The 144179-nt window shown below is 49.1% G+C and overlaps 2 pseudogenes; both read right to left on the minus strand.

Annotated features, from left to right (window-relative positions):
- Positions 1–18902: 18902 nt before the first annotated feature.
- LOC120674729 lies at positions 18903–19593 on the minus strand (annotated as a pseudogene).
- A 1361-nt stretch (positions 19594–20954) lies between these two features.
- LOC120674730 lies at positions 20955–74544 on the minus strand (annotated as a pseudogene).
- Positions 74545–144179: the final 69635 nt, after the last annotated feature.

Consider the following 144179-nt stretch of genomic DNA (forward strand, 5'->3'; position numbering starts at 1 on the left):
AGCCATTCTACTTCCTTCCAACCGCCCCTGATGTTCTTTTTTGCAAGGAGTCACCGCCAATGAAGAAAGTAATAATGACTGCTCAGCCAGACTCACCCCAGTCGGCTTCTAAGCGGAGACAAACCTCTGGAAGTGCTGCCCCCCAAGTCCCGACTAAGAAAAGGAAGATCATCGCAAGATGAGTCATCAAGAAAATAGTACAACCTTCCTCGAATCTATCAGAATCCAACACCAACCAGGTAATTCATCTCTCCGAAACTTCTTTCTCATGCATATATATTCTGGTTGACTGTAATCCTATTTTCAGGACGCAGCTGGAGACACCCTCGGTACTGGAAGCCCAGCATGACAGGGAACCACCGTTCATGAAGCCGACACTGGAACAACTAAAGTCCAAGAACAGCAAGGATCAACCATCGTCTCAGCAGAAATTCGCAGTGAAGGAACTGCAACAGCTGATGTACTAATGGAAGCTCAACCCGGAACTCCCGAAGCTCCGATGGAGGTGCGTGATGAATAGGCTGACATAGCCGATGCCCCTATTGTTGCCACAAACCCAATTGAGCCGATCACACCCGGACCGACCATCGCTTCTTCCTCAGAACAGGTAACACTACATGAGCCGATTCTAAATCAGCCGATAATTCCATTGATGCACCTTGTTCCCAAAACTAACTCCACTATCTCCACAGGGCTTCAATATTTCAGCTTTGCTCTCGTTTGACCCAGCATCAATAGGACTGATCACCCCTGGACCGAAAGTACCATCATCACGGCAGCCGATTGACCTCGCGGATCAGCTACAACATATCAAAGGTCTGCTATCTGCTCCAATCAGTACCATGGTTGACGATTCCAGCGGAATAAAGAAAATCCTTGAGCAGATAGAATCCCAACTCCCAGAGTCACTTCAGGTCAAGCTCTGGCTAGCCAGCCATCTTCCCTTCTTTTCGGGCAGAGGTGAAAGCAGCACAACAGAGAATAGAACTATGTCATTCTCAAATTCCTCTGAAAGCCGATGCTCAAAGGTGCAAGATGCTCAACCAGAAGAAAGCAACTCTGAACGCCAAAGCCGATATCTTTGTGAGTACAAGGCGACTCAATCTCCTGGAGAAAGAACTGGTGGAGCTCGAAGAAAAGGTCTGCACCATCCAGAGACTGATCCAAGAGGAGAAAGCCTCGATTGCAAACTCCAAGCAAGAAGCCCAAGAAATGACCGAGCAGATACAGGCAGAGTTTGCAGAGATAAGCACCTTGAGTCAACAGATAGTAACAGGCGATGACAAAGACGACGAAGCAATCATAGCAAGAACCGACGCCATACGCGCAGAAGCCATCCATGCCATAGAAGGGTTCCTGAAACCCAGAGAACATTTAATGTCGCATGTTAAATCTGAAACTCGTACCTATTAATAACATCTTAAGTCGATGGTTACACATCGGCTGCCTTGCTTCTCATCTATATATTTTTTACTGGCCAACACAATGTGTTGGCCTCTCTCACTTTTTATTTTTTTACTGGCCAACTCAACGTGTTGGCCTTTTATAATACAGCCAGATGGATTTCATCGGCTCTTGTTATTCGCCTTCCCACATGCTCGGGAAATATTTCTTGAGGTGTTGGCCATTGATGGCTACAGGAAACTTGACACCGTCCAATTCTTCAAGCATGTACGCATTTCCAGGCAGGACTTGATCAACCTTGTACGGCCCATGCCAAGTTGGAGACCATTTACCATACTTCCTATCTTTAGTTCTCAATGGTAGCACCGCCTCCCAAACCAAGTCTCCAACCTGGAAATCTTTTGGCTTGACCTTTTTGTTGTATGCACGAGCGACTTTGGCCTTGTTTTCCTTGATCTTCTTAAGTGACCAAAGTCTTAGCTCTGTGAGATCCTCCACATTGTCGCTCATCAAGGCTGCATACTCCTCAGCCGACAGATCATTCTGGAACTCAACACGCCTCGATCCGGACGTGATTTCCCATGGCAACACAGCGTCTTGACCGTAGACCAGATGGTATGGTGACGTCTTGATGGATCCGTGACACGAAATACGATATGCCCACAAAGCCTCTGACAACACCTCATGCCAGCGCCTAGGATATTCATCGATCTTCCTTCTGATCAGCTTGATAAGGCTCTGGTTGGATGCTTCAGCATGTCCATTAGCTTGGGCATAATATAGGGATGATCTGATCAGCTTGAACCCCGTGTCATCGGCGAACTTCCTAAATTCCTCTGATATAAAGACCGATCCTCCATCGGTCATAATGGTCTGGGGAATCCCGAACCTATGAATGATGTGCTATTTAACGAAACTGATCACATCTTTTGATGCCACTGACCTCATTGGTACCGCCTCCACCCATTTCGTGAAATAATCCGTGACAGCCAACACCCATTGGTGACCCTTGCTGGATGGCGGGTTGATCTGGCCAATCATATCCATGGCCCAACCCCTGAATGGCCATGGCTTAATGATAGGATTCATTACTGATGCCGGCACCATCTGAATCTTGCCGAATCTCTGACATGCCTGACATCCCTTGTAATATTTAAAGTAGTCCTCAAGCATGGTAGGCCAGTAACATCTCGATCGCCTAATCAACCACTTCATCTTATGGGCCGATTGATGAGTACCGCAGGCTCCCTCATGAACCTCATGCAAAAGCCGATTCAACTCCGAAGGCCCCAGACATTTAAGTAGCAGTCCTTCCAAAGTCTTGTAGAACATATCGTCCCCCATCAGAACATACTTCATAGCTTTGAGTCTTATCCTTCTGGGTGCCCCCGAGCCGAATCCTTCAAATAATTGAAGATATCGGCTCTCCAATCTCCAGGTTCTAGAAACTGAACCTCTACATCGACCTCATCTGCTGTTTCCTTGTATCCGGAAGCCATCTGTGCCAAGTCATTGGCTTCATTGTTCAAAGTCCTGTGTATCCAATGGAAATTAATATACCTGAATTGTGACTTCAACTCACGGCACTGCATCCATATCGGAAAAAGAGCTTCGCTCTCACATCTATATTCTTCTGTGAGCTGAGAAATCACCAGTTTTGAATCCCCAAATATTTCCACCGCTTCTGCGCCAGCTTCTAGGAGTAATTCCATCCCCTTGTGAACGGCCTCATACTCTACTAAATTATTGGTGCATGGAGTAGTCACCCTGATGGAAAAGGAATAAGTCGCCCCTCGAGGCGATACCAAAAGAATTCCCACGCCGCACCCATCATCACACGCCGATCCGTCGAAAAACATGGCCCAAGCACATATGAAAATGTGCGGCCACGTCAGTGTTGACCCTGTCTGCGATGAGATCCGCCAGTGCCTGTCTCTTGACTGCCTTTGCAGGTTGATATCGGATATCGAACTCCGACAACACAAACATCCATTTTCCTAGTCGGCCTTTTAGAAAAGGAGCCGACAGCATGTGCCTTATTACATCCGACTTGCAGATAACGATTGTTTCCGCCGAGAGCAAAATATGATGAAGCTTTGTGCATGTAAAGAACAAACAAAGGCAAAGCTTCTCAATTTCAGGATACCTGGTCTCAGCATCCAACATACATCTGCTGAGGTATAAAACAACCCTCTCCTGATCGTCATGCTTCTGAACCAGCACCGAGGCGATGGAAGTGTCTCCCATAGGCAGGTACACGAAGAAAGGCCTGTCTTGCTGAGGAGTAGCCAATACTGGGGGCTTCGACAAGTATCCCTTGATTTCGTCGAAAGCCTGCTGCTGTTCTGCCCCCTAGTGAAATTCATCCTCAGACTTGATCGTCACCAGACCCATGAACGGCTCGATACGCCCAGACAGATTGGAGATAAATCGTCTGACAAAGGTGATTTTGCCGATGAGCTTCTGCAACTCCTTCTTCGTAGTAGGCAGCCTCATCGTTCTTACAGCTTCTTGACTTTATAAGCCGATATCGATCCCTCGCTCATGTACCAGGAATCCTAAGAACTGACCGGCCGATACACCAAAGGCACATTTCTTCGGGTTCATTCTGAGCCCAAACCTCCGAGTCCGCTCCAAGAACTGACGCAAATCTTCCAGATGTCCCGCAGCCGATGTGGACTTGACCACGACATCATCAATGTAGATTTCTACCAGTTTGCCGATGAGATCATGAAAAATGTAATTCATGGCGCGTTGATATGTTGCACCGGCATTTTTCAATCCAAAGGTCATAACCAAGTACTCGAACAAGCCGACCGCGCCTGGTACTCTGAACGCGGTCTTACTTATATCCTCTGGGGCCATGAAGATCTGGTTGTAGCCGGCATTACCATCCATAAAGCTCATCATTTTGTGACCGGCAGCTATGTTGATCAATGTTTCCGCGACGGGCATTGGATACTCGTCTTTTGGCGTTGCTCTGTTGAGGTCTCTGAAATCCATGCAGATGCGCCATCGGCCATCCTTCTTTTGTACAGGGACCACGCTGGAGATCCATTCTGCATATCGACATGGCCTGATGAACCCTGCATCCAACATCTTTTGCACCTCTTTCTTGACCTCCTCTAGGATTTCGGCCTTCATCTATCGTGCTCGTTGTTGAAACGGCCGAAATCCTTTCTTAAGCGGGAGTCGATGTTCGATGATGCTTCTATCCAGACCGGGCATTTCAGTATAATCCCATGCGAAACAGTCCCGATATTCTCTCAATAGTGCTATCATCGGCTCACGCAGGCTCGGGTCTAACTTTTTCCTGATAAATGTTGGTCGCGGCTTATCCCCGGGACCGATATCAACTTTCTCCAACTCGTCAGCTGATGTAAACCCATACCCCAACTTGCCGTCGCCTGTAAAATCAACTGTGGATGCAGGCAACTCGTCATCACCTGCCACGTCGACAGCAAATACGGAGAGATAGCAAAAGAAAATTTTCGGCCGACCGCACGGGCCGCCCGTTTTTGTATTACCATTCGAAACTGAATACTCATTGACTAACCAACTACCAGAGCAGGCTATTGTTTCTTCATAATGTAACCGTTTCAACTCCAAATAAGAATTATCTACTTTTTGGGGCCGGTCGCCGGGACCGGCCTCTCTAAACCTGCTGAACTCCGTACCGTGCCAGGATGTATTTATTCTATGAGGCCAGTGGATAAGACCAGCCTCAATCCGTTTTTTGTCGCTTCCATCCGATCACAGTCTTCTAGCGCAATCCCTGAGATCGGATCTTGTCCTCCCGCGTCCTAGGCGTTCATGTCTGCGAGCGAAACCTCGCTGGAGTCATCTGCACGGACCACCTCCACTTCGTCGCCATCCCATTGAACCAAACACTGGTGCATAGTGGAAGGAACATAACAATTAGCGTGAATACAATCCCTCCCAAGCAGCACTGTGTACGTACTCTTACTGTTGACGATGAAGAACGAGGTTGGGACGGTCTTGCAGCCGACTGTCAACTCCACATTGAGGACGCCCTTTGCCTCCGATGGCTGCCCGTTGAAATCATTGAACATTATGTTGGTCTTGATAAGGTCAGTAGCAGAACGACCCAATCGGCGCAGCACTGAATACGGCATCAAAATAACTGCGGCGCCGGTGTCGACCAACATCCTGTTCACAGCTTTTCTCCTTGGGCTTCTCAAAGATGATCAGCTGTGGGCCAAGATCCAGCTGTGCGACGGCCAGCTCCTCCGGATGAGGTGCTCAAAATTCCGACGGGAGCACAAATACCATATTCACATCAACCGATGGTTTCTCATCGGCTTTTAAATGTTTGGGATGCCACTCCCTCCTTGGAGGGTGCCTTGCCACTCTTTGCAGACGCCTGACTTGCCCCGCGAGATCCGGGCGCGCCTTCCTCAACACGTCGAGGTACCTTGCTTCCGCTTCTTCGAGATTGCGCAAGCGCTGCACTCTGCGCTTCTGCGAGCGACTGAGTCCGTCAGGACACCATCATGGACGATGATACTTATCCTCCCCTTTGAGCTCAAGATCATCCATGGGTGGCCGCTCAACATGGTCATCATGACGTGCTTTGGGCCCCAAGCGTCGGACCACCAATGTCTCGCCTGACTGGCGTCCCCGAGGCCTGCACTCCAGGCAATCATCGATAGTAGGCAATCGGCTCATGCCGGAATTCCAACAGTACCTGAAGAATGGGCAATGCCAGTGGTTGCGTATAGCATGGCGCCTCACCAGTGTTCTCCCCGCGCGGTGCTCATACTCCTCCTCTTCCGATTCATACCGGCGACGCAGCTTGTACTGATACTCGTATTTTTCAAGAAGCCGATTGGAAGTTGGGAGTTGATTGCGGATGTGATGCACTTGTTCTTCAGTAATATGTTGCTGCTCTGACTCGTCTTCATCATGGGTCCGTTTGCCAGAATCGGCCTCTTTCCTCTGCTCGTCACGGCGGCGTACGGATCCCACCATGTTAATCCGGAACGCAAAATTCTGGCCCTCAGATCTAAGATCTGACAGCCCCACCATGTTAGCCAGAGGAACGGTTGACTGTCAACCTTCATCGTGTGTTGGGCCGGAATTAATCGGCCTTGCTCAATAGCCGATTGGATCTGCCGACATAGCTCCTTGCAGTCATTTGTTGCATGGGTGAACGAGTGGTACCACTTGCAGTACGGCCTCCCCTGCAGCTCTTGCGCCATTGGCAGCTTGTGATTCTCTGGGTGCTTCAACTGCTTTTCCTTGAGCAGTAGATCGAATATCTGCTCTGCCTTGGCCACGTCAAAGTCAAAGTCCTTCACAAGCCCCTTCTGTTTGACCCACTTGCATGGGACGGAGTTTGCCCCCCAGGTCCACTCTGCCACAGCCACTTCTTGCTCCCCGCTAGAATCATAAGAATCATCTGCTTGGGCCATATTCACATGGCACTTAAATTTTTCCTGGTACAGCTTAGGGTGATAGTGTTCATACGTCGTGAGCTTCTGCACCATGTGCGCCAGAGAGGTGAAATCCAACTGAAAAACCAGATTCTTGATCGGCTTAGCGAGCCCCAAAACTGCCAAATCGACTTCCTCCTTTTCTGTGATGCGCGATGAGTAGCATCGATTCTTAACTTCTCTGAAGCACTGCACGTACTCCGACACACTTTCCCCTCGTTTCTGCTTGACTTGGGCAAGGTTGGCAATCCCAGCTTCAGCAGCCTCTGAGTGATACTGGGTGTGGAACTGATCTTCCAGCTGCCTCCAAGTGTGGATCGAATCTGGGGCCAATGATGTGTACCATCCTAAGGCTGAGCCCGTGAGAGACTGGCAGAAGAACCGGACCCTCAAAGGATCCAATACTGAAATCATCCCGAGCTGCATTAGGTATCGACACACATGCTCGATGGAGCTGGCCCCTTCTGACCCACTGAACTTAGTGAACTCCGGAAGCCGATACTTGGGTGGCAACGGGATCAAGTCGTAGTCACTTGGGCAGAATGCCGAACTGGTCCCTTAGTATTGCGCTGATCTGTTCCACACTAAGAACTCCTAGGGCTGAGGGTTCAGCACTCAGACCGGTAGCGTACTTTGCTAGCCATGCTTGTTTCTCCGCATCTGTCCCTGAAGCTCCTGTACTCGCCAACTGTCCCGCGCGTGTTGGGTTGATGTTGTCAGGTATGTACACGCACGTGTAGCCGTGTGGGATCTCCTTAAGCGGCTCGCTCGGGAACTGGCCCTCCCTGGGATCTCCGCCGATCTTGTAGACGATGTAGATCGGCGAACTCTGTGGCCCTGGAGTTTTGAGCGAGTATGGCAATGGCGGCCTAGACTGAAGTGGGGCTTCTCCCCTATGACTCCCCAGGATTGGTCCCGATGGGGAGTACTGGTTCTTGATCACCTCCTGGATGACGCGATGTGCCACGCGCTCGAGCTCGTTCACCAGGCTTTCTGAGTGCCGATGAAGCGAGTGAGCCACCATGTAGTTCATCTCCAGGCACAGGGCCTTGGTGCGCTCCTTTGATGGTACAGACAGGTCAACGTTGTCGCGAGCGCCTTCGGGTGAGAACCCCTTCCACCTGATGCCGTGGCTGCGGGACCTCTCGAAAGAGCCGATGAGATCGGCTTCGAACTGAGCTTTGACCTCATCATACTTCTGCTGGTGTTCGGGGGTCAGCTCTTCATACGTAACAGGGTTGGTGACCGGCGGAACCGGCGCTTGGTTCTGAGGTCCAGTCATCCCAGCGGTGGACGTTGTTGCTGATGAAGGTCCCACTGGGCGTGCCAGAATGTGTTATCGGTCAAAACCCACCGGCGAGTAACGACAGACAACACGAAGAGTCGGGAGGCTGCCGGGGCGCTGGCTGGCACTGGTCCCTCGGTCAACGGCCCAGATCCTCTCACACGCCGATACTTCCGGAGATGCAGGGCGTGCCACCTGACCTATACCCGATTAGGAAGGTGCAAACGTGCTTTCAATGGTTTGCCTGCATGCACAAACACATGTAAACATTAGTCCGAGCCATGGTCGGCTCCCCGGGACGACTCTTGCATCGGCTTTAAAGAGCCGATCGAGTCCCGGTGTCAGATCAGATCTGCATATCTGGATGTTAATAGATAAAGCAAATAACTACAAAAACTGCTTCAATTAGATATAGTTAATCCAATCCACAACGGTAAAAGCTTCACTGCTAGATCGGAACATCCTACACGTAATTAGGCCTAACGAGCGTAATAGATAACCAAACTTTAACCAGAAAAGAGGCCTAAGAAAAAGCGAAAGTCGATTCCTGGATCAATCCCTATTAAGATCAGAGCAAAGCATCTAATACGTCGTCGGATCATCCAACCCGTTTGCATGGCCTAACCTAGCAAATATTAAGCCGATTCTTAAGTATAAGAACAAACCATAACAGATTAGATCTACTAGATAAAAAAGGCATGGTGTTATCTCTACGCGACTAATTCCTATGCAATGAGAAATAACGTAAGATTAATACATGATCACGCAGAGATAACATGATATTCGTAAATGATAAACAACAAGAGCATGATAGATCTACTAAAGGTCATGATACAAACATCGGGATAACTAGCATTACTCGCCATCAAAAACGCTTCAGTACGAGTAATACCAAGGTAAAAGTAAGAACAATGCTGCCCTGATCACAAGAAGTGATCAGGGCAGCATGGCGCTTACTTGGATGAAACCCTAGGATTAGGGGTGGCGGTGCGCCGAGAATTGTTGTTGCGAGATGTGATGACATTCTCTCTCCTTTGCAAATATCATAGGGTACATATTTATAGTCCGGAGACTTGAAAAACAATCTAAACTAACGCGTCCAAATCGGACTCTATCCCTAACCCAAACTGAACTAAATCTAAAGATACATGGCCCACACGGGCCAAACACTCACGCAAAAGCCGATTCACAAGCCTTCTTTAGTTCCTGCTTTAAGCTCAACTTGCTCGCGGCCCATTAATTAACCCTGTTAATTTATGGCGATAACACATAGCTCTTGTGTGTGCCTCATGCTTCGGTTGTGGAAGAGGCTTCATCAACGGATCAGCGTCATTCGAATCTGTGTGTACCTTGCAAATCTTCACATCACCACTATCTATGATCTCACGGATGAGGTGATAGCGTCGCATTATGTGTTTGGACTTTTGATCTGACCTAGGCTCCTTTGCTTGCGCAATGGCACCACTATTGTCACATTAGAGGTCTACTGGACTGGACGCGCTAGGAATCACTCCCAACTCAGAAATAAATTTTCTGATCCAAACAGCCTCTTTTGCAGCTTCAGAAGCTGCAATATACTTGGCTTCTGTCGTCGAATCTACTATGGTTTCTTGCTTGGAACTTTTCCAGCTCACTGCCCCACCATTGAGGCAAAAAACAAAACCCAATTGCGATCTGGAGTCATCTTTATCTGATTGGAAGCTGGCATCAGTGTAACCATTTACAATGAGCTCATCTTCTCCTCCAAACACTAGAAACACATCCTTACTTCTTCTCAAGTACTTTAGGATGCTCTTCACAACTGTTCAGTGAGCTTCACCGAAGTTCGATTGATACCTGCTCGTAACACTTAAGCGTAGGAGACATCTGGGCATGTACACAGCATGGCATACATGATGGATCCAATAGCCGAAGCATAAGGAATCTCTCTCATCCTTTCTTGCTCATCAGGTGTCACTGGACACTGAGTCTTGCAAAGAGTAATGCCATGTGACATTGGTAAGAATCCTTTCTTGGACTCTTGCATATTGAACCGTTTCAATATCTTGTCAATATATGTATCTTGGCTCAATCCAATTAGCCTCTTTGATCTATCTCGATAGATCCTTATGCCCAAACTATAAGCCGCTTCTCCCAAATCCTTCATAGAGAAACTCTTTCTTAATGAAGTTTTAATGGCTTCAAGCATTGGAATATCATTTCCGATCAGCAATATGTCATCAACATATATGACTAGAAACATGAGTGCGCTCCCACTAGCCTTCTTATAAACACAAGGCTCTTCTTCATTCTTGATGAAGCCAAACCCTTTGACTACTTAATCAAAACGAAGATTCCAAGTCCGAGATGCTTGCTTCAGTCCATAAATGGACTTTTGAAGTTTGCATATTTTCCCGGCATTTTTAGGATTGACAAAACCTTCGGGTTGTATCATATACACATCCTCACTATGGTTTCCATTCAGGAACACCGTTTTGATATCCATTTGTCATATTTCATAGTCATAAAATGCGGCAATAGCTAGAAGAATCCGAATATATTTTAGCATTGCGACGGGCGAAAATGTTTCATCATAGTCAACACCTTGAATTTGTTTAAACCCTTTCATCACCAATTGCGCTTTATGGATATGAACATTTCCATCCATGTCTAACTTTTTCTTAAAAATCCACTTGCACTCCACAGGTCTTGCACCGTCAATGGGATCAACCAAGTTCCAAACTTGATTGTCGTGCATGGATTCTATTTCAGATTTCATGGCTCCAAGCCATTTCTCAGAGTCTGGTCCCATTATTGTTTCAGTATAGGTCTTAGGCTCATCATTAACCAATAACAATACGTCGCGCTGCCCTGTGGTTAGGGAGCGTGAACTTTTCAGGTGCATGACGTGCCCTCACAAACCTCCGTGGGGCTGGTTCTTCGACAACGGGTTCTACAATTTCTTGTTCATCCCGTGAAAGTTCAGTGCAGTTGAAATCGTTTCAGGCACATCCTGAATTTCTTCAAGTCGCACCTTACTCCCACTAACTCATTTGGAGAGAAACTCTTTCTCTAAGAAGACACCATTGCGGGCAACAAGCACTTTGCCTTCCGCTTGATTATAAAAATAATATCCTTTGGTTTCCCTAAGATACCCCACAAAGAAACACTTGTCTGACTTTGGAGTGAGTTTGTCTGACATCAAACGTTTGACATAAGCCTCACATCCCTAAACTTTGAGGAAAGACAATTCAGGACGTTTTCTAGTCCACATCTCATATGGTGTCTTTTCCACAGACTTAGTTGGAACCCAGTTTAGTGTGAATGCAACAGTTTCTAGAGCATAACCCCAAAAAGATAATGGAAGATCAGCTTGACTCATCATCGACCTAACCATGTCCAATAGGGTTCGGTTCCTCCGTTCAGACACCCCATTCCATTGAGGTGTTCCAGGCGGAGTCAGTTGTGGAACAATTCCACACTGCTTTAAATGATTACCAAATTCATGGCTCAAATATTCACCTCCACGATCAGATCGCAAAAGTTTAATTGTCTTGCCTAATTGAGTCTATACTTCATTATGAAATTCTTTGAACCTTTCAAATGATTCAGACATGTTCCTCATCAAGTAGACATATCCATATCTACTAAAGTCATCAGTAAAAGTAATGAAGTACTGAAAACCACCTCTAGCAGTTGAGCTCATTGGTCCACATACATCAGTATGCACAAGTCCCAACAAGTCACTCGCCCTCTCACTTTGACCAGCAAAAGGTGCTTTAGTCATCTTCCCAAGCAAACAAGACTCGCAAGTGTCAAATGATTCAAAATCAAATGAGCTTAACAAGCCATCTTTATGGAGTTGTTCTATGCGCTTCTCATTTATATGACCTAAGCAACAATGCCAAATAAATGATCATTTGGTCGAAGCCTCTTAGTATTAATGTTATAGACATATTTAACCTCAAGATCAAGAACGTGCTATCCATTCACCAATGGGCAATGAGCATAGAAAATATTATTGTAATAAATTGAACAATGTTTTGTGTCACTTCAGGTGTCTAGCCATTAAATCAAAGTAATGTGTGAACTTTGTGTTTATTATTGTTTGATAGCTAGAAATTTGCAGTGCAAAGTAGGGGTATTTTGGTAATTATGAAAAATTGCAAGTTTTTCTTTGAAAAAGTTTTGACTTAGGAAGTATTTTCAACTTTGTGTAGGGCTTTCTTGCAAATGTGCTAAAAATAATTATTTTGGTAGCATTGTTGCATTTTAGCCCAAAAATGTTGAAATTTTGCTATTAAAAGTATTTTTCCTTAATGGATTAGTGTTCTTTTAAGAATTTAAAAATATCTTCAGATCCTTTGATCTAGTAAAAATTTACATAACATGAAAGTTGTAGATCTTGAAAAATTGAACAACTTTCATGTTGGGCACTTTTTCATTTGAGCCCTAGATTAGTGGGAAATTTTAGTTTACAGTTAAGCCCTTGAACTTTTTGTAATTTGCAAACCAGTCCATCCAGTCATCTTCAACCTCCAGACTTGCCGGAGCAGCAAACCGCCGCTGCCGCCAGTTTCTCGCCCACCGGCCGCCCGTGCCGTCGATTAGCGCACCACCAAGCCTTCTCGGCTCCCCCTGGCCCTACTCCCCTACTCGTGGGTGCCTATTCCTTTCTCCCCAAGGCGCCGCGCCGCCGCCGCCTCTGTTTTGATTCCGGTGAGCCCGGCCGCAGCCGGAATTGACCTCCTGCACCGCTTCGCCGCCCCTCGCATCGAGCACAAGAATCGCCGCCTCTTGATCCGCCTCTGCCTGGCCTCCATGCCTCACGCCACGCTGCCCCGAGAACTCCCCTCGCGCCACCTCGCCGGCCGCCCATGGAGAAGCTTGCGCCGTCTCCAAATTCACTTCTCTCTTGTCAAGTTCATCTCTGGGACTTCTCCTCTCGCTTATCCTCCTCATCCTGGGCTATAAATAGCACTGGCCGGTCCCTATCACCGGCAATCCACCGCGCACTTCCTTCCCCATCTCCGGCGACCTCTGTCCACCCCGACCCACCACCACAGACCTCCTCCGACCATCCTAACCCCCTAGTTAGCTTCACCGTGATCCTTTGAAGCTATTCCCTCACGTCCCGCTGTCGATTCCTTGCCGGAGCACCCTCGTCACCGTTCTTCCTCGCCGCCAAGCTCTGCGCCGCCGCCGCCGAGCTCCCTCCGGCCATCCCGCACCCCCTCCAACCCATCCATCAGGAGCGCCTTGAACCCCTGAAGCTCCCTGGCCACTCACCCCTCGCCGCCGACAACTCCTCTCGTCGGAACACGGCCGGCCCTCCCCTGTTCTCTCTTTTCTCCGGCCAAGGACCCATTTGTAAGGTTTTAAAACTTTCCAGGGTCCTTTCTGCAAGAATTCAAGTCTTTTTCTTGTGAACTTTGAAAATTCATAAGAAATTGTAGAAAAATCAGAAAAATGCAAAACTAGTTTTGTTATTTTCCTTGTGATTATCTCTACATGATGATGCTATAAGTTTGATTTGAAACTTTGTGTAGTTGGTTTTAAAAATAGGGTTAGGAAATAGCTCTTTTTATTTATATATTGTGATTTTGAATTGCTCATCTTGTGAGCTTTGAGACATGAGATTTATGAAGTGTATCTAGCTTCCTTCAAATTTTTTTTCTAATACCCATTAGTGTACTTTAATGTGTGTTTTTTAAAATTTCCTTCTTTATGTGTTATTTGTATCTTTAAATAAATCTTTCTATGTAATATTTCAAAAACCTTTCTCCATATTATTCAGATAAGTTAAAAATACTTGACATGGATCATCTTGATTGTTTAATTGAGTGAGTTCACAACTTTTTAGTGAAGGAAAGCTATACTCAAGTATAGTACCTTACTAGTTTTCAACTATTGCATTTCATATAGAGATCACCCCGTTAGCAGACGGAACGTACAAGTTTATCCAGGAGCCAGACGGGGATATTTCTGAAGCTCAGGTCAACGTTGCTGAACTAACTGAAGTTCTGAACTTCGATTTGGAAGAACCAAAGTCTACTGACTCTATAGACGCCAATACAGGCAAGACCCGATGCATAATCCTATCCTTTTAAATTATGCAATTCAGTTCTATTTATTTGTGCATTTTAGTTATTGGAGTTGAATGAAAACCTTAGATGCATAATTCTATGTACCTATTGATTGAACACTAGAACTGAGTTCGCTTAGATGCTATGCTAATAGGACCGGTAAAAGTCGAGTGATTACCTCGCGAGCTTTATAGGAGTTGATTGTTTACATTCTTGCAATCACTATAAGGACTATGGACGGATTTGGTTACAAGCTTCATAGTTGAAATCCGTCTGTATTGATAAATTACTAAGGCCGCAGTGTGTGGTAGCAGTGGTTAAGCATTTGAAAGTACTAGCCACATGCCATAAATATGGTACACGGTAAGCCTAGTAGCTGATCGGCCCGGCAAGTGGACATACCATCCACTCTCTCTTAGAGATAGGACGATATATATGTATTATGTTGCAACACTGCGACTACATAAATGTGGTGGTTCTCTGTAGTCGGGGAGAGTGGCACTGTTCCATGAACCGGAATGAGAAGTAAATGGTTGCTTGGGAGTGACTCGACAATGCTCCAAGCATGTGTGCTTGGTTTATCCTTGCAAGGTTGGAATTCGATTCAGAATCGTCCCCTTCTCACGAAGATTGAGACTGCTTGATCCCTTTGCTACATAGAGTAAGACGAGGAACAAGATTGATTCTAAATATGGTTGGATGAAGTTAATTCTTCTACCATGTTTGCTTAGATAGGTGCATACCTAGAATGGTTAACACAACTAGAATTTGAAAGCTAAAAATTGAAATTAAGGATATACTCTTTGTGGCTTTTCAGCAAAAGAAAGCATAGAACATTCCAAGCCAAGCATGTCTAGATAAGGGTTACTACAATTACCCTTAATCGGATCAGTCTTGCTGAGTATTAGTATACTTAGTCTTGTTGGTGACTCTGTTTTCAGGAATGACTTTGGAAGACCCAAACACTAGCTTAACTTGGCCTAGTGTTTTACCTTTTGGCTGGTTTATGGAATGGGAACCCACTTCAACCAGCTTTGACTCGGAAGAATGATTTCATGCTCGGGCTTACCATGGCATCTATAACATTAGCGTATAATTATGTTTTTACTTCCACTGTAGACCTTATAAAGTAAGCATAGCTTACTTTTATCTCTTTTCTCCAAATAAACTGGTAAAAGCTAGAACTTTAATGTACTAGCTTCAAAACTCTGTTGTAAATTACACCTCTTATTTGTGTAATGTAAAATATTGTGAAATGTTGTATCTCCGACTCGTCTTCGTGCGGGACATATACTTGTATTACGATCAGATACTCAGTGGTTATATCGGGATGTTACCTGACAAACCAAGGATTATACCGATTAAGGTGCGCTTAGGTGTTTAGTGCACTTAATCTGGTGTATTTCAGAATGGTTCTGCCAGGTGACAGACCAAGGATTATACCGATTAAAATGCTCTTAGGTGTTTAGTGCACTTAATCTGGTGTATTTCAGAATGGTTCTGCCACCATGCTTGAGGCCTCCTTGAACGGTTACTAGGCTAATACATTTAATAGCTAGTAAAGAAAATTACATGAGGAGAACAAGCATCAGATGTCAACATGCAAGCCGTTCTACAATAAAGGGACAACCTCAATCCGGTTGTGTTGACAGGTGACACGTAGGTCACAAAATTCATTACACACAGATCATCACATGATATTGAGGCCATACCATTCACATCATACCCTGCAAAAACAAGTTAGGCGTAGAACATATTCTACCGTAAGGGTATGAAAAGACCGCTATCAACATAGATCGATCTATAGAATCGCTATGCAAATTTCATCAAATTGATCCAATCAAGCCGATCTGGGGCATTCACAATGTCCCTTATTTTCACTAGTCAATCACATTGACTAACGCGATAGGTACATCGGAGAAGACCGCACCACACGAGTTAGATATGTCGGTTCAATCTCTTCTCGTTTGCACAGTTAGCCCAGATGGTGATTCCAGCAGATATGGGCAAGTCGTGCGCACAATAGAGAAAGAACACGAACCAATCTACACTCATCGTGATGCAATCAACTCATAGCAATAATCCCACACCATGCATCAATCTATACTTCTCATATGAACAACTTGCAAAACCCTAAACAAAGCATATATCTATATGCACATCCAGACCAAAACCTAAACAAGACGGCTCTGGTACCACTTTAGGGAGGAAACGAGAATGCTACGCTAGCAAGAATTCCTAATTCTACCACATACACTAAGGATCTCATGTAAGTGGATGATCATGGATCATTACCCCTCGACGCGCATCGCAGCGGAAGATGCGTTTGAGTAGACTCGTCCAACGTAGTCGCACGTCGAGGTAGAGGAAGTAGTCAATCACGTCACGAACGGATCGTCTCCTCCTTGCCGATCAGCAGCGTAACTCAGGATGGCAATTTTCCCTGTGGGGATGGATCCCCGCAGAGACCCGACCCGAACGGAGCGGGGATGGGGCCTGAATTCCCCCCGCGGGGAAAGCGGGGCGGGGCCCCAAAATTTCACGGGGCGGGGGCGACTTCCTCCCCGCGGGGATGTCACGGCCCCCGAAAATACTCATAGCCCACTAAAACTTGCAGCCCAATGGCCCAATAGTCCAACATATCTATGTCTCAACCATTCGGTCTCCCCTAACCCTATGTTTTCCCCTTTGCTCCCGCAGCCGCTGCACCGAGCGGCGCCGCCGACAGCACGACACTCATCTCTCCCTCCTGCTCTTCGACCTATCCTCACTCTCGCCTTCATCGAGCGTCAAGCGTGTTGCAGCCTCCACCTGCTCTGCTCGTTTCCGTGATGCGAGGCAAGGCAAGGCAAGGCCGGATGCCAGATGTGTCGCAGCTCCGGTGAAGGAGGGCAAGCCGCCGACGGCAGTGGCTACTCGGTCCGCACCAACAAAGACCACGAGCCATCATCGCTGCTCCCTAAATCCTCGTGCAAATTTGCATATACCTTCGGCAACCAATCAGTACTAGCGAGATCTATTAGCTTGCCCTCGGATGTGTGTGCTTTATCTGTGGAAAAAGTCTAAATTACTCCCCTCAACTATAGCCAAAGTCCGGATAACCCCCTAAACTATAACTTGGTCCAATTTACCCCCTGAACTATGCCATTTAGTTTATTTTACCCCATAATACAATTTGTTCTTTTTATTTCCCCATACACAAGTTGAATTTTAACCTCAAATTTTGTAGGGTGGTAGTGGACATCAGGATGCATATTTTAGAAATTTTTTATAATTTTTCAACTTTATTTTTCATATAATTTTGAACTCCAATGTTTAATTTTTGTTAAATATTCTAATATATCACAATAATGATAAAAAATTTATGATATATTTTTCTAACATGTGCTATGATGTGTACTATCATCTTGTAAAATTTCAACTTAAAACTCCACCTATACATTGAGAAATGAAAAAGATAAGTTATGTTAGGGGGTAATTTGAACCAAAGAGCATAATTTTTGGGGTAAAATAAACCAAACTATAGTTTAGGGGGTTATCCAGACTTTGGCTATAGTTGAGGGTAGTAATTTAGACTTTTTTCTTTATCTGTTAGCTTTTGCTTCTTCTTTCACCATGTACTTGACTCGTCCTCGGATGTGTGCAACTTTATTTGTTACTGGCATTGAACTTATGTGCTGCAATTTCATCTTTATGTACTTCTAATTTATGAGATTTGTTGATTTCTGCACTGGGTGGTTGATCCCCACGGGGCCCTGATAGGGATCGGGGAATCGGCGGGGACGGGGACGGGGCAAACTTTTCCCCCGATTATGATTTCGAGGCCGGGGCGGGGACAGCAGATCGGGGACGGGAGGCGTTCCCCCGGTCCTCCCCGCCCGGTTGCCATCCTAAACCGCAACAGCAGCAGCGCCTCCACGGAGTCCACACGTGCAAGAGAAGGAAATGCCGTGCGCCGATGTGCTAGCACCGCGCGCAAGGCTGGAAGAGAGCGGTGGCCAGGAGGAAGGAGGGCGGCTAGGGTTTGGGGTGCGGCAAGGGTAGGTGTGCCCCTAGCCCCCTCCCCCCCCCACACACACATATATATATATATATATATATATATATATATATATATATATATATATATATAGCATGCTAATGGGCCATCGACTATGTAGGCCCATTAATAACCCTAATTGCTCATGGATCAATATCCATGTGGGCCCTTAATTCATATTGTTATGATTGATTCTTGGGCATGTCGCCAACAGTTGGGGTGTCAGGCCGGCCATGGATAGTAGTTTGCGTCAAGCAAACGCTAAAGAAAATTTGGACGAACCTTTATTCAAACAACTTTGACTGCCGACCCTATATTGGATCCGGTGGTGAAAATGATTACCACCACCGGTCCATGGTTGGGACCTGCAGTAAAAATGGTGTCCATTTTCCCCGCCGGTTTGTGGCATGAGCCGGTGGTGGAAATATTTTTCACGGCCAATTTCTTTTGAAGCTGGTAGTGAAAATGTTTGACTGCCTATCCTTGAAGAACTGGTGGTGAAAATAGTTTCCGTAGTAGTGTGAGGTTAACGGAGGTGGGCGCGCGAGTGGATGATTTGGCCGACGGTGATCAAAACGCACACAACCCATAATTAGTCAAGGTATTACTAGCCATCGCCTGGCGCCGTTCGTCTACTAGCGAAGCAGCGACGATCAGTAGACCTCCTCGGGGATGCTCTACAGGCTGCCACTCCCCGCTCGCCTACATCCGGTGCGCCGCCTCGGTCGCCCACCACATGCTGGACCGTCGGAGCGACTGCATCCTCTGCTCGGCGCCCGGCCCGGCACCCGCGCAGGAGCCCCCCCGTCGCGCGTTGCCGGTGCTGCTCACCGTTGGCTACTGCCGCAGTCGCGATCACTGCGCCGGCCTCGTCGCTGAGTGTCGTGACCATCTGCTTGAGCTCGCACTTGCTGACGAAGATCTTGACGCGCACCATGCCACCGACGTTCCCCCAGGACAGGAGGCGGCCGCCGCGGTGCAGCTGCTCAAGTGCTGCCGCCGCCTTGGACTGCTGCCGACATCCGCGGCCACGTCCCTGGGGAAGAAGCACCTGGATGCCAGACCATCTGCATCGATGGGAAGCAGACCAGGGCCGTATGGAGATGTTTTCAGGGGCAGAATAGACATTTTTGTAGGTGGGTTTGAGGTTAAATTCTAACGGGAAGAGGATGGAATGGCACACACATCAAAAGAAGATTGCGCGATGGCACACCTGAGCTCGCGCTTGCTGACGACGATCTTGACGCACACCGCGCCGTCGACGTCCCCTGGGACAGGAGGTGGCCGCCGTGGTGCAGCTGCTCGAGCGTCGCCGCCGCCTTGGACTGCTGCCGAGCGGGTCATAAACGTAACCACGTACTTTCACAATAGCATATAGATAAAAGGCTCAAATGTTATGCTTTTTCATCCAAGCAGGGCGTTCTTTCCTACCATGAGGAGGGGAGCAAAGCGTGGAGCGGCCGTGCTTCCAATCTATAGGGACGGAGATGTTCATGAGCCCCGCAAAAATACTTCAATGTAATTTCGTTTCTTTTTTCAGGGGTCCCTAGTATGTGGCTGGATGTAAACTTATGTCTATCATATATAAATTCCATTTCTTGGAAAAAAAACTATTCCTGTGTGCTGTTTGCGAGAAGTCCTTGAATTCGTTACCTATTCCTTACCTACCTCATTCTCATGAGGTAGCTGCTCTCAACTGTGAAGTGGATAGATTAAAGTTATATTTTGGGAAAATCGTTTATAACCCTATATGCTAAGAAATTAGCCCTCATTAGCCTAGGTCTAGTTTAGATGCAAAATTCAAAATTCCAAAACTACCACATCGAATGTTTGCGGTACATGCATGGAGTATTAAATCTAAATGAAACAAAAAACTAATTACATAGTTTGCTTGTAAATTACAAGACGAATCTAATGAGCCTAATTAGACTATAATTAGACACTAAATTACTACAATAATTGTTGCAGTAAACATATGCTAATGATGGATTAATTAGCTTTAATAAATTCATCTCGTAGTTTACAGAGAATTCTACAATTAGTTTTATGATTAGTTTATATTTAACTAGTGGAGATGCACGTACCACAAGTACATGTTTAAAAATAACATGAGATTCAAAATTGATATAACAAAGCAAAATCTACTAAAACAATTAAATTTCGCTAAAACAACTAAATTATTCTTTTTATTAAAAATGTAGCCATCAACTCCATTCTAAATCTAATCTAATCTAGGTTCTCGTAAAAAGTTTCTTTAGTTTTGATTTCCTAAAGATTCTCACAGCATCTTATGTACTCGTACACATATTTCAATGCAGATTTATAGCCGTCAGCACCCAAACATGGTATTTCATGGACCTTCTTTATCTCTTCAACTCGAGTGAGAACCGCACATTTGATGCCATCACGTAAAATAGGGTCTGTACATATGTCAACTCTGACATCTGTAATAGAAAATCAAAACTATTGCTGGCGTAACATATATTTATCTAGGATATTAGACCCTAAATGATTGCATTGCTTCTGACTGTCGTATGTATTTGTGATGTCACCGATAGGAGAATGACCGTCCAATGTACGGGACACTGCAATGCATTTAAATCATATCAGAATAGTCTGGCAATTATTTCCCTATCGAGTAAGATAAACCCTTTTGAACTTTTAAAAGAATATGAGTGCAAATTGCTAAGCTACAGTGTACTAGATCAAAGCTTGTAGTGCATTATACAAATCAGAAATCAACAGATTCATTTAGTGCTCTAAGCAATTATAATATGTGCTTGATAATAATAAGGATACAAAATGAAATATTGAAATACCTGTTTCATATAATCATCCTTGTATGTTGTCATCATACCTGAAGGAAATATTAAAATATTGTTGGGCATGAAGGAAACAATACCATTCTCAATCTTCACAACACTTCGCAGCATAACCTCCATTTTCTTTTCATCTCGCTGTTGTCATCCAGTAGAGGCACCACAAGGGTCAGCTCCCTATAAATGTCATGCACAAATGCACAGATCCTTTTTGCATATTCAACTTCGCCATCAGATATCCGGCCTATCGTTAGCCTCATTAGCTCTCCTGACAAATCAGCAACCTAACACATGGTAAATGCAAAAAACAGTTAGTAGGCTTCAAATCCAAAAAAAAAAGTTAGTAGGCTTCAAATGGGAAAGGGGCAGCCAATATAATAAATGTTGAAATTAAGGTTGGTACTGACACCAAAGGTGTAGGCTCTTCTGAGCTTCCAGAAGTTAGTTCCTTGTAATTCTTTTACCAACTTTCCAATGTATTAGTTAACCACTACAGCAAGATCATTTTCTGCCTTGGACAGAACCTTTTCCTTGTTAACTTTACTGATCCTGAAACAAAACTTGCATATGCGATTCCAAGACAAGCAGTAGAGCAGACAACTGAGAGCAGATCACATGAAAAACTCAACCGAATTCAATCTAAACAATCCATCCATTTGCATCAAAATCACTGAAAAAGCTGCCTGATAATTAAAATTCAACTGAAATATTGACTTATCAGTCTACACTCTACATAAGTAAGTCCTGCCGTCCTATGCTAATTAATTCAACAATTTGTTGATCTTAATTAATTCACCACTACTCCTATAAGCTAGACATCTGAAGACTTCAAATGAATCGTTAGTACATCGCCACCATCAATTAAATTGCATACACGACAATAGCTGTAGTTTGTTTAGGAAATTCTGACAGATTCAAACTTCGGTATGTAAGCACTCCATAAAAAGGTACATAAATTATCTAAATCCATCTAGTACTCCTCTTGATAGGATTCAGTGTAAAAGGTCCTCACGAACTACTACAATGCCAGATCCTTTCCGGCAAGTTTAGCCCTAATTACCATCCTAATCAAGTGGTTGCACGCAGGAGGAACAAAATTTGATCCAATTAGTACCTATTGGGGGACACGATCTCATCCCTTACAGCAATATAATTATATTCGAATGACGCCAATGAAATTTAATACCTGCTAGCTTCTTCCTGGACAGTTACCTGCTAGCGGCGGCGGCTGCGGCGTGGCTTCGGGGACGGCGGCCGCTCACGAGGCAGGGAGTGGTGGAAGTGGCAGCGGTGGCCGTAGGGGCTGGCAGTCGGAGGCAGCAGCGAACAACTGGCACGCGAGGGTCTGCAGCGGGGGTGGCGGATCACGAGGCAGAGCTCCTCCATGCCGTGCGCAAACCTGCACCGCCCATCGTAGGGGCACACGCCGTGCTCCCACTTGTCGCATAGCTCCATCTTCAGGGTACCCTGCCCGTACACCTCCATCTCCACCTCCCCATCATCTTTCTCCTTGCAACAGTTCATACGTACATTATTTTGTCAGAATGCATCATCAGAGAATATTGTCAGAGAATATTTTGGCACCCACCGTCTCTTGCCCTCCTCTTATTATTATTGGAACGCACACCTTGTCTGGGTAAGTTCGTTATATCTCCAAGCGGCAGACGTTGAGCCATGTATGGAGGATGGATGCAGGAACGCTGTGCTCGAGCTTGGTCGCACGTCATGGTCATAGTGGAAGCCTTGGGCGCCGTGGAAGTAGTTGTCCTCGTCGGCAAGCGAGCACATGTATTTCAGCAGTGCCGCATTGGCTAAAAAAATCAGGAGATAAAGGGATTGTTCAGAACCGAACGAATGACAAGACTAAATGCATATCAGTTGCTTAGCACTTGCCTAAACTTGATCCACATTTTTGTCGAGCAGCTTGTAGGCGTCGACGTCAGCTGAGCACGACGTTGATCGCAGACTCCGACGGCGTGGCAGGGTGCCGGTGCCGCGACACCAGCGTCGCGGGGAGGTGGCGTCGCGGGGACACCAGTGCCGCGTGGTGCGGCGGGGCTGGCGCGATGGCGGGGGAGGCGCGACGGGCGGGGAGGCGGCATCGCTAGGCATGGTGTAGACCACTGCACGCGCTGGGTGCCTAGACAGGCGAGAGGGCGAGGGTGAGGGGACGGAGCGGCGTAGATAGCGTCAGCGACCTCGTGCTATAGCTGCAGGATCGGCCAACCTCCAACCTCGGAACTAGCAGAAAACTGCACCGGGGACGGAGCAGCACGCCCCGGCCGGGGGCAGGGGGGAGGGTGGCAGACGACGTGGCAGCGGCCTGCGGACGGCGCGACGGCCAAGGGATGGCGCCCCGCCCGGGGACGACGCAGCGGCGCGCGGGTGGCGCGACGCCCGGGGACGGAGCAGTGGTGGCGCGGACAGTAGCCGGGGATGGGAGAGGCGGCGCTCCGGGACGGAACGGGGAGCGGCGGCGACGTACAGGAGGAGTGCGATATTTTTGGAAGGAAACCACGGTAAGGGGAGGCACGACTGTTTTGGAAGGAAACCACGACTGTTTTGGAAGGAAACCACGAGAGGAGTGCGATGTTTTTGGAAGGAAACCACGGGAAGGGGAGTTCGCTGACATTAAGCGTTTTTTAAAAAGATAATCACGGGAGGCGTGCGATGTTTTTGGAAGCAAACCATAGAAAGGAGAGCTTGCTGAAATCAAGCGCTATTTTTTTGGAAAGAAACCACGGGAGGAGTGCGAAGGAAACCACGGGAAGAGGAGCTCGCTGAAATCAAATGCTGTTTTTGGAAGAAAACCACAAGAGGGGTGCAATGTTTTTGGAAGAAAACCACGGGAAGGGGAGCTTACTAAAATCAAGTGCTGCGCGGGGGTGGACAGATACCTGCGAGCGGGTAAACATGGGCGTGGTGACAAAAAAAGTTTCATTTTGGTCAAAATCATTTTCCCTGATGCCATTTTTTCAGTCCACTCTGATCCTGTCAAGCACTAGTCCTTCCATGTAGACCTTAAAGATGTGTTTTGTGAGAGGGGTGGATGGGTTAATGTAGGTGAGAAATATTCTTAATTCTTTCATTCTTTATAGTATAGATATTTCAAATATTTGAAAAAAAATTCCCTTTCAAAAACTTTACAGCGTGCATCTAAACAAAGCCTTAGTTTAGAGAACTAATGAACTTAACTTTATATTTAACCTCCCTATTTGGATCATCTGGAGCTAATTTAGCCCCTGCATACATGCTGTTGGATGCCTTGATTCAGGCTGTTCTGAGCTGCCCAGCTGCAGTTGGTAGGACCTCGATGCATCATCGGCTTCGGCTCAAACTGAGTACCGTAGGTAGGTACATCAGGGTATAGCAATATAGCTTGTTTGTTAGCTCGCGTATTCGCATATCGAACCAAGCCAATAACGATTGTGAACTGTTAACACATCGCACGTACTAGCGAATGGCGAGTTAGCCGTATCGTTGTGTGATAACCAGATCGGGCAGGCAGATGCTAACCAACAGCAACTGGAAGAATCTGGGCAGGCACATAGAATTTGATAACACTGAAAAGATTTGACAATAATTCTTCGATTGTTCTACTTCCTGATAAACGAGTTTGATTACAATAAAAAATGAACACAGCAGCAATAAATCTAGGAGCCGCTTAGCGGTCTCTTGTTGGAGACGGTTAACAGAAAGCCAGGCGCAAAATCTGTTGGAGACTGTTCACAAAAAGCCAGGCGGAATATCTCTGAATAGGTCAGTCAATCTGTAGGCCTGACCATTGCAACAGAACAGTGCAATAATTAAAAAGTCTGTCAACTTGTCAAGTTATCTAGATTCAAATAGATACAATATTCCAGGATCGGAAAAAGTCTATTTTACTAACTGTAACCGTAAGACAGAGGATAGGAGAATAATGACTTGTATTCCTCCAAACCCTTACAGGCTGGCGGGCTGCGCGGGCGAGCAGCGGCTTGCTGGGTCGTGCGGGTTGGACTGGGCCGGCGCGGTTTAGCTCGCTGGGCTAGGACGGTGGGTTTTGGGTGCTGGGCTAAGGCTAAGCTGCAGAGCGGGCCCAAGGGTAAGGGAGGAGAGAGTGGGCCGCAGAATTGGTGATGGGCTGAGTTGGTTTTGGTTTGGGTTGGGTTTCTCATCTATTCCTTCTCCTTTTTCTATTCTAAATCAAATAAAGTTTGAATTCAAATACAAATTTGAATTCAAACCACACTCAAATAATTAAAACTATGCACCAGCATGAATGCAACAACAAAATTTTTAAACTTAGTCAAATTTTAGTTACTTTGTGAAACAAAAATAAATTAAATGCAAGGCTAAACACAATAAACCTTAGAAAATTAAATTAAGCCAATTAAATTTATTATTAAAAACTGGAATTTAAATTAGGGTGTTACATACCCTACCCCCTTAAAGAAATCTCGTCCTCGAGATTTAGCTGGGCTGGCTAGCAAAGAGATCTGGATATGTCTTTCTCAGCTCATCTTCTCGCTCCCATGTAGCCTCAGCTTCACTGTGGTGACTCCACTGAACTCTGCACATCTTGATGCGCTTGTTCCGAGTAACCCTCTCTGATGCCTCCAGAATCTTTACCGGATGCTCAGTATAAGTCAGATCTTCCTGCACATCTACTCCATCCAGTGGTGCCTGCTCCTCGGGTACTCGCAAACACCTCTTCAGCTGAGATATATGGAAGACATCGTGAACTCCTGAGAGGCTGAGAGGTAACTCCAGGCGATAAGCAACTGCGCCTTTCCTCTCTAGCACCTTGAATGGCCCCACATACCGAGGTGCTAACTTCCCCTTGACATTGAATCTGCGGATTCCTCTCATCGGAGACACCTTTAGGTACATAAAATCACCAACACTGAAAGTCAGGTCTCTCTGTTTGCCATCTGCATAGCTCTTCTGTCTGCTCTGTGCAATCCTCAGATTTTCTCGCACAGCCTGAACCATCTGCTCTGCATCATCTATGATCTCAGGACCAAAGAGCTGCTTCTCACCAATCTGATCCCAATAGAGAGGAGTCCTGCACTTTCTGCCATATAATGCCTCAAAGGGGGACTTCTTCAGACTGGCCTGATAGCTGTTGTTATATGAGAACTCAGCATAAGACAGGCACTTATCCCAACTAGTACCATACTGAATAGCACAAGCTCTCAGCATATCCTCCAACACTTGGTTGGTTCTCTCTGTCTGCCCATCTGTCTGAGGGTGATAAGCCGTACTGAAACGCAGCTTCGTATCCAGCGAATCATGGAGCTGCTCCCAGAACCGAGAAGTGAACTGAGATCCTCTGTCAGATATGATCTTCTTGGGCACACCATGCAAGCAGACAATCCGAGAGATGTACAACTCTGCAAGTCTAGCACCGGAGTAAGTAGTGTTCACTGGAATGAAATGAGCAACCTTCGTCAGACGATCCACTACTACCCATATGGAGTTGTACCCTTTCTGAGTACGAGGCAACCCAACAATGAAGTCCATAGTAATTTCTTCCCATTTCCACTCAGGAATCTTCAAAGGCTGTAACAGACCTGCTGGCCTCTGATGCTCAGCCTTGACACGCTGACAGGTGTCACAAATAGCCACGTACTCTGCCACTGAACGCTTCATCCCATACCACCAGAAAAGTTCCTTTAGATCATAATACATCTTCGTGCTGCCCGGATGAATGGAGTATGCTGTATCATGGGCCTCACTCAGAATCAACTTCCGGAGATCCTTCACATCTGGCACATAGATCCGGTTCTTGTACCACAAGGTACCCTGATCATCCTCTCTGAAATGAGGAGCCTTGCCCTTCTTGAGCAACTCACGAATCTCCTGTAGCTTTTCATCATCTTTCTGATGCTGCCTGATCTCTGACTCTAGAGTCGGTACTGCCTCAAACGTTGCACTAGAGGTATGATGCAAGAAGCCCAGACTCAACTGCTCGAACTCCTCGCATAACTCTGGAGGCATCTGTAAAGCCACGGCCATGTTGACATAACTTCTTCTGCTCAGAGCATCTGCTACAACATTGGCCTTGCCCGGATGATAGTGAATCTCCAGGTCATAATCCTTGACCAACTCTAGCCATCTCCTCTGCCGCATGTTCAGCTCATTCTGCGTGAAAATATACTTGAGGCTCTTGTGATCAGTGTAGATATCACACCGCTGCCCATACAAGTAATGCCTCCAAATCTTCAGAGCATGCACAACTGCGGCTAACTCAAGATCATGAGTAGGATAATTTAGCTCATGCCGACGTAACTGCCGTGAAGCATAAGCAATCACTCTGCCCTCCTGCATCAGAACACACCCAAGACCATCCTTCGAAGCATCACAATATACCGTGAACCTCTTCGTCTGGTCAGGCAGAGTTAGGACTGGCGCCGTAGTCAACCTTTTCTTCAGCTCATCAAAGGCCCTCTGACGCTCATCAGTCCACACGAAAGCCACATTTTTCTCCAGCAAAGAAGTCAAAGGCTTCGCGATTTTGGACAAATTCTCAATGAACCTCCGATAATATCCAGCTAAGCCCAAGAAAGACCTACCTTCCTTTACTGTCTGCGGTGTCTCCCACTCGAGTACATCCTTCACCTTGCTCGGATCAACAGCAATGCCTCCCTGAGAGATAACATGACCGAGGAATATAACCTCATCAATCCAGAACTCGCACTTGCTGAACTTGGCATACAACTGATGCTCTCTCAATCTCTGCAGTACGAGTCTCAGATGCACCTCATGCTCTTCTTCTGTCTTGGAGAAAATCAGAATATCATCAATGAAAATCACCACAAAGACATCCAGATAGTCCATGAAAACCATGTTCATCAAGTGCATGAAGAAAGCCGGGGCATTAGTCAAGCTGAAGGACATGACCGTATACTCATATATCCCGTACTTGCAGGTGAATGCCGTCTTCGGAATATCCCCAGGACGGATCCTTAGCTGGAAATAACCCGAACGAAGATCAATCTTCGAGAATATACGAGCACCTCGAAGCAGATCGAAGAGATCCTCAATACGGGGCAGTGGATGCTTGTTCTTGATAGTAACTGCATTCAGCTCCCGATAATCCCACACATCCTCTTCGAGCCATCCTTCTTATCTACCAGCAATAATGGAAAAGCCCAAGGAGAGAAGCTGCGACGGATATAGCCCTCGGCTAGCAACTCATCAATAGTTTTCTTGACCTCTTCATGCTCTATAGGTGCCATACGGTAGGGCCACTTTGCAATAGGGGTTGTGCCAGGCAAGAGATCAATACAAAACTCAATGGCGCGTTCAGGCAGCATACCTGGCAGATCATCCGGAAAGACATCCGGGAATTCAGACACCACGCGAATACCGTCCGTGGGTCTAGCCTCCATTTGATGAAGAAATCCAGAAGGCTCTACTGCACTGATAACAACCTCTTGGCCACTGGAAGCTGATAGCAAGACTGTCCTCTGAGCACAATCTATCCGGACTCCCCACTTGGCCAGAGTCTCCATTCCCAGAATGACATCAATGCCCTTGGTGTCTAGCACCATCAGATCACTACAGAACTCTACTCCCCTCAAGGAAACACTGACTCTCGGGTAGTAAGTGTGAGACCTCAACTGTCCTCCCGGTGAAGATACTAACTGTAACACCCCGGGTGTTTGCACAGTAATTTAAATATGGTACGCGGCAAGCCTAGTAGCCGATTGGACCGGGGAGTGGATATACCTGACACTCTCTCTTAGAGATAGGTTTTATTTTATGTTGCGCAACACCACGACTTCTAGGGACAAGGGTGGACCGAGCACGGGTGGACCTTGGAGCCCTGTAGTCGGGGAGAGTGTTCCTATCCACAAGCCGGAAAGAAAGGTCAACGGTTGTTTGGGAATGACCCGACGCTGTTCTAGACATGTGTGCTAGGTTATCCTTGCAAGGTTGAATTTTGATTCAGAATCGTCCGCCTCTCACGATGAAATGAGACTGCTTGATCTCTTTGCCACACAGAGTAATAAGAGCAACAATATTCTTATTAATCTTGTTGTTTGCTTAGAAGTTCCACCATGTTTGGTTAGTAGATGCTTACATAGAATGGTTAATCAACTAGAATCTTGAAGCTAAAACTTAAAAGTAAGGACCTACTCTTTATTGCTTTTCAGCAAAGGAAAACCAGAGCCTTACTAAGCCTTGCATAGTCTAGCTAAGGTGGGCTATTTATACCCATTGTCGGTTAAGTCTTGCTGAGTATTAGAATACTCAGCCTTGCTGTTGAAACCCTTTTTCAGGTATGAGTTTTGAGGATCAGATCGCTAGCTTGACCTATCCTTGCTCGTTGCCTCCTGGCTGGTCCGTAGGGTGGGATAGGTCTTCGGCCGGCAATAACTATGACGAGTGATACCTTGCTTGGGCTGGCTTGGTACCATTTTGCGACGTGTTGTAGACATCGTGTTTTATCTTCCGCTGTTTTAAACTCTGAACTTATAGTTATGGCTTGTATAACTACTTTACTTAAGTTGGCTTTGTAATAAGGTTTTCAACAATATCTCTGGACTCGCCTTCGTGCGGGGTATGCTTGTTCGATCCAAGAATCGGTGGTTGTATCGGGACGTTACCCGACAGACCAAAAATTGTTCCGTTTGAAGTGCGTTTAAGCTAATGTTGCCTTTATGGTGATGGTTTACGCACTTGAGCCGGGATAATTTCGGCGGTTCTGCCACACTAACAGGCACCTCTTTAATGTGCTAGTATGAATACCATGATGCTCGACAAAAGACTGAGTAATGAAGGAATACGTAGCACCAGTATCGAAAAGCACTGTAGCTGGATATGAATTAACCATGAATGTACCAATAACCACGTTGGGAGCCTCGGCTGCTGACTCGGCCATCACGTGGTTCACTCTGCCCTGAAGTGGCAGTGTTGAGCGCGCTGTCAACCAGATGGTTGAAGTCGTCGAAGCGGAGGTTGAGCAGTGCGTACTGGAGGTAGTCCTCAAGGCCCTCCATGAAGTGCTCCTGCTTCTTGCGGTCATCCGCAACATCGGCAGGGGCATAGCGAGCCAGCTGAAGAAAACGATCATGATACTCCGTGATCGACATAGTCCCCTGATGTGACAAAGACAGATAGATATCGAAAGATTAACTCAAGATTCATAAGGATAGAACAAGGGGGCATTAGCTCAAAAGAAACCGCTGAATGATTATATTTAAGATTACCTGCTTCAGTGCAAGGAACTCCTTCTGCTTCATCTTCATAACGCCCGCGGGGATGTTGTGGCTGCGGAACCGCTCTCGGAACTGGATCCAAGTGAGAGCCTCGCGGTCGTGAACTGGGTGGGACTCCCACCAGTCCAAAGCTGCCCCTTGCAGCTGTCCTGCTGCGTACAGAACTCTCTCCCGATCATCGCACTGGGCGATGTCCAGCTGACGCTCCACTGCACGGAGCCAGTCGTCAGCCTGAAGAGGGTCGGACGTGTGAGAAAACATCGGCGGGTGACCCCTCAGGAACTCAGCACGCCTGTCGCGAGGCTGCGGCGGTGGAGGAGGCGGAGGCTGAGTGTGAGCCTGCTGAAGAGCCTGAACAGTGTTGTTCAGGGTGGCCATCATCTGCATCTGGAGCTGGAAGTACTGCTCCGGAGTCAAAGGCGGAGGCATCGGGATCCCGGTCCCCTGGGTGTTCTGACCCTGGTTGTTCTGCCCCTGCTGGTCAGAACCACGCCTGGTGTTCACCATCTGATTTTGGACAAAAGATTTCACGAGTAAGGATATTGCAGGAATGAATTCAGATGGATATGATAACTCTTTGCGGAAAAAGACTCAGCCATGATAAAGTAGACAGGATAGAGTGGATTGTTTTACCCCCAACGATCTAACTCATTTTATTAATTAGTTAACTTTAATATAAGAGTGATTTTCTTTAAACAAATTTAAACTACTAAGCTATGCAATCATTCAAAAATCCAAATCAAACATGTAGCATAATAACAAGCAGACAATTTTTACAACTTAGCCGAGTTTAACATCCGACTCGACTAATCACAACGCGTCGCAGAACGTGCTATCGTATTATTATAAAAGGGTCACCTAGATTATACTCATGGTGGTCAGATGACTGATTCGGGCCAAAATCTACGAGAACTATTCTTCAGAGAGAGAAATCAAGGCAAGAAGTGTAAAAGTCATAGAAGTCAAGGGGTGTAATAGTAAAATAGTTTCAGCAGGCGAGGATTGGAGAGAAGAAGTCCTACAAGTTGACCAGTTCTATCTAGGCTTCGTCCTACAGTCGATATGGCTCTGATACCACTCTGTAACACCTGGTTTATAAAAGAACATAAACCGAGCAATCATATACGTGCCAGGATCAAGTCACACGTATATACAACAGAATGAACAGTATATCACAGCACATATCACGAATAAGACATAATAAATCGAAATACGAATGTTATTTATTACAATAATGACAAAATGTCTGATACAGCAGAAGCGAAGTCCAAATACGAATAAAACTCTCCGAAGCTGAGCAGGGCGCCACAGGGACGTCGACTGGGAGACGAACACCTAGAAGTCCTCGTAGTCCAGGTAGCGCTGAACGAACTCCCTCGTGTCGGCAGGAACTGAGCAGCAGTAGCGTAGCCAAGAGGAAAAAGTAGAGAAGAGGCAAGAGTGAGTACACAACTTGTACTCAACAAGTATAACACAAACTATGAGGCTCTAAGGTTGGCTGACTGACTGCATTAGCTTTTAAGGGTTGGCAAAATTTTATTAAAGCTATTTACTACGAGTTGATGAATTACCATTAACCCAGTTACATAATAATTAGTCAAATTTAATCGTGATACTACTGAGAACCTGTAACACCCGGTTTATAAAAGAACATAAACCGAGCAATCATATACGTGCCAGGATCAAGTCACACGTATATACAATAGAATGAACAGTATATCACAGCACATATCACGAATAAGACATAATAAATCGAAATACGAATGTTATTTATTACAATAATGACAAAATGTCTGATACAGCGGAAGCGAAGTACAAAATACGATAAAGCTCTCCGAAGCTGAAGCAGGGCGCCACAGGGACGTCGACTGGGAGACGAAGCACCTAGAAGTCCTCGTAGTCCTGGTAGCGCTGGACGAACTCCCTCGTGTCGGCAGGAACTGAGCAGCAGTAGTGTAGCCAAGAGGAAAAAGTAGAGAAGAGGCAAGGGTGAGTACACAACTTGTACTCAACAAGTATAACACAAACTATGAGGCTCTAGGCTGGCTAACTCAACTGCATTAGCTTTTAAGTGTTGGCAAAATTTTATTAAAGCTATTTACTATGAGTTGATGAATTACCATTATCCCAGTTACATAGTAATTAATCAGAATTAATTATGATACTACTGAGAACCAAAACAAACCAAGCCACCAAGGTAACCCCGAGAAGCACCTCCCTCGTCGGAAGGAGATAACTCCACTAATCAAAAGGAGGATCTGGGCCGCTCATAACCGTGAGCACGGCTAGTATACCAGTTTTACACTCTGCAGAGGTTGCACATCTTTACCCACAAGTCGTGAGCTACGCCAGTTGTTCATCACACTTCCTTAGGTGAGATGACTAGCGACTCACTACGAGGCCGTTACAAAGGACACGTTGGTAAGGTGTAACCGCTAAGGAATCAGGCTCCGCAACGATGGTAACCACCTCGAGGGGGTACAAGACACACAGACCAGCCTCGTAGCCTGGCCACCATTGAAGCTCACCACCCCCCATGCCCCGTCGGTAAGTTACTCCCGAACCAAAATGGCCTAATTAGTAAGCCAAGACCGTCCCATTCCAGTCTTGTGGTAGCGCTGTTGTCCCAGGTTGTCGCTCTATGAACCGGTCCTTATGGAGAGTGGCCAACCAAGCACTAAGCACCGTGCTGGCCCCCTAAACCATGTTTCTAACAAAACCAATTTTAACGAGAAGTGAGCCACTCAAGCCACACAGAGTGTCACTCTCAGAATTTAATTCAAGTAAAACATTAATCAATTTAATTAAAAAGGACCAGAATATGTTGTAGCGCAGCAACCTAGCACAACTAACCAAAATGCAACCCAAAGGTGTATATAAAGGATATAAAGTGGCTAGGAAATCCTTATAGGCATACAATATTAAAATGCAGTATGAAATTGTATTTAAAAGTGATAGGTTGTTCATGTTATACTTGCCTTCCTCGTACTGCTCCTGCTACTGCTCAAAGTGCTCGGAAGACGGCTGCTGCTCCGGGTATGGGTACTGGGGCTCCTCAGATGGATCAACGTCTACTCACGAGCACATGGCCAAAACAAAGCACGATAATAAGCATACAAACAAACTTTAACAAAAACTAAGAAATAGTACGTCAATACATAAAAACAGCACACAAAACTAGTCTAAAACTATTCTACGCGTTACAAGGATCGCGTGGATATAAAGAACGCTAAAAACGGAGCTAAAACGCATAAACTAGGCCCAAAACAAGTTCTAGGGGCTTATTTGTAAGAAAAACAGGGTTCCAGGGACTTTTCTGCGGGTTGATTTCTAACAAAAGGAGGGGCTCTTTAGAAAGATTGTTAGCCGAAACGGTACGGGGGGATTCAGGCCGCTGGATCGGGATCTAGCGGCTCAGATCTAAGGGAGACTCAATCTAATCTGAGCCATTGCGTACGGATCTAACGGTCCAGGGCAAAGGGGCGCGAGGCGGCGGCGGGACGCGCCGGCGGCGAGCTCCCGCGGCGGGGAATCGCCGGCGTGTGGCGTTTCTGGGGCTTCCGGGCTCAGATCGGCCTGGGATTTGGTCGTGGATGTTGCCCGTGGCATGCGTAACACACCTATGCGCTCAGAGAAGTGGATTGGGGTTCGGGACGGCGTGTGTGGCGGCGGTGGCGTGTGTGCACGGCGGAGCATCGCCGGCGAAGTGGGTTCCGGGCGGTTCTGGTGCGGAAACCCGGGCGCAAAAGACTCGGGGAGCGCCTGCGAAGTGAAGGCAAGCCATTGCGGGCCTTGCGCGGGGCTGCGGAGCGCTGCAGCGAGTTCGCCACGGCGAACTGCGGCGCCAGCGGCGGCGTTCGCCGTTCCAGACCCCGCGGTGGCCTACTAGCTCTAGGACCTAGCGCAACAGGGAGAGGAAACAGGGCTAGTGCTCACCGTGGCTGGAATCGGGCGGAGATGCGGCGCCGGGTCCGTTGGCGTTGAGGTCCGGCGGCGCGGCGGAGATGGTGCTCCTCCTCGGAAATTCCCACGCGCGCAGGGCCGAAGTCGTGGAAGGAGCGCTCGGTGGAGTTCTTGGTTCCACGGCGGAGCTCCTGCGCCAGCTGCGGTGGCGGAGGCGCGGTGGAGCGGCAGGTGCTCGGAGGCACAGGGTGCTCTGCACAGCAGAGCAAGGCGAGGCGGGCGGAGCTAGGGTTTTGCGGCGGCGGTGGAGGCGAGGACGGGGTCCAGGGAGGCCGCAGGGGGCGTTTATAAGGCGGCGGGGTGATCTGGGCGTGCGCGCCCAGAGGAAGGCCGGCGAGCAACTCGGCGGTGATCGCGGGGGCGGTTGCGAGAGGAGGGAGAAGGCACTGCCAGGTGGGGTCGGTCCGTCAGCGCCAGCGAGGGGAAGCCGCGGGCGTGCTTGAGCGGGCTGACCAGTGGGTCCGGGGGGGTCAGCGGGGTGAGGCGGGGGCGCGTGCTCGCGGCTGAGCGCCGCGCAGGTCTGCTGACGTGCGGGCCCAGAGCGTCGGTGGGAGAGGGGTGAGCTGGGCCCGCGGGGTTGGGCCGGGGCGCTGGGATGGACCGAGGCTGGGCCCAGGTCGCGGGTTGGGCTGCTGGACCGGGCCAGGCTGGTTGGGCTGAGTGCTGGGGTGGTTTGGGTTGAGTTGTGGGTTTGTTTTTCCTTTTCCTTTTCTAAATCTAATTCAAACAAAGGTTGAATTCAAATTTTGAATTTGAATTCAAACCACACTCAAATAAAAGTATGCACCAGCATGAATGCAACACAAAAAATTAAACCTATGATAAATTTTAATACTTATGAAACAAAATTTAATTAAATGCCAGGCTAAACACAATAAACCTTAGAAATAGAATAAAGCCATTTAAATTTATTAATAAATGCTGAAATTTAAATCAGGGTGTTACAGAACCAAACCAAACCAAACCAAGGTAACCCCGAGAGGCACCTCCCTCGTCGGATGGAGACAACCCCACTAATCAAAAGGAGGATCTGGGCCGCTCATAACCGTGAGCATGGCTAGTATACCAGTTTTACACTCTGCAGAGGTTGCACATCTTTACCCACAAGTCGTGAGCTACGCTAGAGGTTCATCACACTTCCTTAGGTGAGATGACTAGCGACTCACTACGAGGCCGTTACAAAGAATCTCGTTGGTAAGGCGTAACCGCGAGAGTTAGGTCAGCGACAATGGGGCCCACCTCACGGGGGTACAAGCACAGGTACGCAAACCAAGCACAGACCAGCCGGAGGAGCAGGGACCATTGAAGCTTACTACTCTTGCCCCGCAGGTAAGTTACTCCAAACCAAAAAGACCTAATTAGTAAGCCAAGTCTATCCCATTCTAGCCTTGTGGTAGCACTGTTGTCCCAGGTTGTCGCTCTATGAACCGGTCCTTATGGAGAGTGGCCAACCAAGCACTAAGCACCGTGCTGGCCCCCTAAACCATGTTTCTACAAAAACCATCTTTTAACGAGACGTGAGCCACTCAGGCCACACAGAGTGCCACTCTCAGAATTAAGTTCAAGTAAACCATTAATCAAATTAATTAAAAAGGACCAGAGTGTGTTATAGCACAGCAACCTAGCACATCTAACCAAAATGCAACCCAAAGGTATATATAAAGGATATAAAGTGGCTAGGAAAGTCCTTATAGGCATACAGTATTAAAATGCAGTATGAAAAATGTATTTAAAAGTGATAGGTTGTTCATGTTACACTTGCCTTCCTCGTACTACTCCTGCTGCTGCTCAAAGTGCTCGGAAGACGGCTGCTCCTGGTACTGGTACTGGGGCTCCTCAGATGGATCAACGTCTACTCACGAACACATGGCCAAAAATAATGCACAAAAATAAGCATACAAGCAAACACTAACAAAAACTAATAAACAGTACATCAATACATAAAAACAGCACACTAAACTAGCCTAAAACTATTCTACACGTTACAACGATCGCGTGGATATAAAGAACTCCTAAAACGGAGTTAAAACGCATAATCTAGGCTAAAAACAAGTTCTAGGGGCTTATTTGTAAGAAAAACAGGGTTTCAGGGACTTTTCTGCTAAAACCGAGGGCCTAAACATAATTAAAGGTTAGTTCTGGGGTCTAACGCGTGAAAAAGCCCTGGAAGGACGGTGGGTTCTATTTCTAAAGAACTCAGGGGGCTAAGTGCTAAAAACAGGGCCTCTGCGTAATTATTTTTGAGTAAGATCGGACTGCGGGTTGAAATCTAATAAACCGAGGGTCTCTTTAACAAATTTACCAAGCCTAACCGGTATCTTCGATTTCCAGCCGCAGGATTTGGATCTGGCGGCCTAGATCTAATGTAACCTTGATCTAATCGCGGCCGCTGACTTCGGATCGGACGGCCGGGCTGCTTCGCGGGCGGTGGCGGCGGCGGAGCGCACCAGAGTTCTCTGCTCCGCGGCGGCGCCACGGGGAGCTCGCCGGAGATTGTCTTATCGGTGGCCCAGGGGTCAGTTTGACTCGGTTTTGGGTCAGGAGCGATCAACGCAGAACGCGTGACCCACCTGGGTCAAGATCAGGGCATGGGGGCGCTCGGAGCTGCGCGCGTGACGGCAGCGGTGACTCTGGGCAGCGGGATTCGCCGGCGGGGGATGTGCGTGCCGCGCCAGTGCAGGAAAAGGTTGCAAAAAGGGTTCGCGGAGCAAGCGTGAGGTTTGCGCAACTGGGACTCGGGGTTGTGCGGGGCTGAGCGGCACCGCAGGGTGCTCACCACGGCGAGACATGGCGGCGCGGCGGCGAGAACGCCGGTGATTGGTGTCCTAGCATCTAGGGCGCGTCACAGCCTATGCTATATAGCACAAAAGGACGGGGAAGAGGCGTTGATGCTCACCAAGGGACGGGGTCGAAGAGAGGGCCGGCGCAGTGGTGGAATTCCGGTGGCGCAGGCGCTGAACGGCAGAGCTTGCCACGCGAATTCCCGTGCGCAGCGGGGCCGGGGTCGGGGAAGAAAAGCTTGGCGAGGACCGTGGCCTCCGTGTGAAGCTCCCCCGGTGGCTTGCTGTGGTGGGGAATGTCGGGAGCACCAGAAACGCGGCGGCGCAGGCTTCTGCTCCGACGCGGAGGTAGCGGGCGGCTGTGGAGCTAGGGTTTTGGGGTGGCGGCGCTAGCGGGATGGAGTGCAGGGGGTCCGCGGGTTGGTTTAAGAAGGGGCGCCGGGTTTCTGGGTGTGCGTGCCCCGTGAAAGGCGCAGTGAGATCCCTGGCGGGGATCGCGGCGTTCAGTTGCGCGGCGGGGGGGGGGGGGAGGAAGAAGATGACCCCGACGTGTGGGTCCGGCCGGGCAGTGAGGGAGGAACGGGGCGAGCGGCGCGGCGCCGACACCTTGGGCCCAGATGGCAGGGTGTGCGCGCGGGCTGGGCGCGCTGCTACGCTGGCGGGCGCTGGGCGCTGGCAGGTGGGCCTGAGGCGCGGTGAGGCTGGCGAGGCTGGCGGGCTGCGCGGGCGAGCAGCGGCTTGCTGGGTCGTGCGGGTCGGACTGGGCCGGCGCGGTTTAGCTCGCTGGGCTAGGACGGTGGGTTTTGGGTGCTGGGCTGAGGCTAAGCTGCGGAGCGGGCCCAAGGGAAAGGGAGGAGAGAGTGGGCCGCAGAATTGGTGATGGGCTGAGTTGGTTTTGGTTTGGGTTGGGTTGGGTTTCTCATCTATTCCTTCTCCTTTTTCTATTCTAAATCAAATAAAGTTTGAATTCAAATACAAATTTGAATTCAAACCACACTCAAATAATTAAAACTATGCACCAACATGAATGCAACAACAAAATTTTTAAACTTAGTCAAATTTTAGTTACTTTGTGAAACAAAAATAAATTAAATGCAAGGCTAAACACAATAAACCTTAGAAAATTAAATTAAGCCAATTAAATTTATTATTAAAAACTGGAATTTAAATTAGGGTGTTACAGACAGTCCTATCTGTCCTTTGTAGTCTACCACGTTCGGGTGTTTTCATAGCAGTAGTGCAGGTTGCCATTGGACTCCCCTCTCATCCCTTTCTGAAGTCCTTCCTCTTCCAGCCGCCGAAGTAAGCTCTGCTTTCCCGAGAACTAGTTAGGTGTTTAGTCTGATCTAGAGAGGCTAGCTCGATAGTTCAGAAGTGTATCAGGTGTCTTGTGTCGCTCGTTGGCCTCCCATCTGCTACCTCTCTAAGGATTAGAATCTCCGTGTGTCACTCGGTCATTGCCTGGCCAATTATCTTACTTATCTATCTGGCTTACCCCTGTCTGGTCAGTTGGTCAATCAAGCTAGTACGGTTATCATTCGATTTACGATACTCTTTACCATAGTGCTTCCCTGAGGAAAAATACGATATCCTAGAATACTCCAAAGTGAAGTGCCACAGTGGTGAATCAGCAAGCCCAGGACCACGTTGACGCAGTAGCGGGTGGTTCCTTCCTTTCTCTCGATGTTGTGGGAGCAAAGGCGCTGATTGACAAGTTAGCTTCCAACCAAAGTTGGAAAGGAGAAAGGCAGCCAGCCCGTCCTAGGGGTGTGCATCAGATCGACATGGTCGATATGTTAGCTGCCAAGTTTGAACTTCTGATGAAGAAGCTGGAATCTCCACACCAGGAGGTTAATCAGGTTTCAGAGTATCGTATGACATGTGAAACATGTGGCGAGGCTGGCACTCGGGCACTTCGTGCCCATTAACTCAAGAGGACGCGAACTTCATTGGGAGCAACAACAATTCCAACTCAGGATTTCATCCTCAGCAGGGTTGGAACTCCAAGCCCAACCTCCCCTTCGGTCAACAACAAGGTACGAACTTTAATAACAGTTTTCAGCCCACATTAAAAGACCTAGTGTACGGCCAAAAGCAAATCAATGATAACATTAGTAGGAAATTCCTTGCTAATGACAAGATCCTAGAATCTATTGCTGCACAACTAGAGGGATTTAATTCTGTTATCAAGAACCAACTGAGCTTTAATAAAATGATAGAAACCTATGTAGCTCAGCATGCATCCTCATGTCCTAACATTAACGCGGGGAAACTGCCCGGCCAACCGGAAGTACCCTCGAAGGAAAATGTTAGTGGTGACCACGCGTGGTGGTAAGAGCACGCAAGAGCCACCTTTCCCACAGGATGCAGGAAAGCAGCGCAAGACCGTAACTGCTAGCCATACCAAAGTTGAAGACGAAGCGCAGGAGGAGGCTGTCGAATCCAACACACCTGCTACCCAAGAAGACCCCGTGGAACCCCTGAGAACTTCACGGGACTATCATGACACAAGTGCCTTACCGTTTCCGGAGCGGATAAGGAAGCCAGTGGCCGACGAACAATTCGGCGAATTTATCGAGGTAATCAAGAAGCTATATTTGAATATACCACTTCTTGACGCTATGCAGGTACCCACGTATGCCAAGTATATCAAGGATATTCTTGGAAACAAGCGAACGCTGCCCACCACTGAGGTCGTGCAGTTGACGGAAGAGTGTAGCACTGCTATACTCGATCCTCTCCTAGTGAAGAAGAAAGACCCAGGCTGTCCCACCATCACCTGCTCGATCGGGGCTCAACACTTTTCGAATGCCCTCTGCGACTTGGGAGCAAGCGTCAGTGTCATGCCAAAGGTAGTGTATGACAAACTCAACCATCATGCACTTGCCCCTACTGCCATGTGTTTGCAGCTAGCGGATCAAATGGTTTGCTATCCCCCGGGAATAACAGATAATATCCTGGAGAAAATCCGGAATTTCTTCATTCCTGTCGACTTCGTCGTACTCGACATGGAAGTCGACGCCAAGACGCTGCTCATCCTGGGCAGACCATTCTTGAGCACAGCAAACGCCCATATTGATGTTGGAGCTGGAGAGATTCAGCTCAACATTAATGGCCAGCAGGAGAAGTCTGCCTTCAAACCAAAGGTCGAACAATGCTCACAAGTTAAGGAGGTCCGTCGGAAGAAGAAACCCGAGAAAGAGGCAAAGAAACCGTTGCTTCCAAACATTGAAGCCCTCATTGAGTTCGTGGAAAGTATGCGGATTCTAGAGGAGTTACGAATTCAAGAGGAAGCAAAACTAATCAAGCTTCACAATCAGCAGAATGCCAAACGACGAATCCAGCATAAGAAATTTCTGGAATCACAGGAAGCAAAGGTTGTAACACAACCCACACCCAAGAAAGTGTGGCGGATGAAAGTGTCATCGCCCAAGGCTCCATCCGGCGACGACAATCAAACTAAAGACATGGAGAGTCCGGCTCCGGACTCAAAACCCGAGCCCTCGCCATGAGGTACATGGCACGTATCCATCATTACATTGCATATAGAATAGTTTCATTTTTCCTTGCATAAATTTTCTTCTTATCTTGCATAATCTTGTTAGAATTTTAACCAATGTATGTTTAAAATTTGAAAGTTTGCATCCAAAGAACTTCACAAAAAAATTTCGAAAAATTTTGGCCGAGTACCAGGCCGGCCGGCCCCACCTTTTTCTTCTCTGGTAGGAAGCAGCAAGGAGTGGGAACTTTGATTAAGCACGAAGCAAGGGACAAAGGGATGGGCACTCAACGTGGCCGCACGGCCCCATGCAGGCCAGCCGGCCTTTGCCCTCCGCTCGTGTCCCATCACCACCGATGCCGGCATCAACACCTGCAAGCCTAAGCACTAGACCAACGACGTGGCTCGACGGCCGCCGCGCAGGAGCCGACCGGCCTGCCCCAGGCCAGCAGGCCTGGACTTGGCGCCCAGCTATAAAAGCCAGCGAGCCCGACGTCCCTCGATGCACCAGAAGCTCAGGTACACATTCCCCAGCCCGAGCTCCTTAATCTCTTCTCCCTTCCTTGAGTTTCATTGCTTAATTGAGCTCTTTTGAGTTGATTAAGTAGAGGACTCAAGTGCTAGCTCGCCCCCAAAATAAAATTTGAGTAGTAATTAGTGAAGTTCATAAACTAGAAAACACAAAAATATTTCCCTCCTAAATAAATTCATGGCACGCTAAACGTTGAACGTTTGTGGTGGTTTGAACGCCCCGCAAGAATGACTAACAACTAACGACTAATAGCTAACGACTAACGTTGACTCTGTTCTTAACCCCTTGTTCCCTTCGGGTATTGCTTGTACTAACCTTTTGCAGGCATCATGATAACTCGAGCCAAGGAGAAGGTCAAGAAGGAATTCTCGAGAAGATCGAGAAGCTCGCGGAGTTTGTTTTCTTCTAGGGATAGCATGTCGGTCGACTCCGGTCACCGTTCACACACATACCGAGAAGAAGAAATTCCTATAGTCCCACAGAGTCATTTCCGCATCAGGATCTTCATGATGGTCGAGAAGATCGTCATCTAGAACGACTACGAGCGGCAAGCACTCGAGTTGTTGAAGAGGCAAACTTATGCCCATGCCAAGAGGCTCGAAACAAGCTTCCTCATCATGATGGGACTCTTGCAAGACATGAACCAAGCCTTCACTGCCGTTGGATGGGAGAACTTCGACGACATCGTCGAGCCAGGTTCGCTTCTCTTGACCATGGAATTTCTTATGTCTCTTACTATTGAAGAAACCAGTACTGAAACTAAAGTTTACTTTCGGTTCTTTAACAAACAATTCGAAATGACTCCCCAAAAATTTAGTGTTGCTCTGGGCTTTAATAAAAGATGCATCTTAGACCCCAACACACTTGTTGAGCATTATCAGTATGATCGTAGCTCTTGGTGGAGTGAAATTTCTAATGAACCCGTGAGGAGTAAGAATAGCATAGTTTCAATCATAATCCTACTCTGAGGTTTCTCGCCAAGTGGCTCGCCATGGTTGTGCATTCTCGCACAGACTTTTGCCTTTGTAGCTTGCCTGACCTGCAGTGTCTGTACGCTATGGCGAACAAGATTCGTTTTTTGCCCGTCCGGAGCTGTAACACCCGGTTTATAAAAGAACATAAACCGAGCAATCATATACGTGCCAGGATCAAGTCACACGTATATACAACAGAATGAACAGTATATCATAGCACATATCACGAATAAGACATAATAAAACGAAATACGAATGTTATTTATTACAATAATGACAAGAATGTCTGATACAGCGGAAGCGAAGTACAAAATACGGTAAAAGCTCTCCGAAGCTGAAGCAGGGCGCCACAGGGACGTCGACTGGGAGACGAAGCACCTAGAAGTCCTCGTAGTCCTGGTAGCGCTGGACGAACTCCCTCGAGTCGGCAGGAACTGAGCAGCAGTAGCGTAGCCAAGAGGAAAAAGTAGAGAAGAGGCAAGAGTGAGTACACAACTTGTACTCAACAAGTATAACACAAACTATGAGGCTCTAGGCTGGCTGACTCAACTGCATTAGCTTTTAAGTGTTGGCAAGATTTTATTAAAGCTATTTACTACGAGTTGATGAATTACCATTAACCCGGTTACATAGTAATTAATCAGGATTAATTAAGAAACTACTGGGAACCAAACCGAAACCAAGCCACCAAGGTAACCCCGAGAAGCACCTCCCTCGTCGGAAGGAGATAACTTCACTAATCAAAAGGAGGATCTGGGCCGCTCATAACCGTGAGCACGGCTAGTATACCAGTTTTACACTCTGCAGAGGTTGCACATCTTTACCCACAAGTCGTGAGCTACGCCAGTTGTTCATCACACTTCCTTAGGTGAGATGGCCAGTGACTCACTACGAGGCCTTTACAAAGAATCTCGTTGGTAAGGCGTAACCGCGAGAGTTAGGTCGGCGACGATGGGGCCCACCTCACGGGGGTACAAGCACAGGTACGCAAACCAAGCACAGACCAGCCGGAGGAGCAGGGACCATTGAAGCTTACTACTCTTGCCCCGCAGGTAAGTTACTCCAAACCAAAAAGATCTAATTATTACGCCAAGTCTATCCCATTCTAGCCTTGTGGTAGCGCTGTTGTCCCAGGTTGTCGCTCTATGAACCGGTCCTTATGGAGAGTGGCCAACCAAGCACTAAGCACTGTGCTGGCCCCCTAAACCATGTTTCTAAAAAAAACATCTTTTAACGAGAAGTGAACCACTCAAGCCACACAGAGTGCCACTCTCAGGATTAAATTCAAGTATACCATTAATCAAATTAATTAAAAAGGACCAGAGTGTGTTATAGCGCAGCAACCTAGCACAACTAACCAAAATGCAACCCAAAGGTATATATAAAGGATATAAAGTGGCTAGGACAGTCCTTATAGGCATACAGTATTAAAATGCAGTATGAAATTGTATTTAAAGGTGATAGGTTGTTCATGTTATACTTGCCTTCCTCGTACTGCTCCTGCTGCTGCTCAAAGTGCTCCGAAGACGGCTGCTCCTGGTACTGGTACTGGGGCTCCTCAGATGGATCAACGTCTACTCACGAACACATGGCCAAAACAATGCACAAAATAAGCATACAGGCAAACACTAACAAAAAGCTAAGAAACAGTACATCAATACATAAAAACAGCACATTAAACTAGTCTAAAACTATTCTACGCGTCACAACGATCGCGTGGATATAAAGAACGCTAAAAACGGAGCTAAAACACATTTTCTAGGCTAAAAACAAGGTTCAGAGGCTTATTTGTAATAAAAACAGGGTTCCAGGGGCTTTTCTGCTAAAACCGAGGACTAAAGCGTAAATAAACATTAACTCCAGGGTCTAACTCGCAAAAAGACTAAGCCTGGACGGCGGGTTCAATTTCCAAAGAGCTCAGGGGGCTAAGTGTTAAAACCTAGACCTAAACCTAATTATTTTTCAACGCGCTAGGACTGCGGGTTTATTTCAATAAAACCCAGGGGCTCTTATGCAAAAATGACAGCGAACCGGTATCCACGCACGTGGACCGCTGGATCTGGATCTAACGGTTTAGATCTAGGGGAGACTCGATCTAATCTCACTCGTTCACCCTGGATCGAACGGCTCTGGGGCGGTTGAGGGCAGGAGGTGCTACGCGGGCCGAGCAAAGTTAACGGGCCGCGTTGCTGAAAAAAAAGAAGCGGGCTGGGCTGCGGGGCGGGTCCACTCAGGGTTGGGGCGCCGACGTGTGGGCCGGCACTCAGTGGAAGGGGGGTTTGACTGGGTTGGTGAGGCGCGGTCGCCGGCGTCTTCATCGCGGCGGCGAGCTCACCGGAAACTGGCGAAACCGGCAGCCTAGGGTTCTACCGAGCAGGGGTTGTGTGATTCGGCACCAACGGAGCACGTTTGACGCACCGGGTTTCGTGTGCGCTGGCTAGCAGCGGACGGGGCAAAGTCCTGGCGGCGCAATGACGTCGGGCTCGCCGGAGCCCAGGCTCCCGCTGCGCTAGAGTGCGATCCTTAACACCGAACGTTCAGGAAGCAAGAGGTCAGCGTGGGAAGGCTCACCAAAGACTTGGTTCGGGTGGGGAAAAGGCGCAGGGGGGTTGTCGTCGGGGTCCCGCGGCAGCTCCAAGCTCGGCGAGGCGGCGAAGCGGGGAACGGCCGCCTAGGCGCGCTTCTGGTCGCCTGGTGCGGTGGGGGGGACTCGCGACCGTCCTGCAAAACGGTTGAGCGGGTCAGAATAGACGGCATAGCTCAGACCGCGCGGATTGCCGGCTGGAAGCTCACCGTGGCCGCCCGGGCGGAGCTTCAACGGCGTGGCGGCGCGGCGGTAGGGTTTAGGGGAAATTGAGGTGGGGATAGGGCCTAGGGGGGTGCGGGGCACATTAAGAAGGCGGTGGAGGTGATCCTTGGCGTGCGGGTCGCGAAGATTGCGGCGCGGTGATCGCGCGGCGGATTCGGGATCGAATCCTATCGGATCCCGAGTTGACTTCTAGAAGGAGGGGCGCGGGCTGTGCTGGCGTGGATTCGGTGAGGCTGGGCATGGGTGGAGCGGGCGCTGGGGCCCTGCAGGTGGGGTGCGTCGCAGCCGGGATTGGGCGGATGGGAACGGCGGGCGAAACAGGGGAACGGCTCGGCGGGGAAGACGGGGCTGACGGCATGGGCCCACCGGTCAGCGGGAGAGCGGGCGACGCGGACTGAGCGGGCGAAGGATAGGCGGTGCGTTGCTGGGCCGCGCGTGGGGTGGAGCCGGGCTGCGAGTGAGCGGGGCGCGCGAGTTTGGGCCGGCGCGAGGCTGGGCCAAGGGAGAGAGGGGGGGCCGGGGCCGCTGCGGGGGAGAGAGAAGGGCCGGTTGGACTGGGCCGTGGGGTGGGAGCGGGCCCAGAGTGAGAAGAGGGAGGTGCGGGCTGAGGGAAGCCTGGTGGGCTGACTGTGCTGGGTTTGGTTTCCTTTCCTATTTCCATTTACTCTCTCTTTTCAATTTCGACTTCAAACAAGATTTGAATTTCAAATCAAAATTTGAATTCAAACCACACTCAAATAAAAGTATGCACCAGCATGAATGCACATAAAATTTAAACCTATGACAAAATTTTAATTACTTGAGAACCAAAATTTAGATTAAATGCAAGTCTAACACAATAAACCTTAGAAATTTAAATAAAGCCAATAAAATTTATTATTAAATGCTGGAATTTAAAATTAGGGTGTTACATACCCTACCCCCTTAAAGAAAATCTCGTCCCGAGATTTAGCTGGGCTGGCTAGCAAAGAGATCTGGATATGTCTTCTTTAGCTCATCTTCTCGCTCCCATGTAGCCTCAGCTTCACTATGGTGACTCCACTGAACTCTGCACATCTTGATGCGCTTGTTCCGAGTAACCCTCTCTGATGTCTCCAGAATCTTCACCGGATGCTCAGTATAAGTCAGATCCTCCTGGACATCGACTCCATCCAGGGGTGCCTGCTCCTCGGGTACTCGCAAACACCTCTTCAGCTGAGATATATGGAAGACATCATGATCTCCTGAGAGGCTGAGAGGTAACTCCAGGCGATAAGCAACTTCGCCTTTCCGCTCTAGCACCTTGAATGGCCCCACATAACGAGGTGCTAACTTCCCTTTGACATTAAATCTGCGGATTCCTCTCATCGGAGATACCTTCAGATACACATAATCACCAACACTGAAAGTCAGGTCTCTCCGTTTGCCATCAGCATAGCTCTTCTGCCTGCTCTGTGCAATCCTCAGATTTTCTCGCACAGCCTGAACCATCTGCTCTGCATCATCTATGATCTCAGGGCCAAAGAGCTGCTTCTCACCGATCTGATCCCAATAGAGAGGAGTCCTGCACTTTATGCCATACAATGCCTCAAAGGGAGACTTCTTTAGACTGGCCTGATAGCTGTTGTTATATGAGAACTCAGCATATGACAGGCACTTATCCCAACTAGTACCGTACTGAATAGCACAAGCTCTCAGCATATCCTCCAACACTTGGTTGGTTCTCTCTGTCTGCCCATCTGTCTGAGGGTGATAAGCCGTACTGAAGCGCAGCTTCGTATCCAGAGAATCATGGAGCTGCTCCCAGAACCGAGAAGTGAACTGAGACCCTCTGTCAGATATAATCTTCTTCGGCACACCATGCAAGCAGACAATCCGAGAGATGTACAACTCCGCAAGTCTGGCACCGGAGTAAGTAGTGTTCACTGGTATGAAGTGAGCAACCTTCGTCAGGCGATCCACTACTACCCAAATAGAGTTGTACCCTTTCTGAGTACGAGGCAATCCAATAATGAAGTCCATAGTGATTTCTTCCCATTTCCACTCTGGAATCTTCAAAGGCTGTAACAGACCCGCTGGCCTCTGATGCTCAGCCTTGACACGCTGACAGGTGTCACAAATAGCCACGTACTCTGCCACTGAACGCTTCATCCCATACCACCAGAAACGTTCCTTCAGATCATAATACATCTTCGTGCTGCCCGGATGAATAGAGTAAGCTGTATCATGGGCCTCACTCAGAATCAACTTCCGAAGATCCTTCACATCTGGAACACAAATCCGGTTCTTGTACCACAAGGTACCCTGATCATCCTCTCTGAAATGAGGAGCCTTGCCCTTCTTGAGCAACTCACGAATCTCCTGCAGCTTCTCATCATCTTTCTGATGCTGCCTGATCTCTGACTCTAGAGTTGGTACTGCCTCAAATGCTGCACTGGAAGTATGATGCAAGAAGCCCAGACTCAACTGCTCGAACTCCTCGCATAACTCTGGAGGCATCTGGAAAGCCACGGCCATGTTGACATAACTCCTTCTGCTCAAAGCATCTGCTACAACATTGGCCTTGCCCGGATGATAGTGAATCTCCAGATCATAGTCCTTGACCAACTCTAACCATCTCCTCTGCCGCATGTTCAGCTCATTCTGCGTGAAAATGTACTTGAGGCTCTTGTGATCAGTGTAGATATCACACCGCTGCCCATACAAGTAATGCCTCCAAATCTTCAGAGCATGCACAACTGCGGCTAACTCAAGATCATGAGTAGGATAATTCAGCTCATGCCGACGTAACTGCCGTGAAGCATAAGCTATCACTCTGCCCTCCTGCATCAGAACACACCCAAGACCGTCCTTCGAAGCATCACAATATACCGTGAACCTCTTCGTCTGGTCTGGCAGAGTCAGGACTGGCGCCATAGTCAACCTTTTCTTCAGCTCATCAAAGGCCATCTGGCGCTCATCAGTCCATACAAAAGCCACATTCTTCTCCAGCAAAGAAGTCAAAGGCTTCGCGATCTTGGAGAAATTCTCAATGAACCTCCGATAATATCCAGCTAAGCCCAAGAAAGATCTGACTTCCTTCACTGTCTGCGGTGTCTCCCACTCGAGCACATCTTTCACCTTGCTCGGATCTACAGCAATGCCTCCCTGAGAGATAACATGACCGAGGAATGGAACCTCGTCAATCCAGAACTCGCACTTGCTGAACTTGGCATACAGCTGATGCTCTCTCAATCTCTGCAATACGAGTCTCAAATGCTCCTCATGCTCTTCTTCTGTCTTGGAGAAGATCAGAATATCATCAATGAAAATCACCACGAAGACATCCAGATAGTCCATGAAAACCATGTTCATCAGGTGCATGAAGAAAGCCGGGGCATTAGTCAGGCCGAAGGACATGACTGTATACTCATATAGCCCGTACTTGCAGGTGAATGCCGTCTTCGGAATATCCCCAGGACGGATCCTCAGCTGAAAATAACCCGAACGAAGATCAATCTTCGAGAATATACGAGCACCTCGAAGCAAATCGAAGAGATCCTCAATACGGGGCAGTGGATGCTTGTTCTTGATAGTGACTGCATTCAGCTCCCGATAATCCACACACATCCTCTTCGAGCCATCCTTCTTATCTACGAGCAACAATGGAAAAGCCCAAGGAGAGAAGCTGCGACGGATATAGCCCTTGGATAGCAACTCATCAATAGTCTTCTTAACTTCTTCATGCTCTATGGGCGCCATACGGTAGGGCCGCTTTGCAATAGGAGCTGTGCCAGGCAAGAGATCAATACAAAACTCAATGGCGCGTTCAGGCGGCATACCTGGCAGATCATCCGGAAAGACATCCGGGAATTCAGACACCACGCGAATACCGTCCGTGGGTCTAGCCTCCATCTGATGAAGAAATCCCGAAGGCTCTACTGCACTGATAACAACCTCTTGGCCACTGGAAGCTGATAACAAGACTGTCCTCTGAGCACAATCTATCCGAACTCCCCATTTGGCTAGAGTCTCCATTCCCAGAATGACATCAATGCCCTTGGTGTCTAGCACCATCAGATCAGTACAGAACTCTACTCCCCTCAATGAAACACTGACTCTCGGGCAGTAAGTGTGAGACCTCAACTGTCCTCCCGGTGAAGATACTAACAGGCACCTCTTTAATGTGCTAGTATGAATACCATGATGCTCGACAAAAGACTGAGTAATGAAGGAATGCGTAGCACCAGTATCAAAAAGCACTGTAGCTGGATATGAATTAACCATGAACGTACCAATAACCACGTTGGGAGCCTCGGCCGCTGACTCGGCCGTCACGTGGTTCACCCTGCCCTGTGCTGGCGCCTTGGGCTGAGCTGGGCGTCCCTGCTGTCCCGCCTGCGCCTTCCGGGGGCAAGCGTTGGCGTAGTGCCCCGGCTGGCCGCAGTGAAAGCAGGTGCGAGGAGGTCCCTGAGCCTGCTGTCCGGTAGGAGCTGCCGGACGTGGAGCCTGCGGTGCCGGTGGAGCTGGTAGAGCAGTACGAGCCGGAGGTGCCGGTAACCTCGGGCCCTGACCTGCCTGCTGCTGTCGAGGCGGGTACTGCTGCGGTGGCCTCTGCTGGTACTGCTGAGGAGGCCGGTACTGAGGCTGGTACTGCTGGGGCTGCTGGAGTCGAGGACGAGTGTTGCTGCCGGAAGCAACGGGGACAACCTTCCTCTTCTTGTCCTCCATCTCCAGGTGCTTACGCTCAGTGTTGAGCGCACTGTCAACCAGATGGTTGAAGTCGTCGAAGCGGAGGTTGAGCAGCGCGTACTGGAGGTAGTCCTCAAGACCCTCCATGAAGTGCTCCTGCTTCTTGCGGTCATCCGCAACCTCGGCAGGGGCGTAGCGTGCCAGCTGAAGAAAGCGATCACGATACTCCGTGACCGACATAGTCCCCTGAATTCACAGACAGATAGATATCGAAAGATTAACTCAAGATTCATAAGGATAGAACAAGGGGGCATTAGCTCAAAAGAAAACGATGAATGATTATACTTAAGATTACCTGCTTCAGTGCAAGGAACTCCTTCTGCTTCATCTTCATAACGCCCGCGGGGACGTTGTGGCTGCGGAAGCGCTCCCTGAACTGGAGCCAAGTAAGAGCCTCGCGGTCGTGAACTGGGTGGGACTCCCACCAGTCCAAAGCTGCCCCTCGGAGCTATCCTGCTGCGTACAAGACACGCTCACGATAATCGCACTGGGCGATGTCCAGCTGACGCTCCACTGCACGGAGCCAGTCGTCAGCCTGAAGAGGGTCGGACGTGTGAGAGAACGTCGGCGGGTGACCCCTCAGGAACTCAGCACGCCTGTCGCGAGGCTGCGGCGGTGGAGGAGGCGGAGGCTGAGTGTGAGCGTGCTGAAGAGCCTGAACGGTGTTGTTCAGGGTAGCCATCATCTGCATCTGGAGCTGGAAGTACTGCTCCGGAGTCAAAGGCGGAGGCATCGGGATCCCAGTACCCTAGTTGTTCTGACCCTGCTGCTGGCCAGAACCTGAACCGGTGCTCCTGGTGTTCACCATCTGATTTGAACAAAAGATTTCACGAGTAAGGATATTGCAGGAATAAACTCAGATGGATATGATAACTCTTTGCGGAAAAAGACTCAGCCATGATAAAGTAGACAGGATAGAGTGGACTGTTTTACCCCCAACGATCTAACTCATTTTATTAATTAGTTAACTTTACATCTGAGTGATTTTCTTTAAACAAATTTAAACTACTACGCTATGCAATCATTCAAAAATCCAAATCAACCATGTAGCATAATAACAAGCAGACAATTTCACGATTTAGCCGAGTTTAGCAAAAGACTCGACTAACACAACGCGTCGCAGAACGTGCTATCGTATTATTATTAAAAAGGTCACCTAGCTATGCTCATGGTGGTCAGATGACTGATTCAGGCCAAAATCTACGAAACTATTCTTCAGAGAGAGAAATCAAGGCAAGAAGGGTAAAAAGTCAAAGAAGTCAAGGGGTATAATAGTAAAATAGTTTCAGCAGACAAGGATTGGTGAGAAGAAGTCCTAAACCTCGACCAGTTCTATCTAGGCTTCGTCCTACAGTCGATATGGCTCTGATACCACTCTGTAACACCCGGTTTATAAAAGAACATAAACCGAGCAATCATATACGTGCCAGGATCAAGTCACACGTATATACAACAGAATGAACAGTATATCATAGCACATATCACGAATAAGACATAATAAAACGAAATACGAATGTTATTTATTACAATAATGACAAGAATGTCTGATACAGCGAAAGCGAAGTACAAAATACGGTAAAAGCTCTCCGAAGCTGAAGCAGGGCGCCACAGGGACGTCGACTGGGAGACGAAGCACCTAGAAGTCCTCGTAGTCCTGGTAGCGCTGGACGAACTCCCTCGAGTCGGCAGGAACTGAGCAGCAGTAGCGTAGCCAAGAGGAAAAAGTAGAGAAGAGGCAAGAGTGAGTACACAACTTGTACTCAACAAGTATAACACAAACTATGAGGCTCTAGGCTGGCTGACTCAACTGCATTAGCTTTTAAGTGTTGGCAAGATTTTATTAAAGCTATTTACTACGAGTTGATGAATTACCATTAACCCGGTTACATAGTAATTAATCAGGATTAATTAAGAAACTACTGGGAACCAAACCGAAACCAAGCCACCAAGGTAACCCCGAGAAGCACCTCCCTCGTCGGAAGGAGATAACTTCACTAATCAAAAGGAGGATCTGGGCCGCTCATAACCGTGAGCACGGCTAGTATACCAGTTTTACACTCTGCAGAGGTTGCACATCTTTACCCACAAGTCGTGAGCTACGCCAGTTGTTCATCACACTTCCTTAGGTGAGATGGCCAGCGACTCACTACGAGGCCTTTACAAAGAATCTCGTTGGTAAGGCGTAACCGCGAGAGTTAGGTCGGCGACGATGGGGCCCACCTCACGGGGGTACAAGCACAGGTACGCAAACCAAGCACAGACCAGCCGGAGGAGCAGGGACCATTGAAGCTTACTACTCTTGCCCCGCAGGTAAGTTACTCCAAACCAAAAAGATCTAATTATTACGCCAAGTCTATCCCATTCTAGCCTGGTGGTAGCGCTGTTGTCCCAGGTTGTCACTCTATGAACCGGTCCTTATGGAGAGTGGCCAACCAAGCACTAAGCACCGTGCTGGCCCCCTAAACCATGTTTCTAAAAAAACATCTTTTAACGAGAAGTGAACCACTCAAGCCACACAGAGTGCCACTCTCAGGATTAAATTCAAGTATACCATTAATCAAATTAATTAAAAAGGACCAGAGTGTGTTATAGCGCAGCAACCTAGCACAACTAACCAAAATGCAACCCAAAGGTATATATAAAGGATATAAAGTGGCTAGGACAGTCCTTATAGGCATACAGTATTAAAATGCAGTATGAAATTGTATTTAAAGGTGATAGGTTGTTCATGTTATACTTGCCTTCCTCGTACTGCTCCTGCTGCTGCTCAAAGTGCTCCGAAGACGGCTGCTCCTGGTACTGGTACTGGGGCTCCTCAGATGGATCAACGTCTACTCACGAACACATGGCCAAAACAATGCACAAAATAAGCATACAGGCAAACACTAACAAAAAGCTAAGAAACAGTACATCAATACATAAAAACAGCACATTAAACTAGTCTAAAACTATTCTACGCGTCACAACGATCGCGTGGATATAAAGAACGCTAAAAACGGAGCTAAAACGCATTTTCTAGGCTAAAAACAAGGTTCAGAGGCTTATTTGTAATAAAAACAGGGTTCCAGGGGCTTTTCTGCTAAAACCGAGGACTAAAGCATAAATAAACATTAACTCCAGGGTCTAACTCGCAAAAAGACTAAGCCTGGACGGCGGGTTCAATTTCCAAAGAGCTCAGGGGGCTAAGTGTTAAAACCTGGACCTAAACCTAATTATTTTTCAACGCGCTAGGACTGCGGGTTTATTTCAATAAAACCCAGGGGCTCTTATGCAAAAATGACAGCGAACCGGTATCCACGCACGTGGACCGCTGGATCTGGATCTAACGGTTTAGATCTAGGGGAGACTCGATCTAATCTCACTCGTTCACCCTGGATCGAACGGCTCTGGGGCGGTTGAGGGCAGGAGGTGCTACGCGGGCCGAGCAAAGTTAACGGGCCGCGTTGCTGAAAAAAAAGAAGCGGGCTGGGCTGCGGGGCGGGTCCACTCAGGGTTGGGGCGCCGACGTGTGGGCCGGCACTCAGCGGAAGGGGGGTTTGACTGGGTTGGTGAGGCGCGGTCGCCGGCGTCTTCATCGCGGCGGCGAGCTCACCGGAAACTGGCGAAACCGGCAGCCTAGGGTTCTACCGAGCAGGGGTTGTGTGATTCGGCACCAACGGAGCACGTTTGACGCACCGGGTTTCGTGTGCGCTGGCTAGCAGCGGACGGGGCAAAGTCCTGGCGGCGCAATGACGTCGGGCTCGCCGGAGCCCAGGCTCCCGCTGCGCTAGAGTGCGATCCTTAACACCGAACGTTCAGGAAGCAAGAGGTCAGCGTGGGAAGGCTCACCAAAGACTTGGTTCGGGTGGGGAAAAGGCGCAGGGGGGTTGTCGTCGGGGTCCCGCGGCGGCTCCAAGCTCGGCGAGGCGGCGAAGCGGGGAACGGCCGCCTAGGCGCGCTTCTGGTCGCCTGGTGCGGTGGGGGGGACTCGCGACCGTCCTGCAAAACGGTTGAGCGGGTCAGAATAGACGGCATAGCTCAGACCGCGCGGATTGCCGGCTGGAAGCTCACCGTGGCCGCCCGGGCGGAGCTTCAACGGCGTGGCGGCGCGGCGGTAGGGTTTAGGGGAAATTGAGGTGGGGATAGGGCCTAGGGGGGTGCGGGGCACATTAAGAAGGCGGTGGAGGTGATCCTTGGCGTGCGGGTCGCGAAGATTGCGGCGCGGTGATCGCGCGGCGGATTCGGGATCGAATCCTATCGGATCCCGAGTTGACTTCTAGAAGGAGGGGCGCGGGCTGTGCTGGCGTGGATTCGGTGAGGCTGGGCATGGGTGGAGCGGGCGCTGGGGCCCTGCAGGTGGGGTGCGTCGCAGCCGGGATTGGGCGGATGGGAACGGCGGGCGAAACAGGGGAACGACTCGGCGGGGAAGATGGGGCTGACGGCATGGGCCCACCGGTCAGCGGGAGAGCGGGCGACGCGGACTGAGCGGGCGAAGGACAGGCGGTGCGTTGCTGGGCCGCGCGTGGGGTGGAGCCGGGCTGCGAGTGAGCGGGGCGCGCGAGTTTGGGCCGGCGCGAGGCTGGGCCAAGGGAGAGAGGGGGGGCCGGGGCCGCTGCGGGGGAGAGAGAAGGGCCGGTTGGACTGGGCCGTGGGGTGGGAGCGGGCCCAGAGTGAGAAGAGGGAGGTGCGGGCTGAGGGAAGCCTGGTGGGCTGACTGTGCTGGGTTTGGTTTCCTTTCCTATTTCCATTTACTCTCTCTTTTCAATTTCGACTTCAAAAAAGATTTGAATTTCAAATCAAAATTTGAATTCAAACCACACTCAAATAAAAGTATGCACCAGCATGAATGCACATAAAATTTAAACCTATGACAAAATTTTAATTACTTGAGAACCAAAATTTAGATTAAATGCAAGTCTAACACAATAAACCTTAGAAATTTAAATAAAGCCAATAAAATTTATTATTAAATGCTGGAATTTAAAATTAGGGTGTTACAGGAGCATGCTTGCTCATTGGCAGAAGATGATTACGGCCAAAAGCCCCATCGACATAACCCCACTGGTCACTTGTGTGGCGAGGTATGTCAAAGCAATGGATGGCGCCGAGGTCACTTTCTTGCCCGAGACGGAGGCGTACAGATACGAGGTCGGTCTTGAGCATTTTGTGCAAGGGCACATGATGCGAGAAGGGCCAGGAAATTCTCTCTTTATGTGTTACCCCGGTACGATAGGGAGATCGAGCTTCCATGCTCGAGACTCTCTCTCTACTCGGTGAAAAGTCTAACATTGCAGATGGAGAAAAGAGAACCCACACGACAGAGTGTTGCAGGTCCACAGACGAGGAGCAGAACCCGGCGTGAGCATGCCGGAGCAGGTCCATCATGGCAGACACCCCCGGTTCATGCATCAGCACAACCGGGGTCGTCCACACAGAACATGAGCTTCGAGGAAGCGTATGGGCATTTCAACTATGACCCGTATCAGGTCGCAGTAGTGAATTCGCCGTTGGACAAGGACCGTACTACCCCGCATGTATGCATTCGTCTTATGGTCCACAGATGGGTCCCTCATCGTCAGCACACTTCAATTATGAGGACCCAATTCTTCGGAGCATCACAGACCTTTTGAACCGCATCAGCACACTTGGTACACAGCAGAAGCAGATGCAGGACACGATGGCACACAACACCCAGCTCACTCTGGAGAGCTGGGGGTTGACCTCCGCTTTACAGTACGACATCTCGAACGTCTTCATTCACCTTGGGCTGGACTATCAGTAGTTCCAGCCGTACCAGCCACCCGAACAGGAGAACAACGACGAGGAGGAGAACAACGACGATGAGGAGGAGGACAAGGATGATGATGAGGAGGACCCCGAAGAGGGAGAGTAGGACTCCAATGAGGAGGACTGAGCTTCATCGAAGCTTGGGGGGGACACACCGCCAGGTAAGTCATCACACCCGTCTCTTATTCAGCAGCCATGCCAACAAATAAGTAATAATAATAGTAGTAATAAATAAAATAATCCCTTAAAAAAATCCCAAAAATATTTCCATGCTTTGAATAAAATGTATATGAGTGGAAATCCATGTAAGCTCTTACTTTGGAAATGATGAATAGTTGCTCTGTTTAAATCCTGTATGTACCTCGTTTATAGCTTTTTACTCTCCTAGTACCTGAATTAGTTGGCACATAGTAGTTCCACTGAAAAATCTGGTTGCGTGGAGCCATGAGTTTAATTTCTAAAGTCTAAGTTATTGCGGGATTTGAGATAGCCCAAACCGGAATTTAAACTGTTTGCTCTAGTAGGGAACCCCTCGGACTTCTTTTAAAATTAAAATTTTGGTGAAGGTTTTCCATGGTTAAAATGACCCATCCAGAGCCTTATATTGCATAAATCGTTTGAGCTATCTGAAGTTACTTTGAGCTTTGTCGAATGGTGCATCCGTTTCGGGAATGGTACTTGCCATCTACAGGTCTTTATCCCACATAAATTCACCATTTGCTAGCTCAAACATAGCTGGCTTGTCATTGACCCACTCCGGGTATTGACATCCACTTTTGCCAGCTATGCTCCTGTCAGACTCGGGGCAGCGGGACTACTTATAGGCATATAATGTTCTAGACTAAGGGATAACTCATGGATGTACCTTACCATTTTTGTAACTACCCGAATAAGCGTAGAACTAGCTGCAGTATAATGGAAACTACCCGATTGTGTTGCAGTAGGACTCCAACTGTACTCGGCTAGGACTTTCCATGTAACCCTATCCCCCCAGATATACAAGGGCGGGCAGGGACCCCCTCGAAACATCATCAACACCTAAGGCAATACAAACCACACAGGACGCAAGGTATTACGCAAACTCGCGGACCGAACCTGTCTAAATCTTTGTGTTTCATGTACCATCGAGTTCCAAATAGTCGATCCCTTCCTACAAACCTTACTGCTAAGAGTATCCCTGAGCAGGCTTGGTGGTAAACACCGACAGCTGGCGCGCCAAGTAGGGGATTCGGCGAGTTCATCAGCGAATTTGATGGCCGGATCAAGCGACGCCAACAAAGTGCCAGAGGCACAACTCTCGTTTTCGGTTCCTGGGCATGCACAGTTGACAGAACGGGCGGCTTCTCCAGCCACCTTGTCACGCCCAACTCGCCTAAACCGAAAACCACCTCCCAACTCACCGACATCCGCGAGTCTGCGGATCTCGACGGAAAAAGAGTTCTACTCGAACTCAGTTCGGATAACACAGAAAATGTGTCGATTCCAACTCTCGAGTTAGCCGAGTCCGACACAAATTATGATACCGGAAAAACTCACTTTTCCGAAACTCTCGGAAAATACTTGACTCATCTCAAGACGATCAAACGCCCCAAGATCAACAACTCAGAACTACTCAGTGGAGTAGATCGAGTTTCACGATCAATAGAGGGCTGCATCAAACTCGCAGAATCTGCCATTGGCTTATCCACATCAGAGCAGAACCTAGAAGTATTGAACCCACCACAGAAATGGTCGGGCGATATACTCTCAGGGATCGATCAAGTAGATTCTAAGCTCATCCACTGCATTAAGATAGCCGAAGGCACCCTGCTGAACATGAAGCAGAAATTGGGAGGAGGAATCTGCGGGGGATCTGGTGAGACAAACCCCTGGCTTGTTCGGATGGGACCGTCTATCTCCAGGATACCTCAGAACCCTTCACCGAAACCTGCTCACATTCGGACTCCTGAACCAGCCGAGTCCTCATTCGATCAGGACTTTGATCAATTCATGAACCATTCGATGATCTCGAAGACTGGTTTGATAACGTCGACTTGTTCATGGGCGCTATGGCCAATCCACCCGAACATGCTAACGCTCTTTGGGAACTGGCAGAACTCAAGGGAAAACCAAAGCTACAGAACAATCCAATGTGTCTATTTTTGACAAACCTTGGATTAAGGAGCCTGAAGGGCCGACTCCCACACAATCATTGCTACACTGGATGAACGAGAACGCCCACTGTGTAGAGATGGGCATCCCACTTCTCGCTCACCCAAAGCACACATACTCTAAAATCGGTGGACTAACCGATTCTGAATCCGAGTACACTTCCAACTCGGAGAACGAACTGGATGACCTAATCCAGTACAGCAAGCAAGTCAAGTCCAACTCGGCTAAGAACTCCAAGTCCGATCAGGACTCCCTTCCTAACTTGGTCATATATGCAACTCCGCAAGGACGGTCAGTGCACCTAAGGAAGACATAAGATCCCAACACCTCTGGCTCGCAGCCAACGGATCTGCCCTTCCAGCAAAGCACCCCTCTAGACCCGTCTTCAAGCAAACAAGACCAAGAAATTCAAGACCTTTGTCGGGAAATCCTCATGGTTCGCATATCCGAAGTTCAGGAACCTGAGGGTGATCCCATGGAGTGTATCAACCTCGATGACTACAACTATGATGATTTTGATGAGTACCTTTCCGACAACATGGAAACTACTCCTCCCACAATCACAGAGGCCCAACCTACCATCAAGCAAGATCTACCTGCACCTCCTCCAGCAGTGACAGTCACTATGCAATTGGAAGAACAGCGCCCAGCAGAAGATCTTTATGAGCATCGCCGCCTGCTTAACCAGAAGAGGGCATTCAGGAGCCAGCGCCTCGCCAACAGCTAGTAGGAATAGCTGGGCGACAACTATGACTACTCCAATTGTGACCTTCGCAACATGATCAACGTTGGTCATGACGCGCGCAATGTCATCATCTCAAGGAGAAAGGAACGCGAGGAAGTCGAGGCTTACAGCCCTTCTTCCAACTACCGCATCCCACCAAAGGCTCCCGCATCCTTCAAGAAGTACAAGCCGGTAAACACCCGTCCTCAGGGTAAACCGCGCACCCCACATCATGGAGAAACATCACTTGGCGGAGCCAGGGTCAACAAGGCCCTACTACGCATGTGCTTCATCCACCCGAAGAGCTCCCATACCATCTTTGAGTGCGACTCACTCCGCAAGGCCCTTGGGGCACCTCTCCTGAAGGAGACATTACCAAAAATCTAGTCGACCACCATATCGACTAGTTTTATCATCGAATAGTTTTATTCAGTCATGTGAACCATTACTCACGTCTAACGGGTAAGGGGTAGGTCTTAAGAGTCAGAGTCTGTCACTTTACAATTATTGTAATTTTGACAAATCCAAATAAAAGTTGATTTCTTCCATAAATCGACTACTTGGCTTTCGCTCATATGACCAATACTCCACCTCGAAAGTCATGCTCAGCACTAGAGCAGCTATCGAGTAGTTTTTATGGTTTACCCTAGAGTGCTCTTTCGACTTTTACATCTTGGGCAACCCGACGGGGTTCGTACCTAACAGTTCTATCTTAAGAGTTACTCCAGTCCTTGGATAGGACACCTTACTCGCCTCGCTCAAGTAAGTTTTGGATATCTTTTTGATATTTACATCTTGGGCAAACCGATGGGGTTCGTACCTAACAGTTCTGTCTAAAGGATTACTCCAGTCCATGTTTAGGACACCCTACTCGCTGGCTTGAGTAGGTTTTGGATATCTTTTCGACATCTACGTCTTGGGCAACCCGACGGGGTTCGTACCTAACAGTTCTGTCTTAAGGATTACTCCAGTCCTTGGTTAAGGACACCCTACTCGCTAGCTCGAGTAGGTTTTGGATACTCTTTCGACATTTTTGTCTTGGGCAACTCGACAGGGTTTGTACCTAACAGACTTGTCTTAAGAGTTACTCTAGTCCTTGGTTGAGGACACCTTACTCGCTTCGCTCGAGAAAGTTTTGGATATCCTTTCGACATTTACATCTTGTATAACTCGACGGGGTTCATACCTAACAGTTCTGTCTTAAAAATTACTCCAGTCCTTGGTTAAAGGACACCCTACTCGCTGGCTCGAGTAGGTTTTGGATACTCTTTCGGCATTTTTGTCTTGGGCAACTCGACGGGGTTCGTACCTAACAGACTTGCCCTAAGAGTTACTCTAGTCCTCATGTAGGACACCTTACTTGCCCTTCTCGAGTAAGTTTGGGATATTTCTAAAATATTTACGTCTTGGTTAACTCGACAGAGTTCAATCCTAACAGTTCTATTCTAGAAATCAATCAAGTCCTGGTATAGGACATACTACTCGATAGATCGAGTAGTCCGGGATACCTTCATAAATAGTTGTACGCTACCTGGATGACCAAGCAAGGTCTACCCTAACTGGTCAACTACTAAAATCCCTCAAGGAGCATAAACAAGATCTTGATACTCTAAAATAGGTTGACGCGAGTCTCCCGCTTGCTCAGTCTACTATGGGAATCTTTGTTACGGAATCTTAACTCGATTCCGCCGTGTCTCACGCGCCCGCCCGCAGCAGACCACTCAGGCCCACCTGCCAGCCTGCCCCGCGCGGCCCGCTCGCCCGCACCGCACCGCGGTCTCCCGCTGACTGCTCTGGCCCACCAGTCAGCACGGGCCCGCATGTCGGCCCCTTCTCCCTCCTCCCGCAACCGCCACTCACGCACCAGCTTCCGCCCGTTTTCCTCGCCGGACTCTCTGCTCCACCCGCGCCGCGCCTCGCAGCCCCATGAGCCATCCCGGACCTCGCAGGGCCACTCGCCAGCCGTGCACCCCTTCTGGAAGCTTCTCCCGAGCTCGGATCATCCCAAATCGTGGGACGAGATCTGTTTCCCCCACGCGGTAACAACCCGCCGCGATCCTCGCCGGGATCACGCACGGGCACGCACGCCCAAATCCCCGGACACCCCTTTAAACGCACCCCGGCCCTTCCATGCGTCCCCATCTCGTCCCACAACCGTCCAGAGCCGTCGGTTTTACAGGTTAGCCCCTGAAACTAATGTTTAATTAGGTTTTAGTCCTCGATTTTGCCCAAAAACCCCCTGGAACTCCAGTTTTATTACAAATAAGCCCCTAGAATTTGTTTTTGGCCTAGATTTTGCGTTTTAGCTCCGTTTTAGGCGTTCTTTATGTCCATGCGATCATTGTAACGCGTAGAATAGTTTTAGACTAGTTTAGTGTGCTGTTTCCATGTATTGATGTACTGTTTCTTAGTGTTAGCATTTGTTTGCATGTATGTTTATGTTGTTGCCTTGTTTTTGGCCATGTGTTCGTGAGTAGACGTTGAGCTACCGGAGGAGCCCCAGTACCAGTACCCGGAGCTGCCGTCTTCTGACTAGTTTGAGCAGCAGCAGGAGCAGTACAAGGAAGGCAAGTATAACATGAACAACCTATCACTTTTAAATACACTTTCATACTGCATTTTAATACTGTATGCCTATAAGGATTTCCTAGCCACTTTATATCCTTTATATATATCCTTTGGGTTGCATTTTTGGTTAGTTGTGCTAGGTGCCGCACTATAACACATAATGGTCCTTTTTAATTAATTTGATTAATGGTATATGCAACTTAATTCTGAGAGTGGCCCTCTGTGTGGCTTGAGTGGCTCACGTCTCGTTAAAATTGGTTTTTGTTAGAAACATGGTTTAGGGGGCCAGCACGGTGCTTACTGCCTGGTTGGCCACTCTCCATAAGGACCGGTGTAAGGATCACTGGGGTGTCCGACCCTAGAGGGGGAGGGGGTGAATAGGGTTGCTAATCGCTTTTTAACCTAGGGCTCAATCTAATTGCATAAGATAAACCTAACACGCCCTACACATGCTAGTTATGACTAAGGTTTATCTATGCTACCCTCTACTTACCCCAAAAGACTTGCAACCTATAGCCAATCCTAATCAAACTAACTAGAAAAGTAAAGGTAAGCAAGAAAGTGTAAATGCGGAAATGTAATGCGGTAAGTAAAGCGGTAAGGGAGAGGATATGCAAACTCCCGTGAAGATACCAAGACACACGATTTAACGTGGTTCGGTTAGGACACCAAAGTCCCTCCCTACGCCCACGTCCACTTGTCCAACACGAACAAGTGTGATGCCGAGTCTCTTCGCTTGATCACCGTCTTGCCACGCCTCCAAGGCTCCCGACAAGTAAAGGCTAAGTGACGCCAAGTCACAAAGACGAGGTCACCGCCACCGTCTATCTCGAAGCGTCACCACGGCACCGTCTTCACTATCTTGGAGCTTTAACACCAAGTAGGGGCCTCCTTCCCCGCACAAAGTGTCGTTGCCACTCCACACCAAGTCGGAGGGTCACACGACGAGTACACAAGGTGCTTGCCGCAGCAAGGCTTTCTCTCAAGCTAGTTCTCTCAAGAACTAAGCCTAAACAAGCACTAAGCACTCTCATAAGTGTGCTTAAACCTATATGATGTACAATGAAGCTCTATGGTGGTTGGAGATGATCTTTAGCTCTTGTATACTTCCTTGAACTCCAGCACTTACAAATGACCCGGCCTTGGGGGTATATATAGGCAGCATAAGCAAATATAGCCGTTGGAGAAAAGCTGTCAGAAAACTGCGTAACGCCGGTTAATCCGACGTACCCCAAAAGCCATCATCGGTTCAACCGGTGTATGTAAACTGCCATTTGAAAAACTAGCCGTTAGCCATCAACCGGTGTATCGCCAGTTTAACTGATATAATCAACCGGTGTATGTAATATTATCGTCGGTTTAACCGGTGAGTGTAACTTCTTCACGTTCCTCCAAAAACCACCTCTCTGGACAACTGAACCGATGCAATTGACCGGTGCATCATCGGTTCAACCGGTGTAGGTATTTTCCTCGGTCTTCATCTGCCAATGCACCGACGTATACAATTTCCGTAGCGTTGGTTCATCCGGTGTAAAACCCTAGCCCGCAGACCTTCTCTGTGATTGCACCGGTGAGTTCATTTTGCCCTACGTCGGTTTAACCGATGATAGCAAAATGCCTCAATTCTTGTCCCTTGGACCGAAGAGCCTTGCTACGCCTCTCTTCTCTTTGTCATCACTTGAACCTAAAAGCTTGGGAATATTTATCTTAACAATCATATTAGTCCAAGTGTTGTGTGTGTCATCAATCGCCAAAACATTATATTGAAATATGGCATGAGAGGCCATTTTCGCTACAACCGGTTCATAGAGCGACAACCTGGGACAACAGCGCTACCACAAGACTGGAATGAGACGGTCTTGGCTTACTAATTAGGTCTTTTTGGTTTGGAGTAACTTACCTGTGGGGCAAAGGGTGGTAAGCTTCAATGGTCCCTGCTCCTCCGGTTGGTCTGTGCTTGGTTTGCGCACCTGTGCTTGTACCCCCGTGAGGTGGGCCCCATCGTCACCGATCTAACTCTTCGCGGTTACGCCTTACCAACGAGATCCTTTGTAACGGCCTCGTAGTGGGTTTGCTAGCCATCTCACCTAAGGAAGTGTGATGAACAACTAGCGTAGCTCACGACTTGTGGGTAAAGATGTGCAACCTCTGCAGAGTGTAAAACTGGTATACTAGCCGTGCTCACGGTCATGAGCGGCCCAGATCCTCCTTTTGATTAGTGGGGTTATCTCCTTCCGACGAGGGAGGTGCCTCTCGGGGTTACCTTGGTTTGGTTTGGTTTGGTTTGGTACTCAGTAGTTTCTTAATTAATTTTGATTAATTACTATGTAACTGGGTTTATGGTAATTCACCAACTCGTAGTAAATAGCTTTAATAAAATTTTGCCAAGACTTAAAAGCTAATGCAGTCAGTCAGCCAACCTAGAGCCTCATAGTTTGTGTTATACTTGTTGAGTACAAGTTGTGTACTCACTCTTGCCTCTTCTCTACTTTTTCCTCTTGGATACGCTACTGCTGCTCAGTTCCTGCCGACACGAGGGAGTTCGCTCAGCGCTACCAGGACTACGAGGACTTCTAGGTGTTCATCTCCCAGTCGACGTCCCTGTGGCGCCCTGCTCAGCTTCGGAGAGTTTATCATATTTTGTACTTCACTTCCGCTGTATCAGACATTTTGTCATTAATGTAATAAATAACATTCGTATTCGCTTTATTATATCTTTTTACGTGATATGTGCTGTGATATATTGTTCATTCTGTTGTATATACGTGTGACTTGATCCTGGCACGTATATGATTGCTCGGTTTATGTCCTTTTATAAACCGAGTGTTACAGAGTGGTATCAGAGCCGTATCGACTGTAGGACGAAAGCCTATATAGAACTGGTTGAGTTTTAGGACTTCTTCTCCTTGTCTGCTGAAACTATTTTACTATTATACCCCTTGAATTCTATGACTTTTACCCGTCTTGCCTTGATTTCTCTCTCTAAAGAATAGTTTTCGTTGATTTTGGCCTGAATCAGTCATCTGACCACCATGAGTATCAGCTAGGTGACCCTCTATAATAATACGGTAGTACGTTTTGTGATGCGTTGTGTTAGTCGGGTCGGATGTTAAACTCGGCTAAGTTGTGAAAATTGTCTGCTTGTTATTATGCGACATGCTTGATTTGGATTTTTGAATGATTGTATAGTTTAGTAGTTTAAATTTGTTTAGAGAAAATCACTCTTATGTTAAAGTTAACTAATTAATAAAATGAGTTCGATCGTTGGGGGGTAAAACAGTCCACTCTATCCTGTCTACTTTATCATGACCGAGTCTTTTTCCGCAAAGAGTTATCATATGCATCTGAATTTATTCCTGCAATATCCTTACTCGTGAAATCTTTTGTCCAAAATCAAATGGTGAACACCAGGCATGGTTCTGACCAGCAGGGGCAGAACACCCAGGGGACCGGGATCCCGATGCCTCCGCCTTTGACTCCGGAGTAGTACTTCCAGCTCCAGATGCAGATGATGGCCACCCTGAACAACACTGTTCAGGCTCTTCAGCAGGCTCACACTCAGCCTCCGCCTCCTCCACCGCCGCAGCCCCGCGACAGGCGTGCCGAGTTCCTGAGGGGGTCACCCGCTGACGTTCTCTCACACGTCCGACCCTCTTCAGGCTGACGACTGGCTCCGTGCAGTGGAGCATCAGCTGGACATCGCCCAGTGCGATGATCGTGAGCGCGTCTTGTACCCAGCAGGATAGCTGCGAGGTGCAGCTTTGGATTGGTGGGAGTCCCACCCAGTTCAGGACCGCGAGGCTCTCACTTGGCTCCAGTTCCGGGAGCGGTTCCGCAGTCACAACGTCCCCGCGGGCGTTATGAAGATGAAGCAGAAGGAGTTCCTTGCACTGAAGTAGGTAATCTCAGAAATAATCATTCAACATTTCCTTTTGAGCTAATACACCCCTTGCTCTATCTTTCTGAGTCATGAATTAATCCTTCGATATATATATCTGTCTTTTTCACTTCAGGGGACTATGACGGTCACGGAGTATCGTGATCGATTTCTGCAGCTTGCTCGCTACGCCCCTGCCGATGTTGCGGATTACCGCAAGAAGCAGGATCACTTCATGGAGGGTCTTGAGGACTACCTCCAGTACGCGCTGCTCAACCTCCGCTTCGACGACTTCAACCATCTGGTTGACAGCGCGCTCAACACGGAGCGCAAGCACTTGGAGATGGAGGACAAGAAGAGGAAGATTGTCCCTGTTGCTTCCGGTAGCAATACTCATCCTCGCCTCCAGCTGTCTCAGCAGTACCAGCAGTAGCAGTACCGGCCTCCCTAGCAGTACTAGCAGAGGCCGCAGCAGTACCTGCCTCGACAGCAGCAGCAGGCAGGTCAGGGCCAGAGGTTACTGGCACCTCCGGCTCGTGCTCCACCAGCCCCGCCAGCACCTCAGGCTCCACGGCAGACAACTCCTCCTGTCGGACAGCAGGCTCAGGGACCCCCTCGCACTTGCTATCACTGCGGCCAGCCGGGGCACTACGCCAACACTTGCCCCCGGAAGGCGCAGGCGGGACAGCAGGGGCGCCCAGCTCAGCCCAGGGCGCCACTTCAGGGCAGAGTGAACCACGTGACGGCCGAGTCAGCGGCCGAGGCTCCCAACGTGGTTATTGGTACGTCCATGGTTAATTCATATCCAGCTACAGTGCTTTTCGATACTGGTGCAATTCATTCCTTCATTACTCAGTCTTTTGTCGAGCATCATGGTATTCATACTAGCACATTAAAGAGGTGCCTGTTAGTATCTTCACCGGGAGGACAGTTGAGGTCTCACACTTACTGCCCGAGAGTCAGTGTTTCCTTGAGGGGAGTAGAGTTCTGTACTGATCTGATGGTGCTAGACACCAAGGGCATTGATGTCATTCTGGGAATGGAGACTCTGGCCAAGTGGGGAGTCCGGATAGATTGTGCTCAGAGGACAGTCTTGCTATCAGCTTCAAGTGTCTAAGAGGTTGTTATCAGTGCAGTGGAGCCTTCGGGATTTCTTCATCAGATGAAAGCTAGACCCACGGATGGTATTCGCGTGGTGTCTGAATTCCCGGATGTCTTTTCGGATGATCTACCAGGTATGCCGCCTGAACGCGCCATTGAGTTTTGGATTGATCTCTTGCCTGGCACAGCTCCTATTGCAAAGCGGCCCTACCGCATGGCACCTATAGAGCATGAGGAAGTTAAGAAGACTATTGATGAGTTGCTAGCCAAGGGCTATATCCGTCGCAGCTTCTCTCCTTGGGCTTTTCCATTGTTGCTGGTAGATAAGAAGGATGGCTCGAAGAGAATGTGTGTTGATTATCGGGAGCTGAATGCAGTTACTATCAAGAATAAGCATCCACTGCCCCGTATTGAGGATCTCTTCGATCTGCTTCGAGGTGCTCGTATATTCTCGAAGATTGATCTACGTTCGGGTTATTTTCAGCTGAGGATCCGTCCTGGGGATATTCTGAAGGCGGCATTCACCTGCAAGTACGGGCTATATGAGTACACGGTCATGTCCTTCGGCTTGACTAATGCCCCGGCCTTCTTCATGCACTCGATGAACATGGTTTTCATGGATTATCTGGATGTCTTCGTGGTGATCTTCATTGATGATATTCTGATCTTCTCCAAGACAGAGGAAGAGCATGAAGATCATCTGAGGCTCGTGTTGCAGAGATTGAGAGAGCATCAGCTATATGCTAAGTTCAGTAAGTGCGAGTTCTGGATTGACGAGGTTCCATTCCTCGGTCATGTTATCTCTCAGGGGGGCATTGATGTTGATCCAAGCAAGGTGAAGGATGTGCTAGAGTGGGAGACACCACAAACAGTAAAGGAAGTCAGGTCATTCTTGGGCTTAGCTGGATATTATCAGAGGTTTATTGAGAATTTCTCCAAGATCGCGAAGCCTTTGACTTCTTTGCTAGAGAAGAATGCGGCATTCATATGGACAGATGAGCGCCAGATGGCCTTTGATGAGCTGAAGAAGAGGTTGACTACGGCGTCAGTCCTTATTCTGCCAGACCAGAGCAAGAGGTTCACGGTGTATTGTGATGCTTCGAAGGATGGCCTCGGTTGTGTTCTGATGCAGGAGGGCAGAGTGATTGCTTATGCTTCACGGCAGTTACGTCGGCATGAGCTGAACTATCCCACTCATGATCTTGAGTTAGCCGCAGTTGTGCATGCTCTGAAGATTTGGAGGCACTACTTGTATGGGCAGCGGTGTGATATCTACCCTGATGACAAGAGCCTCAAGTACATTTTCATGCAGAATGAGCTGAACATGCGGCAGAGAAGATGGATAGAGTTGGTCAAGGACTATGACCTGGAGATTCACTATCATCCGGGTAAGGCCAATGTTGTAGCAGATGCATTGAGCAGGAGAAGCTATGTCAACATGGCCATGGCTTTCCAGATGCCTCCAGAATTATGCGAGGAGTTCGAGCAGTTGAGTCTGGGCTTCTTGCATCATACCTCCAGTGCAGCGTTCGAGGCAGTACCCACTCTAGAGTCAGAGATCAGGCAGCATCAGAAAGAAGATGAGAAGCTGCAGGAGATCCGCGAGTTGCTCAAGAAGGGCAAGGCTCCACACTTCAGAGAGGATGATCAGGGTACTTTATGGTACAAGAACCGGATCTGTGTGCCAGATGTGAATGATCTCCGGAAGTTGATTCTGAGTGAGGCCTATGATACAGCTTACTCTATTCATCCGGGCAGCACAAAGATGTACTATGATCTAAAGGAACGTTTCTGGTGGTATGGGATGAAACATTCAGTGGCAGAGTATGTGGCTATTTGTGACACCTGTCAGCATGTCAAGGCTGAGCATCAGAGGCCAGTAGGTCTGTTACAGCTTTTGAAGATTCCAGAGTGGAAATGGGAGGAGATCACTATGGACTTCATTGTTGGATTGCCTCGTACTCAGAAAGGGTACAACTCTATATGGGTAGTAGTGGATCGATTGACGAAGGTTGCTCACTTCATTCCAGTGAACACTACTTACTCCGGTGCTAGACTTGCTGAGTTGTACATCTCTCGGATTGTCTGCTTGCATGGTGTGCCCAAGAAGACCATATCTGACAGAGGGTCTCAGTTCACTTCTCGGTTCTGGGAGCAGCTCCATGATTCGTTGGATATGAAGCTGCGTTTCAGTACGGCTTATCACCCTCAGACAGATGGCCAGACAGAGAGAACCAACCAAGTGTTGGAGGATATGCTGAGAGCTTGTGCCATTCAGTACGGTACTAGTTGGGATAAGTGCCTGTCTTATGCTGAGTTCTCATATAACAACAGCTATCAGGCCAGTCTGAAGAAGTCCCCCCTTCGAGGCATTGTATGGCAGAAAGTGCAGGACTCCTCTCTATTGGGATCAGATTGGTGAGAAGCAGCTCTTTGGCCCTGAGATCATAGATGATGCAGAGCAGATGGTTCAGGCTATGCAAGAAAATCTGAGGATTGCACAGAGTAGGCAAAAGAGCTATGCTGATGGCAAACGGAGAGACCTGACTTTCAGTGTTGGTGATCATGTATACCTGAAGGTGTCTCCGATGAGAGGAATCCGTAGGTTTAATGTCAAGGGGAAGTTAGCACCTCGGTATGTTGGTCCATTCAAGGTGCTAGAGAGGAAAGGCAAAGTTGCTTATCGCCTGGAGTTGCCCACCAGCCTCTCAGGAGTTCATGATGTCTTCCATATATCTCAGTTGAAGAGGTGTCTGCGAGTACCCGAGGAGCAGGCACCACTGGATGGAGTAGATGTGCAGGAAGATCTGACTTATACTGAGCATCCGGTGAAGATTCTGGAGACATCAGATAGGGTTACTCGGAACAAGCGCATTAAGATGTGCAGAGTTCAGTGGAGTCACCACAGTGAAGCTGAGGCTACAAGGGAGCGAGAAGATGAGCTGAGGAACACATATCCAGATCTCTTTGCTAGCCAGCCCGGCTAAATCTCGGGGACGAGATTTCTTTAAGGGGGTAGGGTCTGTAACACCCTAATTTAAATTTCAGCATTTATTAATAAATTTAATTGGCTTTACTTAATTTTCTAAGGTTTATTATGTTTAGCCTTGCATTTAATTTAATTTTGCTACACAAGTAATTAAAATTTGTCTAAGTTTAAAAATTTGTTGTTGCATTCATGCTGGTGCATTGTTCTTTTTGTTTGAGTGCTAGGTTTGAATTCAATTAGAATTTGAGTGTTGGTTTTAGAAATAGAATAGAAAAAGAATAGAAAACCCAAATCCAGAAACCCAAAACCAAGCCCAACCCATTTCCCTTGGCCCAACTCGTGACCCTCTTCTCCATCTACCCGGCCGGCCCAGTTCCTTCCTGCTCGGCCAGCCCAGCACACGGCCCGTTCCTCCCTCACCCCGCGCTCATTCCTCGCCAAAAGCCCAGCAAGCCAGCGTCCGTTTCCCCCCCAGCGCGTGCTCGGCCCGCGTCGCTCGCGCTCGCCCCGCCGCTGACAAGTCAACCCAAACCGTCAGTCTCAGCTCGATTCCACCGTGTCGCACGCGCCCGCCCGCAGCAGATCACTCAGGCCCACCTGCCAGCCTGCCCCACGTGGCCCGCTCGCCCGCACCGCGCCGCGGTCTCCCGCTGACTGCTCTGGCCCACCAGTCAGCACGGGCCCGCATGTCGGCCCCTTCTCCCTCCTCCCGCAACCGCCGCTCACGCACCGGCCTCCACCCGTTTTCCTCGCCGGACTCTGCTCCGTCCGCGCCGCGCCTCGCTGCCCCATGGGCCATCCCGGACCTCATAGGGCCACTCGCCAGCCGCGCACCCCTTCTGGAAGCTTCTCCCGAGCTCGGATCATCCCAAATCGTGGAACAAGATCTGTTTCCCCCGCGCGGTAACAACCCGCCGCGATCCTCGCCGGGATCACGCCCGGGCACGCACGCCGAAATCCCCGGACACCCCTTTAAACGCACCCCAGCCCTTCCATGCGTCCCCATCTCGTCCCACAACCGCCACCAGAACCCTGCTCCACCCCGCTCGCCCTGCTCCGCCGCGCAGGCCCCTCTGCGCCACCGCGGACTGGCCCCGCCATAGCCCACCAACCCCCGCCAACCACCTACGGAGCTCCGCCTCGACTCCAGGAGCATCCCCGAAACCGTCGACCCAAGCTCAGCCGCGCTTCGCCGGGGATTTCGCCCGGAGCTCCACTCAGGTGAGCCGCTCCGCAGTGAAATTACTTCACCGCCGGTGCACGCTGACCACCTCCCTGGCCTCGCAGCGCGACGCAGAGCCTGCCCGTGGAGCCCAGACGCCGGAACTCCACTGTAGTAGCCTCTCCCTCAAGCGCTGCCTCGATCTGCCGTCGAATTCCGCCGCCGGCGCTGCTGCGTCACGCCGCAGCCGTTTCCAAGCCTGGTGAGCATCCCCTCGGCCTCTCCTTTCTGTTGCGCTAGACGTCTTCGTGTGTGGCGCACCCGAGGTGCCCCGGCCACACTCGCCGGCTGTAACACCCTAATTTAAATTTCAGCATTTATTAATAAATTTAATTGGCTTCATTTAAATTTCTAAGGTTTATTGTGTCTAGTATGGCATTTAATTCAATTTTGTTCCTTAAGTAATTAAAATTTTATCATAGGTTTAATTCTTGTTGTTGCATCATGCTGGAGCATCTCTTTTATTTGATTGAGTGCTAGAGTTGAATTCAAATTTGAATTTGAATTCAATTTAGTTTGAGAGTGTTGGAAAAGAATAGAAAAGGAAAGAGGACCCAAACCCTTAACCCAACCCAAACCCAGCCCGACCACTCTCTTTCCCGTGGCCCATCCCGCTCCCCCGGCCCAGCAGACCACATGGCAGCCCAGCGAGCCAGCATGGCCCGCACACGCCCCCACCCTCTGCCTTGTGGACCCCGCTTGTCAGCAGCACTTCCAGCAACACCCGCCAGCGCCGCTCACTCCGCGCACCAACACTCCGTGTCTCCCCTGACGGACCGGTCCCACACGACAGCCCCACGCTCGCCCGTCGCCCGGTGTCACTGCCACGCCGACCCCACCTAGCGGCGCAAGCCAGCCGCTCAACTCGCTAGCGCGTCGCCCCGCTGACTGCCCTGGCCCACTTGCCAGATCCGTCTTCCTCGCGCGCAACGGCCGCGCCGCGTCCCCGTGATCTCCGGCGGCCTTCCTAATCGGGCGCGACCCCCCAAGATCCCCGGCGTCCCTCCTTTTAAACCGCCCTGAGATCCGCCTGCACCCATCCACCCCACGCGCCGCCCCGCAAACCCTAGCTCCGCCCGCCTCGCCTTGCCCCGCCGCGTAGAGCCCCTGCTCCGCCGCGGCCTCGCCGCCCCGCCACACCCCGGTCCACTGCTAGCCGCGCCGCAGCATCGCCAAGACCCCGTGGCACTCCTGGAAGCCTCAGCTCCGAGGTTGCGCCACGCCCCGCACCGGGATTTCGACCTGACATCGCCGCCGGTGAGCCTCTGCGCCGCAGCGATTCCCTGCCTCCAGTGGTTCCCCGACCGCCCTGACCACATGAGGCCCTCGCAGGAACTCCCTGAAGCTGCCCGTGGATCCCAGGAGCCCGGAGCGCCCGCGCGTCAACCCCATCCGCGACCACCACGCCATCGCCGCTGCCGAGCTCCGACGTCGACGCCTCTACGCGCCTTCGCTGCTCAATCTCGGGCTTATTTGAGCACCCCTGGATCCCCTGCTCCCTTTTGCGCCTTTTTCCGTAGCCCGTAGCCCCTGGCTTCACCCAGAACACTCGCGCCGGCGAGCCTCCGCGGCGCTGACCCGCTGTCGCCGGTGCGCCCTCCGCCACAGACCTTCTCGAGCCCAACCCAGGTCCCAGGTGGGTCACGCGTAACGCGCCGACCACGCCCGACCCAAGCCCGGGTCGGATTGACCCCCGGAGCGCCGGTTTGGGCGTCTCCGGCGAGCCCGCCGCCGCAAAGCTCTGCTCCGGCGTGTTCCGCCGCCGGCCGCTCGCCCTTTCAACCTGAGCCGTCCGATCGAGAATCTGCGCCCAAGATTAGATCCAGCGCCCTTAAAACCCAGGCCATCAGATCTGGATCCAACGATCTAGATCGGCGCGTACCCCTTCGCCCTGGCTTATTTGCTAAAGAGACCCTGGGGTCTTTCAGATTCAACCCGCAGTCCGACCTTATTCAAAAATATTTACGCAGAGGCCCTGTTTTATTCACTTAGCCCCCTGAGTTCATTAAAAATAGAACCTGCCGTCCTTCCAGGGCTTTTTCACAAGTTAGACCCCAGAGCTAACCTTTAATTACGTTTTAGCCCTCGGTTTTTGCAGAAAACCCCCTGGAACTTAGTTTTTCTCGCAGATAAGCCCCTGAACCTTGTTTTTGGCCTAGAATATGCATTTTAGCTCCGTTTTTGGCGTTCTTTATACCCATGCGATCATTGTAACGCGTAGAATAGTTTTAGACTGGTTTAATGTGCTGTTTTTATGTATTGATGTACTGTTCCTTAGTGTTAGCATTTGTTTGCTTGTATGCTTATTGTTGTGCATTGTATTGGCCATGTGTTCGTAAGTAGACGTCGAGCTACCGGAGGAGCCCCAGTACCAGTACCCGGAGCAGCCGTCTTCCGAGCACTTTGAGCAGCAGCAGGAGCAGTACGAGGAAGGCAAGTATAACATGAACAACCTATCACTTTTAAATACAATTTCATACTGCATTTTAATACTGTATGCCTATAAGGACTTTCCTAGCCACTTTATATCCTTTATATATATACCTTTGGGTTGCATCTTGGTTAGTTGTGCTAGGTTGCTGCGCTATAACTCATTCTGGTCCTTTTTAATTAAATTGATTAATGGTTTACTTGAACTTAATTCTGAGAGTGGCCCTCTGTGTGGATGAGTGGCTCACGTCTCGTTAAAAGATGGTTTTTGTAGAAACATGGTTTAGGGGGCCAGCACGGTGCTTAGTGCTTGGTTGGCCACTCTCCATAAGGACCGGTTCATAGAGCGACAACCTGGGACAACAGTGCTACCACAAGGCTAGAATGGGATAGACTTGGCTTACTAATTAGGTCTTTTTGGTTTGGAGTAACTTACCTGCGGGGCAAGAGTAGTAAGCTTCAATGGTCCCTGCTCCTCCGGCTTGGTCTGTGCTTGGATTGCGCTCCTGTGCTTGTACCCTCGGAGGTGGGCCCCATCGTCGCTGACCTAACTCTCGCGGTTACGCCTTACCAACGAGATTCTTTGTAATGGCCTCGTAGTGAGTCGCTAGCCATCTCACCTAAGGAAGTGTGATGAACCTCTAGCGTAGCTCACGGCTTGTGGGTAAAGATGTGCAACCTCTGCAGAGTGTAAAACTGGTATACTAGCCGTGCTCACGGTTATGAGCGGCCCAGATCCTCCTTTTGATTAGTGGGGTTGTCTCCTTCCGACGAAGGAGGTGCCTCTCGGGGTTACCTTGGTTTGGTTTGGTATGGTTCTCAGTAGTATCATGATTAAATTTGATTAATTACTATGTAACTGGGTTTATGGTAATTCACCAACTCGTAGTAAATAGCTTTAATAAAATTTTGCCAAGACTTAAAAGCTAATGCAGTTGAGTCAGCCAACCTTAGAGCCTCATAGTTTGTGTTATACTTGTTGAGTACAAGTTGTGTACTCACTCTTGCCTCTTCTCTACTTTTTCCTCTTGGATACGCTACTGCTGCTCAGTTCCTGCCGACTCGAGGGAGTTCGCTCAGCGCTACCAGGACTACGAGGACTTCTAGGTGTTCGTCTCCCAGTCGACGTCCCTGTGGCACCCTGCTTCAGCTTCGGAGAGCTTTTATCGTATTTTGTACTTCGCTTTCGCTATATACATGTGACTTGATCCTGGCACGTATATGATTGCTCGGTTTATGTCCTTTTATAAACCGAGTGTTACAATAACCTCGGCTACTTCTTGGGCAGCATCCCTAACTTCTCGCAGCGCGACAAGCTCTTGTTGCATCAAGTCCCGGGACTCTGATAGCTCTTTAAGCTGCTTCATGGCTCCCACCATCTCCTGGTCAGAATCTGCCTTGATCTTCTTGAGCTTTTCAATTTCATCTGCATTTTGGTACATAAGAATCTTTAGATCCAATACCAAGCTTTCCTCAATCTTTAATGATTTTGAGCAAGTTGGGTACTCGACACAAAGAAAATCTTATAAGCACCAAGCAGAACGACTAGTCAACTGCATCTTGTATGCTAAAGACTAACCTTTCTTGGATTGGGAGAGCTTCTTAAGCTTCCCCTGGAGAGCTGCCTTCTCGGACGAGAGCGTCTTTACCCTCTCTCTCTCAGAGCATTCAGCTCTATATTGTCCTGGGCTTGGCCACCCTCCTGCCCCAGTGCTTCCTGCAAAAATAAACAAGATCAGTATAGTACTCGATCCATACTAAAGTATTCGAAATGTTCGATTACTTACCCCCAGTACATTGAAAGCAAGCTCCACCTTCTCTTGCGGCAAGATACTTCCCGATGTGACCTAGAAAGTACTCGCCTGCACCTCAGAGATGGCCTTCTCCGGCACATCTTGAAACATCCCTACAGTATTCCCTACAATTTGGGAATCTAACAAAAAAATATGCTACTTAGTCAAATTAAGAGCAAGAAAAAGGTACTTTCTCAGTACAAGGTGGTACAAGTTTACCTATAGGGGCCCCCTCAGGCAGCTTCCCATCACCTCCCTCAGGAAGCTTCCCACCATCCTCCTCCTCTGGAAGTTTGTCGCTTCCACCATCTTCCGGGAGCTTCTCATTGCTTCTCTCGGTATCAGGCAAAGGAGAGTCCCAAAGCATAGAGTTCACCATGTCTTCAGTCTCACGGACACTCATATCAGGAGTACCCGGAGGTTTCTCCTCTGCCGATTTGGGGGCTGAGTCATCCTCAGTTTCCCCGCTCGCCCCCAGGAGTGTGTTACTGAAAAGAAAAAAATGAGTTAAACTACTCGATACAAAGGCAAATCCTTCAAACTACATGTTTTTTTTACAAAACTTACGTAGGAGCCCACTTAAAGGCAAGCTTCTTTGCGCCCAACTTTCGGGTAGGCCTCGCAATAACGACCTACTTACCCGCATCTCCGGCATTATCTACATTGGAACTACTCGCCGGTAGAGTAGTCCCAGTCCCTTTTAATGGGTCCACTATGGTGGAAGAGATGATTTGTCCCACCACAGCATCATCCCCAGATGCTGAGGTCCGTGGCGCTTTAGCCGCCGGACTTTAAAAAGCAAAAACACAAATTAAAATTTGCACATCGATAATGAAAAGTACTCGATTGCAAAATAACTAGCCACTAACCTGTCGCTAGTACTTTGGGAGAAGCCGCGACCGACCGAGTACCCCTTGGATGCCCGGTCTGGGTATCAGTACTCAGAGTGGGGCTGAGCTCCCTATCACTCCTCTCGCTAGCCGCCTCCTCATCTGCATAACCAAGGATAGACATCAACAATGTTTATATGAAATCTCATATGAACGTACTAGAATCTGGTTGTCAGAATGAAAAGTGCATGTACAAATAAAAGGGCGAATAAATGACTGGCGGTGAAGGACTACTCTTAAAACACTCTACGTCCTCCTACAGAAAGCAGATTCTATCAGATTCACACTAAGGTAAAGTACTCAATCTCTACATATCGACTACTCTTATCAGGTACCTGCTTCGGAGGACTCATAGCCGAAAATGTATCAGGAACAACTGGGATTTTGTTTACATCCCTTAGTAGTCGTTGAACATGACTAAACACCTCCTCATCTGAGATCTCTTCCTTCGAGCACCGTGATGAGTCAGTTGTTCCTTGATACTAGAAACCAAGCTTTTCCCTAGCCTGTAACCACTGATTCTTCTCTTTATCCAGTCGAACATGACTGCCTCTCCAGTCAAGTTATTTTGCCTTAGAATGGCAATTCGCTCGAGTAGCTCAGGAATCTGACTCTTGTCGACTGGTTTCTTATTCCACTCAGGCCATTGGATAGGAGGGCCTGGAGTAATCATCGGGAAGCTTTCCCACTGGTTCTCGACATAGAACCACTTGGGTTTTCATTTGATTACTTTACAACTAAGACTATAGGGAATATACACCCTATCCTTCCTCTGCCTAAGTTGAAGGCCTGCACCACCTACTACATCTAAAACGTAGGAGTCTGGTTGTGGTTTCAAGTGGAAAAGGAATGGAAAGAGTTCAAAATGGGGGCTCGATGCCTAGAAAAGCTTCGCACAAATGCACGAAGATTGAAATGCGAACAAAGGAGTTGGGGGTCAAATGGTGAAGTGTAACACCCTGATTTAATTTTCAGCATTTATTAATAAATTTAAATGGCTTTATTCTATTTCTAAGGTTTATTGTGTTTAGCCTTGCATTTAATTTAATTTTGTTTCATAAGTAATTAAAATTTATCATAGGTTTAATTTTTTTTGTGTTGCATTCATGCTGGTGCATACTTTTATTTGAGTGTGGTTTGAATTCAAATTCAAATTTGAATTCAAACTTTGTTTGAATTAGATTTAGAAAGGAGAGAAAAAGAAATAGAAAGGAAAAACCCAAAACAAAACCCAAGACCCAGCCCAAACCTCTTTCCCAAGCCGGCCCATGCCGTGGCCTGCTTCCGCCCGCTCGCGCGCATCCCTCGGCCCAGCCCGCAGCCCGTTCTTTTTTTTCCCCGCGGCCCAGTTAGCCCAGCGTTCCCTCCCCTTTTCTTTTCCCGTGTGGGCTTCGCCCGGCCCGTGGCCCACCCAGCACTTCCCGCGCAGCAGCCAGAGCAGTACGAGGAAGGCAAGTATAACATGAACAACCTATCATCTTTAAATACAATTTCATACTGCATTTTAATACTGTATGCCTATAAGGATTTCCTAGCCACTTTATATCCTTTAAATATACCTTTGGGTTGCATTTTGGTTAGTTGTGCTAGGTTGCTGCGCTATAACACATTTTTTTGGTCCTTTTTAATTAAATTGATTAATGGTTTACTTGAATTTAATTCTGAGAGTGGCACTCTGTGTGGCTTGAGTGGCTCACGTCTCGTTAAAATTGGCTTTTGTTAGAAACATGGTTTAGGGGGCCAGCACGGTGCTTACTGCCTGGTTGACCACTCTCCATAAGGACCGGTTCATAGAGCGACAACCTGGGACAACAGCGCTACCACAAGGCTAGAATGGGATAGACTTGGCGTAATAATTAGATCTTTTTGGTTTGGAGTAACTTACCTGCGGGGCAAGAGTAGTAAGCTTCAATGGTCCCTGCTCCTCCGGCTGGTCTGTGCTTGGATTGCGCTCCTGTGCTTGTACCCCCGGAGGTGGGCCCCATCGTCGCCGACCTAACTCTCGCGGTTACGCCTTACCAACGAGATTCTTTTTAAAGGCCTCGTAGTGAGTCGCTGGCCATCTCACCTAAGGAAGTGTGATGAACAACTGGCGTAGCTCACGACTTGTGGGTAAATATGTGCAACCTCTGCAGAGTGTAAAACTGGTATACTAGCCGTGCTCACGGTTATGAGCGGCCCAGATCCTCCTTTTGATTAGTGAAGTTATCTCCTTCCGACGAGGGAGGTGCTTCTCGGGGTTACCTTGGTGGCTTGGTTTTTGGTATGGTTCTCAGTAGTAGTATAATTAATTCTGATTAATTACTATGTAACTGGGTCAATGGTAATTCATCAACTCATAGTAAATAGCTTTAATAAAATTTTGCCAACACTTAAAAGCTAATGCAGTTGAGTTAGCCAGCCTAGAGCCTCATAGTTTGTGTTATACTTGTTGAGTACAAGTTGTGTACTCACTCTTGCCTCTTCTCTACTTTTTCCTCTTGGCTACGCTACTGCTGCTCAGTTCCTGCCGACACGAGGGAGTTCGTCCAGCGCTACCAGGACTACGAGGACTTCTAGGTGCTTCGTCTCCCAGTCGACGTCCCTGTGGCGCCCTGCTTCAGCTTTGGAGAGCTTTATTCGTATTTTGTACTTCGCTTCCGCAGTATCAGACATTTTTTGTCATTATTGTAATAAATAACATTCGTACTTCGCTTTATTATGTCTTTTTACGTGATATGTGCTATGATATGCTGTTCATTCTGTTGTATATACATGTGACTTGATCCTGGCACGTATATGATTGCTCGGTTTATGCTCTTTTATAAACCGGGTGTTACATGAAGCTGGATCCTGTAGTAGCGCAGGAGCCCAGAAAAGAAAAGTGAACAAGGAAACCCCAATCCCCGTTCCAGATAAGGTGCAAAAGCAACAATTTTCCCTATATTTTCATATGGATGATCCATGTCCAAAGCAGGATGCCATTGGATGACGGATTTATCCGGTAAAAGACCAGCGGAAACCAGGGTGTCAAGATCGTATTCAGAGGACTTACTTGCCATCCAGCCTTCTTCCCGGGTTGGCTCTGCAGCCGCACCTTTCCCCTTGCTTGCTTTCTTGGGGGCCATTCGAAAATCTACGAAGCGCTTCACGCTAATACACTGGCTAAACCCTAGGAGTGGGGTTGGGAAGCAAGGAGGAGCAAGAACTTTAGATCTAGGGGCTTGAGGGCAAGAACAGATCTAAACAGTGAAAGTGAATGGCGGCCGGTAGGGTAAAACCTAGTTACCATTTCATTTTATAAGTAACAGTGGCAACATGGTAAAAACACCCACCAGGCCAACAGTCCGTTGCAAATTGCGGAAAATAATGGGATTTTCTGAGACATTCCTTTTTCTAAGATTACATTCTGGAAAAAGAAAGCACTCACATCCCTAGTCAACTACTCGACTCTTTTTTCCTCGACTGGAATGACATTCCAGTGCAAGGAAAAGTACTCGATACATTACAACTACTCGATATTACAACTCGAGTACTCTTTCTTAAACAGACTTTACAACGACTCGGGTCTGCACGCACATCGCCTGGATCTCTTGGAGCTTCTAGTCGACGCCTGCTGCAGATAGATTGACCCGAGGCTGTAACAAAGTACAAACTTGTTATTCCCATTAAGGCAATAATGATACTCGTATTCTGGGAGAAAAGTTTCAAGAGTTTGGAGGCAGATTACAGTAATCACCTCGCAAGTCCTCTTATAGCATCTTGCGGAGAAATTTCTCCTTCTCCCTGAATAAGTTGTGACAAGATTAACTCTCCTTACCAGGGATGTCAGTTCTTGGGCACCCAGAGACAGGCAACCCCAAGGATGTGACACAACAAGACTCAACCAGTCCACAGAAAACTTGCCTCATTGGAAGATGCAAGAACATGATGTCCAAAATGGATCCAATGAGAGTATGGGAGTGGCAGGATGAGGTAGCAGGGACTTTTCTTGTCACTCACAAGTTCTCTTTTAGCATCTTTTGCTGGAAAGGATTACATAAATTTCAGGAGGGCGAGAGTATGAACACCAAAGATAAGCCATGGCTACTACACGTTGGTGCTTCTGGCAAAGGCCTCTCTCCCACCATTTATGGCCACAAGGGACCTTACTGGAGGACAACCCCTGACGCTACAGTGACAGCATTCACGGACGCATTCAAGGATGCAATAATGCAGATTCTCCATACAATAAAGTCTCACATGAGCACACAGTAAAAAGCCGTACATCCCAGGTTTTATTTCTGAAGTTATTTCGGGTGCAATCAGTGTGGCGTATCCAATTGTATCATTTTCGGATTTTACCTAAAAAAGAGATCTTTTCGGATTCCGGATCTGATGAATCCTACAAATATTCTGAAGAATAAAATCTGATGCCACGTCTTAAATCCTTAATTCCAAATCTGTGCTCGGGGGCTACCCGTAGTATAAGGGATTTGGATTTAAGGCTTGGGGGCTGCGGGATATGTGCATCAGAGATTTATTTTTCAAATTTTTTGGAAAATAATGAAGGAAAAAGACTGAAGTGACCCTCAGCCTAATTCTGCGATTCAACCTAAGGCTCGGGGGCTACTCCATATGGAGCGCAAGTACTTCACGCACCATATATGATCAAGATTCGGGGCTTGAGCACCTCACAGCCTCAAAGCAACCAGAAGTACTTGGAGGACTACTCGACGTATCCGAAGGAAGACCCAGAAGCAACCAGAAGGATGTTTTGACTACTTGAAGTACTTGAAGATGCCCGGCCAAGTACTCGACACCTGCAGGACTCGGCTACGAAGAGCTCGGGGGCTTGTCATACACAGGGCAGCGGGACTGCTTATAGGCATAGAATGTTCTAGAGTAAGGGATAGCTCATGGATGTACCTTACCTCTTTTGTAACTACCTAAATAGGCGTAGAACTAGCTGCAGTACAAAGGAAACTACCCGATTGTGTTGTAGTAGGACTCCAACTGTACTCGGCTAGGACTTTCCATGTAACCCTGTCCCCTCGAATATATAAGAGCGGGCAGGGACCCCCTCGAAACATCATCAACACCTAAGGCAATACAAACCACACAGGACGTAGGGTATTACGCAAACTCGCGGCCCGAACCTGTCTAAATCTTTGTGTTCCTTGTACCATCGAGTTCCCGAGCAGTCGATCCCTCCCTACAAACCTTACTGCTAAGGGTATCCCTGAGCAGGCTTGGCGGTAAACACCGACAGCTCCCCGTAATCACCATCTCAAACACCTCAGTTCATCCCACAAGAGCTTCCCATTCAAAACTTCAAAGAAATTCAAGTTATATCAGCAAAAGAGAGTGGAGCTATCTTCTCTAAAAAAAGAGAGAAAAGAGAGAGAAAGAAAGAGAAGCCCACTCTCCATTCCAAGTTGCAAATTATGGAGTTTAAATAAAATGGGAAGCCATCTACTTCATTCCTTCATACCCTCCAAATATCCCATGTTCCACGAGACCTGAATTTGGCTAAGTACCAACCCCGGTATGGATCACCCTTCAGCTGAGCAATACAGGTAACCAAGATATGCATATATCTTCCTACCCATAAACTCCACATATCAGCTTTAGAGATAGGAAGAACATGGTCAGATATTCGACCATAAGTGAGGATCATACACTTTGAGCAACTCGAGAGTACCGTTGGGAAACCTGAACCTCTTTTGATAAATTCTTATAAAAATCCGAGCTGGGGACCTGAACAGGTAGCAGAGAACATTCTGGTGAAGGTTGTTCAGTCCAACAACCGCACAGGACTGAGGGATGAAAAACACATACGCCCCATCTTCCAGAACCTTAGGTATGAGCCAACTTTTCATAAGTACAGACGGGAAGAGTAATATGCTATGCACAAGGTACCTACAAGGGGATAAACATTGATGCAACTCCTGATCCTCTGAGCCTCAGTTTAAGCTTTGCTCGAGGATGAGCAAAAGTTTAAGCTTGGGGGGTGTTGACGGTCATAAATTCACATTCTAGCCGTCAACTTCTCGGGAATAACATGAGCTTTACATTATGTTCCACTCATATTTTATTTATTTCTAATGAGTTCCACAAGTTTTGGATGAGTTTTGATTGCAGGAGCAGGTGCACCAAAAGTGAGTAAAATTGGGCAGAAACCCAGGCCGACCGGCCTCTCCTAGGCCGGCCGGCCTGGCACCTTCAAGAACAGGACCCCAGCTTCAATCCAGTGGCAATGAGGCACATTCATGAGGCTTTGAGTCGAGGTTTGGGCCACGGTTCAATTGGATACACTGAAAGGCATTTGCATTGATCCAAAGACTCATAAGGCAGCCCAAAATCAAAAGTAAATGGGTGATCCACTTCCCTGGAGAAAGCACAAACATAGAGTGAAGCATCGGCAAAACAGAAGGCCGAGATGGGCCAGAGGGAGGCCGGCCAGCCTCCCTAGGCCGGTCAGCCTAGCACATGAACGCGTGAAGCCGAAGCAACTGTCAACCGCCTCCAGGAGAAGATCGAGCCACTGTCCGAAAGTCGGTGTCCACGTGGCGGGATCCCCAGGCTAGCCAGCCTAGGGGAGGCCAGCCGGCCCCACTTGGAAGCCTCTCGGTCTGGGTCTTGGTGTGGAAGCTACGCTCAACCGTCTTACCTGCTTTCAACCGACGCTACCTACAATACCGATCGTGAATTGACCTTGGAAGGCTATAAATAGAAGGCACCATCCATCACTTCAACACATACCATTGGAGCTCTTCTCTCTTCACTTGTACTTTCTAGAGTAGGTTAGTAGCTTGGGACTTAGAGTCGAGTCGAGCTTGCTCGGGATTCCGGAGTCATCGGAAGTCTGTTATAGCTCTTGTATCTTTCTTTTGACATTATTAATATAAGTTATCTTCTTTACTTTTCCGAGTCAGCTTTATTTTTCGCTGTCCTTTATTTACTCGAGTCTGAGTGTTCATCTTGAGCGCGGAAGTTTTCCTTTAGTTTAGACTAAGTTATCTTTCTTAGTGATCAGGAATTTATATTACGGGTTTTCTCGCCCGGACTAGAGTATCTCAAGTTAGTGCTCTAGGTTGAGGGGGATTTCTCTCAAAGGCCTCGAGAGAAATCCTAACAGCGAGTGCAAACGTGGTGTCTGACCTTAGTGTTAGCTAGAAAGTGTGTTCCACCCCACAGAACCGTTGTGGTAGTCGGTAGGTGGTGACAACCCTATCCGTCCTTTGCAGTCCACCATGTTCGGGTGTTTTCATAGCAGTAGTTTAGGTTGCCGTTGGACTCCCCTCTCATCCCTTTCTGAAGTCCTTCCCCTTCCAGCCGCCGAAGTAAGCTCTACTTTCCCGATAACTAGTTAGGTGTTTAGTCTGAGCTAGAAAGGCTAGCTCGATAGTTCAGAAATGTATCAGGTGTCTTGTCTCGCTCGTTGTCCTCCCAGCTGCTACATCTCTAAGGATTAGAATCTCCATGTGTCACTCGGTCATTGCCTGGCCAATTATCTTACTTACCTATCTGGCTTACCCCCGTCTAGTTAGTCGGTCGATCAAGCTAGTACGGTTATCATTCGATTTACGATACTCTTTATCATAGTACTTCCCTGAGGAAAAATATGATACCCTGGAATACTCCAAGGTGAAGTGCTACAGCGGTGATTCTGTGCGCTTGCAGAATATTTATTCTATTGGGCATAAGAAATGGCAACACCTTCCACCACAGCGGACCCGTCAAAGGGGACTGGGACTACTCGACCGGCGAGTAGTTCTAATGCAAGTGATGCCGGGAATATGGGTGGCAAGGCCTTAATTGTTAGGCCGCCCCCTAAGTTTGGCATGAGAAATCTTTCCGTCATAAGGGCATCTATGTAAGTTTCTAGAACTTGTTTGTAGATTTGACCATATATCAAGTGCATTGTTGACCGATTTGTCTTTATAGTGATGCACTCCTTGAGGCAAGGGGTGACACTGAAGATGATTCAGTCCCCAAATCAACAGTGGAGAAGCCCCCGAGCACTCTAGATATGGATGCTCGTGAAGCCGAGGAGATGGCAAATTCTATGCTTCTGAATTCTCCACTCCCTGATGCTGAGAGGAAAGATGAAAAGCCCCCGGAGGAAGAGGAAAGCGTGAAGCATCCGGAGGAGGGAGGCGGCGAGAAGCTTCCTGAGGAGACCCTTATAATGACTTGTACTGATAAAGTACTTCCCTTTTCTCTTCATTTGGTTTTGTAATCCGTTTTTCCTCTAGATTCCCAAAATCCAGGGAATACTATGGAAAAAGTTGATGAAGTGCCACAGAAAGCAATCTCCGTGGTGTAGGCGACTACTTCCCAAGTCTCATTGGGAAGTGTCGTGCCACAAGAGAAGTTGAAGCTTTCTTTCAAGCTGTTGGGTGTAAGTAGTCGAGTATCTCGGGTACTTGTTTTCTTAGATCGAGTAGTGTATACTGATCCTCTTGTTTTTATATCTTTTGGCAGGAGGTGTTAGAGCAGGAGAGCAGCCAGCCCCAGGATAATTTAGAGCTAAATGCTCTGAGAGGGCAGGTGAAGAAGCTTTCGTCCGAGAAGGCTGCCTTTCAAGAGAAAATCAAGAAACTCTCCAAGGCCAAAAAAAGGTTAGTCTGTAGCATATATGATGCAGTCAACTAGGTTGTTTTGCCAGGTATTTATAAGTTTTTCTTTTCCATCAAGTACACAGCTTTATCAAAATCATTAAAGATTGAGGAAAGCCTGGTACTGGATTTAAAGATTCTTATGTACCGAAACACAGATGAAATTGAAAATCTCAAAAAGATCAAGGCGGATTTGGACCAGGAGATGGCGACAGTCCTCAAGCAACTGAAGGACCTGTCAGAATCCCGAGACTTGATGCAGCAGGAGCTCGAAGAACTAAGAGATGTGAAGGATGCTGCTCAAGACATGGCAGGCCTTGTGGAGATCCCAGAGGGGATTGAAGACGAACCACTCACATTGGTGGGGATGCTTCGTAAAGTACCTGAAAGCTTTGAAAGGTACGTCTCCACGACCAACCGACAATACATGGGATATGTACTCGGGTTGGTAAAGTCCTACTGGCCACATACTCCACTTGATCCGCTTGGACAAGGCACAAAGGCTGATTATACTGATGACCAATTCAGTCAGTATCTAAGAGAAACCTCCGCCGCTGCAGATAAGATAGTGGAGATCTTGAACAAGTCTAGATCTCCTTGAATTGATTGAAAAATATTTGGTGTTTAGTGCCACGAGTACTTTGTCTTGTACAAATGTTTTAAATTTGTGTATCGTCGAGTACTTGTTTCTGTGAAAGGATTGCGCGCTCCTTTAATTTATACGATCTTCCGATCTATTGAGTAGTAATACTTAGAAAGTATCACTTAGAGAGCAGGCTCAGGCGGCATCGCGCCTTCTCGATTTTGGAAGTAGACACAGAGAGTTGTATCCATAAGTGCCTTGAGAGGCGGAGTATCCTCGAGTAGAGTCGAGTAACATGGTTCTCATTCAGAACTCTAGTGCTGACCGGTTAGGATTGAATCCCGTAAGATTAACCAAGTGGGGAAAAGCACTTGTAGAAAGATGATTAGGCCATAACCTGATGTACATTTCCTTTGGAAGGAAATGTTTGGTTTAGAGCGGTGCTCTTATGAACTTGGTTGTCCAAGCAAAAGGGAGGCTCTCGACAACTACTCGAAGTACCTAGAGAACAAAACACCTTATGAACTTGGTGGCCTGAGCGGGTAGAAGAACTCTGAACAAGTACTCAGGGTAGCAAGATTTTAGTGTAGCATCCCTGGTGGTCCAAGCAAGTGGGAGACTTACATCGGGTGCTTGGAGAACCTGGAGCTTAATTTTCGTTGTGCTCCTTGGATTCTGGGGTAATTTTCTAAGTTGACTAGTTAGGATAGACCACGACTGTTCATCCAAGTTGGAAAAACTTTTAAGAAAATATTCACAAACTACTCAAGCCAGTGAGTAGGGTGTCCTAAACATGGACTGGATTGATTTCTAAAATAGACCTATTAGGATGAACTCCGTCGAGTTAACCAAGACGAAAATATTTTAGAAATATCCCGATCTTAATCGAGCAAGGCAAGTAAGGTGTCTTACCCAAGGATTGGAGTAATTCCTAGGGTAGATCTGTTAGGATGAATCCCGTCGGATTACATAGGACGAAACCATCGTAAGAATATCCAAAACCTACTCGAGCCAGCGAGTTGGGTGTCCTAACCAAGGACTGGAGTAATTCTTAGGATAGATCTGTTAGGATGAACTCCATCGAGTTACCCAAGACAAAACCATCGTAAGAATATCCAAAACCTACTCGAGCTAGCGAGTAGGGTGTCCTAACCAAGGATTGGAGTAATTCTTAGGATAGATCTGTTAGGATGATTCCTGTCGGGTTACCCAAGACGAAACCATCGTAAGAATATCCAAAACCTACTTGTAACACCCGGTTTATAAAAGAACATAAACCGAGCAATCATATACGTGCCAGGATCAAGTCACACGTATATACAACAGAATGAACAGTATATCATAGCACATATCACGTAAAAAGACATAATAAAGCGAATACGAATGTTATTTATTACAATAATGACAAAATGTCTGATACAGCGGAAGCGAAGTACAAAATACGATAAAGCTCTCCGAAGCTGAAGCAGGGCGCCACAGGGACGTCGACTGGGAGACGAACACCTAGAAGTCCTCGTAGTCCTGGTAGCGCTGAGCGAACTCCCTCGCGTCGGCAGGAACTGAGCAGCAGTAGCGTAGCCAAGAGGAAAAAGTAGAGAAGAGGCAAGGGTGAGTACACAACTTGTACTCAACAAGTATAACACAAACTATGAGGCTCTAGGCTGGCTGACTCAACTGCATTAGCTTTTAAGTGTTGGCAAAATTTTATTAAAGCTATTTACTACGAGTTGATGAATTACCATTAACCCAGTTACATAGTAATTAATCAAGTTTAATCATATCACTAATGAGAAACCAAACCAAAACCAAGCCACCAAGGTAACCCCGAGAAGCACCTCCCTCGTCGGAAGGAGATAACTTCACTAATCAAAAGGAGGATCTGGGCCGCTCATAACCGTGAGCACGGCTAGTATACCAGTTTTACACTCTGCAGAGGTTGCACATCTTTACCCACAAGTCGTGAGCTACGCCAGTTGTTCATCACACTTCCTTAGGTGAGATGACTAGCGACTCACTACGAGGCCGTTACAAAGGACACGTTGGTAAGGTGTAACCGCTAAGGAATCAGGCTCCGCAACGATGGTAACCACCTCGAGGGGGTACAAGACACACAGACCAGCCTCGTAGCCTGGCCACCATTGAAGCTCACCACCCCCCATGCCCCGTCGGTAAGTTACTCCCGAACCAACATGGCCTAATTAGTAAGCCAAGACCGTCCCATTCCAGTCTTGTGGTAGCGCTGTTGTCCCAGGTTGTCGCTCTATGAACCGGTCCTTATGGAGAGTGGCCAACCAAGCACTAAGCACCGTGCTGGCCCCCTAAACCATGTTTCTAACAAAACCAATTTTAACGAGAAGTGAGCCACTCAAGCCACACAGAGTGTCACTCTCAGAATTAAGTTCGAGTAAACCATTAATCAAATTAATTAAAAAGGACCAAAGTGTGTTATAGCACAGCAACCTAGCACAACTAACCAAAATGCAACCCAAAGGTACATATAAAGGATATAAACTGGCTAGGAAATCCTTAAAGGCATACAGTATTAAAATGCAGTATGAAATTGTATTTAAAGATGATAGGTTGTTCATGTTATACTTGCCTTCCTCGTACTGCTCTGGCTGCTGCTCAAACTGCTCCGAAGACGGCTGCTCCGGGTACTGGTACTGGGGCTCCTCCGGTAACTCGACGTCTACTCACGAACACATGGCCAAAACAAAGCACAGCAATAAGCATACAAGCATACACTAATAAAAACTAAGAAACAGTACATCAATACATAAAAACAGCACACTAAACTAGTCTAAAACTATTCTACGCGTTACAACGATCGCGTGGATATAAAGAACGCTAAAAACGGAGCTAAAACGCATTTTCTAGGCTAAAAACAAGGTCTAGGGGCTTATTTGTAAGAAAACTGAAGTTTCAGGGACTTTTCTGCTAAAACCGAGGGCTAAAACATAATTAAAGGTTAGATCCAGGGGCTAACGCGCAAAACAACCTTAACTGGACTGCGGGTGCTAAAACTAAAAAGGTCAGGGGGGTCCGAGTAAAAACATGGGTCAATCTGCAATTATTTTTGAATAACTCAGGACCGCGGGTTGAATCAGGGAAAATCCAGGGACTCTTTAGCAAAAAGTCAAGGCTGAACCGGTACGCGCAGTTTCTGGCCGCTGGATCTAGATCTGAGGGCTAGCAATAGATCGTCGCGGGATCTAATCGTGGCCATCTATTTCGGATCGGGCGGCTGGGGTTCAAAGGGCGCGCGGGGCGGCGGCGCTGCACACGGAGCGCGGCGGCGCGCGGCCGCGGAGCCGCCGGAGTAAGCAAATCCGGCGCTCCGGGGGTCAAATCGACCCGGGTTTGGGTGGGTTGGACTCCACGCATCATGCGTGATCCACTGGGGAGGTTTCCCGGGTTCGGGGAGGCCCTGCAGGGGCTCGCCACGGCGAGGGGCGGACGGCGCGGCGGCGCATTCGCCGGCACGGGCGTCGGACGGTTCTGGGGCTCGGGTCCTAGCGCAAAAAGGAAAGGGCCGGTTTAAGGGTTCTCACCGAGGGCGCAGGGCGGCCGGAGAAGCAGCGGAGAGGGGTCGGCGGCGGGTTTGGCGGCGGCGCAGAGGCGACGCTTGACCGGAGCTCGAGGAGAAGGCGCTGCAGATCCTTTCCGTGCTCCTGGGCTCCACGGATCGTCGATTGGAGGGCCTGCGTGGGAGCCACGGTGGTCACTGAGGCGCGGGGGTTGCCGGCGGTGAGAAAACAGGCGGAGGACCGGTCTTACCTACGGCGGCGCTCCGGAGAAATTACGGTGCGGTTGGGGTCCGGGGTAGGGGACAGCGGCTCAGGGAGCTTCTTGGGCTCGAGGCGGAGCTCCAGCGGTGCTCGGCGAGGGCGGGGAGGTGGCGTGGCTGGTCCTCGGCGGAGCAGGGCGCGGCGGAGCAGAGCGGCGTGGGGGTGGCGGCTAGGGTTGGAGGGAGCAGGGGGTCTGCGGCGGTATTTATAGGGCGGCGGAGCGCCTTGGCGTGCGCGCCCGGGCGGGGAATCACGGCGTGGGCTTCGCCGGGGATCGCGGGCGGTTTCCGTTGCGCGGGCGAGCGGCTCGGGAGGAAGAGGACGGTGCTGACGGCTGGGCCCGGGCTGGCAGGGGCGGGGTGCGTGCTCTGCGGGCTGCTGCGCGAGCAGGAGCGCGGGCGCTGGGCTGTGGCGTGCGGGGTGCTGGGCCGCGCGTGGGAGCAGGGAGGAGTGGGCCGAGCGCGGAAAGGAAATCGTGGGACCGGGCTGGGCCCGCGGGAAGAGGGAGAGGGAAGGGAGGTGGGCTGGTGCTGGGTTCACCTGGGCCGAGCGGGGAAGAGAGGGAGCGGGCTGGGCTGCCTGAGGTCGGGCCGGGTTCCAAGCTGGGTTGGGTTTCCTTTGGGTTTTACCTTTCCTATTTCTATTTACTCTCTCTAAATCTAATTCAAACAAAGTTTGAATTCAAATTTGAATTTGAATTCAAACCACACTCAAATAAAATTATGCACCAGCATGAATGCAACACAAAAATTTAAACCTATGATAAATTTTAATTACTTAAGGAACAAAAATTAGATTAAATGCCAACTAAACACAATAAACCTTAGAAAATTTAACTAAAGCCAATTAATTTATTAATAAATACTGAAATTTAAATTAGGGTGTTACAGACCCTACCCCCTTAAAGAAATCTCGTCCCGAGATTTAGCTGGGCTGGCTAGCAAAGAGATCTGGATATGTCTTCTTCAACTCATCTTCTCGCTCCCAAGTAGCCTCAGCTTCACTGTGGTGACTCCACTGAACTCTGCACATCTTGATGCGCTTGTTCCGAGTAACCCTCTCTGACGTCTCCAGAATCTTTACCGGATGCTCAGTATAAGTCAGATCCTCCTGCACATCGACTCCATCCAGGGGTGCCTGCTCCTCGGGTACTCGCAAACACCTCTTCAGCTGAGATATATGGAAGACATCATGAACTCCTGAGAGGCTGAGAGGTAACTCCAGGCGATAAGCAACTTCGCCTTTCCGCTCTAGCACCTTGAATGGCCCCACATACCGAGGTGCTAACTTCCCTTTGACATTAAATCTGCGGATTCCTCTCATCGGAGACACCTTCAGGTACACATAATCACCAACACTGAAAGTCAGGTCTCTCCGTTTGCCATCTGCATAGCTCTTCTGTCTGCTCTGTGCAATCCTCAGATTTTCTCGCACAGCCTGAACCATCTGCTCTGCATCATCTATGATCTCAGGACCAAAGAGCTGCTTCTCACCAATCTGATCCCAATAGAGAGGAGTTCTACACTTTCTGCCATACAATGCCTCAAAGGGAGACTTCTTTAGACTGGCCTGATAGCTGTTGTTATATGAGAACTCAGCAAATGACAGGCACTTATCCCAACTAGTACCATACTGAATAGCACAAGCTCAAAGCATTTCCTCCAACACTTGGTTGGTTCTCTCTGTCTGCCCATCTGTCTGAGGGTGATAAGCCGTACTGAAACGCAGCTTCGTATCCAACGAATCATGGAGCTGCTCCCAGAACCGAGAAGTGAACTGAGACCCTCTGTCAGATATGATCTTCTTGGGCACACCATGCAAGCAGACAATCCGAGAGATGTACAACTCTGCAAGTCTAGCACCGGAGTAAGTAGTGTTCACTGGTATGAAGTGAGCAACCTTCGTCAATCGATCCACTACTACCCATATAGAGTTGTACCCTTTCTGAGTACGAGGCAATCCAACAATGAAGTCCATAGTGATCTCCTCCCATTTCCACTCTGGAATCTTCAGAGGCTGTAACAGACCTGCTGGCCTCTGATGCTCAGCCTTGACACGCTGACAGGTGTCACAAATAGCCACGTACTCTGCCACTGAACGCTTCATTCCATACCACCAGAAACGTTCCTTCAGATCGTAATACATCTTCGTGCTGCCCGGATGAATAGAGTAAGCTGTATCATGGGCCTCACTCAGAATCAACTTCCGAAGATCCTTCACATCTGGCACACAGATCCGGTTCTTGTACCACAAGGTACCCTGATCATCCTCTCTAAAATGTGGGGCCTTGCCCTTCTTGAGCAACTCACGAATCTCCTGCAGCTTCTCATCATCTTTCTGATGCTGCCTGATCTCTGACTCTAGAGTCGGTACTGCCTCAAATGCTGCACTGGAGGTATGATGCAAGAAGCCCAGACTCAACTGCTCAAACTCCTCACATAACTCTGGAGGCATCTGGAAAGCCACGGCCATGTTGACATAACTTCTTCTGCTCAGAGCATCTGCTACAACATTGGCCTTGCCCGGATGATAGTGAATCTCCAGATCATAATCCTTGACCAACTCTAGCCATCTTCTCTGCCGCATGTTCAGCTCATTCTGCGTGAAAATGTACTTGAGGCTCTTGTGATCAGTGTAGATATCACACCGCTGCCCATACAAGTAATGCCTCCAAATCTTCAGAGCATGCACAACTGCGGCTAACTCAAGATCATGAGTAGGATAGTTCAGCTCATGTCGACGTAACTGCCGTGAAGCATAAGCAATTACTCTGCCCTCCTGCATCAGAACACACCCAAGACCATCCTTCGAAGCATCACAATACACCGTGAACCTCTTCGTCTGGTCTGGCAGAGTCAAGACTGGCGCCGTAGTCAACCTCTTCTTCAGCTCATGAAAGGCCATCTGACGCTCATCAGTCCATACAAAAGCCACATTCTTCTCTAGCAAAGAAGTCAAAGGCTTCGCGATCTTGGAGAAATTCTCAATGAACCTCCGATAATATCCAGCTAAGCCCAAGAAAGATCTGACTTCCTTCACTGTCTGCGATGTCTCCCACTCTAGCACATCCTTCACCTTGCTTGGATCAACAGCAATGCCTCCCTGAGAGATAACATGACCGAGGAATGGAACCTCGTCAATCTAGAACTCGCACTTGCTGAACTTGGCATACAGCTGATGCTCTCTCAATCTCTGCAACACGAGCCTCAAATGCTCCTCATGCTCTTCTTCTGTCTTGGAGAAGATCAGAATATCATCAATGAAAATCACCACGAAGACATCCAGATAATCCATGAAGACCATGTTCATCAGATGCATGAAGAAAGCCGGGGCATTAGTCAAGCCGAAGGACATGACTGTATACTCATATAGCCCGTACTTGCAGGTGAATGCCGTCTTCGGAATATCCCCAGGACGGATCCTCAGCTGAAAATATCCCGAACGAAGATCAATCTTCGAGAATATACGAGCACCTCGAAGCAAATCGAAGAGATCCTCAATACGGGGCAGTGGATGCTTGTTCTTGATAGTGACTGCATTCAGCTCCCGATAATCCACACACATCCTCTTCGAGCCATCCTTCTTATCTACCAGCAACAATGGAAAAGCCCAAGGAGAGAAGCTGCGACGGATATAGCCCTTGGCTAGCAACTCATCAATAGTTTTCTTGACCTCTTCATGCTCTATAGGTGCCATGCGGTAGGGCCGCTTTGCAATAGGAGCTGTGCCAGGCAAGAGATCAATACAAAACTCAATGGCGCGTTCGGGCGGCATACCTGGCAGATCATCCGGAAAGACATCCGGGAATTCAGACACCACGCGAATACCGTCCGTGGGTCTAGCCTCCATCTGATGAAGAAATCCCGAGGGTTCTGAAGCACTGACTGTCACCTCTTGGCCATCAGATGCTGTCAGGTGAACTGCTCGATGAGCACAATCAATTCTGACTCCCCACTTGGCAAGAGTATCCATTCCCAGAATCACATCGATACCCTTGGTGTCCAGCACCCTCAGATTAGCACTGAACATTGCCCCCCTTATGGCTACACTGACTCGGGGGCAAACAATATGGGATCTCAACTCCCCTCCCGGTGAAGAAACTAGCAGACAGTTCTTTAATGCAGTGGTAAAGAAACTATGCTCCTCAACAAATGACTTGGTGATGAAAGAATGAGTAGCACCAGTATCGAAAAGCACTGAAGCTGGATGGGAGTTGACCATGAACGTACCAATAACCACGTTGGGAGCCTCGGCCGCTGACTCGGCCGTCACGTGGTTCACTCTGCCCTGAAGTGGCGCCCTGGGCTGAGCTGGGCGCCCCTGCTGTCCCGCCTACGTCTTCCGGGGGCAAGTGTTGGCGTAGTGCCCCGGCTGGCCGCAGTGATAGCAGACGCGAGGAGGTGCTGGAGCCTGCTGTCTGGTAGGAGCTGCCGGACGTGGAGCCTGCGGTGCCGGTGGAGCTGGTAGAGCAGCACGAGCTGGAGGTGCCGGTAACCTCGGGCCCTGACCTGCCTGCTGCTGTCGAGGCGGGTACTGCTGCGGTGGCCTCTGCTGGTACTGCTGAGGAGGCCGGTACTGCTGCTGGTACTGCTGGGGCGGCTGGAGTCGAGGGCGAGTGTTGCTGCCGGAAGCAACGGGGACAACCTTCCTCTTCTTGTCCTCCATCTCCAGGTGCTTATGCTCAGTGTTGAGCGCACTGTCAACCAGATGGTTGAAGTCGTCGAAGCGGAGGTTGAGCAGCGCGTACTGGAGGTAGTCCTCAAGACCCTCCATGAAGTGCTCCTGCTTCTTGCGGTCATCCGCAACCTCGGCAGGGGCGTAGCGTGCCAGCTGAAGAAAGCGATCACGATACTCCGTGACCGACATAGTCCCCTGAATTCACAAAGACAGATAGATATCGGAAGATTAACTCAAGATTCATAAGGATAGAACAAGGGGCATTAGCTCAAAAGAAACCGTTGAATGATTATACTTAAGATTACCTGCTTCAGTGCAAGGAACTCCTTCTGCTTCATCTTCATAACGCCCGCTGGGACGTTGTGGCTGCGGAAACGCTCCCTGAACTGGAGCCAGGTGAGAGACTCGCGGTCATGGACCGGGTGGGACTCCCACCAGTCCAAAGCTGCCCCTCGCAGCTGTCCTGCTGCGTACAAGACGCACTCACGATCATCGCACTGGGCGATGTCCAGCTGACGCTCCACTGCACGGAGCCAGCCGTCGGCCTGAAGAGGGTCGGACGTGTGAGAAAACGTCGGCGGGTGACCCCTCAGGAACTCAGCACGCCTGTCGCGAGGCTGCGGCGGTGGAGGAGGCGGAGGCTGAGTGTGAGCGTGCTGAAGAGCCTGAACGGTGTTGTTCAGGGTAGCCATCATCTGCATCTGGAGCTGGAAGTACTGCTCCGGAGTCAAGGGCGGAGGCATCGGGATCCCGGTACCCTGGTTGTTCTGACCCTGCTGCTGGCCAGAACCAGAACCGGTGCTCCTGGTGTTCACCATCTGATTTGAACAAAAGATTTCACGGGTAAGGATATTGCAGGAATAAATTCAGATGGATATGATAACTCTTTGCGGAAAAAGACTCAGCCATGATAAAGTAGACAGGATAGAGTTGACTGTTTTACCCCCAACGATCTAACTCATTTTATTAATTAGTTAACTTTAACATCTGAGTGATTTTCTTTAAACAAATTTAAGCTACTAAGCTATGCAATCATTCAAAAATCCAAATCAAACATGTAGCATAATAACAAGCAGACAATTTTCACGACTTAGCCGAGTTTAGCAAAAGACTCGACTAACACAACGCGTCGCAGAACGTGCTATCGTATTATTATAAAAAGGTCACCTAGCTATGCTCATGGTGGTCAGATGACTGATTCAGGCCAAAATCTACGAAACTATTCTTCAGAGAGAGAAATCAAGGCAAGAAGGGTAAAAAGTCATAGAAGTCAAGGGGTATAATAGTAAAATAGTTTCAGCAGACAAGGATTGGTGAGGAGAAGTCCTAAAACTCGACCAGTTCTATCTAGGCTTCGTCCTACAGTCGATATGGCTCTGATACCACTCTGTAACACCCGGTTTATAAAAGAACATAAACCGAGCAATCATATACGTGCCAGGATCAAGTCACACGTATATACAACAGAATGAACAGTATATCATAGCACATATCACGTAAAAAGACATACTAAAGCGAATACGAATGTTATTTATTACAATAATGACAAAATGTCTGATACAGCGGAAGCGAAGTACAAAATACGATAAAGCTCTCCGAAGCTGACGCAGGGCGCCACAGGGACGTCGACTGCGAGACGAACACCTAGAAGTCCTCGTAGTCCTGGTAGCGCTGAGCGAACTCCCTCGCGTCGGCAGGAACTGAGCAGCAGTAGCGTAGCCAAGAGGAAAAAGTAGAGAAGAGGCAAGGGTGAGTACACAACTTGTACTCAACAAGTATAACACAAACTATGAGGCTCTAGGCTGGCTGACTCAACTGCATTAGCTTTTAAGTGTTGGCAAAATTTTATTAAAGCTATTTACTACGAGTTGATGAATTACCATTAACCCAGTTACATAGTAATTAATCAAGTTTAATCATATCACTAATGAGAAACCAAACCAAAACCAAGCCACCAAGGTAACCCCGAGAAGCACCTCCCTCGTCGGAAGGAGATAACTTCACTAATCAAAAGGACGATCTGGGCCGCTCATAACCGTGAGCTCGGCTAGTATACCAGTTTTACACTCTGCAGAGGTTGCACATCTTTACCCACAAGTCGTGAGCTACGCCAGTTGTTCATCACACTTCCTTAGGTGAGATGACTAGCGACTCACTACGAGGCCGTTACAAAGGACACGTTGGTAAGGTGTAACCGCTAAGGAATCAGGCTCCGCAACGATGGTAACCACCTCGAGGGGGTACAAGACACACAGACCAGCCTCGTAGCCTGGCCACCATTGAAGCTCACCACCCCCCATGCCCCGTCGGTAAGTTACTCCCGAACCAACATGGCCTAATTAGTAAGCCAAGACCGTCCCATTCCAGTCTTGTGGTAGCGCTGTTGTCCCAGGTTGTCGCTCTATGAACCGGTCCTTATGGAGAGTGGCCAACCAAGCACTAAGCACCGTGCTGGCCCCCTAAACCATGTTTCTAACAAAACCAATTTTAACGAGAAGTGAGCCACTCAAGCCACACAGAGTGTCACTCTCAGAATTAAGTTCGAGTAAACCATTAATCAAATTAATTAAAAAGGACCAAAGTGTGTTATAGCACAGCAACCTAGCACAACTAACCAAAATGCAACCCAAAGGTACATATAAAGGATATAAACTGGCTAGGAAATCCTTAAAGGCATACAGTATTAAAATGCAGTATGAAATTGTATTTAAAGATGATAGGTTGTTCATGTTATACTTGCCTTCCTCGTACTGCTCTGGCTGCTGCTCAAACTGCTCCGAAGACGGCTGCTCCGGGTACTGGTACTGGGGCTCCTCCGGTAACTCGACGTCTACTCACGAACACATGGCCAAAACAAAGCACAGCAATAAGCATACAAGCATACACTAATAAAAACTAAGAAACAGTACATCAATACATAAAAACAGCACACTAAACTAGTCTAAAACTATTCTACGCGTTACAACGATCGCGTGGATATAAAGAACGCTAAAAACGGAGCTAAAACGCATTTTCTAGGCTAAAAACAAGGTCTAGGGGCTTATTTGTAAGAAAACTGAAGTTTCAGGGACTTTTCTGCTAAAACCGAGGGCTAAAACATAATTAAAGGTTAGATCCAGGGGCTAACGCGCAAAACAACCTTAACTGGACTGCGGGTGCTAAAACTAAAAAGGTCAGGGGGGTCCGAGTAAAAACATGGGTCAATCTGCAATTATTTTTGAATAACTCAGGACCGCGGGTTGAATCAGGGAAAATCCAGGGACTCTTTAGCAAAAAGTCAAGGCTGAACCGGTACGCGCAGTTTCTGGCCGCTGGATCTAGATCTGAGGGCTAGCAATAGATCGTCGCGGGATCTAATCGTGGCCATCTATTTCGGATCGGGCGGCTGGGGTTCAAAGGGCGCGCGGGGCGGCGGCGCTGCACACGGAGCGCGGCGGCGCGCGGCCGCGGAGCCGCCGGAGTAAGCAAATCCGGCGCTCCGGGGGTCAAATCGACCCGGGTTTGGGTGGGTTGGACTCCACGCATCATGCGTGATCCACTGGGGAGGTTTCCCGGGTTCGGGGAGGCCCTGCAGGGGCTCGCCACGGCGAGGGACGGACGGCGCGGCGGCGCATTCGCCGGCACGGGCGTCGGATGGTTCTGGGGCTCGGGTCCTAGCGCAAAAAGGAAAGGGCCGGTTTAAGGGTTCTCACCGAGGGCGCAGGGCGGCCGGAGAAGCAGCGGAGAGGGGTCGGCGGCGGGTTTGGCGGCGGCGCAGAGGCGACGCTTGACCGGAGCTCGAGGAGAAGGCGCTGCAGATCCTTTCCGTGCTCCTGGGCTCCACGGATCGTCGATTGGAGGGCCTGCGTGGGAGCCACGGTGGTCACTGAGGCACGGGGGTCGCCGGCGGTGAGAAAACAGGCGGAGGACCAGTCTTACCTACGGCGGCGCTCCGGAGAAATTACGGTGCGGTTGGGGTCCGGGGTAGGGGACAGCGGCTCAGGGAGCTTCTTGGGCTCGAGGCGGAGCTCCAGCGGTGCTCGGCGAGGGCGGGGAGGTGGCGTGGCTGGTCCTCGGCGGAGCAGGGCGCGGCGGAGCAGAGCGGCGTGGGGGTGGCGGCTAGGGTTGGAGGGAGCAGGGGGTCTGCGGCGGTATTTATAGGGCGGCGGAGCGCCTTGGCGTGCGTGCCCGGGCGGGGAATCACGGCGTGGGCTTCGCCGGGGATCGCGGGCGGTTTCCGTTGCGCGGGCGAGCGGCTCGGGAGGAAGAGGACGGTGCTGACGGCTGGGCCCGGGCTGGCAGGGGCGGGGTGCGTGCTCTGCGGGCTGCTGCGCGAGCGGGAGCGCGGGCGCTGGGCTGTGGCGTGCGGGGTGCTGGGCCGCGCGTTGGAGCAGGGAGGAGTGGGCCGAGCGCGGAAAGGAAATCGTGGGACCGGGCTGGGCCCGCGGGAAGAGGGAGAGGGAAGGGAGGTGGGCCGGTGCTGGGTTCACCTGGGCCGAGCGGGGAAGAGAGGGAGCGGGCTGGGCTGCCTGAGGTCGGGCCGGGTTCCAAGCAGGGTTGGGTTTCCTTTGGGTTTTACCTTTCCTATTTCTATTTACTCTCTCTAAATCTAATTCAAACAAAGTTTGAATTCAAATTTGAATTTGAATTCAAACCACACTCAAATAAAATTATGCACCAGCATGAATGCAACACAAAAATTTAAACCTATGATAAATTTTAATTACTTAAGGAACAAAAATTAGATTAAATGCCAACTAAACACAATAAACCTTAGAAAATTTAACTAAAGCCAATTAATTTATTAATAAATACTGAAATTTAAATTAGGGTGTTACACTACTCAAGCCAGCAAGTAGGGTGTCCTAACCAAGGACTAGAGTAATTCTTAGGATAGATCTGTTAGGATGAACCGCATCGGGTTACCCAAGGCGAAACCATCGTAAAAATATCCAAAACCTACTCGAGCTAGCGAGTAGGGTGTCCTAACAAAGGACTGGAGTAATTCCTAGGATAGATCTGTTAAGATGAATCACGTCTGGTTATCGAAGACGAAACCATCGTAAGAATACTCGAGGTAAACCATAAAGAACTACTCGATTGTTGCTGTAACACCCTAATTTAAATTTTAGCATTTAATAATGAATTTAATTGGCTTTATTTAATTTTCTAAGGTTTATCATGATTAGTCTTGCATTTAATCTAATTTTTGTTTCACAAGGAATTAAAAATTTTCTAGGATAAATATGTTTGTGCATTCATGCTGGTGCATAAGTTTTAATTGTTTGAGTGCATAGGAGTTTGAATTCAAATTCGATTTGAATTAAAATAGATTTGAGTGGTGTTTGAAATAGAAAAGAGGAAAGAAATAGGAAATAGGAAAACCCAAACCCAACCCAACCCAGCAAACCGGCCCAACTTTCTCCTTTCCCCCGCTCGGCCCACTCTCTCTTTCCCTTCTCCCGCACGCAGCCCGTTTCCCTCTCCTCCCAGGCCTGCTCCAGCGCCGCGGCCCAGCTGGCTCCCCCCCCCACGCTCCCACCGGCCCGCTCTCGCTCTCCGCTCGTGCGCGCACTCTGTCCCTACCAAGGGTGGCCCACCCGTCAGCCGCTCCTCCCGCACTCCAGCAGCACGCGCTCGCCCGACCCCCGCTTTCGCTGATAGCTCGGGCCCGCTTGTCGGTCCTGTCTCCTTCCTTTCTCCTTTCCCCCGCCGAGCCTCTGCTCCGCCCGCTTCCCCCGCTGCCAGTGGACCGCCCGACCCCGTAGGACCCACCGGCCAGCCTCACCGGTGCCCCTCCCTTCTAGAAGCCTCCTCACTCGAGCACGGAATCACGCGGAGCAACAGCTCGATCCGTTTTCCCCGCGCGGAGCCTTCCTCGCCGCGATCCTCGCTGGTTTCCAAATCTGCGGCATGCACGCCCAAAATCCCTGGCTCCTCCCTTTAAACGCCACCCTGGGCCTTTCCTACCACCCCATCCTCCACGCCAGCCACGCCCGAACCCTAGCCACGCCTCCCGCTCTTCCTCATCGGCGCAGAAGCTCTACGCCACCACGAACCCGCCACTCCACCGCACCCCGAGCCTCCACAACCCCCACAATAGCTCCACCTGAGCCCCAGGAGACTCCTCGCGCCCTCCTTCCCCGGCCTAGGGCCCTACACGCGCCGGATTCCACCCCGAGAACCACCGCCGGTAAGTGGCTCCGCCACCATGATTTCACACCGCTGTTGATGCTCCGGCCGCCCTGACCCTTTGTACACCGCCGCAGCCTCACCACGAGCCGATCCGCGGAGCCAAGGAACCCAGAGCGCCCTGCAGCACCCTCCTCCACGAGCGCCGCCTGTGACCCGCCGCTCGACCTCGCCGCCGACGTCCCTCCGCTGCGACCCCGACCGCCCCTCGCCCTTGGTAAGCTTCAGCCTGCCTCCCTGTAGCTTTTACGCTAGACCCTAGGGCCCATAGGCATTCCAGTAGCCGGAACGCTCGTGCTCCGGCGAGCCTTGCCACGCAGAGCCGCCGCGACAGTCATGCTCGGCGAGCAGAGCCCCGCCGTACACTGTTTTTGGCCCAAGTGCATCACGCGTAATGCGCTGGACACACCCGACCCAACCACGGGTCGAAACGACCCCCGGAGCACCGGTTTTGGTGAACTCCGGCGAGTCCCGAGCCGCGCCCGGGATTTGTCGCCGGCGGTAGCGTGCCGCCGCTCCCCGCGTCCTTTTCCACATGAGCCGTTCGATCTGATTCTAACGCGCACGATTAGAACGGCGTACCTGTTTGATCTGGACCGTGAGATCATGATCCAATGGATCAGATCTGTCCATACCGCTTCACCTTGGCCATTTTACTAAAGAGCCCTCGGGCTTTTGCGATATCAACCCGCGGTCCTAGACAGTTCAGATATAATTACAATTAGGTCCAGTTTTTAGCATTTTAGCCCCTGAGTTTTCCTAGATTTGATCCCGCCGTCCACCCCTGGCTTTTTCATGTGTTAGCCCCTGGATTTTTTCAGTTTTTACATTTAGGTCCTCGGTTTTTGCAGAAAACCCCAAGAAACTCTGTTTTTCTTACAGTTAAGCCCATAGATCCTGTTTTAGGCCTAGTTTTCGCGTTCTAGCTCCGTTTTAGGTGTTCTTTATGTCCACGCGATCGTTGTAACGCGTAGAATAGTTCTAGCTTAGTTTTGTTCGCTGTTTTTATGTATTGTTGTACTGTTTCTTAGTGTTAGCCTTTGTTTGCATGTATGTTTATGTTGTTGCCTTGTTTTTGGGCATGTGTTCGTGAGTAGACGTTGAGCTACCGGAGGAGCCCCAGTACCAGTACCCGGAGCATCCATCTTCTGAGTAGTTTGAGCAGCAGGAGCAGTTTGAGGAAGGCAAGTATAACATGAACACCACCTATCACTTTTAAATACATTTTCATGCTGCATATTTATATTGTATGCCTATAAGGACTTTCCTAGCCACTTTATATCCTTTATATATATCCCTTGGGTTGCATTTTGGTTAGTTGTGCTAGGTTGCTGCGCTATAACACACTTGGTCCTTTTTAGTTAATTTGATTAATGGTATATGCAACTTAATTCTGGGAGTGGCCCGTTTGAGTGGCTCACGTCTCGTTAAAATTGGTTTTTCTAGAAACTTGGTTTAGGGGGGTCGCACTGTGTTTTGTGCTAGCTACTCTCCATAAGGACCGTACGTCATTAGAGCGATAACCTGGGACAACCGCGCAACCATAAGACTGGAATGGGACGGTCTTGGCTTACTAATTCGATCATTTTGGTTCGAGAGTAACTTACAGAAGGGGCAAGAGGGGGGTGAGCTTCAATGGTCCCTGTGCTGCGAGGCTTGGTCTGTGTTATCTTGTACCCCCTCGAGGTGGGCCCCATCGTTGCGGAGCCTGAATCCTTAGCAGTTACCCCTTACCAACGTGGTCCTTTGTAACGGCCTCGTAGTGAGTTTGCTAGTCATCTCACCTAAGGAAGTGTGATGAACAACTAGCGTAGCTCACGACTTGTGGGTAAAGATGTGCAACCTCTGCAGAGTGTAAAACTGGTATACTAGCCGTGCTCATGGTCATGAGCGGCCCAGATCCTCCTTTTGATTAGTGGGGTTACCTTGGTGGTTTCGGTTTGGTTCTCAGTAGTTCATAATTAATTTTGATTAATTATTATGTAACTGGGTCTATGGTAATTCATCAACTTGTAGTAAATAGCTGTAATAAAACTTTGCCAAGACTTAAAAGCTAATGCAGTTGAGTCAGCCAACCTTAGAGCCTCATAGTTTGTGTTATACTTGTTGAGTACAAGTTGTGTACTCACTCTTGCCTACTCTACTCTTTTTCCTCTTGTCCTTTTTTGGGGATAGTCTACTGCTGCTCAGTTCCTGCCGACACGAGGGAGTTCACCCGGAGCTACCAGGAGTACAAGGACTTCTAGGCGTTCGTCTCCCAGTCGACGTCCCTGTGCCGCCCAGCTTTCGAGTTTCCTACTTGTACTTTACGCTTCCGCTGTATCAGACATTTTGTCATTAATGTAATAAATAACATTCGTACCCGCTTTATTATATCTTTTTATGTGATATGTGCTGTGATATACTGTTCATTCTGTTGTATATACGTGTGACTTGATCCTGGCACGTATATGATTGCTCGGTTTATGTCCTTTTATAAACCGGGTGTTACAGAGTGGTATCAGAGCTATATCGACTGTAGGACAAAAGCCTAGATAAAACTGGTCGTGTTTTAGGTCTTCTTCTCTCTAGCCTTGTCTACTGAAACTATTTTGCTATTATACCCCTTGAATTCTAAGATTTTTACTCGTCTTGCCTTGATTTCTCTCTATAGAATAGTTTTCGTAGATTCTGGCCTGAAGTAAGTCGACTGACCATCATAGGTGTAAGCTAAATGACCCCTTTATAATAGCACGATAGAACGTTCTGCGACGCGTTGTGTTAGTCGAGTTGTGTGTTAAACTCGACTAAAGAATGAACTTTTGAATTCTTGTTATTATGCAAATGTTTGATTTGAATTTTTGGTTGATTGCATAGCTTAGTAGTTAAAATTTGTTTAATGAAAATCAGTTTTAAGTTAAAGTTAATTAATTAATAAAGTGAGTTAGAACGTTGGGGTTAAAGCCATGCACTCTATCCTATCTACTTTATCATGCCTAAGTCTTCCTTGCAGAAAGATATCATATCCGTCTGAAATTATTTCTGCAATATCTTTACTCATACATCTTTTGTTCAAATCAGATGGTGAACACCAGGAGCACCGGTTCCAGTTCTGGCCAGCAGCAGGGGCATAACAACCAGGGTACCGAGATGCGATGCCTCCACCCTTGACTCCGGAGCAGTTCTTCCAGCTCCAGATGCAGATGATGGCCACCCTGAACAACACCGTTCAGGCACTGCAGCAGGTCCACGCTCAGCCGCCGCCTCCGCCTCCACCACAGCAGCCCCGCGACAGGCGTGCGGAGTTTCTGAGGGGTCACCCGCCGATGTTCTCCCACACGTCTGACCCACTTCAGGCAGACGACTGGCTCCGTGCAGTGGAGCGACAGCTGGACATCGCCCAGTGCGATGATCAGGAGCCTGTCTTGTACGCAGCAGGACAGTTGCGAGGTGCAGCTTTGGACTGGTGGGAGTCCGACCGAGTTCAGGACCGCGAGGCTTTCATATGGATCCAGTTCCGAAAGCGGTTCCGCAGCCACAACGTCCCCGCGGGCGTTATGAAAACGAAGAAGAAGGAGTTTCTTGCACTTAAGCAGGTAAACTCGGATATAATCTTTCAGCATTTCCTTTTGAGCTAGTATCCCCCTTGTTCTATCTTTCTGAAACATGAGCTAATCATTCGTCATACATTTGTCCTTTTCACTTCAGGGAACTATGACGGTCACGGAGTATCGAGATCGTTTCCTTCAGCTCGCTCGCTACGCCCCTGCCGAGGTCACAGATGACCGTGACAAGCAGGAGCACTTCATGGAGGGTCTCAAGGACTACATCCAGTACGCGCTGCTCAACCTCCGCTTCGACGACTTTAACCATCTGGTTGACAGCGCACTCAACACGGAGCGCAAGCACCAGGAGATGGAGGACAAGAAGAGGAAGATCATTCCCGTTGCTTTCGGCAGCAACACCCATCCTCGCCTCCAGCCGCCCCAGCAGTACCACCAGCAGCAGCAGGACCGGCCTCCCCAGCAGTACCAGCAACGGCCGCATCAGTACCCGCCTCGACAGCAGTAGCAGGCGGGCCAGGGCCAGAGGTTTCCAGCACCTCCATCTCGTGCCGCTCCACCAGCTCCGCCAGCACCTCAGGCTCCACGGCAGGCAGCTCCTCCTGCCGGACAGCAGGCTCCAGCACTCCCTCGCGCATGCTATCACTGCGGCCAGACGGGGCACTACGCCAACTCTTTCCCCCGGAAGGCGCAGGCGGGACAGCAAGGGCGCCCAACTCAGCCCAGGGCGCCACTTCAGGGCAGAGTGAACCACGTTACGGCCGAGTCAGCGGCCGAAGCTCCTAACGTGGTTATTGGTACGTTAATGGTCAACTCCCATCCAGCTATAGTGCTTTTTCGATACTGGTGCTACTCATTCGTTCATCACCAAGTCATATGTTGAGCAGCATAGTTTCTTTACCACTGCATTAAAGAAGTGTCTGCTAGTCTCTTCACAGAGAGGGGAGTTGAGATCCCATATTGTTTGCCCCCGAGTCAGTATAGCCATAAGGGGGCAACATTCAGTGCTGACTTGAGGGTGCTAGATACCAAGGGTATTGATGTGATTCTGGGAATGGATACTCTTGCCAAGTGGGGAGTCTGAATTGACTGTGCTCAGCGGGCAGTTCACTTGTCAGCATCTGATGGCCAAGAGGCGACAGTCAGTGCTTCAGAGCCCTCGGGGTTTTTTCATCAGATGGAGGCTAGACCCACGGACGGTATTCGCGTGGTGTCTGAATTCCCGGATGATTTGCCAGGTATGCCGCCTGAACGCGACATTGAGTTTTCTATTGATCTCTTGCCTGGCACAGCTCCTATTGCAAGGCGGCCCTACCGTATGGCACCTATAGAGCATGAGGAAGTCAAGAAGACTATTGATGAGTTGCTAGCCAAGGGCTATATCCATCGCAGGTTTTCTCCTTGGGCTTTTCCATTATTACTAGTAGATAAGAAGGATGGCTCGAAGAGAATGTGTGTTGATGTAACACCCTAATTTAAATTTCAGCATTTAATAATAAATTTAATTGGCTTTATTTAAATTTCTAAGATTTATTGTGTTTAGTTGGCATTTAATCTAATTTTTGTTCCTTAAGTAATTAAAATTTATCATAGGTTTAATTTTTGTGTTGCATTCATGCTAGTGCATGGTTTTGTTTTGTTTGTTTGTATAGGAGTTTGAATTCAAATTCATTTGAATTCAAATAATTTTGAGTTGAGGGGAAAGGAAAAGAAATAGAAAAGGAAAGGAACCCAAAGGAACCAACCCAAACCCGCGGCCCACTTCCTTTCTCCCGAGCCCAGCCCAATCCGCTCCGGCCCAGCGCCTCAGCAAACCCGCAGCCCACCACTCCTTCCCTGGGCCCAACTCGCCACCCCCGCTCGGCCTGCCAGCGCTGCCCGCGCAAGCTCCCGCTTGGCCCAGCTCTACACGGCCCACGCCGCGGGCCTGCCTCCCCCCCGCTCGCGCAGCAGCCCGCTCGCCCGCGCCGCGCGTCGTCCGCCCCGACCCGCCGGTCCCACCCGCTAGCGTCGCCCGCTGCCCCAGCGCCGCTGACATTCCTGGCCCACCCGCCAGGTCCATCTCCCCCGCAGCGCAACTGCCACCCGAACATCTCGCCGGGAATCACGCCGCGCCCCCACGGCACGCCTCCCCAAGATCCCCGCCCAGCCTTTAAATTGGCCCGCAGCCTCAGCGCCCACCATCTCGCTCAGCCGCGCCGCCATAAACCCTAGCGCCGCCTCCATCCCGCTCCGCCATGCTCCGCCACGCCATGCCCCTGTGCCGGCGCAGAACCGCCGTTCCACCACCCTCCAGCCCACCAGAGCCACCGTAGAAGGATCCTGGTGCGTACAGGAGTCGAACCCGGGGGACCCGACGCTCAGAGCTCCATCGCAGCGCCTTCTCCCCGAACTCCGTCCGTGCACCTCCGCCTGAGCTCGCCGCCGGCTCGTCTGCGTCACGCCTCCGTCCGATTCCATGCCCGGTGATCCTCGCCTGGACCTCCTCTTTCTTGTGCACGAGCCGTCGTAGCCCGTGACCCACGACGAAGCCCAGGCACTGCACGCCGGCGACCTAGCGCCGCCGCTCCACGCCGAGCACCCTACTCCATCCCCGCAGCACCTTGCTTTCCACTCCAGTGGATTACGCATGCCTCCCTCATTCCCCACGGCCAATTTTCGATCCAAACGAAGCTCAGTAGCGCCCGTTCCGCTGGCACCGGCCGAGCGCCGCCGCGGTTGCTCTGTTTCCGGCGACCCGCGCCGCCGCCGTTGCCCCTTTCACCCTGACCCGTTCGATCTGAAGTGAACAGCCTAGATTAGATCCAGGACCCATCCGATCTGAGCCATCGGATCGAGAATCAGCGGATCAGATCTAAACATAACGGTTCGCCTGGCGCTTTTGTTAAAGACCCCCCAGTTTTTCTAGAATCAACCCGCAGTCCACCTCTTTTGAAAAATAATTGCAGTTAGGCCCAAAACTTTGCAAGAACCTCCTTGAGCTTCCTAGTTTTTGAACCCGCGGTCCAGACCTATCCTTTTTGCGAGTTAGACCCTGGAGTTAACATTTAATTACGTTTAGGCCCTCAGTTTTAGCAGAAAAGTCCCTGGAACCCTGTTTTTCTTACAAATAAGCCCCTGGACCTTGTTTTTAGCTTAGAATACGCATTTTAGCTCCGTTTTAAGCGTTCTTTATGTCCACGCGATCGTTGTAACGCATAGAATAGTTTTAGACTAGTTTAGTGTGCTGTTTTTATGTATTGATGTACTGTTTCTTAGTTTTTGTTAGTGTTTGCTTGTATGCTTATTATTGTGCTTTGTTTTGGCCATGTGTTCGTGAGTAGACATTGATCCATCTGAGGAGCCCCAGTACCAGTAACCGGAGCAGCCATCTTCCGAGTACTTTGAGCAGCAGCAGGAGCAGTACGAGGAAGGCAAGTATAACATGAACAACCTATCACTTTTAAATACAATTTCATACTGCATTTTAATACTGTATGCCTATAAGGATTTCCTAGCCACTTTATATCCTTTATATATATCCTTGGGTTGCATTTTGGTTAGTTGTGCTAGGTTGCTGCGCTATAACACACTCTGGTCCTTTTTAAATTAATTTGAATAATGGTTTACTTGAATTTAATTCTGAGAGTGGCCCTCTGTGTGGATGAGTGGCTCACGTCTCGTTAAAAGATGGTTTTTGTAGAAACATGGTTTAGGGGGCCAACACGGTGCTTAGTGCTTGGTTGGCCACTCTCCATAAGGACCGGTTCATAGAGCGACAACCTGGGACAACAGCGCTACCACAAGGCTAGAATGGGATAGACTTGGCTTACTAATTAGGTCTTTTTGGTTTGGAGTAACTTACCTGCGGGGCAAGAGTAGTAAGCTTCAATGGTCCCTGCTCCTCCGGCTTGGTCTGTGCTTGGATTGCGCTCCTGTGCTTGTACCCCCGGAGGTGGGCCCCATCGTCGCTGACCTAACTCTCGCGGTTACGCCTTACCAACGAGATTCTTTGTAACGGCCTCATAGTGAGTCGCTAGTCATCTCACCTAAGGAAGTGTGATGAACCTCTGGCGTAGCTCACGACTTGTGGGTAAAGATGTGCAACCTCTGCAGAGTGTAAAACTGGTGTACTAGCCGTGCTCACGGTCATGAGCGGCCCAGATCCTCCTTTTGATTAGTGGGGTTAGCTCCTTCCGACGAGGGGGTGCCTCTCGGGGTTACCTTGGTGGCTTGGTTTCGGTTTGGTTCTCAGTAGTTTCTGATTAATTACTATGTAACTGGGTAAATGGTAATTCATCAACTGGTAGTAATTAGCTTTAATAAAATTTTGCCAAGACTTAAAAGCTAATGCAGTCAGTCAGCCAACCTTAGAGCCTCATAGTTTGTGTTATACTTGTTGAGTACAAGTTGTGTACTCACTCTTGCCTCTTCTCTACTTTTTCCTCTTGGCTATGCTACTGCTGCTCAGTTCCTGCCGACACGAGGGAGTTCGTTCAGCGCTACCAGGACTACGAGGACTTCTAGGTGTTCGTCTCCCAGTCGACGTCCCTGTGGCGCCCTGCTCAGCTTCGGAGAGTTTTATCGTATTTGTACTTCGCTTCCGTTGTATCAGACATTTTGTCATTAATGTAATAAATAACATTCGTATTCGCTTTATTATATCTTTTTACGTGATATGTGCTATGATATACTGTTCATTCTGTTGTATATATGTGTGACTTGATCCTGGCACGTATATGATTGCTCGGTTTATGTCCTTTTATAAACCGGGTGTTACAGAGTGGTATCAGAGCCGTATCGACTGTAGGACGAAGCCTAGATAGAACTGGTCGAGGTTTAGGACTTCTTCTCTCCAATCCTTGCCTGCTGAAACTATTTTACTATTATACCCCTTGACTTCTATGACTTTTTACTCGTCTTGTCTTGATTTCTCTCTCTGAAGAATAGTTTTCGTAGATTTGGCCTGAATCAGTCATCTGACCATCATGAGTATTAGCTAGGTGACCCATTTTATAATAATACGATATCACGTTCTGCGATGCGTTGTGTTAGTCGAGTCGTATGTTAAACTCGGCTAAATCGTGAAATTGTCTGCTTGTTATTATGCTTCATGCTTGATTTGGATTTTTGAATGATTGCATAGCTTAGTAGTTTAAATTTGTTTAAAGAAAATCACTCTGATGTTAAAGTTAACTAATTAATAAAATGAGTTAGATCGTTGGGGGTAAAACAGTCCACTCTATCCTGTCTACTTTATCATGTCTGAGTCTTTTTCCGCAAAGAGATATCATATCCATCTGAATTTATTCCTGCAATATCCTTACTCGTGAAACCTTTTGTCCCAAAATCAGATGGTGAACACCAGGCGTGGTTCTGACCAGCAGGGGCAGAACAACCAGGGTCAGAACACCCAGGGGACCGGGATCCCGATGCCGCCGCCTTTGACTCCGGAGCAGTACTTCCAGCTCCAGATGCAGATGATGGCTACCCTGAACAATACTGTTCAGGCTCTTCAGCAGGCTCACACTCAGCCTCCGCCTCCTCCACCGCCGCAGCCTCGCGACAGGCGTGCTGAGTTTCTGAGGGGTCACCCGCCGACGTTTTCCCACATGTCCGACCCTCTTCAGGCTGACGACTGGCTCCGTGCAGTGGAGCGCCAGCTGGACATCGCCCAGTGCGATGATCGTGAGCGCGTCTTGTACGTAGCAGGACAGCTGCGAGGGGCAGCTTTGGACTGGTGGGAGTCCCACCCAGTTCACGACCGCGAGGCTCTCACTTGGCTCCAGTTCAGGGAGCGTTTCCGCAGCCACAACGTCCCCGCGAGCGTTATGAAGATGAAGCAGAAGGAGTTCCTTGCACTGAAGTAGGTAATCTTAAATATAATCATTCAGCGGTTTCTTTTGACCTAATGCCCCTTGTTCTATCCTTATGAATCTTGAGTTAATCTTTCGATATCTATCTGTCTTTGTCACTTCAGGGCAGAGTGAACCACATGACGGCCGAGTCAGCGGCCGAGGCTCCCAACGTGGATATTGTTACATTCATGGTTAATTCATATCCAGCTACAGTGCTTTTCGATACTGGTGCTACGCATTCCTTCATTACTCAGTCTTTTGTCGAGCATCATGGTATTCATACTAGCACATTAAAGAGGTGCCTGTTAGTATCTTCACCAGGAGGACAGTTGAGGTCTCACACTTACTGTCCGAGAGTCAGCGCTTCCTTGAGGGGACTAGAGTTCTGTACTGATCTGATGGTGCTAGACACCAAGGGCATTGATGCCATTCTGGGAATGGAGACTCTGGCCAAGTGGGGAGTTCGGATAGATTGTGCTCAGAGGACAGTCTTGCTATCAGCCTCCAGTGGCCAAGAGGTTGTTATCAGTGCAGTAGAGCCTTCTGGATTTCTTCATCAGATGGAGGCTAGACCCACGGACGGTATTCGCGTGGTGTCTGAATTCCCGGATGTCTTTCCGAATGATTTGCCAGGTATGCCGCCTGAACACGCCATTGAGTTTTGTATTGATCTCTTGCCTGGCACAGCTCCTATTGCAAAGCGGCCCTATCGTATTGCACCTATAGAGCATGAAGAAGTTAAGAAGACTATTGATGAGTTGCTAGCCAAGGGCTATATCCGTCGCAGCTTCTCTCCTTAGGCTTTTCCATTGTTGCTGGTAGATAAGAAGGATGGCTCGAAGAGAATGTGTGTTGATTATCGGGAGCTGAATGCAGTCACTATCAAGAACAAGCATCCAATGCCCCGTATTGAGGATCTCTTTGATTTGCTTCGAGGTGCTCGTATATTCTCGAAGATTGATCTTCGCTCGGGTTATTTTCAGCTGAGGATCCGTCCTGGGGATATTCCGAAGACGGCATTCACTTGCAAGTATGGGCTATATGAGTATACGGTCATGTCCTTCGGCTTGACTAATGCCCCGGCTTTCTTCATGCATCTGATGAACATGGTCTTCATGGATTATCTGGATGTCTTTGTGGTGATTTTCATTGATGATATTCTGATCTTCTCCAAGACAGAAGAAGAGCATGAGGAGCATCTGAGACTCGTATTGCAGAGATTGAGAGAGCATCAGCTGTATGCCAAGTTCAGCAAGTGCGAGTTCTGGATTGACGAGGTTCCATTCCTCGGTCATGTTATCTCTCAGGGAGGCATTGCTGTTGATCCGAGCAAGGTGAAGGATGTGCTAGAGTGGGAGACACCGCAGACAGTAAAGGAAGTCAGGTCTTTCTTGGGCTTAGCTGGATATTATCGGAGGTTCATTGAGAATTTCTCCAAGATCGCGAAGCCTTTGACTTCTTTGCTAGAGAAGAATGTGGCATTCATATGGACTGATGAGCCTCAGAGGGCCTTTGATGAGCTGAAGAAGAGGTTGACTACGGCGCCAGTCCTGACTCTGCCAGACCAGACGAAGAGGTTCACGGTATATTGTGATGCTTCGAAGGATGGTCTTGGGTGTGTTCTGATGCAGGAGGGCAGAGTGATTGCTTATGCTTCACAGGCAGTTACGTCGGCATTAGCTAAATTATCCTACTCATGATCTTGAGTTAGCCACAGTTGTGCATGCTCTGAAGATTTGGAGGCATTACTTGTATGGGCAGCGGTGTGATATCTACACTGATCACAAGAGCCTCAAGTATATTTTCACGCAGAATGAGCTGAACATGCGGCAGAGGAGATGGCTAGAGTTGGTCAAGGATTATGACCTGGAGATTCACTATCATCCGGGCAAGGCCAATGTTGTAGCAGATGCTCTGAGCAGAAGAAGTTATGTCAACATGGTCGTGGCTTTCCAGATGCCTCCAGAGTTATGCGAGGAGTTCGAGCAGTTGAGTCTGGGCATCTTGTATCATACTTCGAGTGCAGCGTTTGAGGCAGTACCGACTCTAGAGTCAGAGATCAGGCAGCATCAGAAAGAAGATGAGAAGCTGCAGGAGATTCGTGAGTTGCTCAAGAAGGGCAAGGCTCCTCATTTCAGAGAGGATGATCAGGGTACCTTGTGGTACAAGAACCGGATCTGTGTGCCAGATGTGAAGGATCTCCGGAAGTTGATTCTGAGTGAGGCCCATGATACAGCTTACTCTATTCATCCGGGCAGCACGAAGATGTATTATGATCTAAAGGAACGTTTCTGGTGGTATGGGATGAAGCGTTCAGTAGCAGAGTACGTGGCTATTTGTGACACCTATCAGCGTGTCAAGGCTGAGCATCAGAGGCCAGCAGGTCTGTTACAGCCTTTGAAGATTCCAGAGTGGAAATGGGAGGAGATCACTATGGACTTCATTGTTGGATTGCCTCGTACTCAGAAAGGGTACAACTCCATATGGGTAGTAGTGGATCGATTGACGAAGGTTGCTCACTTCATTCCGGTGAACACTACTTACTCTGGTGCTAGATTGGCAGAGTTGTACATCTCTCGGATTGTCTGCTTACATGGTGTGCCCAAGAAGATCATATCCAACAGAGGGTCTCAGTTCACTTCTCAGTTCTGGGAGCAGCTTCATGACTCTTTGGATACGAAGCTACGATTCAGCACCGCTTATCACCCTCAGACAGATGGGCAGACAGAGAGAACCAACCAAGTGTTGGAGGATATGCTGAGAGCTTGTGCCATTCAGTACGGTACTAGTTGGGATAAGTGCCTGTCTTATGCTGAGTTCTCATATAACAACAGCTATCAGGCCAGTCTGAAGAAGTCCCCCTTCGAGGCATTGTATGGCAGAAAGTGCAGGACTCCTCTGTATTGGGATCAGATTGGTGAGAAGCAGCTCTTTGGCCCTGAGATCATAGATGATGCAGAGCAGATGGTTCAGGCTATGCGAGAAAATCTGAGGATTGCACAGAGCAGACAGAAGAGCTATGCAGATGGCAAACGGAGAGACCTGACTTTCAGTGGTGGTGATTATGTGTATCTGAAGGTGTCTCCGATGAGAGGAATCTGCAGATTCAATGTCAAAGGGAAGTTAGCACCTCGATATGTGGGGCCATTCAAGGCGCTAGAGCGGAAAGGCGAAGTTGCTTATCGCCTGGAGTTACCTCTCAGCCTCTCGGGAGTTCATGATGTCTTCCATATATCTCAGATGAAGAGGTGTTTGCGAGTACCCGAGGAGCAGGCACCCCTGGATGGAGTCGATGTGCAGGAAGATCTGACCTATATTGAGCATCCGGTGAAGATTCTGGAGACATCAGAGAGGGTTACTCGGAACAAGCGCATCAAGATGTGCAGAGTTCAGTGGAGTCATCACAGTGAAGCTGAGGCTACATGGGAGCGAGAAGATGAGCTGAGGAAGACATATCTAGATCTCTTTGCTAGCCAGTCCAGCTGAATCTCGGGGACGAGATTCCTATAAGGGGGTAGGGTCTGTAACACCCTAATTTAAATTTCAGCATTTAATAATAAATTTAATTGGCTTTATTTAATTTTCTAAGGTTTATCATGATTAGTCTTGCATTTAATCTAATTTTTGTTCCTTAAGTAATTAAAATTTATCTAGGATAAATATGTTTGTGCATTCATGCTGGTGCATAAGTTTTAATTGTTTGAGTGCATAGGAGTTTGAATTCAAATTCGATTTGAATTAAAATAGATTTGAGTGGTGTTTGAAATAGAAAAGAGGAAAGAAATAGGAAATAGGAAAACCCAAACCCAACCCAACCCAGCAAACCGGCCCAACTTTCTCCTTTCCCCCACTCGGCCCACTCTCTCTTTGCCTCTCCCGCGCGCAGCCCGTTTCCCTCTCCTCCCGGGCCTGCTCCAGCGCCGCGGCCCTGCTGGCTCCCCCCTCACGCTCCCACCGGCCTGCTATCGCTTTCAGCTCATGCGCGCACTCTGTCCCTACCAAGGGTGGCCCACCCGTCAGCCGCTCCTCCCGCACTCCAGCAGCACGCGCTCGCCCGACCCCCGCTTTCACTGACAGCTCGGGCCTGCTTGTCGGTCCCATCTCCTTCCTTTCTCCTTTCCCCCGCCGAGCCTCTGCTCCGCCTGCTTCCCCCGCTGCCAGTGGACCGCTCGACCCTGTAGGACCCACCGGCTAGCCTCACCGGAGCCCCTCCCTTCTAGAAGCCTCCTCACCCGAGCCCGGAATCACGCGGAGCAACGGCTCGATCCGTTTTCCCCGCGCGGAGCCTTCCTCGCCGCGATCCTCGCTGATTTCCAAATCTGCGGCACGCACGCCCAAAATCCCTAGCTCCTCTCTTTAAACGCCACCCCGGAGCACCAGTTTTGGTGAACTCCGGTGAGTCTCGAGCCGCGCCGCCCCGGGATTTGTCGCCGGTGGTAGCGCGCCGCCGCTCCCCGCGGCCTTTTCCACCTGAGCCATTCGATCTGATTCTAACGCGCACGATTAGAACAGCGTACCTGTTTGATCTGGACCGCGAGATCATGATCCAATGGATCTGATCTGTCCATACCGCTTAGCCTTGGCCATTTTACTAAACAGCCCTCGGGCTTTTGCAATATCAACCCGCGGTCCTAGACAGTTCATAAATAATTACAGTTAGGTCTAGTTTTTAGCATTTTAGCCCCTGAGTTTTCCCAGATTTGAACCCGCCGTCCACCCCTGGCTTTTTCACGTGTTAGCCCCTGGATCTTTTCAGTTTTTTATGTTTAGGTCCTCGGTTTTTGCAGAAAACCCCCAGAAACTCTGTTTTTCTTACAGTTCAGCCCCTAGATCCTGTTTTAGGCCTAGTTTTCGCGTTCTAGCTCTGTTTTAGGCATTCTTTATGTCCACGCGATCGTTGTAATGCGTAGAATAGTTCTAGCTTAGTTTTGTTCGCTATTTTTATGTATTGTTTTACTGTTTCTTAGTGTTAGCTTTTGTTTGCATGTATGTTTATGTTGTTGCCTTGTTTTTGGGCATGTGTTTGTGAGTAGACATCAGTACCCGGAGCATCCATCTTCTGAGCAGTTTGAGCAGCAGGAGCAGTTTGAGGAAGGCAAGTATAACATGAACACCACCTATCACTTTTAAATACATTTTCATACTGCATTTAAATATTGTATGCCTATAAGGACTTTCCTAGCCACTTTATATCCTTTATATATATCTCTTGGGTTGCATTTTGGTTAGTTGTGCTAGGTTGCTGCGCTATAACACACTTGGTCCTTTTTAATTAATTTGATTAATGGTATATGCAACTTAATTCTGGGAGTGGCCGGTTTCAGTGGCTCACGTCTCATTAAAATTGGTTTTTCTAGAAACTTTGTTTATGGGGCTCGCACTGTGTTTTGTGCTAGCTACTCTCCATAAGGACCGTACGTCATTAGAGCGACAACCTGGGACAACCGCGCAACCACAAGACTGGAATGGGATAGTCTTGGCTTACTAATTAGGTCATTTTGGTTCGGGAGTAACTTACCGATGGGGCAAGAGGGGGTGAGCTTCAATGGTCCCTGCGCTGTGAGGCTTGGTCTGTGTTATCTTGTACCCCCTCAAGGTGGGCCCCATCGTTGTGGAGCCTGAATCCTTAGCGGTTACCCCTTACCAACGTGGTCCTTTGTAACGGCCTCGTAGTGAATTTGCTAGTCATCTCACCTAAGGAAGTGTGATGAACAACTAGCATAGCTCACGACTTGTGGATAAAGATGTGCAACCTCTGCAGAGTGTAAAACTGATATACTAGCCGTGCTCATGGTCATGAGCGGCCCAGATCCTCCTTTTGATTAGTGGGGTTACCTTGGTGGTTTCGGTTTGGTTCTCAGTAGTTCATAATTAATTTTGATTAATTATTATGTAACTAGGTCTATGGTAATTCATCAACTTGTAGTAAATAGCTGTAGTAAAACTTTGCCAAGATTTAAAAGCTAATGCAGTTGAGTCAGCCAACCTTAGAGCCTCATAGTTTGTGTTATACTTGTTGAGTACAAGTTGTGTACTGACTCTTGCCTACTCTACTCTTTTTCCTCTTATCCTTTTTGGGGATACTCTACTGCTGCTCAGTTCCTACCGACGCGAGGGAGTTCACCCGGAGCTACTAGGAGTACGAGGACTTCTAGGAATTCGTATCCCAGTCGACGTCCCTGTGGCGCCCAGCTTCTGAGTTTCGTACTTGTACTTTACGCTTCCGCTGTATCAGACATTTTGTCTTTAATGTAATAAATAACATTCGTACCCGCTTTATTATATCTTTTTACGTGGTATGTGCTGTGATATACTGTTCATTCTGTTGTATATACGTGTGACTTGATCCTGGCACGTATATGATTGCTCGGTTTATGTCCTTTTATAAGCCGGGTGTTACAGTTGCTCTATGTTGAGCAGAGCTTTTGGAGTAGTATTAATGATGGGGTATAGATCGAATGAGCGAGAGCCAAGTTGTCGATTTATAAGGGAATCAACTTTATTGAAGATTTGTCGAGATTACAACAATTGTAAAATGACAGACTCTGACTCTTAAGACCTACCCCTTCCTCGTAAACATGTGCAATGGTTTACATGACTGAATGAAAATAGTCGGGGGTAATAGTAGTCGGCATGGTAGTCGACTAGATTTTTGGTAAAGTATCTTTTACCATCGGTGCCCCAAGGGCCTTACGGAGTGAGTTGCACTCGAAGATCATGTGGGAGCTCTTTGGGTGCATGAAGCACTTGTGTAGGAATGTTTTGTTGATCTTGTCTCCGCCAAGAGATGTTTCTCCATGGTGTTGAGTGCGAGGCTTACCCTGGGGGAGGGTACTTGCCGGCTTGTGCTTCTTGAAGGATGCGGAAGCGTGTGCTGGGATGTGGTAGTTGGAAGAAGGGCTGTAAGCCTCTATTTCCTTGCGCTGCTTTCTCCTTGAGATGATGACATTGCGTGCGTCACGACCAATGTTGATCACATTGCGGAGGTCGTTGTTGGAGTAGTCATAGTTGTCACCTTGCTGTTCTTGCTGGCGGTTGGCGAGGCGTTGGGGTCTGGATGCCCATTTCTGGTTAAGCAGGCGATGACACTACTTAAGATCTTCTGCTGCATGCTGCTCTTCCAGTTGGGCAATAACTGTTACTGCTGGAGGAGGTGCAGGCAGGTCTTGCTTGGTAGCAGCTTGGGCTTCTGTGACTGCGGGGGGAGTAGTTTCCATGTTGTCGAAAAGATACTCATCATACTCATCAGAATTGTAGTCATCGAGATTGAGATGCTCCATGGAGTCATTCTCTAGTTCACGGACTTCTGAGATGCGAACCATGAGGACTTCATGGCAAAGATCTTGAATTTCTTGGTCTTGTTTGCTTGTTGACGGGTCTAGCGGGATGCTCTGCTGAAAGGGTAGATCTGTTGGCTGGGAGCTAAAAGCCTTAGGATCTTGTGTCTCCTTCAAGCATACTATCCGTCCTTGCGGCATTGCATATATGACCAAGTTTGGGAGGGAGTCCTGATCAGACTTGGGATTCTTAGTCGAGTTGGATTCGACTTCCTTACTGTACTGGATTAGGTCGTCCAGTTCATCCTCCGAGTCAGAAGAGTACTCGGAGTTGGAATCGGTTAGGCCGCCGATTTTGGAGTATGTGTGCTTTGGGTGAGCGAGAAGCGGAATGCCCATCTCTACGCAGAGAGCGTTCTCGATCATCCAATGTAGCCATGATTGAGTGGGAGTTAATCCTTTGGGCTCTTTGGTCCAGGGTTTGTTGAAGATCAACTTGCTGGGTCCTTCAGGAGCTTTGACCCAAATGGCATCATATCCACTCTGAGTTTGGGGTAGTCCTACAACGAAGTCCATACTGATGTCATCCCACTTCCATTCGGGTATCTACAATGGTTTGAGCTGTCCTACCGGGCGTTGATGCTCGGCCTTTATCCTTCTGCACACATCACACTTTGCCACATATTTGGCAATATTGGTCCTCATATCTCTCCACCAGAAACGATCTCTGAGGTCCTGGTACATCTTAGTACACCTTGTGTGTATGGCGTACTTAGAGTCGTGGCCTTCTCGTAGGATCTCGGTATGAATCTGCTCATCTTTTGGGATGTAGATGCGTTCTTTTAGCCATAAGGTGCCTTGTTCATCGACTCTAAATTCGGTAGCTTTGCCTTGTCTTATGAGTGCCTTTTATTCTGTGAATATCTGGGCATTGCTTCTGTGCTGCTCGAATGCAATCCTCTAGATCGTACTTCACTGTCAACTCGTGTAGTTGCCCGTGCTCGACAATCTCGAGCCTCAGCTTTTCTAGTTCTTTGCATAGCTATGGCTGTTCGTCACGAACCATCAGGTTGCTACAGTAGTTCTTTCTGCTCAAAGCATCTGCCACAACATTGGCCTTGCCTGGGTGGTACTGGATGTTCAAATCGTAATCCTTGATCAATTCCAACCATCTCCTCTGCTTCATGTTCAATTCTGCCTGAGTGAAGAAATACTTCAAGATCTTGTGGTCTGTATCAATGTCGCACTTGTTGCCGATCAGATAGTGCCTCCAAATCTTCAATGCATGTACCATGGCTGCAAGCTCGAGGTCATGGGTTGGGTAGTTCTCTTCATGCTTTCTCATCTGTCATGAAGCGTACGCGACGACTTTGCCTTGTTGCATAAGAACACAACCTAGACCTTGGCGAGAAGCATTATAACGGTGAAATCCTTACGAATATCCGGTAGGGTAACGATCGGAGTAGTCGTGAGCTTGGACTTGAGCTCCTGGAAACTGGCTTCGCAATTTTTAGACAAGACAAATGGAACTCCTTTTTTGAGCAACTCCGTCATTGGCTTGGCGGTCTTGGAGAAGTTCTCGATGAACCTTCGGTTGTATCCTGCCAATCCCAAGAAGCTTCTTATGTCGGTCACGTTCTTGGGTTGTTTCCATTCTAAAACGGCCTCGATCTTGGTGGGGTCTACGGCAACTCCGTCTGCTGTCAGAGCATGTCCTAGGAATGCCACCTTCTCTAACCAGAACTCGCACTTGCTGAACTTGGCATATAGCTGGAGCCGCCTGGGCCTTTCTAGCACGATCCTCAAAGGCTCCGTATGCTCTTCCACAGTTTCTGAGTAAACCAGAATGTCATCAATAAAGACTATGACAAACTTGTCTAGCTCTTCCATGAATACCTTGTTCATCATATTCATGAAATAGGCAGGCGCGTTAGTGAGTCCGAAGGACACCACATTGAATTCATACTGCCCATACCTAGTCACAAAAGCGGTCTTCTGGATATCGCCAGGTCGAATCTTCATCTAGTGATATCCGGATCTCAGATTGATCTTGCTGAAGATCTTGGCCTTCCTGAGTTGAAACAATAGGTCATCGATCCTGGGTAGTGGATACTTGTTCTTAATGGTTACCACGTTTAGGGAGCGGTAATCGATACACATCCTCATGGAACCATCCTTCTTTCGTACAAACTGCACAAGGGGATCCCTAGGGAAATGCGCTTGGTCTGATGTATTGTTTGTCCAACAGTTCCTTAAGCTGCTTCTTGAGCTCCTCTAACTCTTCTACTGACATTCGATAGGGTCGCTTGTCAATCGGGGCGATGCCTGGCACGAGGTCGATCACAAATTCGATGTCTCTGTCTAGCAGTAGGCCTGGTAGCTCCTCCGGAAACACATCTAGGTACTCACACACTACATGTAATTCAGAGAGGGACTTCTCTCCTAGATTGTTCAGGTTGTAGACTAGAGGGGTGCCTTTTGTACAAAGAGGTTCAACCTCTATCTTCATTCCACTGGGATGCTCTAGAGTTACTAATCTAGATGAACAAGAGATTACCCCTTTGTGGGATATAAGACAATCCATCCCTAGAATGACATCTATCCCATCTGACTGTAGCACAGTCAAGTCTGCCGTAAACGGCAAACCCTGGGTCATGATCTTTACCCCTTTGCATGGAAAGATGCACTTTTTATCCCCTAAGGGTGAGCTGGTGACTATGGGTTTCTTTCTGAGGGTCATGGGGAGCGAGTACTGTCTAACAAACTTGGTAGTCACATAGGAGCTAGTTGTTCCAGAATCAAACAACACAAGTGCTTTATTGCTAGAGATTATGAACTCACCGGTCATAATGTCGGGCTCCTCTCTAGCTTCTTCTGCAGTCAAGTGGTTGAGACAGCCACGATCTATGGTGCGGGGTGCTTGAGCTGCCTTTCCGGCTATTCCTGAGGCGTGAGCGAGCGTCTGGTTCTTCTTTTCTGGGCAGTCATACTACTTGTGACCCGGTTTGTCGCAAGTGAAGCAGATGAACTGTGGGGCTCCACTGTTGCTCCTCTGGGCTGGCTGCTGGTGAGGGTAGCCTCCTCCTCCTGTACACTGTCCTCCAACGTTGTTGTTCCTGGTGTGCTGGTTGTTCCCTCCGAAGTTCCTGCTCGGCTGGCTGGGGCCTGAGCGGTAGCTGTTCCTGAATTGCATTGGTGGTGCACTCTGAAACCTCTAGGCACTTCTATCGCGGGGCTGGTGGTCTGCCTTCCTCTTGTTCTGACGTTGGCAGCCTTCTCATCCCAGTTGTTCCTTCTCCACAGCAATGGCATGGTTCATGTAACACCCTAATTTAAAATTTCAGCATTTATTAATAATTTTAATTGGATTTATTTAAATTTCTAAGGTTTATTGTGTTTAGTAGGGCATTTAATTCAATTTTGTTCTATAAGTAATTAAAATTTATCATAGGTTTAAATTTTTGTGTTGCATTCATGCTGGTGCATACTTTTATTCGATTGTGGTTTGAATTCAAATTCATATTTGAATTCAAACTTTGTTTGAATTAGATTTAGAAGGAGAGAAATAGAAAGCAAACCCACACCCAAAGTCAACCCAGCCCAAACCCAACTTCTCAGCCCAACCCGCAGCCCACCTCTCTCCCCAGCCGGCCCGTTTCTTTCCCCGGGCCCAGCTCTTCTCCCTCTACCCGGCCGGCCCAGTTTTTCCCGCTCGGCCAGCCCAGCACTCGGCCCGCTCCGCGCGCGCGTCAACCCCACGGCCCAGCCGCTGCTCAGCTGCGACCCCCTCCTCCCCTTGGGCCGCTCCGCAGCCCAGCAGCGCTGCCTCACGCACCACGCCCACGCCGCGTCAGACCAGTGCGCCGCGCGCTCCACTGACAAACCGGGCCCATCGGTCAGGACCTTCTTCCCCGCCGCAACCTCTCTGCTTCAGCACGCCCCGCCGCTGCCGGTGGACCGCCAACACCACAGACCCACCTCGTCCCGCAGCCCCACCGGTCATCCAACTAGCGGCCTTCCTTCTAGAAGCTTCACCCCCAGGCCCGGGATCACGCAAAGATGTTGGCGCGATCCATTTTCCCCGCGCTGCGCCCGTGATCCTCGCCGGCCTTCCTTCTGGGGCGCGCACGCCCAAATCCCGGCAGCCTCCTTTAATTGGCGCCCACGGCCTCCTGCGCCCCAACTCGCCACGCCACCACCACCGCTACCCCCCAACGCCGCGCCCGCCTTGCCTCTGCTTGAAGCAGAGCACCCCGCCACCGATTCCTCACCACCGGCGACCCTCGGATCTCCCTGACCCCTGTAGAACTTCCACAGCACCGCCCCGCGTTGACTCGTGAAGCACAGGAGCCGGAGGAGCACTGCAACGCCCGAACCACGAACGCCGATTGACGCCAAGCCGCCGTGCTGCCGTGGATCTGTCCCAGCACTGCTGCCCTCCCTCCTCTACGCCTCCCCGGACCTTCACGCCATGGTAACGAACCCTCCCGTGCCCAGTTACCCTTAGTTTTTCCCCTGCACCGCGCGCAATGGCTCACCGGCGTAGGCCGTCCCACCTCGCCGCCGCACCGGGCCTCCGCCGTTCCGTGGCCCTGCGCCAAGCCCCTAGATCGGTTTAGTGTGCCGCGCTCTCGCTTCCTGACCAATTTCCGCTCGAAGGCGAGCCCGGAATCACCGTTTTGATGAAGTTCGGCGACCTCACCGCCGTGCGCCGCCGCGCGCCAGTGCTCCCGCCGCCGTCCACGCCCCAAAACGCCTGAGCCGTCCGATCAGGAAGGGACGCGCCGGATTAGATCGACTCCCCATTAGATCTGAAGCGCTGGATCTCTATCCTACGGCCCATACTCGTGAATAACAGTTCGGCCTGTTAACTTTGCATAAGAGCCCCTGAGTTTGTCCTAAATAAACCCGCAGTCCTAGCGCGTTGAAAAATAATTAGGTTTAGGTCCAGGTTTTAACACTTAGCCCCCTGAGCTCTTTGGAAATTGAACCCGCCGTCCAGGCTTAGTCTTTTTGCGAGTTAGACCCTGGAGTTAATGTTTAATTACGTTTAGGCCCTCGGTTTTAGCAGAAAAGCCCCTGGAACCTTAGTTTTCTTACAGATAAGCCCCTAGAACTTGTTTTTAGCCTAGAAAACGCGTTTTAGCTCCGATTTTAGCGTTCTTTATATCCAAGCGATCGTTGTAATGAGTAGAATAGTTTAGGCTTAGTTTTTCTTGCTGTTTTTATGTATTGATGTACTGTTTCTTAGTTTTATTAGTGTTTGCTTGTATGCTTATTGTTGTGCTTTGTTTTGGCCATGTGTTCGTGAGTAGACGTTGATCCATCTGAGGAGCCCCAGTACCAGTACCCGGAGCAGCCATCTTCGGAGCAGTTTGAGCAGCAGCCAGAGCAGTACGAGGAAGGCAAGTGTAACATGAACAACCTATAACTTTTAATTACAATTTCATACTGCATTTTAATACTGTATGCCTATAAGGACTTTCCTAGCCACTTTATATCCTTTATATATACCTTTGGGTTGCATTTTGGTTAGTTGTGCTAGGTTGCTGCGCTATAACACACTCTGGTCCTTTTTAATTAAATTGATTAATGGTTTACTTGAACTTAATTCTGAGAGTGGCCCTCTGTGTGGATGAGTGGCTCACATCTCGTTAAAAGATGGTTTTTGTAGAAACATGGTTTAGGGGGCCAGCACGGTGCTTAGTGCTTGGTTGGCCACTCTCCATAAGGACCGGTTCATAGAGCAACAACCTGGGACAACAGCGCTACCATAAGGCTAGAATGGGATAGACTTGGCTTACTAATTAGGTCTTTTTGGTTTGGAGTAACTTACCTGCGGGGCAAGAGTAGTAAGCTTCAATGGTCCCTGCTCCTCCGGCTTGGTCTGTGCTTGGATTGCGCTCCTGTGCTTGTACCCCCGGAGGTGGGCCCCATCGTCGCCGACCTAACTCTCGCGGTTACGCCTTACCAACGAGATTCTTTGTAAAGGCCTCGTAGTGAGTCGCTAGTCATCTCACCTAAGGAAGTGTGATGAACAACTGGTGTAGCTCACGACTTGTGGGTAAAGATGTGCAACCTCTGCAGAGTGTAAAACTGGTATACTAGCCGTGCTCACGGTTATGAGCGACCCGGATCCTCCTTTTGATTAGTGGAGTTATCTCCTTCCGACGAGGGAGGTGCTTCTCGGGGTTACCTTGGTGGCTTGGTTTTGGCTTGGTTTCTCAGTAGTGACATGATTAAACTTGATTAATTACTATGTAACTGGGTTAATGGTAATTCATCAACTCGTAGTAAATAGCTTTAATAAAATCTTGCCAACACTTAAAAGCTAATGCAGTTGAGTCAGCCAACCTTAGAGCCTCATAGTTTGTGTTATACTTGTTGAGTACAAGTTGTGTACTCACCCTTGCCTCTTCTCTACTTTTTCCTCTTGGCTACGCTACTGCTGCTCAGTTCCTGCCGACACGAGGGAGTTCGTCCAGCGCTACCAGGACTACGAGGACTTCTAGGTGTTCGTCTCCCAGTCGACGTCCCTGTGGCGCCCTGCTTCAACTTCGGAGAGCTTTATTCGTATTTTGTACTTCGCTTCCGCTGTATCAGACATTTTTGTCATTATTGTAATAAATAACATTCGTATTCGCTTTATTATATCTTTTTACGTGATATGTGCTATGATATACTGTTCATTCTGTTGTATATACGTGTGACTTGATCCTAGCACGTATATGATTGCTCGGTTTATGTCCTTTTATAAACCGGGTGTTACAGAGTGGTATCAGAGCCGTATCGACTGTAGGACGAAGCCTAGATAGAACTGGTCGAGTTTTAGGACTTCTTCTCTCCAATCCTTGCCTGCGGAAACTATTTTACTATTATACCCCTTGACTTCTATGACTTTTACCCTCCTTGCCTTGATTTCTCTCTCTGAAGAATAGTTTTCGTAGATTTTGGCCTGAATCAGTCATCTGACCACCATGAGTATTAGCTAGGTGACCCTTTTATAATAATACGATAGCACGCTCTGCGACGCGTTGTGTTAGTCGAGTCGTGTGTTAAACTCGGCTAAGTCGTGAAAATTGTCTGCTTGTTATTATGCTACATGTTTGATTTGGATTTTTGACTGATTGCATAGCTTAGTAGTTTAAATTTGTTTAAAGAAAATCACCCAGATGTTGAAGTTAACTAATTAATAAAATGAGTTAGATCGTTGGGGGTAAAACAGTCAACTCTATCCTGTCTACTTTATCATGGCTGAGTCTTTTTCCGCAAAGAGTTATCATATCCATATGAATTTATTCCTGCAATATCCTTACTCGTGACATCTTTTGTTCAAATCAGATGGTGAACACCAGGCGTGGTTCTGACCAGCAGGGGCAGAACAACCAGGGTCAGAACACCCAGGGGACCGGGATTCCGATGCCGCCGCCTTTGACTCCGGAGCAGTACTTCCAGCTCCAGATGCAGATGATGGCTACCCTGAACAACACTGTTCAGGCTCTTCAGCAGGGTCACACTCAGCCTCCGCCTCCTCCACCGCCGCAGCCTCGCGACAGGCGTGCAGAGTTCCTGAGGGGTCACCCGCCGACGTTCTCTCACACGTCCGACCCTCTTCAGGCTGATGACTGGCTCCGTGTAGTGGAGCGTCAGCTGGACATCGCCCAGTGCGATGATTGTGAGCGCGTCTTGTACGCAGCAGGACAGCTGCGAGGGGCAGCTTTGGACTGGTGGGAGTCCCACCCAGTTCACGACCGCGAGACTCTCACTTGGCTCCAGTTCAGGGAGCGTTTCCGCAGCCACAACGTCCCCGCGGCCGTTATGAAGATGAAGCAGAAGGAGTTTCTTGCACTGAAGCAGGTAATCTTAAATATAATCGTTCAGCGGTTCCTTTTGAGCTAATGTCCCTTGTTCTATCCTTATGAATCTTGAGTTAATCTTCTGATATCTATCTGTCTTTGTGAATTCAGGGGACTATGTCGGTCACGAAGTATCGTGATCGCTTTCTTCAGCTGGCTCGCTACGCCCCTGCTGATGTTGCGGATGACCGCAAGAAGCAGGAGCACTTCATGGAGGGTCTTGAGGACTACCTCCAGTACGCGCTGCTCAACCTCCGCTTCGACGACTTCAACCATCTGGTTGACAGCGTGCTCAACACTGAGCGCAAGCACCTGGAGATGGAGGACAAGAAGAGGAAGGTTGTCCCCGTTGCTTCCGGCAGCAACACTCGTCCATGCCTCCAGCCACCCCAGCAGTACCAGCAGCAGTACCGGCCTCCTCAGCAGTACCAGCAGAGGCCACCGCAGCAGTACCCGCCTCGACAGCAGCAGGCAGGTCAGGGCCAGAGGTTACCGGCACCTCCGGCTCGTACTGCTCTACCAGCTCCACCGGCACCGCAGGCTCCACGTCCGGCAGCTCCTACCAGACAGCAGGCTCAGGGACCTCCTCGCACCTGCTTTCACTGCGGCCAGCCGGGGCACTACGCCAACGCTTGCCCCCGGAAGGCGCAGGCGGGATAGCAGGGACGCCCAGCTCAGCCCAGGGCGCCACTTCAGGGCAGAGTGAACCACGTGACAGCCGAGTCAGCGGCCGAGGCTCCCAACGTGGTTATTGGTAAGTTCATGGTTAATTCATATCCAGCTACAGTGCTTTTTGATACTGGTGCAACGCATTCCTTCATTACTCAGTCTTTTGTCGAGCATCATGGTATTCATACTAGCACATTAAAGAGGTGCCTGTTAGTATCTTCACCGGGAGGACAGTTGAGGTCTCACACTTACTGCCCGAGAGTCAGTGTTTCTTTGAGGGGAGTAGAGTTCTGTACTGATCTGATGGTGCTAGACACCAAGGGCATTGATGTCATTCTGGGAATGGAGACTCTGGCCAAATGGGGAGTTCGGATAGATTGTGCTCAGAGGACAGTCTTGCTATCAGCTTCCAGTGGCCAAGAGGTTGTTATCAGTGCAGTAGAGCCTTCTGGATTTCTTCATCAGATGGAGGCTAGACCCACGGACGGTATTCGCGTGGTGTCTGAATTCCCGGATGTCTTTCCGGATGATCTGCCAGGTATGCCGCCTGAACGCGCCATTGAGTTTTGTATTGATCTCTTGCCTGGCACAGCTCCTATTGCAAAGCGGCCCTACCGTATGGCACCTATAGAGCATGAAGAAGTCAAGAAGACTATTGATGAGTTGCTAGCCAAGGGCTATATCCGTCGCAGCTTCTCTCCTTGGGCTTTTCCATTGTTGCTGGTAGATAAGAAGGATGGCTCGAAGAGGATGTGTGTGGATTATCGGGAGCTGAATGCAGTTACTATCAAGAACAAGCATCCACTGCCCCGTATTGAGGATCTCTTCGATCTGCTTCGAGGTGCTCGTATATTCTCGAAGATTGATCTTCGTTCGGGTTATTTTTAGCTGAGGATCCGTCCTGGGGATATTCCGAAGACGGCATTCACTTGCAAGTACGGGCTATATGAGTATACAGTCATGTCCTTCGGCTTAACTAATGCCCCGGCTTACTTCATGCATCTGATGAACATGGTCTTCATGGATTATCTGGATGTCTTCTTGGTGATTTTCATTGATGATATTCTGATCTTCTCCAAGACAGAAGAAGAGCATGAGGAGCATCTGAGACTCGTATTGCAGAGATTGAGAGAGCATCAGTTGTATGCCAAGTTCAGCAAGTGCGAGTTCTGGATTGACGAGGTTCCATTCCTCGGTCATGTTATCTCTCAGGGAGGCATTGCTGTTGATCCGAGCAAGGTGAAGGATGTGCTAGAGTGGGAGACACTGCAGACAGTAAAGGAAGTCAGGTCTTTCTTGGGCTTAGCTGGATATTATCGGAGGTTCATTGAGAATTTCTCCAGGATCGCGAAGCCTTTGACTTCTTTGCTGGAGAAAAATGTGGCTTTCGTATGGACTGATGAGCGTCAGAGGGCCTTTGATGAGCTGAAAAAGAGGTTGACTACGGCGCCAGTCCTGACTCTGCCAGACCAGACGAAGAGGTTCACGGTGTATTGTGATGCTTCGAAGGATGGTCTTCGGTGTGTTCTGATGCAGGAGGGCAGAGTGATTGCTTATGCTTCACGGCAGTTACGTCGGCATGAGCTGAACTATCCCACTCATGATCTTGAGTTAGCCGCAGTTGTGCATGCTCTGAAGATTTGGAGGCATTACTTGTATGGGCAGCGGTGTGATATCTACACTGATCACAAGAGCCTCAAGTACATTTTCACGCAGAATGAGCTGAACATGTGGCAGAGAAGATGGCTAGAGTTGGTCAAGATTATGATCTGGAGATTCACTACCATCCGGGCAAGGCCAATGTTGTAGCAGATGCTCTGAGCAGGAGAAGTTATGTCAACATGGCCGTGGCTTTCCAGATGCCTCCAGAGTTATGCGAGGAGTTCGAGCAGTTGAGTCTGGGCTTCTTGCATCATACCTCTAGTGCAGCTTTTGAGGCAGTACCGACTCTAGAGGCAGAGATCAGGCAGCATCAGAAAGATGATGAGAAGCTGCAGGAGATTCGTGAGTTGCTCAAGAAGGGCAAGGCCCCACATTTCAGAGAGGATGATCATGGTACCTTGTGGTACAAGAACCGGATCTGTGCGCCAGATGTGAAGGATCTTCGGAAGTTGATTCTGAGTGAGGCCCATGATACAGCATACTCTATCCATCCGGGCAGCACGAAGATGTACTATGATCTGAAGGAACGTTTCTGGTGGTATGGGATGAAGCGTTCAGTGGCAGAGTACGTGGCTATTTGTGACACCTGTCAGTGTGTCAAGGCTGAACATCAGAGGCCAGCAGGTCTGTTACAGCCTTTGAAGATTCTAGAGTGGAAATGGGAGGAGATCACTATGGACTTCATTGTTGGATTGCCTCGTACTCAGAAAGGGTACAACTCCATTTGGGTAGTAGTGGATCGACTGACGAAAGTCGCTCACTTCATTCCGGTGTACACTACTTACTCCGGTGCTAGACTTGCAGAGTTGTACATCTCTCGGATTGTCTGCTTGCATGGTGTGCCGAAGAAGATTATATCTGACAGAGGGTCTCAGTTCACTTGTCGTTTCTGGGAGCAGCTCCATGATTCGTTGGATACGAAGCTGCGTTTCAGTACGGCTTATCACCCTCAGACAGATGGGCAGACAGAGAGGACCAACCAAGTGTTGGAGGATATGCTGAGAGCTTGTGCTATTCAGTATGGTACTAGTTGGGATAAGTGCCTGTCATATGCTGAGTTCTCGTATAACAACAGCTATCAGGCCAGTCTGAAGAAGTCCCCCTTCGAGGCATTGTATGGCAGAAAGTGCAGGACTCCTCTCTATTGGGATCAGATCGGTGAGAAGCAGCTCTTCGGTCCTGAGATCATAGATGATGCAGAGCAGATGGTTCAGGCTGTGCGAGAAAATCTGAGGATTGCACAGAGCAGACAGAAGAGCTATGCAGATGGCAAACGGAGAGACCTGACTTTCAGTGTCGGTGATTATGTGTATCTGAAGGTGTCTCCGATGAGAGGAATCCGCAGATTCAATGTCAAAGGGAAGTTAGCACCTCGGTATGTGGGGCCATTCAAGGTGCTAGAGCGGAAAGGCGAAGTTGCTTATCGCCTGGAGTTACCTCTGAGTCTCTCAGGAGTTCATGATGTCTTCCATATATCTCAGCTGAAGAGGTGCTTGCGAGTACCCGAGGAGCAGGCACCACTGGATGGAGTCGATGTGCAGGAAGATCTGACTTATACTGAGCATCCGGTGAAGATTCTGGAGACATCAGAGAGGGTTACTCAGAACAAGCGCATCAAGATGTGCAGAGTTCAGTGGAGTCATCACAGTGAAGCTGAGGCTACATGGGAGCGAGAAGATGAGCTGAAGAAGACATACCCAGATCTCTTTGCTAGCCAGCCCAGCTAAATCTCGGGGACGAGATTTCTTTAAGAGGGTAGGGTCTGTAACACCCTAATTTAAAATTTCAGCATTTATTAATAATTTTAATTGGCTTTATTTAAATTTCTAAGGTTTATTGTGTTTAGTAGGGCATTTAATTCAATTTTGTTCTATAAGTAATTAAAATTTATCATAGGTTTAAATTTTTGTGTTGCATTCATGCTGGTGCATACTTTTATTCGATTGTGGTTTGAATTCAAATTCATATTTGAATTCAAACTTTGTTTGAATTAGATTTAGAAGGAGAGAAATAGAAAGCAAACCCACACCCAAAGTCAACCCAGCCCAAACCCAACTTCTCAGCCCAACCCGCAGCCCACCTCTCTCCCCAGCCGGCCCGTTTCTTTCCCCGGGCCCAGCTCTTCTCCCTCTACCCGGCCGGCCCAGTTTTTCCCGCTCGGCCAGCCCAGCACTCGGCCCGCTCCGCGTGCGTGTCAACCCCACGGCCCAGCCGCTGCTCAGCTGCGACCCCTCCTCCCCTTGGGCCGCTCCGCAGCCCAGCAGCGCTGCCTCACGCACCGCGCCCACGCCGCGTCAGACCAGTGCGCCGCGCGCTCCACTGACGAACCGGGCCCATCGGTCAGGACCTTCTTCCCCGCCACAACCTCTCTGCTTCAGCACGCCCCGCCACTGCCAGTGGACCGCCAACACCACAAACCCACCTCGTCCCGCAGCCCCACCGGTCATCCAACTAGCGGCCTTCCTTCTAGAAGCTTCACCACCAGGCCCGGGATCACGCAGAGATGTTGGCGCGATCCGTTTTCCCCGCGCTGTGCCCGTGATCCTCGCCGGCTTTCCTTCTGGGGCGCGCACGCCCAAATCCCGGCAGCCTCCTTTAATTGGCGCCCACGGCCTCCTGCGCCCCAACTCGCCACGCCACCACCACCGCTACCCCCCAACGCCGCGCCCGCCTTGCCTCTGCTTGAAGCAGAGCACCCCGCCGCCGATTCCTCACCACCGGTGACCCTCGGATCTCCCTGACCCCTGTAGAACTTCCACAGCACTGCCCCGCGTTGACTCGTGAAGCACAGGAGCCGGAGGAGCATTGCAACGCCCGAACCACGAACGCCGATCGACGCCAAGCCGCCGTGCTGCCGTGCTGCCGTGGATCTGTCCCAGCACCGCCGCCCTCCCTCCTCTACACCTCCCCGGACCTTCACGCCGTGGTAACGAACCCTCCCGTGCCCAGTTACCCTTAGTTTTTCCCCTGCACCGCGCGCAATGGCTCACCGGCGTAGGCCGTCCCACCTCGCAGCCGCACCGGGACTCCGCCGTTCCGTGGCCCTGCGCCAAGCCCCTAGATCGGTTTAGTGTGCCGTGCTCTCGCTTCCTGACCAATTTCCGCTCGAAGGCGAGCCCGGAATCACCGTTTTGATGAAGTCCGGCGACCTCACCGCCGTGCGCCGCCGCACGCCAGTGCTCCCGCCGCCGTCCACGCCCCAAAACGCCTGAGCCGTCCGATCAGGAAGGGACGCGCCGGATTAGATCGACTCCCCATTAGATCTGAAGCGCTGGATCTCGATCCTACGGACCATACTCTTGAATAACGGTTCGGCCTGTTAACTTTGCATAAGAGCCCCTGAGTTTGTCCTAAATAAACCAGCAGTCCTAGCGCGTTGAAAAATAATTAGGTTTAGGTCCAGGTTTTAACACTTAGCCCCCTAAGCTCTTTGGAAATTGAACCCGCCGTCCAGGCTTAGTCTTTTTGCGAGTTAGACCCTGGAGTTAATGTTTAATTATGTTTAGGCCGTCGGTTTTAGCAGAAAAGCCACTGGAACCTTAGTTTTCTTACAGATAAGCCCCTAGAACTTGTTTTTAGCCTAGAAAACGCGTTTTAGCTCCGATTTTAGCATTCTTTATATCCACGCGATCGTTGTAACGAGTAGAACAGTTTAGGCTTAGTTTTTCTTGCTGTTTTTATGTATTGATGTACTGTTTCTTAGTTTTATTAGTGTTTGCTTGTATGCTTATTGTTGTGCTTTGTTTTGGCCATGTGTTCGTGAGTAGACGTTGATCCATCTGAGGAGCCCCAGTACCAGTACCCAGAGCAGCCGTCTTCGGAGCAGTTTGAGCAGCAGCCAGAGCAGTACGAGGAAGGCAAGTGTAACATGAACAACCTATAACTTTTAATTACAATTTCATACTGCATTTTAATACTGTATGCCTATAAGGACTTTCCTAGCCACTTTATATCCTTTATATATACCTTTGGGTTGCATTTTGGTTAGTTGTGCTAGGTTGCTGCGCTATAACACACTCTGGTCCTTTTTAATTAAATTGATTAATGGTTTACTTGAACTTAATTCTGAGAGTGGCCCTCTGTGTGGATGAGTGGCTCACATCTCGTTAAAAGATGGTTTTTGTAGAAACATGGTTTAGGGGGCCAGCACGGTGCTTAGTGCTTGGTTGGCCACTCTCCATAAGGACCGGTTCATAGAGCGACAACCTGGGACAACAGCGCTACCATAAGGCTAGAATGGGATAGACTTGGCTTACTAATTAGGTCTTTTTGGTTTGGAGTAACTTACCTGCGGGGCAAGAGTAGTAAGCTTCAATGGTCCCTGCTCCTCCGGCTTGGTCTGTGCTTGGATTGCGCTCCTGTGCTTGTACCCCCGGAGGTGGGCCCCATCGTCGCCGACCTAACTCTCGCGGTTACGCCTTACCAACGAGATTCTTTGTAAAGGCCTCGTAGTGAGTCGCTAGTCATCTCACCTAAGGAAGTGTGATGAACAACTGGTGTAGCTCACGACTTGTGGGTAAAGATGTGCAACCTCTGCAGAGTGTAAAACTGGTATACTAGCCGTGCTCACGGTTATGAGCGACCCGGATCCTCCTTTTGATTAGTGGAGTTATCTCCTTCCGACGAGGGAGGTGCTTCTCGGGGTTACCTTGGTGGCTTGGTTTTGGCTTGGTTTCTCAGTAGTGACATGATTAAACTTGATTAATTACTATGTAACTGGGTTAATGGTAATTCATCAACTCGTAGTAAATAGCTTTAATAAAATCTTGCCAACACTTAAAAGCTAATGCAGTTGAGTCAGCCAACCTTAGAGCCTCATAGTTTGTGTTATACTTGTTGAGTACAAGTTGTGTACTCACCCTTGCCTCTTCTCTACTTTTTCCTCTTGGCTACGCTACTGCTGCTCAGTTCCTGCCGACACGAGGGAGTTCGTCCAGCGCTACCAGGACTACGAGGACTTCTAGGTGTTCGTCTCCCAGTCGACGTCCCTGTGGCGCCCTGCTTCAACTTCGGAGAGCTTTATTCGTATTTTGTACTTCGCTTCCGCTGTATCAGACATTTTTGTCATTATTGTAATAAATAACATTCGTATTCGCTTTATTATATCTTTTTACGTGATATGTGCTATGATATACTGTTCATTCTGTTGTATATACGTGTGACTTGATCCTAGCACGTATATGATTGCTCGGTTTATGTCCTTTTATAAACCGGGTGTTACAGTTCACCTTGTGGCGAAGCGAAGGGTGGTCGCTTCCCGCCACGATCTGGCGTATGCTGTTGTGCAGTCCGCGATGGAACCAAAACTTCTTCTTCTCGTCGGTGTTCACATTGTTGGGGGCGTACCTCATCATCTTGGTGAAGTGGCACTCATATTCCTCCACCCTCATTGTCCCTTGCGTCATGGTGCAAAACTCTTGTGCCTTATGAACGAGCACTTGGCGGGGAACGTGCTGGTCTCGAAATGCCCTGGCGAACTCACCCCAAGAGATATGAGATGGGTTTGCGTGAGAGTCGCAATAGCTATCCCACCAGGACTTCGCTGGTACTTCCAGCTGATGGACTGCGAGCGTGATGCACTCCTCGTTCGAGCAGTTAGTCAGATCCAGCTTAGTCTTGGTGATCTTCAACCAGTCGTCAGCATCCATGGGGTCTTCTGAGTAGCTGAAGGTAGGGCTTTGAGGCGGATGAACCTCTCGATCTTCTTCTGTAGGTCTGGCTCTTGAGAGCCATGGCGATGTCCGCCATTGTTTCCCTACTCGGCTACTTGAGCCAAGCGCTGCAGCAGCTTGGTCTGGGCGGCCATCACCTCCGCGAGGCAGGGCGGCGGTGGTGGCGGAACTTGCTGCTGGCAGTTGTTGCGGGCTCCATGCCTTGGCTACGGTGCGGCATCGACTTCGACTTCGACCTCGTTCTCCTCATTCTCGTGCTCTTCAGGTGGTGGTGGAGCGGCGGCTCGGCCCCTGCCTCTCCCTGCGGCTGGGGCAAGTGCCTGGCCTTGTCCCGCAAGTTATCCACGGCCTCGTCCGCGGGCAGTGGCAACAGCCTCCTCCTGGGCGGCTTCCTCGAAACGGTTCATCAGGCGGTTGGACCTTCAGATGGACATCCTCTGGGTACAGAGATAGGACGAAAACTAGTTTAGCATTAGGGGTTAGTCACATAATATGGAGTATATATGAGTATACTAAAAACACAAGTTTTAATAATAAGGGATCACTCAAGATGAAGAACCAATTAAGAACATTTAAACACCATAAATTAAGATCCAATCACTCATACAACAGTACATTAATATGTTACAATAATCCCTGGTGTTATCCCAAGGCTAACTCCTAAACCTTGGGGATCTTACACCAACACACGCTTTAAGTACATCATAGTCAGACTCAAGGTATGGTAACTCTACTACAACTCAACACAACTGACACATAAACTGAGTACAACTCAACTCTGATCTCACTCCCTAGGTCACACGGTCCCTACTTCATCCTGGGGTGCTTTCTAAAGGGTAGTACTCTCTAGTCTTTCTCGGTGTAATGGAGGGGGTAGATCTCTCTGAGCGTGTCAACACTCGCTAGAAGCTCCTGTGTCTCAATCATCAGAGGCAAGCACTTGTAGGGGCACTTGTGCAGCCGTAGCTCTGAGGGAGTCAGCTGAAAGTCCTCTACTCTCACAGGTGTCTGATCCTCCTCTTGTAGCTTGCTCTTGAGCATCTGGATCTCGTAAACTCTCATGGCGTCGGAGATCTTCCAAGATTCCATCGTCCTATTGGCCTTCTCGCAGAAGTAGACGGTGGTACGCAGTAGTGTGGTGAGGTTGGCCTGGTTCTCCTTCAGACGAGTCTTCATCTTGTGGTACTTGTCGTAGGTGGACTAGTGGTGCTCTCTAAGAGTCCTTCCAAGACACTCTGCCCACTTTCTGTTCTCATATCTTAGTTGTCGGACTAACTTGTTGCGGTCGTGAAGGGTACAGTGAACTCGCTCGGCCTCGTCGACTGCAGTCTCTGCCAAGGTGTTGGTGTCGAACAGGTACGAACCGGTGGTGTAGGAGAATAGCTCGTCATCGTCCTGCTCTATAGGTGGCTCGGAGATCATCTCCGGGCGTGTAGCCTCTCTGTCCGCTCCTGGTCGAACTCCTCAGGGCACTAGGCTGAACTGGCTATCTTGGAACTTGCTCTCCCAGAAGTGTTCTAACATCCTCTTGATCATCTTGTAGGCGGCCATCTGAGCGCACAAAGCTTCATCAGTGGAGAGAGCGGTGACGATCTCACCGGGGAAGGGTATGGTGGGGTCGGTCTTCACTACGAGCATGGCGGAGTAGTAGCAGTGCTCGGAGGTGTCCTTGGGCGTGACGATGAGGTCGACGAGGTCCTGGTTGATGCCGATTTACTTCAAGATGTTCTCAAGCCAGACAACGGCTCCAGTCTGGTAGTGCTGGTAGGTGTCGACGAGGGCAGGTGTGGTAGCAAAAACAGCGTCCGAAGCAGCATCCATTTGCGTGAGGACGTAAGAAAGGTGTCAGCGTTAGGTAAGTACAAATTTAAAACTTAGAAAAGTATAGTAATACAGAGAAAATATTATTTTTATAGTTCAACGGGGCATATAAAGAATTCAGAATCGTTTGGAGAGTCCTTGGTCTAACGACCGTTGGTAGGGTTTGGTACTAGGGGCAAGCACGGCTCTGATGCCAATTGAAATGAACCGGGTTCTCATATAGCGAACCCGACTCCCTGTATCGGCGTGATAGTTCCTGGATTAGACGCTACCACATACAAAATCATCATTTCAGGCAATGTCAAAGTCATACCACTTGAAGAGTACAATCATGGGTTTAATTATTACATAGTTCCTGAGAGTTTCATGGATTTCTCTCCTTACAAGCCCAAAGGGCTGAATTCATAGCTCAAGCAGAAAAGCGAAAGCGGTTCTAGTCTTCTGGGCCATCATCTTAGGGTCTCCTCTTCCCACAAGCAGACTTGCGCGTACCCCAAGCTTCTGTCGTACAAACCATCATCGTTGGTGTCGAACTCCTCCTCGGATCCTGCATCTTGCCAAGCTATCCCCAAGGACCGGATAGGTTCACATCACCATCCGTATGCAATCTTTATGGATGCAAAGGTATATAAGAGTAGCCAAGGAAGGGCAGGGGTTTCCTATGCAAGAGTGTCTCCAGCAACAGCACAGCTATCCTTACCTCGGGCTATTCCGGCATCCCAGACTCCCGACAATTCTCCTTCAGCTCTCACTCACTCACTCAGTTGTTATGAGAACTCCCTCACCTCGTACCTCGGCTGCCCAATGGTAGGAAGACTCGACTAGGGGGAGGTAGAAATATAGTAACCCTACTCTAGTAAGTGAAACTGGATCGAGAATCATACATATTCGAGTACATGGCTATACGTATAGTTTTACACCCTGCAGGTGTTGTACACCTGGACCCACTCGAATCGTAGCCGATAGGGAATGATCCTCCCGGATATCGAAACACCAGTCTAAAATCATGAAACTAACGGCTACGGACACCATACTACTTTCCCGGGTCTGGGTACGATCTCCCACAAGAGATCGTCCCGGGACTGAGAAGCCTTTCCCTGCTGTGTCGGGGTTAACGAGGGCCAACACCCCTTCACGCCAGCATTGCCCCTCCCCCTGCACTGATCTCTATCGTCTTGCAGGCTTGGCGCTGCGCATAGCTAGTCCGGACCAGATCCTTCCTCATAAAGGATAAGTGGTGTGCACGCAGTCAAAGTTCCGTCACCAGGTCCAGCCAACTCGGTCCTTACTTGCCAAAATGAGCATCTTCGTCGCAAAGTGTTTCCGCCATAGCGGTCTGCAACTAGCACCCATTACAGGTATGGCCCACCAACTCCTATGCTATCTTGGATCCCGAAGGATCCGTTCCCGAATTGGGAACTCTTGTACCCGCCATAGGTACTCGTAGGGCATGCCCAACACATGCCCCCATGTAACACCCGATTTATAAAGGGACATAAACCGAGCAGTCATATACGTGCCAGGATCAAGTCACACGTATATACAATAGAATGAATAGTATATCACAGCACATATCACGTAAAAAGATATATTAAAGCGAGTATGAATGTTATTTATTACATTAATGACAAAATGTCTGATACAACAGAAGCGTAAAGTACAAGTACGAAACTCGGCAGCTGGGCGCCACAGGGACGTCGACTGGGAGATGAACGCCTAGAAGTCCTCGTACTCCTGGTAGCTCCGGATGAACTCCCTCGCGTTGGCAGGAACTGAGTAGCAGTAGAGTGTCCCCAAAAGAACAAGAGGAAAAGAGTAGAGTAGGCAAGAGTGAGTACACAGCTTGTACTCAAAAAGTATAACAAAAACTATGAGGCTCTAAAGTTGGCTAACTCAACTGCATTAGCTTTTAAGTCTTGGCAAAGTTTTATTGAAGCTATTTACTACAAGTTGATGATTTACCATAACCCAATTACATAGTAATTAATCAGAATTAATTATGATACTACTAAGAACCAAACCAAACCAACCACTCGGGGAAACCCTCCTAACCAAAGGAAGATAACCCCACTAATCAAAAGGAGGATCTGGGCCGCTCATGACCGTGAGCACGGCTAGTATACCAGTTTTACACTCTGCAGAGGTTGCACATCTTTACCCACAAGTCGTGAGCTACACTAGTTATTCATCACACTTCCTTAGGTGAGATGGCTAGCAAGCATGCTACGAAGCCTTTACAAAGAATCTCGTTGGTAAGGAGTAACCACGAGGGTTGGATTGGCGACTATGGAGCAGGTCTAGTGGGCGTCAAGAATAGCACAGATGAGGCCACTCAGTACGAGGGCCATAGAAGCTTACCACCCTTGCCCCGCAGGTAAGTTACTCCAAACCAAAAAGACCTAATTATTACGCCAAGACCGTCCCATTCCAGTCTTGTGGTAGCGCTGTTGTCCCAGGTTGTCACTCTATGAACCGGTCCTTATGGAGAGTGGCCAACCCAGCAGTAAGCACCGTGCTGGCCCCCTAAACCATGTTTCTAACAAAACCATTTTATAATGAGACGTGAGCCACTCAAACGGGCCACTCACAGAATTAAGTTGCATATACCATTAATCAAATTATTTAAAAAGGACCATTATGTGTTATAGCGCGACACCTAGCACAACTAACCAAAATGCAACCCAAGGGACATATAAAGGATAAATGTGGCTAGAAAATCCTTATAGGCATACAATATTAAAATGTAGTATGAAAATGTATTTAAAAGTGATAGGTGTTGTCCATGTTATACTTGCCTTCCTCAAACTGCTCTTGCTACTGCTCAAACTGATCTGAAAATGGCTGCTCCGGGTACTGGTACTGGGGCTCCTTAGATGGATCAACGTCTACTCACGAACACATGGCCAAAAACAATACACAACATAAACATACACGCAAATAAGTGCAAACACTAAGAAACAGTACAACAATACATAAAAATAGCAAACAAAACTCGGCTAGAACTATTCTACGCGTCACAACAATCACGTGGACATAAAGAACGCCTAAAATGGAGCTAGAACGTGAAAACTACGCTTAAAACAAGATCCAGGGACCTATCTGTAAGAAAAACAGAGTTTCTGGGGGTTTTCTGCAAAAACTGAGGACCTAAACATAAAAACTGAAAAGATCCAGGGGCTAACGCGTGAAAAGGGCAGGGGTGGACGGCGGGTTCTAAAACCAGGAAACTCAGGGGCCTAAACGAATAAAACAGGGCCTGGATGCAAAAACTTTTGAACGCGCCTGGACCTCGGGTTGATTTCAAAAGAGTTCAGGGACTCTTTAGCTAAACGACCAAGGCGAAGCGGTACCTTCTATTTTGGGCCATCGGATCGCGATCGGGCGATCCAGATCGAAGGGGTATGATGATCTAATCTGGAGCGTTGGTTCAAGATCGGGCGTCCAGGGACAAAGGGCGCGCGGGGCGGCGGCGGAAGGTCGCCGGCGACTCTGTTCCGTGGCGGCCTGGGCTGATGCTCACTGGAGTTCAGGATTTCCGGGGTTCCAGGTCTCGGTTTGAGTCGTGGTTTGGCCGTGGCGCATGTGCGCGACATGGGTAATGCACTAGCGGCCTTGGCGGGGCTTAAGGGGGTCCGTGGCGGCGCTGGGTTCCGCGGCGGCGGGTCGGCGCGGCGAAACGCGCTGGCGAGCGGGTGCTCCGGGGGTTCCAGGGCTACGGGAACTAGTGCATAGGGATCAAGGGGTCGGGGTGGAACTTACTGAAGGCTCGTGGTGGCCAGAACTGCTGCGCATGGTGGACGTCGGCGAGGTCCGGGCGGTGGGTCATGGTGGAGCTCGCGGAGAAGGGTGCTGGAGGATTGCGCCGGGCCTGCGGATGCCCCGGAGAGGTCCGTGCGGGCCCTGTGAAGGTGGTCCAGGGGTCAGTGAAGAACCGGAGTCGACAGCGGCGAGAAATTTCAGCGGCGTACCGAGTTACCTGCGACGGCGCTATGGGGAAAATCCGGCGCGCGCAGGCCTCAGAGTCGCGAGCAAGGAGCTTGGTGTGCTTCGGGGCGTCGAGGCATAGCTAAGGCGGGGTTTGGCCGCGGTGGAGTCGCGGCGGGGCGGTCGGTCCGTGGTGGAGTAGAACCTTAGCGTGGCGGAGTTGCGGCGGCGTGGTGGTTCTGGAGCTCTAGGCTGCGCAGGGAGGTGAGGTGATGGCGCAGAGGCGCAGGGCCATGTTTAAAGAAGGCTAGCGTGATCCCGGCGTGCACGTTAAGGAAAGGTATCCTGGAGATTTCGGCGGTGGGCTCGGGTGTGACCGGCGCGAGGAAACTGGATCGCGCAACGACTCGGCGTGATCCCGAACTCGGGTGGCGGCGCTTCTAGAAGGGAAAGGTGCAGGTGAAGCTGGATGGTGGGCCTGCAGGAGCTAGGGTGGGCCATGGCTCAGTGAGGAAGACGGAGCTCAGGCGTGGGCCGGTGCTGGGAGGAAGAAGGAAAGGAAAGGGGCGGGCCTGACTAGTGGGGTCAAGGCATCAGCGACAGCGTGAACCAGCGAGCGAGCGAGAAGCACGGGCTCGAGGGAAGGAACGCGCCGTGCTAGATGGCTGGCAGGTGGGCTAGGGAGTGGGGAACGGGTGTGCGCGTCCGCAGCGGAAACAACACCGCTACTGCCAGGTGGGGCCGAGTGGTCGGGAGGGGCGCTGCGCGCGTGTGCTGAGCGGTAGGACCCAGGCGTCAGGCGGGTTGAGAGGAGGGCACGGGCGCTAGCTGGGCCGCACGCTGCTGGGCTGCGCGCGGGGTGCTGGGCCAAAGGGAAAGGGGTGCGTGGGTTGGGTTTGGAACCGAGCTGGGCTGGGTTTGCTCTCCTCTTTTTTTCTTTTCTCTTTTCAAACTCAACTCAAACTATTTGAATTCAAGAGGATTTGATTTCAAACCCTACAACACTCAAACAAGTAAAACCATGCAACAGCAGGAATGCACAAACATGTTGGCCCTAAAATAAATTTTAATTACTTTATGAAGCAAAAATAAATTATAAATGCAAGGCTAAGCAAATTAAATCCTAGAAAATTAAATAAAGCCAATTAAATTTATTATTAATTACTGAAATTTGAATTAGGGTGTTACACCCCGGCCCTCAATCCGAGATTGAGTTACATTGCTCATCTCCGCAACATCACCCAATCCACCGTCTCCTCCATAAGTAGCTCATACACTAAGACTATATCACAAACTGTACACATTCATAGTCTCCTAACCATATACTGGCGGAGTAGGTGGTCAAGGGTAGGTATGAAAAAGGGGCCATGCAGTTTATCACTCAACGGAAAGTAAAGCATAGCAGATCTAAACATGCGATGACTATAGGATTCAAGAGAAGAGATGGGCGTGAACCTGTTGGTTCTTCATAGAACTCCTGAGCCTCCTGGCACTCCTGGTCCTCGGTCAGCTCCTCGGTGGCGGGTCCTATTTGTAAATACATACAAGTATAGGGGTCAAAGTGAAAATATGCACAAAACTCTCAAATAAGATCCAAATGGCACCCAAAACCTATTCTAACATGTAGATCATGTTTTCAAAAAAATTATGAAACTGGTTTCATTATTTTTACAGCTAAAATGAATTTATTATGAATTTTTGAAGTTAAAAGGTATTTCCAAAATTAATAAATGATTTTTGGAAACTAAAAAGAAAATCAGTGGGCCCACATGTCGGTCAGCTGCAGTCACTAACTGGTGGGGCCCACATGTCAGTGCCGGAAAAAGAAAATAAAAAGAAAAAAATGTGTTGTGCACTCGGGCTCAAAGTGAATTGGGCCGGCTTGCGGCCAGTCTTTTCTTCGGCTTGGGTCGGCTTGCTCCCTCCGTCGGCTTGGCGAGACGGCTTGGCTCCGGGCCATCTTCTCTTCTGTGCACGGCTCGGCCTGGTCCAGCGGTGGCTTGTGGGCTGCAACCCATCTTCCTTCTTCTTCTTTTTCTTTTTCTTCTCCTCCTCTCGCTGACGTCTCGGGCCCGCTTGTCGGTGCCGATTCCTCTCTCTGATAGGTGGGTCCCGCCTGTCAGTGGCTCGGGATCTCATGTGGCAGCCTCCCGATCTTGTGTGGCTTCCTTGTGTGTGTATGTGTGTGTGTGTGTGAGTGTGTCCGGGCCGGGCTGCGATGCACGCGACGTCGCGGCGGAGTACGCGCACGGCGCCGCGGCGGCTCACCGGCGGCGAGGCTCGGTTGTGCGTTCAGGCTGGGAAAGACCCAGCGTTTTGTTGCACAACACGCAGTGTGCGCGTGCGCGTGCGCGTGCACGAGGCCGGCGAAGCGGTTCTACGGCAGCGACGACGTGAAAATGCAGTGTAGGCGGATCTCGACCTCGACAACGGCGAGTCCGATGGCAAAGCGGGGCAAAGGCACACCCTTGGGCCCGCTCGTGCTCGGGAGAGCACGGCGGCGGTTTTATGTTCGCAAGCTCACGCACCAGCGTCCGCAGTGAGTGCCAGGCGAAGCACTGTGGCGGCGGCGGTGGCTTCCCGCTATAGGGCAGCGGCGGCAGCCTTTAGGTGCCAAGGCGGCCAAGGGCCGGCCTTGGCGCGTTCCTGCACACGTACGTGCGCGGCACACACAGGTTGTGGCCATGGCGCAGCGGCGGTGCTCGGTAGCCGGCCATGGCTGGACCAGGTACGGTGCTGGCGGGGCTCGGGCGGTGTTAGGGGTTCGCGCAACAATCAAAGAGGGCTGGGGGTTCCTAGGGCAAGCTAGGACTCGGCCAAGACGGCCATGCTCACTGAAGCAGAAGGGAGGCACAGGGAAGGGTACGGTGGCGATGGCTCACCAGCGAGCTCATGGGCGGAGGTGCTTGGTGCGGCGAGGAGTTGGTGCAGGGAAATCCACGGGGGCTGTGCCGTGCTGCGCAGCAACGTAGAGGTCGATGTTTGGGCGCAGGCGCGGCGGAGCTCCGGCGGCGGTGGCCCTCCTTCTCTTCTCTCGTCCTCCTCTGTTTTCTCCCCTCCTTTTCCAATTCCGGCGGCGGGCGAGTGGGAAACCCTAATTGAGACTCTAGGGTTTCGCGGAGCGGAGCTGCGGGCTTAAATAGGCGGCGGCGATGGCTACGGCGGGCACAGACGCTGATGATCGACTCGCGGATGGCGGTTCATAGTGCGGGGTACGTGGCGTGCATCCAAGGGTTCTAGGGCTAGGGTTTCGGGGGCGCGGGAGATGCTGGTCGCGCGCGCGGCGGTCGTGGCCGGCAGCGGAGGCAGGCAGTGGTGTCAGCGGTGCCAGAGCGCAGAGGAAAAGTGAGCGGGAGCGGCAGCGGGCACGTCGCAACGCGAGAGAGAGAGATAGAGAGAGAGAGAGGGTGGGAGGGAGGTAGGGGAAAGGGGAATAGTCCCCCTGATAGCTGGGGTCCACCTATCAGTGGAAGGCGGGCGTGCGCGGGCGAGCGCGGGCGCAAGCGGCCGGTGTTGGCGATCGATAAAGATGGTTTCCGCCGCCAACGCTCTGCCTGATTTCATGAAATATAGGCCCTAACTATGCCATAATCATTATTACTAATGAGTTCCACAAGTTTTGATGTTTATTTAACTTCAGGAACAACATATCCAAATTTGACCCAAAACGGACGCTGTTTGGACCGGAAGGCCCGAATCTGGCCGACTGGCATACTTTCGGTGGATCCCTGGCATAAGACTTTACCAAAGTCACATAGAGCGAGAATCCAAGCCATTTCAATGGGCTAAATCCAGAAATATATAGCATGCACCCGGAAGGCTTGGACCCATATCCAAAAGAGAAGCCAACCTGGGCCGTGGTCAATTATTCAATATACACCCTATCCAAGATTGATCCATGGTAAGAGAGGAGTGTGACTGTGCAACAAAGGACCGAGAGGACACTGGAAGCAGGCCGCCCGGCCCCAAGGAGGCAGCCCGGCCCAAGAAGATGACAGTTGAGCAAACCGCCAAAAGCACCGACCTCCTGGAGTGATCAGAGCCGTCTACACGAAGTCGGTGGACAGACAGCACCACCCCCAGGCCGGCTGGCCTAGGGGAGGCCACCCAACCCCCCTTGTCAGCCTCTAACGACGCCCTTTTGTGTGGAGTTGAAGCCAAGGAAGAGGTAGCGTAGGCTTGCAGCGGTTAACCGTTTCACCGACCTTGGCAGCTATAAATAGGACCCCCTCACCTCACTAGTAACACACACCTTGGGAGCTTGAGTGCCGCACAATTTCAGTTTCATCCTTAGTAGAATAGGGAGAGTGTGAGGTGAGAGCTTTGGCGGAAGCCGGGCTAAAGGGGCGGAGTCGAATTCTCTCGACCTTACCCCATCTTGTACCCACCTCGGGGGAATCTTATAATCGAGTAAGTTTTCCTCGCTTATCTTCAGTTCCTCACTAGTTTACTTTTTCCTTAAGTTACTTGCTTAGTTGCTCTCTTGATCTGTGGGATCCCTTGTCTGCGTGGATAGCAAGTTCTATCCATTTGGGGTTTCTTCTTGCCTTAGCGCGAGGCGGAAGTCAGTGACTCGATAGTTTAGGCATGGTGCTTAGGCTTGGTAGTTACCTCGGGTTGTGTTCCACCCCACGGTACCGCAGTAGTAGGCGGCAAGTGGTGACAGCCTTGTCCGTCCCTAGTTGTCCACCATGTTTGGGTGTTTTCATGGCAGTAGGATTGCCAAAAGTATGTTGGGCCCCTTCTCATCCCTTTCTGAGCCCTTCGCTTAGGCCGTCGAAGCAGATCAAGTCAGTAGCTTTTCAAGTTATCTTAGTAATTAGGATTCTATCTGGAGGTAAGCCCTCTACCCTTGTACCTCTGCTCCTCAGCAGGTCCGGCTGAATCGCTCCAGACTACTAGTCGAAGCTTATCGTTTCTTTGATTCGATATCCCAGGCTTACTCACCTGATGAAAGCTACAATCGGTCTCTGTGCGCTTGCGGAGTAATTCGTTAGGGTAAGAAGTGCCAACAAGCTTTCTGGCACCGTTGCCGGGAAACGGTAGCAACACTAGTACTAGAGCTTCTCAGCTGTACACTTATCCATCCATCCATCCACCTTTCCACATGGAGTTTAGTAGTTTACTCCTAGTTATCCGACAGTTCCATATCGCGAGTATATGGAACCGCCTCCATCCTGCCATCCCATCCTATCTGATGGTTACGAGATCCGTCCTAGTCTCGTAGCCATGGTTCGTGCATCAACCTTCTTTGGTAGAAGAGACGAATGTCCCTACACTCACTTGCAAGAATTCGAGGATAATTGTTCTCTCCTTGTCATACCCGGGATGAACCAAAACACACTACGGTGGAAGCTATTCCCGTTCTCTCTGACGGAAAGAGCAAAAACCTGGTACTACCGGACTGTAGTGAGAGTTGGAGGAGATTGGATTCAGTTGAAGGACGAGTTTTGTCTGTTCTTTTTCCCTATCCCCAAACTGATCCCGCGTCGCATCCAACTGCTCACTTTTGAGCAAGGCGACAATGAATCACTTGGGGCAGTGTGGGCGCGATTTACGCATCTCGCGACCTCAGGTCCCCCTCACAAGATTGCTGAGGAGATGTTGATGCAACACTTCATCTACGGCCTCAATCCGGAAAGCGAGCGTTTCTTAAACCTCGCTTTCGAGGGATCGGTTATGTATAAGACAACGGCTGAAGTTAGGATCATCCTATAGAAGGTCCTCAACTCTACCTCTGCAGAGTGTAAAACTGGTATACTAGCCGTGCTCATGGTCATGAGCGGCCCAGATCCTCCTTTTGATTAGTGGGGTTACCTTGGTGGTTTCGGTTTGGTTCTCAGTAGTTCATAATTAATTTTGATTAATTATTATGTAACTGGGTCTATGGTAATTCATCAAGTTGTAGTAAATAGCTGTAATAAAACTTTGCCAAGACTTAAAAGCTAATGCAGTTGAGTCAGCCAACCTTAGAGCCTCATAGTTTGTGTTATACTTGTTGAGTACAAGTTGTGTACTCACTCTTGCCTACTCTACTCTTTTTCCTCTTGTCCTTTTTTGGGGATAGTCTACTGCTGCTCAGTTCCTGCCGACACGAGGGAGTTCACCCGGAGCTACCAGGAGTACAAGGACTTCTAGGCGTTCGTCTCCCAGTCGACGTCCCTGTGCCGCCCAGCTTTCGAGTTTCCTACTTGTACTTTACGCTTCCGCTGTATCAGACATTTTGTCATTAATGTAATAAATAACATTCGTACCCGCTTTATTATATCTTTTTATGTGATATGTGCTGTGATATACTGTTCATTCTGTTGTATATACGTGTGACTTGATCCTGGCACGTATATGATTGCTCGGTTTATGTCCTTTTATAAACCGGGTGTTACAGAGTGGTATCAGAGCTATATCGACTGTAGGACAAAAGCCTAGATAAAACTGGTCGTGTTTTAGGTCTTCTTCTCTCTAGCCTTGTCTACTGAAACTATTTTGCTATTATACCCCTTGAATTCTAAGATTTTTACTCGTCTTGCCTTGATTTCTCTCTATAGAATAGTTTTCGTAGATTCTGGCCTGAAGTAAGTCGACTGACCATCATAGGTGTAAGCTAAATGACCCCTTTATAATAGCACGATAGAACGTTCTGCGACGCGTTGTGTTAGTCGAGTTGTGTGTTAAACTCGACTAAAGAATGAACTTTTGAATTCTTGTTATTATGCAAATGTTTGATTTGAATTTTTGGTTGATTGCATAGCTTAGTAGTTAAAATTTGTTTAATGAAAATCAGTTTTAAGTTAAAGTTAATTAATTAATAAAGTGAGTTAGAACGTTGGGGTTAAAGCCATGCACTCTATCCTATCTACTTTATCATGCCTAAGTCTTCCTTGCAGAAAGATATCATATCCGTCTGAAATTATTTCTGCAATATCTTTACTCATACATCTTTTGTTCAAATCAGATGGTGAACACCAGGAGCACCGGTTCCGGTTCTGGCCAGCAGCAGGGGCATAACAACCAGGGTACCGAGATGCGATGCCTCCACCCTTGACTCCGGAGCAGTTCTTCCAGC

Source organism: Panicum virgatum, chromosome 5N (assembly GCF_016808335.1).
Source record: "Panicum virgatum strain AP13 chromosome 5N, P.virgatum_v5, whole genome shotgun sequence".
Classification (NCBI taxonomy): Eukaryota; Viridiplantae; Streptophyta; class Magnoliopsida; order Poales; family Poaceae; genus Panicum; species Panicum virgatum.